The 144179-nt window shown below is 41.9% G+C and overlaps 2 protein-coding genes across 7 annotated transcripts; one reads left to right on the top strand and one right to left on the bottom strand.

Annotated features, from left to right (window-relative positions):
- Positions 1 to 268: 268 nt before the first annotated feature.
- Hddc2 (HD domain containing 2) lies at positions 269 to 22927 on the top strand. Its single transcript, XM_075946447.1, has 6 exons — positions 269 to 401; positions 1621 to 1742; positions 3294 to 3396; positions 8015 to 8083; positions 17855 to 17993; positions 22582 to 22927. The coding sequence occupies exons 1-6, from the start codon at positions 333 to 335 to the stop codon at positions 22677 to 22679; spliced, it is 600 nt and encodes a 199-aa protein (XP_075802562.1). The 5' UTR covers positions 269 to 332; the 3' UTR covers positions 22680 to 22927.
- A 2512-nt stretch (positions 22928 to 25439) lies between these two features.
- Positions 25440 to 129245, bottom strand: Tpd52l1 (TPD52 like 1). 6 transcript variants are annotated; one of them, XM_075946396.1, is made up of 8 exons: positions 128987 to 129245; positions 60818 to 60933; positions 54121 to 54269; positions 39930 to 40031; positions 36267 to 36281; positions 34246 to 34284; positions 31423 to 31483; positions 25440 to 26078 (listed from the first exon to the last, which is right to left on the bottom strand). In XM_075946396.1, exons 1-8 carry the CDS (start codon positions 129003 to 129005, stop codon positions 25950 to 25952), a joined length of 630 nt encoding a protein of 209 aa, XP_075802511.1. In that variant the 5' UTR covers positions 129006 to 129245; the 3' UTR covers positions 25440 to 25949. The 6 variants fall into 6 exon arrangements, with proteins under 6 accessions (XP_075802511.1, XP_075802532.1, XP_075802518.1 ...); XM_075946417.1 differs by lacking the exon at positions 31423 to 31483; XM_075946403.1 differs by lacking the exon at positions 36267 to 36281.
- Positions 129246 to 144179: the final 14934 nt, after the last annotated feature.

Genomic DNA, 144179 nt, shown 5'->3' with positions numbered 1-144179 from the left:
TGTAAGTGGAGCTCCTTAGAGCTAGCACTTCAGGCCAATCAGACACTGAACTTCTAAGTTCGAGGTTTGCAGGCAATATCCAGCCTCTTTCTCCTGAGGCTCTTCTCCTCTTAGCATCAAACTACCATCCAGGTGAAAGTGGACAACGGTTACTTTATCACAGACCATGCAAAGTCCAAGCCCTAGCTGTCGAAAGAAATAAGATGGTCCACCCAGGGAGGAGGTAAGGAGGGTGGGGAGGAGCCGGAGGGGGGCGGGGAGGAGCCGAAGGGGACAGGGAGGAGCCGAGGGGACAAGATCGGCTGCGGGCCTCCGTTCAGGTGCTTTCCAGCATGGCTTCGGCCTCCTCTGGACACGGAGCCAGTTTGTTGCGTTTTCTGCGGCTGGTGGGGCAGCTCAAGGTGAGCGAGCGGGCGCGGCCTGGCCGGGATGCGGCGATTCGGGCTCAGGCTCCGTCCCCACGCAGCCTCCCCTCTCTCAGCCCCGCGGTGCGCGGCCTGGGTGTTCTGGGTAGGAGCTGGCGGGGACCAAGCTGAAGGCCGAGGCGGGACCCGAAACCTGTGCAAGCTCCGGGCCCCGCGCCGCCCGTTCTGGGCCCGGCGCCCATGACCCGTTCAGCCGAGCCCTGCACGTGAGCAGTGGAGACCTTCCCCTGTCGCAATGACTTCCGGAAGCGACCGTTTCTGTAACACAGTTTCAGCGTGTATCAGCCCTAGCCTGTCAGAGCTCGGGCAGAGTCCCCTATGTTCCCAGATCACCGGTTCCCTGAAACTGTGACAATTATCGTGAATTTTTTTAGAAGCATGGAACTCCCCGGGAAAGTGCAGACTCTCATGATCACATCGTGTTCCAAATAAAAGTCTTGACCGTGGCAGGAATTCCTATATTCCTTCTGTGTCACATCTGGGCGGTCTGTCACGTGTTTAGGTACAAAACATGCTACTGTTTTCTTCTCTGAAATGGGTTTTTGGATAGCAAAAATCTACTATTCGTGTAGTTTGGAAAAATAACAAAGCAAAGCCCCGTGTTTTTCATAATTAAGAAGTACTTGTTTAGAGAAGAGGTTGATAGTACAGCTGGCTGCCTGGAACTCGGGTCTCCACCTATTGAGTGCTGGGATCCCAGGTATGCAGCACCAGGCTTACCACCAGTTTTGCCTTTCTTTCTAAAACCTTTGTATTGTCCCGTCGTTACACTTCAGTAGTGCAGTGATGACTATTGAACTTTAGTATAGTGTGAATTGCATTTTGCTCACTCACCAGTTTGATTGATTTCAGATGTATGGATCACTATGGTTAGTTTAAATAAAGCATTTTTTTTTTGTTTTGTTTTTGTTTTTCTAGACAGGGTTTCTCTGTGTAGCTTTGAAGCCTGTCCTGGCACTTGCTCAGTAGACCAGACTGGCCTCGAACGCATAGAGAACCGCCTGCCTCTGCCTCCCAAGTATTGGAATTAAAGGTGTTCGCCACCACCATTGGTCTTATATAAATAAAAATAGGTTTGAAACCATGACTTGGTTGACTCTGTGGTCATCCCCTGACATTTTCTTGAAGAGCATCTATTGGTCGTGTGGTCGTTTCTAGTAGTGGTATTTGTTTAATTCTTTATCTTCTTTATTAGAGAGTCCCGCGGACGGGCTGGGTATACAGGAATGTGGAAAAGCCAGAGAGTGTGTCAGATCACATGTACCGGATGGCGGTTATGGCTATGGTGACCAGAGATGACCACCTTAACAAGGATCGGTAAGTTATTTGAAGGTCTCTAGACTCTGTGTGAGGATTGCTTCAGTTACAAACTACAGTAGGTTTTCTGTTGATAGAGCATGCGCATTGGTGTCAGTGGAAATAAATAAGAAATTAGGGCCTTGAAGGTGAGTATGTGTAAAATTGTGTCTTTGCATTCATATTTATTTTGCTTTTGGACTAGCTGCTTTTATGAATAATGGTAGCCATTTGTGAGGTCATGCTATTGAGGCTGTATGGCAACGAGTACATAGATGCTCTAAGGAGGCACCCCTTTAGTTACTCAGCAACCCTTTAAAATGCTTAGGGACCGCAGGGCAAGAGTTTACATAGAAGACAGCAAATGAATTGCTGTGGCTTCAGTGAAAATCACAGAGTAAGGTAAAGGAGGGAATTAGCCGGTTATTCTAACAGTGGGGAGCTCTCCTGCTGTTGCTTGATCTCCATGGATGGGATGGCCACAGAGCTGCATTCTTTCTAAAGAGTTGGCACAAGTCTCGAAGTTATAGAGGGCTACACACAGAGGAGCCACAATCAAAGTCCTGGTGGGGAGAAAACAAAGTACTTTGGAAACACAGAACACAGTCAAGCTGACTACAGCAAAGTGATCCTGGGGACCCTGGGGAGTCCTGTTGCTCTGCAGATGGTGTTTCCGGAATGTAGAGGAGTTTTGGCATTTAAAAAAAAAAAGCCCCAAACAAAATGAAGTCAGTTTGAGATGAACGCAGTCTGACATTTGAACTGGACTAGAAAGAAACTGGAGGCTTCAAGGTCTTTGTTGATCAGCAGGACTGAAAAACACTGTGCCCTTCCCCTCCTGAGGTACCTACTTCATTGCTTGCCTCTGGTCATTCTGATGGTTATTGTCATAGACTAATAAGGGTAGCCATGTGTTAAATGACTAGTATGGAGCAAGAACATGGTTTATGAGATATGATTTTTGTATCTCCTCTATGAAGTATTCTTTCATACCCTTTCTCTGATGCTAGGCATCCAACTCAGGGCCTGATGATTGGTAGACCAGTATTCTACAAGCTGTATCTCCCTGTTATCCATTTTATATGATAAAATGAAGGACAGCAAAAGGGAGCGTTTAAGTTAATACATAATCGGGTAAACTTCCTGTAGCTAGTAAGGTTGGTAGCCACATTTAAAGCCCTATCTGTTCGATTTTACCCATCACCCTATATATAGATCCTTTTGGCATTAGGACATTGGAGGAAATACTCAATTCTAAATTTTTGTAAAATGTCTCCTGGCTTTGTGGTTTGAAATTAGGAACTTCTTAAAGTGAGAATTATGAAATCAACCATTAAAAAAATTCAGTCTGCTCTATACTCTCAAGTGTTGTGTTAAATATTCAAAAGTAATTTAATTCAGAACTAATGCAGGCTGGTAGAATATAATTACTTTAGAAAATATTGTATTAAATTAGTCTATATGAGTGGGGAAGAAAGAAAAAACACATTATTAAGTTTAAAAATAGTATAGGAAAGAAACTTGTAGTGGATGTAATTTTGTGTAATTATTCAACGTTTCTCACCTGATCAGATGTATACGCCTAGCCCTGGTTCACGATATGGCAGAATGCATCGTTGGGGACATAACACCAGCAGATAACATCCCCAAAGAAGAAAAGCATAGGCGAGAAGAGGTTGGTGCTGATCTGCAAAAAGCCATGAGGAAAACCCTTCGCTGAAGTGAAGAGAATTCACTAGCCCTGTTGGAAAACAGGGAAGGTCGGAGAAGATGTTCTTAGAGTTTGAGGGTCAAGGTGTTGCCATGGAACTCATCCTATGATAGACAACTAGCTGAGTCTGTATAGACTATGGTACTTAACAGCTTAGGTTTGGTGGCTATAGTGAGGGGAGGTCTTCAAGAGAGCCTTGAAGTGTTACCTGTACCGTCTGTTTTCAGACTTCTCTAAGCAAGGACTTCTTGGCCAGCAAATTGATTTTAGCTGATTCTCAGCATTGTTTTCTATAAGAACATGGCAACATCCCTGCTCTCGCCTGGTTTGACACAGGAACCAATAGTCGTGATGGCTTCAATTCTTGCTGGCGTGGCTTTCGTTAGGGTCGTACCAGCAGCTGGGGGTTAAGTCTGTTTGCGGAAATTATTCCCCCCCCCACACACACACTTAAACTATTCGAAGAGAGATTCTCACAAATATATTTAGTATTATAATTACTATTTAGTACATTTTAAGTTAGTCCTTTAGAGGCTAGAAATTTAAAAAGTAAAAGAAAGCATTGGCATTCATAGAAATAAATGGCATTGATGAGATATTAAATGAAGGTTAGTGGTGAGCGTGGGGCTAAAAAGAAACTTTGTTGACGCAGAGACAAAAAATTCCATGAAGAAGTCTCCCCTTTATCTCTTCCTCCTTCCTCCCCATCCCTCACTCTTTCGTCCTTTAGAGCTGAAGGAATGGATTTCAGCACCACCATTACTGCAAATGACTTCTTGGAGGCCTTTGAGATTGGTTCTAAGTTATTTAGTGAGGACGCCTTTACTGACGTGGTTTAATAGAGAAGGTAGGGTTAAGTAACTGTTCCCGAGCTGATGGAGAGTAGAGCTAAGTAGCCAATAGGGTATTTGCTCATCTAGAAGCAGGAAGAGTCCATAAAGAAGTGGGGCTAATTTAGGTTCCAACCCACCCTAAAATATGGGCACCTTGGTGGTCTCATAAGGCCCATCCCTCTTCTTCTGTCAAAGGAGCTGTGGGCCGCTTCCCGCCACCCAGCTTCCTGGCTAGTTTTCACCTGAAATAATTACATGGAAACTGTATTCATTTAAACACTGCCTGGCCCATTATTTCTAGCCTCATATTGGCTAATTCTTACATTTTAATTAACCCATTTCTAATAATCTGTATGTCACTAAGAGGTTGTGGCTTACCGGGAAGATTCTAACCTATGTGCATCTCGGGCTGGAGCTTCATGGCGTCTGCCACACTGCCTTCTACCCAGCATTCTGTTTGTCTACTCCACCTACCTAATTTTCTGTCCTATCAAAAGGCCAAGGCAGTTTCCTTATTTAACCAATGAAATCAACAAAAAACAGAAGACCCACAGGTCCAAAATACAGCCTGTTTATCATGATGGAAGGAAATATTTCTCCATGTAGGTCTAGACTGTTGTGAAAAAGAATTATTAAGTTGCTTGACAGAATGCACACAGAACCAAAGCAAGCTGCTGAATTCTCAGCTGTTGAGGAATTGGTACTTTAGCCAGAGGATAACGGGTAATGAAGTGTCACCTGAGTGAAAAGAATGACAAAAAAAAAAAAATCTCATTCCTGAAGTGGCTGGAGGATGTTGGTTCTATTTCCACACGAGTATGGATGTAGAGTGAAAACCGTGGCCTTAGACCCAGGAGCAGGCACGGGAAATGACAGAGAAGAGATACACTGTCCCTCTGACAGTGCACGAGGATTTTCTCCACAGAAGACCCTGCCAGAAACTTCTGGAAAAGAACCACAGACACTGTCAAGGAACTGCAACCACAGAGGGAGAATCCTGCAACTCTGCAGACCGGCTGGGTCCTGATTCCTGTCACCCCGAGGCGGGATCGCAAGGTGCTGCTGACTCCTTTCCTGCCACATTCTGGTTAGGAAAAAAAGCGTTTCTGGCCCCAGCCGTCCTTGCTGCTGCCCACTCCTGCTGATTCAGAGGAATAAATGTCAGAGGCAGAAGGACCAGAGAAACGTCTTTAGGAACGTCAAGTTCTTGGCCGAGAAACCCGGGGCCTGAAAAGAGCTGGTGCGCCCTTACATCTTCCTGTTGTCAATCTGGGTTTGGGCATGGGAAGATTGGGATTCCTTATACAGATGGTGTTTATGAACAAAACTCAGTTCTCTGAGTCATGCATTAAGATAATTAAATGAAGGCTTCTTGGCCTCAGGAGAAATATACATAATGCGAACCAGAGGCATCATTTGCCCAGAAATTTCTTGAGTGGCTGGCCACGATATAAGTTGAGGAGGGAGAGAGGAAGGACGACTACTTGGTGTACTGAAGAATGACTGTTATAGAAGATATTTTATATTAAGATGAAAGGCAGAATGAGGGCAGAGAAGACAGAACTCGGAAAGGGGGCCAAAAGCAACGCTTGTGTCTAACCCTTTCCTCCACCGTGATAACATGAACCTTTTATTATAACCCAAACTTGCCAGTGTTGCCTTAACAGGCATCATGAGGATTACGGGGCTGGACTTAGATGCTGATATAGCAGTGGCCAGCTATATGCTCTTTTGCAGAGAGAGAAGCTTGTTCAAATAGATTGCGGAGTCATTCTTCTCCCGTATCTGTGAGGGACAAAGTGGCTAACGAACTGGGTGAAAGGAGAATAGGCCTTCCTTCATTACGGGAGTCTTTGGAAGGTTGAGAAAGTGAAAACTCAAAGTGAATATGTATTGAGGACTCATATGCTGACTTATAAGGACTGTGTGTGCCCACGTTCAGACCATGCAACCCTCTTAGGAAGGTGCCACCTTGCAAATGAGGAAACTGCAAGACAAAAGGGCTAAATGGCCGAGTCTAGGGTCTTCAGCTAGTGAATGCCAAGCCAAGGTTTAAGACCAGTCTGGATCTAGAATCTGAGTGAGCCACCACACCACTCAGCCGTGTCAGGGTTGGGAGGACAAGCTTTGCAGGTGATTGCCGGGAAACAGATAAGAGAGACTTGTGGATTTGGTGAGAGCTGCTCCCACTTCAGTGGGAACAAATTCTTGGCATGGTTTGCTAGCAAAGGAAGAAGCTAAGGGCATTGTCACCCAGTATGTACGGCTGAATGACACCGTGAAAGCACAGAAGTGAGGTCTTGGCCCTTGACGAGGATCTTCAGTGAGGTTGATAGCATTTTTGAAGGTGGGCATGATTCTGTGATATAAGCCATCAAACAAGGAATATTAACTGAGAGCTCTCAAAAATGTAATTCTCGGCTAGTGTTACTGTGGGGTCTTGTTTAGTCAGCCAAATCTCACAAGCCCTCACCTCTACCGGAAGAGCTATAGGCAATTAATAGCTGCTGGGCCAGAATCGGTCTTCTCCAAAGACAAGAAGACTGGACTTCCATATACAAGCTGCATACAAATGTTTGTGGAGGGAAAACCAAGCAAGAAATAATGTATTTCTGGAATAGTATAGTCAAAAGTAATCTGTGTATGGAGACAATTTACAAAAATGTGTGTTTTCAAGTATATTGCTGAGATTTACAATAAGGGAACAAGAAGTGCAAGTGTAAAATCCATTTTATGCTTCTCCATGGTGTGACATTCCAGCTGTATGACTGAGCGGCCTCCCTGGATGGTCATGCCACTTGTAAGAGCTTATTACTAGTACTGGCATATACTGCTTGCTCTAGACACGGATGTATGCTGTAAGACGTTTTTCCTTCCAATACCATATAAATATCCACACAAATATTCATTTTCTTTTCATCGCTTTTCTCCAACTCATTTTATTTTATATAAGACATTGCTATTAATGAAGTTGATGCTTATAGCTTATTCTTTTCAAAGGGTTTGACCTCTGGTTAACACTGGAGTAGAGCAGAGTCAGGGCTATACAGGATGAGATAGTGAAGGTGTAGAAGGCCATTGGGAAGTTAATTGACCTTAAAAATGTGCTATTTGGAAAAATACTAGGATGATTGAAGCCAAGGGAGAAACTGAGGACACCACGGGAGATTTAGAAGTATTTACAAAGGACGCCTCTTATTTTTTCATTCTCCTTTTCCTGAATTTTGGATATCTCTCAGGCTTCTTGTGATAACAAAGGCGTCTTTAGACTGCTGGATACATCGTGGAAAGGTTCAGCATGGCCAGGCATGAATTGCAGGGACATCCCCTCAAACGGTTGCTGAGGACACAGTCACTCTGACCGCACTGGTCATTGTCCTGTTGTGGACACTATGTGGACAATCAGAGGACAGGACAGTGCTTTCAGCTGGGCAGCCTCTTGAGGTTATAGGGAGGTCTGTGTTCAGCAGTGCATTCTGGGAATCTGCGTACCTCAAAAACTGGGACTTCTGTTATGTCAGTGACAATGACTGACTTTTTATACCATGCTTTTAACTTTTTGCAATAATGAAAATAACAAAAAATGAATATAGTACTTTAAAAAACTGGAACCTGTAAAGGCCTGCTTATTCTACTGGGGTTATTTTGAGGAATCTGAGTCCCTTGTTTGGCTTTTGTAGGCTAGTTGTAGGCTAGATACTGACTTCGATGAAGGCGAATGTAATGGAATTAATGGCTTCCTATTTCAGGAGGCTATGAAGCAGATCACCCAGCTGCTGCCAGAGGACCTCAGGAAGGAGCTCTATGAACTCTGGGAAGTGAGTATACATACTAGACTGGTTTTTTTTTAACTGTTACTAAATTTATATGGCTTACCCGTGCTTTCGTTGGAAAGGTTATACTAACGGTCTCTATACTGTAGTTTTGTCCCTCAGCTGCTACAAAAATCTCTCTGTGCTGACAGAAACTTTTCATTGTCTTTGTTCCTACTCTTCTTACCACTGCAGCACCTGCTCACAGTGGGTATTGTATTTCCCACTTCTTTGTTCACAGCCATGTACCCACACCTAATTCTTGTCTGTGTTCGCAATCATGTTCACGTCATGGTGCATGTGTGTATGTGTGAGTGGGGAGGCCAGAGGTCAACCTCAGCCGTCATTCCTTAGGTGTCCTCCACCTTGTTCTTGGGACAGGGTCTCCAATGGCCTCTGAACCCCAGGGATTCACATGACCCCCACCACATCTACCCTGGGGTTACAAGTGTGTGCTGCCTGGCTAGCTTTTTCACGTGGTCCTGGAGTTGAATTTAGGTCCTCTTGCCTGCAAGGAAAACTGACTAAGCCATCTACCCAGGCCCCATTTCTGATTCTTTTTTTTTTTTTTTTTTAGTTTTTCGAGACAGGGTTTCTCTGTGGCTTTGGAGCCTGTCCTGGAACTAGCTCTGTAGACCAGGCTGGTCTCGAACTCACAGAGATCCGCCTGCCTCTGCCTCCCGAGTGCTGGGATTAAAGGCGTGCACCACCACCGCCCGGCCCGTTTCTGATTCTTAAAACGTGAATGACACTCTTAAAACAAGGCAAATGACATCTGAGGGATGACAGCTGAAGTCGTCCTCTGGATCCATGGCTTTGGGAGAGTTCAGAACTGAGATTTAATCGCATCGTACCGAGTTGTAGATCTGAGACCTTGAATACTGTTCTTTTACTGAGTGAGTCTGTTGTCCATCCCTAAAAGAACAAAGTGAAGCCGGGTGGTGGCGGCGATGCCTTTGATCCCAGCACTTGGGAGACAGTCTACAAAGCAAGTTCCAGTACTGCCAGAGCTGGTATACAGAGAAACCCTTTCTTGGGGTGGGAAAAAAGAACAGAGTGAAATCAAGGTGAAAGGCGTAGGCTGGGCTCACCCAAGGGTGTACAAGGCTGAAAAGAAAGGGCAGGGAGGATGAAAAAGCAGGACTAAATGTTTTCTGTCATTCTTTCTGTTTTCTACTGGTTCCTCTGTCCAAAGCACATCTCCTTGATGGAGCCCCTCAGCCTGCCCTCTTTCCTGCTCTTGGATAGCCCTTTCTTCATCCTTCCCAATACCCTCTGTCAATTCTCCCATTCCGGCAATCCCCCTCATTCCCATCCAGTCCCTCTCTGACACCTCTGCCTCTGAATCTCATTCCCTTATCCAAGCTCCTACCCTTCTCTGCCTTTCCTGAAGATACCTTCCCACTCCCTCTTATGCTGAATCAGATTGTCACTTGGGAGGAAAATGGGACGTGTCTAGAACTGGACCCTGAATTTTCCCTAGACACCCCATGATCTGCAGCATCAGAGTTGGTAGTGCCCTGTCCTTGCAGTGGTTTGACTCAAATATGGGGCGAAGTCAGTCTTTCTAGGCAGTGGGGTGTAACACAGGGACCAGAGCCTCGAGCCTGAACACCCACAGGTAAGCTACTTCATTCTAGTTAGTCTGTCTTGCTTCTAGGAAACGAGAGTCCTACAGGTCCACCTGATCATCCATAACTAAGAAGCTCAACACGCTTAGAAAACTAGGTTTTAAAATCCTTAGTCTGATCTCAGTCTATATATAAGCAGAATTGAACCTCAACTACCATGGGCTTTTTGAGTCGTCATTCATCCCTTACCGTGTGAAAGTTAATGGCGTTTGCGGATAAATAGGTTTGATTTCTGAGTGCCGCCTTAGGCTCCTTGCTAGAGGCCATCTATGGTATGCACTCCATGTATTAGTGTTCTAAAATAAGGAATTGCTGGAGTCTGCTGAGACACTGTGGACCTTTAGTAATTACCTCGGGTGAGGAGAATTCAGTCGGGGCTGGTGTGCATGGAGTTTAGCTGGAGCTGCTGCAGAAGCTGTCTGTCACAATATGCCAGGGTTCTTTGGGGAACGTCTCAGCATATATTCCGTGTAGCATTAGAAGCATCCTCCATTAGGTCAGGTAACAGAGTAAGGCTGCGCATCATCCATGCAGAGAAAAAGAAGAGGCATGAGTTTGTGAAGTGAATTCCATTATCTCTTAAGGACAAAACACTCCCAGAATTTGGGAAACTTCATAAGAATCTGCCCGCCTTTACCTGTTTTTGTTCTAAACACAGTGGCAGCATCTATAGAATTATTTTCTTAGTCACCAGCAACGGACTGAAAATTTTACTGCAAATTCTACAGGTTTAAAATCATATCTTCCAAGTCAAGTATTGCAGTTACTTAGAATTTTTGACTTGAAAAGATATAAAACACTTGATAACTCCCAAATAGGTAATGGTTTTTCCATCTCATACATGTCATTGGCTGACTGGATGAGCTTATCAAAGAATACTGGTGTCCTTGGCATTCCCTGCTCGTTCCGGTTCCCACCCACCAGCTGCGTGGTTACATCCCTATTTGTATCTGTGTCCCAGCTTCCTGGATTGGGCCTACATTACAACTCAGTCACTTCTTCAGAGACCCTGTTTCTATATAAGTCACAGTCATAGGTCACATTTAAGGTCCCGGGCAGACAGGGATTTTTCAGCACAATAGGAGACATAGTAACTGATGCCTAGGCAATGATAGTTTATGGATTCTGGTATCCTACTACTTATCCACAAACGTGTTCTTTTAGTTATTACCTATATGACTTAGAGCAATTTAATTTCTCCATGCCCGCATTTCTTCATCTGTGATATGGCAGTCTATAGACATGGGGATTAAAGTAATTAGTGTAAAATGTTTAGAACATTGTGCGTTCTCGCCCCTGTCTCTAATCCATACACCCTATCTTGTCTGCCTTCAGTCCTGATGTTGGTTTAGGAAATTGGTACCTAGAACAGAGCTTAGGGCAATACTAGCTGCAGAAAGAATACCAGGAGGCTGATGCTGACGCGTGGTCACCACAGCTGTTCAGCATTATAAACACCTGCCAGTCCAGAGGTTTAAGGGGTTAAACGTTCAGGATTGTAATCTGTCTTCCACCATAAAGGTGAAATGATGTTTCCGTAAACCAGGAGGAAGTGTGTCCATTTTGCTCGTGTCTGAAAGCACCACAGGCAGCTGTGATTGTGGTTGTGCTGGGTTGTGAGAACATCACAGCGGACTGTCTCCCTGCCACCTGCACTGCATTTTAGAGAATGACCTAGGATCCCCAAAGCACACGTGGGTCCAGCGTGCCAGACAAAATGCCTAACCAAGTGCCCATCCGGGCATTCTCTTCTGCCTGAAATTTTCTCCCAGTACTGTCGGGTGTCAGTCAGTTGGAAACGCAGTTGGGTTAACATGTTCCCTTTTTCCAAATGTCTTCTCATCTGTCCTCTGAGTAGAGTAGAGCAATGCCAGGCTCCCGGGACTCAAGAGCAAAAGCCACCAGGAGGTCAGAGAAAGGATGAGATGGAAGGCAGACTCACAGATAGATCCTCCCTCGGAGCCAGCATTCCCGACTTTCCTCCCTTTCTCCTCTGCTTTCAGGACCTAGGGCTGCCTTCTAGTTCTGCTGCTTAGGAAACCCTAGCCTGAGTCACTGGGTGATTTGCCCTTTCCAGTCCACCTGCAGGTGGCAGAGTGCTGTGTGGGATCCCCTCCCACCTTAGTGCCACATTCCTGAAGAGGCTCAGGCACCTCCCTCTCTGTCTCGGGGTGTCCATTGCTCCCTTCAACCACCTGCCTTGCTACCTCTCTCTCCATTTTATAGCAGATTGTCTCTTCGGTTCTTGTTTGTTTTTAATTAGAGAAGCAGAGACTGCATAGATGTGGACTTTCTTAGCTCTGTATGAGTTTGCAGGTCTATGTCTGTAACGTTTTTTTGAAGCAGGTCTCCCCGCTTGCCACATTTTTCTACTTCCCTTCATAACTAAGCAGGTAAAGATTTGCCCATACTCCCCAACTCTGTTCTTTGAAGTTCGCTGCAGTATGACTGACTGCTAGCGCCACCTGTCACTGCTTTTGCTGAAATTCCTTGCAGCTTCTGTGTGGCTTACATCCCTCAGGTCTCTGGTATATTTTTTCCTGCTTGTCTTCCATTTATATATGTGTGTGTGTGTGTGTGTGTGTGTGTGTGTGTGTGTGTGTGTGATATAGAGGTGTGTGTATACCTGTCAGTGCATCTGCAGAGACCACAGGAGGATGCCATGTGTCCTGCTTTATTGCGTTCCACCTTATTTCCTTGAGATAGGGTCTCCCCTTGACCTGGAGCTACACTGGCAGCCAGTAGGCCCCAGACTTCCTTCTGTCTCCACCCTGAGCCAGCACTCAGGGTGATACATTCAGCTGCAGATCTTCAGGGGTTCAAGTTCACATCCTCCTATGGGAGCAGCGAACACTCTTATCCCCGAACTATCTCCTAGCCTCTCAGTCCCCTGCCCGCTGTAATAACCACCACCCTCATTTTCATAGAAATTGTTTGGATGCCCTCTTCATCTTAGCATTCATCCTTGGATGTTGTGCTTCAATCTTGTGTATATTTTTTAAACTTAATTTGTCCTTCAGATCTCTTTGAATCTAAAGTATCTCCTTTCATTTATTTCTTTGTATTTCAAATTATCTGTTGAAAATTCTTATCTACTGAATCCAAAAAAAGTTGCATACTCTTTGCTGAGGTCTTCTATTATTTGATACAGGTTAGCAACTAATTAAACTTAAGCTGGATCCTTTTGACAACATGGTAGGCGGGTGTTGTGCCCATTCAAGACGTACATGAACTCATATGAGGAGAACTCTGAGTACCTGAGAGAAAACACTAAGAAAATTAAGACAAGAGTCATGTGGCTTCAGTTTCTTCAAAGCACAGAATTGGTCTTGGAATGTGTTTTCTGCCCCTCTCGGGTGTAGTGGAAGGAGAGAGTCTACTTCAAATCATTCATTACTGCTAGTTATTGCTATTTGTTTTTAGGCCTCTGTGGGAAAACATGGTTTGCCACGTGTGACCTGTCCTTGTGATTGTACACTCTACTCAGGTGACTCTTTTCAACCCTCAGAGTACAAATTGTCCGAGACTAAAGTTGGCTATTACATGAGACTTTAGTCCGCCTCATTTCTCCCAGATCCTTCCTCTTCTAGAGCAGAGGCAGTGTGTAATAACTGCTTTTTCTTTATGCTTGTATCCTCTCAACCTTGGAGGTTGCAGGAAGGTAGTATTCTAATGGTTTTCATTTTGCAGCTTGTATAGTTTTGTGTTTGACTCATTGACTCTTTGCTTGCAGTTCTTAGAGGAAAGGTGAGAAAATATGATTGAATGTGATGACTTCCTTGGCAGCAGAAATGGCCTTACATCTGCCTCACGTCAGCACGTGCCACCCAGACCGCTGACTTCTAGTATTTGTCAACTCCTGAGCAGTTTGCTTTTTTGAGTCTTGTCTGTTGTTAATTCTGTGGAAGGGCTGCTAGAGCAATGTTCTCTAACTTCTTATATTTTACTCAGCTTCTCTGTACTTTTATTTTGTAATCCATAAAATTCAGTTTCTCTGGATATAAAGTCCCGAGGTTACATTTTCTATTCCTGAATATATTTGAGTATATTTCTCTCATTTTCTTCTGACTTAAAGCATTGCTGTCAACATCTAATCATCATTTTTTTTGGTTCTGTGACAGATTCTATTTTTATATAGGAGTCCAAAGAATTTCTCTTCTGTCTGGTAATTTTTATTAGAATGTATCTTTTTATTGGTTATCCTGAGCTAATTTCCTTAGGTATTTAGCCTGTGCTTTCAGCATACTTTAGGGGGAAAAAGTAATTGCAGAGAAGTTTTATTGATGTCTAGTTTTTCTTTCTTTTTCTTTTCTACTACTTCTTTTCTTTCTTTTTCTTTTTCTTTTTGGCCAACTGCCAATCTTCATCAAGATCTCGGAAACCCTTTGTACCTTAGTTTCTAAACTCCATTTTTGTCTTTAGTTCTCTTCAGCACACTTATCATGCTCAGTTGCTCTTAGATCACATCATTTAGATTTCTTTCTAAAATAACCTTTATCTCTAATGTTTTTCGAGGTTGTTCTTTAATGTCACCGTGTGTGTGTGTGTGTGTGTGTGTGTGTGTGTGTTAGTTCTTTTGAGGTAGTTTGTGGTCGGTTTGATCTGGTTTGAAATCTGAGAATGTCTCTCTGATATGAATGTGGGGTGTGTGACTTTACTTCCCGTTCTACCATCTAAGTTCATGTGACATCTGATCACTGTGCTTTTCTGTTGCTCATTTTAGTTTGAAATCCTATTTCCTGAACTCTTGGAAGGACATGCAGTTCAGACCTGCCTCCCCAGTGCAAATGTTGTTGGTGGTGGTTGGTTGTGCATGTTTTTATATAATGTGGGGGAAATATGGAGGTTTGCTTTTAGAGACTTCCCAACTATGTTTCCCTTTTCTATTTTTTTTTAAGATCTTTTCTTTTTCTTCATCTTGATAACCTCTACCATACTCAGTTTGATTCTCTTGCTGTCATGGCTCCCTGTCCTGGTAGGATGACCCAAAGGTCAGGCAGGGGTGACTGTCCTTGTGTAGCTCCTCGTGCTCATCTCCTGCTAGGGTGCACAGGATCTGGCTTTCCCAGTGTCTGTCTGCAAGCTTAAGAACTCTCGCTGCCTATTTTGAGCCCCTCTTGTATTGCAGTGCTGTCTTCAGACAGATGCTGGTCTTAAGCATGGCTCGTGGATGCAGGTGGGCTATCTCACTTGCATATAGATTTGTTGTATTTACTTCACTTCATCATTAGCATTTCTCAAATCCTCCCATATTTTTCTAGCCATGCTGCCGTGATTATCTTACTTTTGCTGATGCTACAAAGTCTTGGACTCTGATTCCCCGGGTTCTAACTGAACTGCTGTCCATACTACAAGTTAAAGTGATCTTGCTGGGCATCAAATCTGAGTATGCTTCTTCCTGTTGGACCTCGCCTTGATGCCCGTGATGCACAGTAGCCGAGATTCCATACAGGAAGCCCAGGCCCCAGAGGCACAGACCCTCACTTCCATCTGTAGCCTTTTCTCTTTCCTCTTCTGTCCTGTGACTCTCAGGCTGATGTGAGAAACCACTCTTGTGGTTCCTTAAATGTCAGAAGACTTCTCACCCCTAGAGCTCGGTCTACAGTGCTCTTTGCTAAACTCTGACCTTAAAAAATATATTAAACTTATTTATTATCCATGTACATGTGTGCACACGCATGCATGACACAGCATGTATGTGAAGGTCAGAGGACAACTTATGGTTGTTGGTTTATTCTTTCCACCGTTTGTGTTCCAGTGATCAAATTCAGGTCGTCAGGCTTGGTGGCAGCACCTTTACCTTCTGACTGCTGAGGCATCCCCCGGACCCATGCCTTTTTACTGAAAGATAAAATTAGAGAATGCCTTTACAATGAATTATTTAGGGGGAAAATCCAACAGATTGCATGTTGTTTAAAATATTCTGTAAATTTGTTAGAATTCTCTATGCAATCAGTTGTGTTAGTTTGCTTTCTATTTTTTCTTAAATACCAACGAGTAAAACCAACTTGGTGGAGACAGGGTTTACTTGGCTTACCTGGTCTCGTAATAGTTCATCACTGGGGAAGTCAGGATAATAACTGAAGCGCGAGCAGAGGCGTCAACCACAGAGGAGCGCTGCCCACAGGCTTGCTTGGTCTGCTTTCTCACGCAACCCGAAGCCATCTGCCCAGGGGCGGCACCACCCTCAGTGGGACCGCACCCTCTCAATCATTAATAAAGAAAATGCCCCACAGACCACGCCCCTGGGCCATTCTGATAGAGTCACTTCAGTCTGGAGTCCCTCATCCCAGGGGGCCTGGTTTTGTATCAAGCTGACAAGAACTATCCAGCACAACAAGGCACCTTATTTCTTAACACTCTGAAAGGTTTTTTTTTTCCTCACTTTGAGCAGAAAAGAAGTTTTACGTTGATTTGCTTAGAGTATTCAGTTTCCTTTGACTAAACTGTGAACTTGAATTTATTTAATAGAACGATATAGCTATGAATGTGAATGAACACTTAAATTAAATGTAATTTTTTAAAAGTATCTTTGAGATAAAGCAAAATATATTGGGCTTCATGTTTAAATGATTCCACTTTGTAAAATTCAGCTCTTGCCAAATTCAGATGGCTGCTTTTATAAGGAAAGGGCTTTGAACACAACCTAAGAAACCTCAGTGATTTATACCATGTGTCAGTGCCGAGAAAGCATGACAGGCTTGTTATCTGAACACATCTGGGTGGGGTTACAAATGAGGATTCTTCGGGAAACTGGTTGGGAATACTTTGGTCTTAATAGAAGAACGATTCTGTGCAGCCTTAATTGGAACTTGTGGCAGGTGGAATGTTCTGCTTGGAGAAGAAAGCCCTCTGGAATTCCCTGTGTGACTTAGGAGTGGGGGGACAGGGCAAAGAGAAAAGGTGAACATGCTCCCCCCCTCCCACCACATTCACCATATCCTGCCACCGACACACATAAAATTCATAGATTCTAATGTCCCCAGTAGTTATAACCCGGGGGACTTAACTGCTCTAGGTGGATCACAAGCCCAGAGATTTCCAGGTAAACTTGTAATGAAAAGTAATTAGCAAAGGTAGTAATTAGCTTAGAGGAAGAAGCAGTCTGAGTGAAATGAGGAGAGCATGCAAACTTTGAGAAGTGTAAAATGAAAAAAAAATCTTGAAGTTAACTAGATTTCTTCTACTCAACTGAAGTAGACCAAAGGGTCTGATCTTAGAGCTGGGGAGATAAGGGAGTTTGTAACATGCTTGTTTTACAGGCTTGAGGACTTGAGTCTGATCCCCAGAGCATGTGTTAGAGAAAAGGGAGGAATGAAGGAAGGAAGGGAGGGAGGGAGGGAGGGAGGGAGGGAGGGAGGGAGGGAGGGAGGGAGGGAAAGACAGAGGGGATAGATGGTGGGTGGCAGGGGAGTAGAGGACAGGCAGGCAGGCAGACTGAAAGCAAGTATAGAGAAATTATACATGCAGTCAGTCCCAAGTCCAGGGAGGCAGAGACAAGCAGACCTCCAGGGCTCACTGGCCTTCTAGCCTACACAGCAAACCACAGGCTGATAAGAGATCCTGTCTCTTTCAAACAAGATAGACATCCTTACAAACATGTTCATTTGCACACACGTGGACACACATGCACATACATTTTTTTCAAAAAGGACATTGATCTTCCTGGACAGTGGTGGTGCACACCTTTAATCCCAGCACTTGGGAGGCAGAGGCAGGTGGATCACAGTGAGTTCAAGACCAGCCTGGTCCACAAAGCAAGTTCCAGGACAGTTAGGACTTTTATACAGAGAAACCCTGTCTCAAAAAACCAAAAAATAAAAAAAAGGAAAGAAAAGAAAAGAATGTTGGTCTTGGAAACCAAAACAGTAAGAGAAGAATTTGCAAGTGTTGAAGATGTGTTCATCTGAGAGGCTTCCAGAGCATTGGGTGGCATCTGTGGACTGTTATCTTGCATGATATCCTAGTGCTAAACTGTGCCCTGAAGTCAAGAGTCTCTAATTATCAGTACACATTGGAAAAATGATTTGGTACTGAACACTCATTCCCTAAGCTGTGACTCTGACTCCAGGTACCCAAATAGGAAATTCCCTAGACTCCCTAGTGAGGCAGTCTAATCATGTCCTTTCTATATCCCTTTCTTTAGGAATATGAGACCCAGTCTAGTGCAGAGGCCAGATTCGTGAAGCAGCTGGACCAGTGTGAAATGATCCTTCAGGCATCAGAATATGAAGACATGGAGAATAAACCTGGGAGGCTTCAAGACTTCTATGATTCCACAGCAGGTATCATGCTCATAAACTCATAAACGTTGTTGGTTTAGTTGGGCTCAATGTTAGTGTGGGGACTGATGGTCCATAAGTTGCAAACCCCTTGTTGGTTCCCTCTTCTGACCTTTCAAGAAGAACATCTGAAAAGAAAATGTTGAGATGCCAGTGGCACTCAAGGACATCACCACTTTGACATCTGAGCAACATATTCACATTCTGCTTCTGCCAACTGCCAGCTGGTGATCTCTTGCTATCTCAGAGCCTGTGCCTTGTCTGATAAATAGGAACCAAAACTCCTTTCTTAAGTCCAGAATTGCTTTTCAGAGGGAGATAATGCATGGGAAATGGCTCTAATATGGTAGTGCTTTAGAATTGTGAGCTTTGAGATAGAAATAGTGAGTGACTTAAAATAAGTCTTACATGTAGACAGAAGTTTCTATCCCACCCAGTCCCACAATCAAATAAACAAACAGAGGCTTATATTAATTATAAACTGTTTGGCCTATTGCTCAGGCTTATTACTAACTACCTCTTACAACTAGCCCATGTTTCTTATCTATGTTCAGCCACATGGCTGGGTACCTTTTCTTACTACGGCATTATCATTTTGCTTCCTTTTGATTCCTCTGCTTCTGACTGACAACTGCATCTCTGCCTTTCCTCTTCTTAGAATTCTCTTAGTCTGGTTGCCCCACCTATACTTCCTGCCTGACTGCTGGCCAATCAGTGTTTTATTAAACCAATACGAGTGACAAATCTTTACAGTATACAAGAGCATTATCCCATAGCATTTCCCCTTTTTTCTTTTGTCAACAAGAACCCTGAATCTAATCAGCTTTAATTTTTTTTTCCTGACCATTATCCATAACAACTTGTAATCAACACTCAAAACAAAGACAAACATCCATAATCCATTTTTTGGGAATGTGGACATAGTTTTCTAGGCTACTTCCTGCTGATTGGGGTTGATGATAATCTTATGGGGACCCAAAGAAAATGTAGGATTATGGTCAAGTTCTTACTGGAGTATTCTGTTAGCCTGGATTACCTTGGCCAGCAGTCTTGAGGCTGTTCTGGATGTAGACATAGAGGAAACTGCAATATAAGTGCTCTGAAATGTTGGATCATTTGTGCCACCCGTTCCCATCAGAGATTCTTCAGGGGGTCTTCCTTGATCAAACCTTATTTTTCTTAATCTAGAATGAATTCACAGCCTCTCATTTCCTGCAGAAACAAAAGCAAAATCTCTTCTTCAAAGTAACGTATCTTTTGACTTAAATTTTGAAGTCAAGGCATTTTCAAAATATATAGGTTGGATTAATTCAGCAGCATTTATAATCAAATATCTTTTAGCAGCTGTTGCTTCTTCCTCGGCAGTCGAACAATTCAAAGACAGCAGAGTAACATACACTTCCACATTATCTTACCAGGTGGATGTCACCATCAGTATAGTACCTCATAGCACAGCCGTAGACTCATGAGACATGGGTTTGGGTCTTGCTTATGCCACATATAACCATGTAAATCTAATAAATCACTAAGGCTCTTAAGTCTTGTTTTCTCTTCTTTGTAATGGAGATACTTAAGCCTGGTGTTGTGCATGCTTGTAATCCTAGCACCCAGGAGGTAGCTGCAGAAGGGTCGAGTTTGCGGCTAGGCTCAGCTAAATAGTAAGACTCTTGTTTTCAAAAATAAGAGCCAGGGATAGAGTTCAGTAGTGGAGTACTTGCCTGGCGTGTGTGAGGCTCCAGATCCCACCATCTAATATAGAATGGTGACATTAGCAGCACCTGCATGATAGATAGGATTGTGTGAGGATGCTGGAGGAAATCCTGGGACCTGATTAGAAAGCCACCTGCACTGTCGGCTGCCTTAATTATCATTTTAAAAGCAAGCAGCCACACCCACTGTTGGAGATAGATGTTCTATGGCTTCTTCAAATATAATTCCCTGTCCATTTCCTGGGAGCCCTGGTGGATCAGTCAGTCCAGTCTCTATTTTCCCTGAGAAGGCTACAAGGACTGGCCTTTCTCTGACCTGCCACGACCCTTGTGTGGCCTCACCAAACTCATGAAAGTCCTGGCTCACAGACTAATCTCCAAAATACTATTTTCATGTGGATGAAGCTGATTCAAGTTCTGAGCACAGCGCCTTAATCCACTTGGCCACTCTGACCGCAAGTTTCTTTTTCTCTTCTTCCAGCCCCATTCCCTCTGCTCTAGACAGGGAAGTCAGTTCACACTGGACTGTCACTGTGACCTTCCCTGTACATATGGGCATCAGCTCATCTTTGGAGGGTGGGGCAGAGAGGGGTGGAGTGGGGATCAAACTTGGGGCCTTGTGCATGCCAGGTGAGTGCTTCAGAGCTATGCCCTAGGCTGATATCTTTATTTTAAAAACACCTGGCTTTCCTCTTTCTAAAACATAACTCCCGACACTTTTGGCTGACCGAGAAAGTCTGAGGACCTGCTGCTACCCGTGTTTCTGGCGTTCTTTCCTAATCCGCTCTCTGAGACTTCATTGTTCCCTTTTTGCTCAGTCTGCACTTGGTCTCAGTGTGCTACAACCTTGTGGTCTCCCTCTGGCTCTATCCTTTGGTTAGCTTCAGTTACTGCAACACAACATCTCAGATGACCAACTTCCAATGAGGAAGGTTTCTTTTGGCTCAGAGTTTTAGAAGTCTTAGTGTGTGATTGCTTGGCCCCATGGCTTCGGATGGTGGCGCATCATGGCTGGGTCTAGTTGTAGCACAGCTGTTTGCCTTCTCCTTCAAGGACACGAACTTGTAACTCTACCTGCTGGAGGCGTTCCCCCTTGTGTATGTGTTGTCTGAGTTTGTTTTAATAATACGATAGCAGTAGGATCAAGTGGGATCAGGTGGTTATAACAGAAGCCACGGAGCCGGGAATGGTTCCCATCTGGCATTTGACTTCCATGGCTTGCTGGCCCATGTTATTCGTGACAATTGGGTTCCGAGGAGCACAGTTCACAGTAATTTAACACACAGGCCATGTTTGCGCCGTCTTTGCGCTTTACGATTAGTTGTCTTCATTTGTTATAGACACAGAGGAAAAACAGAGAGTGAAATACAAGTAGAATTTTAAAAAATCAAACTATGTGAGTGGAGTTGTCTGGCTTGAAGCGTGTCTTTTGCTGAGAAAGAAGCTTAATCCCTGAGAGACGGTGGCTTGTCAACAGCCAGCTGAAGGAGAGCCTCCTGTTTTCAGGGTAGCACACTGCTTCCATTAAAGAGTTAATAAATCAATCTAATGCAGCCGATTGGAGAAATGACTTCTCAGTGTCCCAGCGACATATGTGTAAGGAAAGGACTCATTCCTAAGCACATATGTGTAAGAGCAAAGATGAAGACAGCTAGCAAGTCAGGTTCATGGGAAGGGTTAGAGGAAGGGAAGGGCAAAGGATATAATTATATTTTCATTTTAGAAATTTAAAAATCATTAATTAACAAAGAAAAGGTTTCATCAAAGGAGTATGAGGAAACATGTAAACTGCATCTATTACAACTGAAATTGCTTATTACATTTATTTACTTGATAGTAGATGGGGCACATCATAGCTCACGTGTGGAAGTTAAAGACAACTATCAGGAGTTGGTCCTCTCCTACCCATGGGCTCCGAAGTTCATCTCAGGTTTACAGACTTGGCAGCAAGTTCCTTGATCTGCTGAGTCATCACGCCAGCCCTATTACAGCAGTTTTGAAGGGGACCTCAGGCTCTAGTTTGGGGTTTTTCTCTGATTCACACCATAGCTCTGCCCTTGCTTTCTGAACCCTATTGCTTTGGGGAGCAGCAGAGTCTGTGTCGGGCTGGGTGACAAATGAAAGGTGGGAGGTGAAACTGGAGAAATGGCTTTGGGGCCAAGGCTCTGAGGGCCTCATGGGTCAGTGTAGTCAGGGCTTGTTAGCTGGCCACCTATACTAGGTATCTGTAATGGTTTATACTAGATGAGGATGGGTCGCTGTCCAGAACCGAAGCCTGGGGAGGACTGAGGAATAGGGACAATGACAGACATCAGCTACTTGAGATCTTAACCAAAAAGAGCTTATATTCTTTGTACCATGGTCTTCCTGTGGGCCATTTTCTTCTCTATTCTGTTTTGTTTTGAGACGCTTTCTCTGTATAATCCTGCCTTTCCTGGAACTCTGCTATAGATCATGCTGGCCTCAAACTCAGAAATCCTCTACCACCTGAGTGCTGGGATTGAAGGCAGGCACCAGCACCACCCAGCCAGCCATTTTCTATGTGGGAACTGTATCCCCTTAATTCACTGCAGTTTTGGAAGAGATGGCTCTGCCGTCTGGGCTCTCACTCCCAACCTTCCCCTATAGTCCCTGGGAGAGACACTCAGGGACTGCCTGGTGCTGTTTCCTCTACATCTTGAGAGACTAAATGATGATTCTTTGCCTGATTCTCATCCTTGCACTCTGGCTAAAGTGGTTTCCTTTTCCTGTTCCTGGGACCCAGAATCTCCTGCTTTGAGATATGGCCAAGTTCACAGAAGAGAATCCCTGATAGCCATGGGGTCAAACTAAAGAAATGTGTGTCTTCTCTTGTTAATATAGAAATGTCTCCCCTTCCCCAGGAAAATTCAGTCACCCTGAGATAGTCCAGCTTGTTTCTGAACTGGAGGCAGAGAGAAATGTCAACATAGCCTCGGCCTCTGTGGAGCCGGGCTCCTGAGTGCACCTCACGGCTCTGCTGCCCTACTTTCTTCTTTGCTTCATGGGAACATGTTTTTCTACTGTGGCTCTGAAGATTTCCCAAGATGAGAATCTATCTTCTGTTGTCTGGACTTGAGCAACAAGTATGATATAACCCCGGTCCTAAAAGAAGCCACTGAACTGGAACTGGTCAGGAAGATGCCATGGGCTAAGGCTCGAGAGGAGAATGCTTGTTTTGTGAATTAAATAAATATTAAACACTCCAGACTTTGGCTTCAGTTTTGAATGTTTTCAACTATCTTCTTTAGGCTTGGTTATTAGCTTATATTATTGAAGAGCAGATTCATTGGAAGATAGAACATTTTTAAATATTTATTTATTCATTCATTCATTTGGTTTTTCAAGACAGGGTTTCTCTGTGTAACAGCCCTAGCTGTCCTAAAACTCACTCTGTAGACCAGGCTGGCCTCAAACTCACAGAGATCCTCCTGTCTCTGCTTCCTGAGTACTGGGATTAAAGGCCTGTGCTACCACTGCCCAGCTATTATTATTATAACTATTATAGTGACTTTTCAGAACAGCTTCTTCTTCTTGGGGTGCAGTTACTACTGTGTACGGTAGTCCTGTGCCCTCACTCAGGTGAGATGCTCTTGAGGCCAGTGTCTGTTGCTGTTTGAGAGGTGGTTTCATTCTGGCTAGACTCTTCTCCTCCCCAAGTACTAGCATGTGGCACCATGCCCATCTTGAGCCAGATGTTTAATTTTACTGTGCGGTGCTTCAGGCCCCTGACTGTACATTTTCAAGTCTGCTCACAGTATGTCCTCCTTCCCAGTGCATCATCATCTGAGGATGTATTTTAGGGCATACCATTTCCAATGCCAGCCAGGTGGTGGTGGCGCACGCCCTTAATCCCAGCACTTGGAAGGCAGAGGCAGGTGGATCTCTGTGAGTTCGAGGTCAGCCTGGTCTACAAGAGCTACTTCCAGGGTAGCTAAGACTGTTATACAGAGAAACCTTGCCAAAAAAAACAAAAAACAAAAACACTGTACTATTTCCAGTGCCATGTGTCCTCCCCTTTCCTTATTTTTATGATTTAATTTCTTGGTTATAATAACAATTATGAATGAGTGTTGCCGGGGTCATTGCATTAAAAGTAGGTATCTGCCACCTTCATCTCTCTTTATTTCTCTGTGGTGGAATAATAATCCCTTTCACATGGCTTTAGTTGTGTACTCTGTCGAAAAGTGTGGAAAGATGATCATCCATTGCAAACCGACCTGGTAATTCAGCATGAGCAGTGAGCCTTCTAATGGAAATGTCATCTTCCTATGGAAGGAGGCCTTTGAGGCTGGTGTGGAACATTCCAAGTAGCGTTTCTCTGGAAACTCTGCAGTATCCATGGATAGGTTGTCTGCAGGAAGCAAGATACATGATCTCTGCAAAAGCAACCCATTTGTATAATATCGATTGAGTTGAAAGGTAAAAAAATGTGAAAATGTGATTTTTTTTAAGGTCTTATTATTAAGAAAAAAGCCTACCTATTAGTATTGTGGGGCCTTTTCTGTTGGTTTGGAAATTTTCACAAAATAACTCAAAACACAGTTCAAGAATATGTGAGCAGAGCCTTTTCCAAGAAAGGCTTTTCTGGGCTTAGATTTTCTGTGCTGTTCCCACTGCAGATTCTCATGAAGCCAGGGCAATCTGGAGGCTGTGGAAGCCTCTGTTGGCTCAGGCCTTACTCTGTTTACATCATCATTACCTCAGTTTATCATTTTCCTGCAAAGGGGCAGTTCACAATGAGACCTTACCTCAACTTCATTTCGGAAAAAAAGAAAATAATGGACTGTGACTAAAATCTTAATAAAAACCACACTGGAGCTCAGTAAGGAAAGATAACTCTTGAATCCATCAGCAATGTCTACCAATATTGGAACATTTTTGCTTTTCCTTGGAGGATTCTTGCTGCCTGCCCCGACTGGTCTTCTACCAAGTCCTACAATTATGATTCAGAGTAAATAATTATTCTTGGGTTGAATTCAAGAAAAAAATAATTTTGGTCACTGTTTTCCCTGTGCTTTGCATTTCTCCCGCTGTGACATTATTCTCTGTGCCCTTGTGTTTGGAAAATGTCAGTTTGTCTCACAGCCTGTGCTCTGGGTGAGTGACTGCTCCTGTGGATTATGGGAGATGACCTTGGACTCAGGATTTTCATGTATGTAGTCTTAGAGTTTCAATGTGGGGAGCAGTGATCTTGAAGGGAGACTTGCTGGTGGTGGTGGGTATGAAGAGTGAGTCCAGGTTCAAGGCTAGGAACCTGGGTCGGATACAGTATGAGTGTCCAGGTTCAAATCACAGTGAATTGTTTTAGTTAATAGATCTATTTGGTTTATTATACAAATGTGCCATAGATTATATCCCTGCTCCCAAACAGCCAACAGGTTTCCGTTGTGAAGAAAAAAAGTTTACAATGTTAAAGGAAAAGGTGGTTCCGGTGATCTGGGTGCCTTTTAATCCAGGTGAACAGCATGTAAATTGAAAATTTGTTTTAACCTACCTTCCCCTAGGGTTCTCTTCTCAGATATTCTTACCTGAGTAGCGATTTCCTAGGTGGATTGGAGGGAATTTGAGAGTCAGCATTCTTAGATGGCAATTGTTCTTATGACTTCTGTCTATCCCATTCCTCAGGGTAAAAGTGGATATAAAAATTCCCTTACGGAAGCATTGCTACCAACTTTAAGTCATCAGTAGCACTGACAAAATAAAATAATCAAAGATCCAGTCATCATTAAAGTGGATTATTTTAATGACTTAAATAAATGTACATAGTTGATGTAGGTGAGAGAGATCATAAGCAGCTTGGTGACGTTTGTAGTGGCTTGGCTTACTGCGGGAGACAGTCTCAAAGAGTGCCACCTCTTGATCTGCAGACTGATGGCACACAACTCAGTCCTCAAAGACATGCACATTGTTATGGAGACCAAGCAAAAACCAAAGCTAAGAATCGTAGCTGCATGTTTGGGAAATACACATTGAGTTCCACAGACAAGGATTATGACTAATTATGAACCTACTCCAGTTGGCCATTTTAAATGACGACACTGTGAATACTGTGGTGTGATGGTCAAGTGGTCCATCATCAACACAAATGCCAATGGAAATCACTTTATTAAACTTTTGGGAGAGGCCGTTTAAATAACAATATCAAAACTTGGTTTCCCAGTGGGATTTTGGTCTTCGAATCAGAAGATGAGCAAGCAGATCTGCCGCCTGCAGCCCAGGCTGGCTGGACCTAGCACTGGAGCTCCTCATCCGGGGTCTGCCGCGAGCCTCCTGAAGCATTCTGGGAACTGGCGTGTGCTGTGGAGTTCAGGACCTCCTCGAAACTGCCTCCACTGTGGTTTGTCCCGCCTACTTTCGTCTGAAATGGGCAGGTAGATTAAAATCCAGTTAGTTTTTCATTGTCATTTTTATATCCTTTTTTTTTTCTTAGAATGCCAAAGTTTAATTGCTTTTCAGTTCAGAGATAACTATTTTTCCTCAAAGGCACTTGAAGCAAGAGAAGTTTCCTTTACAGTCCAGAATGTCATTCAGTTCTAGGATGGGATTCCAACTTGAATTTCATCTACATGTAAAATTCTAATCCCAGCAGGAATATACTGAGATCTATAGATGCGCATCATCTGTCTCTGTTCATCTAGAGAATTGATTGAATCAAATTGAAAATGGATCTTCGATTAATTCTTTCAGTTTTAACAAATGTATAAATATCCTTGTATGATGTATACTTGGGTTTTCTATTTGTGACATAACAATTTGAGACATAACTAGTGGACAGTCCTAATTATTGAAAAGGTCTCTCTTTTTGTGCATGTGGTTGTGGACACATGTTTGTATGCAGGTGTGCATGTACATATGTGTGTATGTATGTAGAGGCCACTGGGTAACCTCAGGAACCCCCCACCTTTTCTTTAGACAGCTTGGCCTGGAACTATCCAAGTAGGCCAGGCTGGCTGCCTAGCAAGCCCCAGGGATTCCCCCCATCGCCACCTTCCCAGAGTTAGGAGTGTAAGTGTGTATCACTACTCCTGAATTTTCAACAGGGGTTTTTGAAGTTGAACTTTGGTCATAACACCTGCAGGACAAGAAGCACTTACCTCTCCAGACTACCCCTGCCCCCACCATTGTGGGGTTTGGGTTCTTGTTTTGTTTTATCCTAAGCACTAGGGATTTCATACCTTTCTAGGCTAATTCCTGAGAATATTTATGATGAGTCTCTTTGGTGTCCTTGTTTACTGACTCACTAGAAACAAAGAGGTCAGCCTACATTTTAAATATGTCCTTAAGTACTTTGAGTGATGAGTCATTAACAGCTCTTCAGATCAGTGTTTTATATTCCAAAATATTTACCCTGAACACTCACTGTGGGCTTTCCTTAACCACCCACAATATGTAAAAGCACCAGGGAAAAGGGGAGTAGAGAATAGAATATGTTGTTGCTATTGCTGGACTAATGTCTGTACCCACTGTCACCAAAGTAATGTAGACATGCACACTGGGACAGTGTCCATGCTGCTTGGCCCACCCTTTAAACCCTAACTGGATAGGGCTAGAGAGATGGCTTAGTGGTTAGGAGCACTGTTGCTCTTGCAAAGGAGCCAACTTTGAATCCCAGCACCTATATGACAGCTTGCAACCGTCACACTTCAGTTCCGAGGGATCTGAAGCCCTCTTCTGACCAACATGAGCACCAGGCATACGTGTAGTACACAGAAATACACATATGTAAAACACACAGATAAAAGAAAATAAATCTAAAAGGAAATTTATAAGAAATGTAGCCAGGATTTAAAAGCTGTTAATTCCTTAATAGCTCCATAATTCAACTATCATAAAAAATTCTTTTGCATTTTAAATTCAGTTATTAAATTGACCTTTCTACGTTGTTTATACAAGAAATTAAATTATTTATTTCTACATTGCTTAGGCCAGGAATTTATTTGATTGTTTGTTTGTTTGTTTTCCCCCAGAGTCTTCCTATGTATCCCAGACTAGCCTATAAAACTACATATATAGGCCAAGCTGACCTCGAACTCCTAATTCCTGCTGCCTTAGCTGGTATTGCAGGCGTGTGCTACCATGCCTAACCAGGAGAACAATTGCTGCGAAAGGCCAAAGAGTAAATATTTCATCCTTCAAAACCATATCATCTGTGGCACTGACACTTAATGAGCTATGGCGGAAAGCAGCCACAAATAGTGCTGCCCAGGCAAACGGGTGTGGGATGAATAGTTACACACAGGAATCTGAATCTCAGGCAACTGACGTTGCATACATCACAAAATAATATTTTGATATTTTCAAGCAAGTAAACATGCACAACCATTTTTAGCTTACATTTAATGCAAAAATAGGTGACCAGCTGCCTCAGGGGCCTTACTTTACGGACCTCTTCACAAACTGTCAAGCCCCAAACCTGTGTGTGATCTTAACACTGGGAATGGAAGGAAGCTGAGTAGACAGCGATGCTCTCAGCTGTGTGATTTCCACTGTGCCGTTTCTTTCCTCCGAGAAACACGCAGGATTGATTCAGCGTAGTCTAATGTGTGAAGAGTTTCAGTTCCTTTGGGATTTTAAAAATTCAAATTCTCATGGGGTGAGACTAAAGCACATACCTCCAGTCCCAGCAGAAGGAAGTGGCTCTCTGAGTTAGAGGCCAGGCTGGTCCATATAGTGAGTCCAGGACAGCCAGGGCCACCTAGTAAGACCCTCTCTTGAAAAACAAAAGCCTAAACAAACAAAAGCCATTCTAGCTCTCTCCGGCTTCTGTCTAATGACAGAACTCACACAGCATTATCAGGTGAGCTCTAGTTACCGCTGTTTCCTCTTGGACTTTTCCTGCTGTAGTTTCCTGTTTTCTCAAATCAAAACAGTAAGATAAAGAAGGGCTTTGTAGGAAAGGAAGAGGGATGTGGAGATTTCCTAACCCTGCGTGTTTAGTGTCTGGCCACGGCACACAATATTTTTACACCTAGGAATTTATCACTTTGTCCCTAGAATGAGAATCATTCTTTACAGACAATTCCATTTGAACTGCACAGCCGCACTCCTAATCTCTCCGGATGATTGTCTAGGAGAACACAAAGCATGAAAAAGCAACACACAATCAGCATGTCAGGTTCTGAAGGTGGATTCAGACTGTGCTGTAGTCATTAGAGAGTAGGTGCACTAAACTGCAGTCTGTATGATATGGAGAAGGGTGAGCGGCAGGACACTGGCATTTATGATGAATCGGAACAAGGCTAAATACACAAGATGTGCTTTTGGTAGGTGCCAGCTGTGCGTCTGTCTGTTTTGGATGGAATATCAAGGATGCTGGTTAGCTGTGCAGGAAACATGAGACGAGGTATCCTCCAGTAATATATCGCCAGCATGTTGGCAGGACTAAATTCTATCTGATCATGATGAACTGGAAAGTCTTCCCTGGACTGTCACACTGTTCACTGAGCTGGATATAAGAGGAGGAAAACTGGCTTGGACAGTGCCCTGTGGTGTGTGTCAGATTGCTTGAGGGCATGGCATCACTTCACACAACATTTTTTTTCATAGACCATAAACGTGATCCTGCGTCCCTGTTAGGGGCTTAAAATCCAACCCAAAAGTAGAGCTTGTGCCTGGAAATGAAACATGAAGATAGCCATTCTTCCTTACTGAGCTAGTCCCTTGAGAGAAAACAGCCTCAAGGCCCATAAGTGGAGAAACTTAGGAGATTTAGAACCCATAAGCAAACTGCAGAAAGTAAGCTATAGAAAGGAGACTTTGGTAATCTATTATTTGGTCTGTGCAGCAAGGAGTAAAGAAGAAGTTTCGGTTGATGAAGTGGGAGGCTTCATGCAACATTTGATGATGAGCTGCTCTCCATTGCCTGGATGGGCAAAGTGAACTGGACCCGGACTGGGAGATAGCAGGGATGTGGGATGTGAGTTGTTACAGCAATGCCTGGAATCTGATGGGCTGTGCAGTCATGAGCCTGTCTAAAGGAGATTAGCTGCATGCCCTCTCCTCCCTGAGGAGAAAACAGTCTGAGGCTGCGACTGTGACATTACTTACATGGGAACCATGAGCTTACCCATTTTCTAAAAGCAAATGAAAATAGGTCGTTCTTTATTCGTCTTTGGCTTCTGCATAGCTCCTTCTTCTAAAGGAACCTAAAAAAGTACAACTTCTCCTACATCAGAACTCCTCCAACAAGAAACAGAACCTATAGTCGTGAGCTGATGTAAGGTTGAAATCCAAGTGTTGAGAAATTGACTTGGGATTTTTGAGCCCTTTATTTTGATACAAGATGTTCTAGCGACAGATATGGGCACAATATAGTATGTTACTATACAGGACAATTTAATGACTCTTACTAATCCTTAAACACACTCACATACACACACACAGAGAGAGAAAGAGAGGGAGGGAGGGAGGGAAGGGGGAGTAGGAGGGAGGGGAGGGGAGGGGAGGGGAGGGGAGGGAAGGGAAGGGAAGGGAAGGGAAGGGAAGGGAAGGGAAGGGAAGGGAAGGGAAGGGAAGAGAAGAGAAGAGAAGAGAAGAGAAGAGAAGAGAAGAGAAGAGAAGAGAAGAGAAGAGAAGAGAAGAGAAGAGAAGAGAAGATTAGAGAAAAGTTGGCAAGGAGTAAGAAGTCCATAGAGACATAGTAAACACTGAATGATGATTTCATTCTGGAGCCTTCAAAACCTGATCACAGGCCTTGAAAGTAACCTTGTGAAAGACCCTGCTTTAGGGAGAGATCCTTCAGGTCCAAACCATAGAAAGCACCAGGGGCCTGTTTCAGGCTAACTTACACTGTGGCAGATACTACCATGGAGTACGTGTGAGACTGAGGTCTGGAGGCAGCTGCATTATTACCATTTCCATCTATAGATCTTAGTAATAGTAAATATAGGAATAGGCTGCATACATGATAGTAATTATACCAAGAGATAAGGACATTATTATTTATGTGGCATCTTCCAAAAATAATTGATTTTCAATGAATTTTCCTATTTTACTTGTATGTCTTTAAAACCCAGACTAGTTCTGATTTTGACATTTTTCTCCCTCTCTGTAGACTAATATCTGTAGTTAGACAATTAATGAAACTTTAACACCTACCATGGAATGGGTATCATTTTAGTAATTTCCCAGGGATCAAATGCATTACTAGAAAACAACGCATTCTGTAACATTGTTTAATTTTCCCAAGGTGATGGCCATACTGGGTTGTGTCAGGGTATAAACTTAGTGAATAAGTCTGGGAGGCTGAAAGTAGTAGATAGCATCATGACACATGGCAAGCAATTTGATTTTGCTAATTAATGTTCAAACCAGAAGATCTGTGAGCTATTATAGAAACTTCATTCAATTTCTATCCATAATCCTCTTACATACAATCCTTTTGCAATCCATAATCCTTCTACAATCCTCTTTTGGGGAGGAGGCTGTTATGAAATTAAGAGATGAATGGAAAGTCAATTCACTTTCATGAACAACTTATACCTGTGTGGTTTATAATTAAGGCTAAGGGTGCAGAAATACTCTTCAGTGCTGATTCTATCCATAGGTTTCTATAGGAGGAAAGGCCTGTCTTCATGCATGGCTACCTTCTTAGCCTGGTAGAATGATGACAGCCCTACCTTGCCTTCGGCACTAATGATGGTTAATGACTAAGCTGTCCTCATGAAATGGACCCACTCACACACAATTCACTTCATCTGTACCTTGAGGCTTGTGACAGTTGTCTCAACCCTCTCCTCAAATGATTTGAAAGTAGGAGAATTCCTAAAATAAAAAAAGAGAGGTCAGCTCCAAAGACCTTGTGTCTTAGCAACCATGTTGTTCGGTTTTCAGTTCTTGTTTGCAAATTAGCACTTCTGCACCAGTGCTGGCTGGCAGCTTGCCACTGATACCAACTCTGTTTTAAAACACGTTTTATTTCTGCTCAGGTAGGTCCAGACACAGAGACACAGAATATGTCTAAGGAAAATGGTCAGCACATCCTCCATTACTCGTTTTCACTGAGTTGATGGACTGATGGGTAATTTAACATTTAGTTCATTGTTTTCTATCACAACAGCTTCCTTCCTCAGTTTCTCTGTTTGTTTGTAGCTCCTCAGTTTCTCTATTTGTTTGTAGTGGAAGATCCATTTAAAGGTCACGCATGAGTATTCCTATTTGGAAATTTAAGGTTATGTATTTTAGCACATTGGAGACAAAACAGACAAGAAATAGCTGAAGGAGAAAAAATAATTCCTGATTTTTATCTTTCTGTGCCTTAAAAAAATAATGACGTTGACAAGTTCCGGAAAGTGGTAATTCTGGAAGTTGATGTTCTCATTATTTTACACAGGCTGCCCCCATTGGCTTCTTAATGTTTCTTTGTTAGCTATATGTGTTAGTTTTCCACCTTCTTAGGAGGTGGAGCCTTCTTACCTCATTGATGCTTTATTAATGACTCAAGCATTGTATTGTATTATCTGTCTACCAACCTTTAAGTCATTTGGTGCTTTCTTTGTTGGATTTGACCACAATTGATATTACTGCATTACAAATGATATGAATAAATTGAATTAAAGAAATAGAAGCTAAACTGAAAGATGTATCTTAAATCTGGCATGTCACATTTCAGCAACAATTGCCATTGTTTTCAAGTCAAATATTTCAATTAAGTTTTACCATAGTTGATAAACTACTTATTCTTCTTGAGTACAGAGGACAATAAAATAAGAGGAATGGCCTTCATCAGGGAGTGTGGCTATAAAATGTGGGTTTGGTTGTATGGTGCGGGATGGCCATGGCTCTAGGCAACTAATTTGTAAAATGTATTCTCCAGGTCTTTGCCTTTGTTGAGTATTGTTCCTGAGACTCTGACAGTCCCTGTGGCTAGAACTGTACTCTATTCACACTGCAGGGCACAGCTTTAGCCTTGCATGTGAACCAACCATTAGTCAAGTCCCTATGAGTAAGCCTTCGTAATACCTCTGTGTCTGGGTGAAATTACATTTGTATGACTCAAAATTATACAACGTGGCACTTCATTTTCTCTTCAGGCTTTATTTGGCTGAGCCTGCCCACATGAAATCCATCAGTTATGTTGACATACAATGGGTAGTCAGGTAAGATGGATGGTTTGTGGATATATGTTAGATTGACAAGCTTAATTTCCTTTCAAAGTTCACTACAGGAAGTTGATGAGATTGTCTTTAACCTATAGACCACAAAATGGATTTCTGGTTCACAGACTGAAATTTTGCTCATTTTTTCCAAGTCTTCTTTGGACACCCAGATTTAAACTTGGTCAGTCAAAGTGCTAAAAGTCTTGGGTTGCACTACTCAGTCTGGGTTTCTTATGAGGGTTGGTAACAATTCCTCTGAAGATGAACAAAGCAATCTTATGTCTACCAAATACAGAAAACCAAACGTGCTTAAATTTCCCAACCAACTAATTGAGCAAATATCCCCAGTGTAGAAGAGACTTCATCAGACAGAAAATAATAAACATACCTCTAATTAAATTATACTAGGATGCATGCTGGAGAGCAGGGAGAACTGTTTAATCAAATTTAATCTCATCATGTACAACTATAAACTTTTGGTACTGCAAATGACCCTAGGAGGAATTTGGTTCCAGTAATCTCATACTATTTAAAGTAACTGAGTTCTCTCTGCAATTACTCTAAATCATAATGTATACCAGGAAGCAGAAGAGAGCCATAGCTCTGACTGAAGTGTGGGACGGTTCCAGAGGTTCTATTTGCTCCTTTTCCCACACTAACAGCAGCCCAGGCTGCTGGAGCATCCCCAGGAGCACCATGGGAAGAGCAGCAAATCTGCTTCCAGCCTGTTATTTTCAACACCGTGCAACTAATATCAACAAAATGGCTGTGGCTGTAACATTGACCTTTGGCAGAACTGTGCTACAAGCAGCCTGCCTCTTCTCACTTCCATTACAAACATCCATACCTCCAGGGATTTTTTTTTTAATCATACTGTATCAGTAAGTCATGAAACCTTGAACATGGATGTTTTTGTCACCAGGAATCCATCCAGGATTGTAGTGGTCTGTCTTTGTTAAACTTTCAACAGAAAACTCATCTCAATATCTTAATGATATCTTCTCTCTTTTTTTCTCCCATTCTCTTTTTTCCCCTCCTAGGTCTGCATTTAATTATGCAAAGGTGTTTAGAATGTTCCAGGTCTTATGTTAGTGCTTCAAATACATTGCTTCACTTTGGCCTTATAGACCCATGCAAGGCAGCTCTTAGTTCTTTATAAAATGTAGCAAAGAAATGGAGATTGCGATAGGTGAAGTTCTTATCTCTGATCTCAGGAAGGGATTTAAGGTCTTGTGTCTGTCAAAAACTCAAGCCCACAGCAAGAGGCCACCTTCCCTCCTGAAGACAGTCAGAAAGAAAGCGTGAAGTATAGTATGACTTCAGCTAAATCTTTTCTTATAAAGTGATACGGGGAAGGAACTCATGCAAAATAAGAAATGCTTTCCATACAGTCTACATTAATAGGACGTGAATATTGGTACACATTACCTCATGGCAGGCATACTTATGGAATGGCGAATGGAGTACCTTCAGGACAAAGCACATTAAAGGGAGGGGGGAAAAGAAGATAGCACAGTTTAAGTTTGTGGGAAAACTCTGACTTGACAGTTCTAAAACAGCAATTTCAAATATCTGATGTACCCTGCCCACCCAACCAAGATGGCATTTGGTTTCTTTGGACATAAGCAACCACAATCAGCTTCCAAGAGCTTACGGAGGAATATGTGAGCCATGTTGAAGGCCCCTGCTCTTCTCAGGGGCCTTGCAAAAAATCTAGAAGGTGTGGTATCCCCGAGCCCATCCCTGGTCTCCACTTCCTTCTCATACAGGGGGAGAGTGAGAGCTGTACCCAGGAAGGAGGCCAGGCAGGCAGATGCTAATGTCCCATTGTATAGATACTGGCCAGATGAATGCAGATGGTTAAGAAAAGGCACCCTAGGAAGCACAGGCTAGGCTTACACTGTTCATCCACATACACCAGCTGGAAGAAGAGAGTTCTACATCCATTCTGGACTGTCAGGAACAACTGGCACAAATACAAACATGCCTGAGAATTTTAGGAGATTGATCCTCTTAATCCTAGAGCAGATAACTCACCATTCCCCCCTCACTGCCTGGTATTGTCTATTGAGTTTTGTCCAGAACTGGAGTGAGGCAGGTGGGAGGAAGCAAGCTGGGCTCCATTGTCCTGTATTAGGGCTTGCTCTTCTGACACATTTTATCATAGACCCTGAGTCACCGGCTACCTAGAAGAGTGTTTCACAACCTGTGAGTCGTGACCCCTACAGTTGAAGCAACCCTTTCACAGGGGTCACCTAAGCCCATTGGAAAATACAGATACTTACATTATGATTCATAACAGTAGCAAAATTACAGTTATGAAGCAGCAATGAAGATAATTTTATGGTGGGGGTTCACCATAAACTGTATTTAAAGGGTCATGAGGAAGATCTGGAAGCTTACAGGTTTTTAATCAAATCTGTCACACATTCCAGAAACTATCAACTAAAGCCATCAGGAAGGGCAACCTCTTACTGAAATATCAGAAAGGCAAAGTCATTCAGGCAGTAGTTGTAGCCTCCCAGAGACTATATATAGAAGTCGCATTTAAAACATCACTACAGGAAATCTAGTATTGCCAATCTGTTCATCTCATTAAGTACAATCTGAGGGGGCTGGAGAGGTGGCTCAGAGGTTAAGAGTACTGACTATTCTTCCAGAGGTCCTGAGTTCAATTCCCAGCAACCACATGGTGGCTCACAACCATCTGTAATGAGATCTGGTACCCTCTACTGGCCTATAAGATATATGTAGGCAGAATACTATATACATAATAAATAAATCTTTAAAAAAAATCAACTCCAGGCTACAGTTGGCATATACCTTTAAAAAAATACAATCTGAGGCAGGAGTGGATTAAGTTCATATTAAGATTCCAGAAAAAACAAAAAGGCTTAAGGTGAACTCCTCAGAGGAAGTCACTAACTTCTTAACGTAAGTATTTTCCAGTAGTTTTCTCCCTGCAACTTCAAAATATGGGAATTGAAGTCAAAGAAATTCAGAGAAAAGTGATAAAAGAGAATCGGTTCTCTGTTTCAAGTTCTGCAAGTTTTCTTTAACAAGCAAAAATTAAAATCAAACTAAAAACAAAACAAAAGTCCTATCAATTTCCACTTTTTTTTTTAACCTCTTCAAATTCTAAGAGCCCTGTAAGTGTTGGAAGAAATTTTCCTGACAGAAGAGATTTAGTTCTAGGAGACTGTTTAGCAAATCAAACTGGTGGGAAAGATTCATGAGTGAGATGAATGTGTGGTTAAATGAACTCCAATGGATTAGTTCGCTGTGCAACTGGCATCTTCCTTGTTCTGCGCATGCTCCAGAAAATGGTCTTGTTTTTCTGGTTGTGATACAGTATGAAGGGAGATGAGAGACATGGGTAGAAGGGAAGAGCATGCAAAAGGCAGCTGCAGACCTCACACAGCCTCACAGACTCAACATCATGTGCTTACCCAATAGAGTGAGACCTGAAGCCCGGCAGCATGGGAGAGAAGATCAGGGTTGAGTTAGCACAGAATGCACAGACATGACCCTTTTGGGACTTTTGTGCCTTTGCAAGAAACATCTAAGTAACTCAAGAGAAAGGTCTAGGTAACTTCATTCGCTGTTTTTTAGAGTACACAGTCTGCCTTCACTGTGAAAGCTGAGGGGGAAAGTGTTCCAGGACCCCCATGGATATGGAAATCCCAGGATGCTTAAGTCCTTGCATAGAATGCCTTGTTGTTTGCATATAGCTTCTAGCCTCACTACTTGGATACCTAACACAGGGTGAAAATCATATGTCATTTGTTATGCCTTGTTACTTAGAGAATCTTAGCACAAAAATCTGCTCCTGTTCAATAAAGATGAATTAAAAAAAATATTTTCAACCCGTGGACTTAGGAGCATAAACAATGGCTGATAGTACCGATTTCTAAATGTGCCTTAAAGATTTTTGTCTGCCACTCTAAAAAATGTTTGCATCTAGTTGTGTTTCCCACAGCGATATATTGATGGCAAGCCTCCATTATATGCTTCCTCCAAACATTTTGGTCCCCAGTGAATCACCGTCTGAGCAAATTCACCGGGAAATTCTGAGAGGATGCCAATATGTTATTATAAAATCCATCACAACAGGTTAGACTTCCTCAGAGTTCACTCCATGGGTGTGACTTTAGCACACAGGTGAGGCAAGCGCTACTAACGCTATTGGCAGATGGAGTCAAAGACTGAACATGGTTATAGATTTGGTCCTGGAACACACAGAAGAATTTTATAGTATAGTGAATAGTATAGGACAATAGCACACTTTAAAGCAAAGGAAAGTTTAAGGTAAAATAACCTGTGCTAAAATTTTAACATTTCCTGTTAACATTTTATAAATTGACACATCGGTTTGAACATAATGTAAAAAGAAAATTTTATCATTCAAGTGTATTAACCTGGTGGAAGTTTAAAATAACATATACTTAATACTCATTTTAGTAAAATTTTTTTTAAAAAAGCCTTTGCAATGCTTGATTAAAAAAACTAGAAATACATCTCTGTCTTTTTCCAACTTAATAAAAATGTTCAGAATTGAATTTGAATCTCTAGAAATGTGTACTTCATTTTCCAGAATTTTTATCCACCGTTTGTCTGAAGCAATGAGGCTCAAATCGCAGATCTCATGAATGCTACGCGGTTGCTTTACTACTCACATAAATCTAGCATAGCGACATCAGTCCCTTCACAATGAAAACTACGACTCGTTCTGTGAAGTTATAATCAGTGAACAGCCTGGAATTCCTGGAAAGTGAGTTATGCACTGCACTAAAACAAAGCACTTTAAAACAAGAGTAACGGTCATTGACAGGAAGGTATCACACCACAATTTGGACAGAAGTACACCAACACACTACCTATACACTATAGCCTTTGTTCCTCACTAGAGAAACACAAGAAGCCTTTTATAAGACCCAATGGGTCCCCATCACAGATGCATGCTGCTTTCCTTCAGGTAAGGACCACCTTGAGTTGGCCACATAATAAAGGGTAAACATAGCACATCCATAGCTCTATAACACTCCAATGGCATTGCTACTTGGTTTTCCCTTGCTTCTTCTGTGGTTGGATGGAACCCAGGAGCCCCTGAGTTACGGCCTTGTTGCCATTTTCCTCTCATCTACAAGGTAAAGACCATCCAGGTAAGGGTGAGATCGCTTTCATCCTGACACAATCACTTTCCCAGATTCTGAGCACACTCTTGAAGAGGTTCAATCAAGGAAAACACACTTGTTTTTAGCTTCAGAGATGTTTATATAGACTCATAAAGATGGAGGAAAGATATTTGGCAGTACTGTACAAGGTCAAATGTTCAAGAGAAAGTTGTCAACTGCCTATGTAGAGGATAAACTTTATAAACATGTCAAAATATATTTTCTTATATATAATGGGCAGAAGGGCCTTTCTTGTGTAAGGGATTATTTGTTCAGATAAATGGTTCGATGCTACTGACATGACTGTGAACCTTACCTATAATAAGATAGCAGTAACTAATAATACAAAATCACACGCTGTCTCTGAAGGCTTTCAGTGTCCTTTGATAATGTGGTACTAATAAAGAAGAGGATAAAGCAATACAGAGCATTCATGTGCATATCAAATTAATTCTATACACACGAATGCCTAGTAAAAATGGTTCATGAATACGAGGAATAATCCAACAACCTTTGATGTAAGAAACTAAATAGAAAGATATGAATATTTACAACTAGGTATCAAAGCCTTGGAGAAATAAGTTTCAGAAATCTATGACATAAATGTCCACGTAGTTTTTGAAAAGGATAAACTTAAAACTTGCCAACTTAAAAAAAAATATCTTGGGGCTGGAGAGACGGCTCAGTGGTTAAGAGCACTGGTTCCTCTCCCAGAGGTCCTGAGTTCAATTCCCAGCAACCAAGTAGTGGCTCACAAGCATCTGTAATGAGATCTGGCACCCTCCTCTGGCGTGTGAACATACATGGAGGCAGAATGTTGTATACGTAATAAATAAATAAATAAATCTTTAAAAAGTTACCTTGGTTTCTATGAGAAAAATAAAATCAATTTCTAAAGAAAAATCTCCTAAACCACATCAACCAAATTCAAAATAAATTGACAGGGATTTAAACAATACAAATATGACAGCAATAACTGTGGGGGAAAAAAATCCCATACAGCACCATTTTCCCTGTTTCTGCATGAACGATGTTAGGTTTAATTCAAAGTCTATCTCCATGTTGTCCCTAGTCTCTGCAAACTACTGACAACCATAATGTTGGAGGTACTTAAAAGTTTTACTGCTGCTGTATACGGTACGATAATTCAGTTATTGAAAATGAAGATATATAAATTGTTAATATATGTCAATATACTGGTAAGGTAAACAAAGAAAACTACCAGAAATGTAAGTCAAATAGTATCATTTTAAAATATAAAATATACCAGATGGTTGGATACAAAAATGTAACCTAGAATAATTTATCAGAGCAGATTCCACTGAATATTTTCCAATATCATTTAAATTAAGATATGTGATACTTAATATTCATTGTCAACTGGTTAGATTTATTATCACTATGGAAACATGTCTCTGCATGTGTCTGTAATGTTGTTTCCAGATGGGCTTATCTGAGGAGGGAAAACTCACTAGCCCGTGGGTTGGGGTCCAGACCTAAAAGGAGAGGGCCAGCATTCTCCTCTCTCCTTCCTGACTAGGGGTACAAGGTGACCAGTTGCCTCAAACACCTGTTGCCATGACTTCCTGGACAGAATGGGTTATGCCCTCAAATTATGGAACAAAATGAATCTTTCCTGAAGTTGCTTTTGTCAGAGCAAAGAGACAAGCTAGCTAATAAAACCAGTTGGATTCTTTGTATCCTGGACTATTCTGAAACCCCTCCTCATTCCTTCTAACTTCTGCTTTTATGGGTAGAAAGGGTAAGGCTGAAGCCAGGCTTCTAATCCGACCTTCTGACAGAAAATATCACAATATCCAACATAAAAATTTATTTCTGTCACCAGTCAATGTCACTTTTACCCATTAAAGAAAGAAAGAACACCCTACCAATCCACAATGCTCTTGTTGTTGTTTTGTTTTAAATACCCTGACTTACCTCATATCTCCAAACTTCTTGCTGATGGCGGTTCCCACATTACTGAAGGCTGCTGTGGCCTTCTGCCCTGCATGGCTCAAGGTCTCATGTGTTTTCTTGTACCTAGAAATAGAAGAAATCCATAGGATGCATCAGAACACAATCCACGAATGGAGTCATTGTAGGAAAATTCTGAGTGCCTGTGAGAGAACTCCAAGAAAACAAGACAAGAGTCATGTGACCTCAGTTTCTTTAAAACACAGAATTGTTCTTGGAATGTGTTTTTGTGTTCTTCCCAGGTGTGGTGGAGAGGAATGAATTTACTTCAGCTGGTGCTAGTCGTGTGTCTCTATGGGAAACATGTTTTGGCCCTGTGTGACTTATCCTTGTGATTGGCACCCACTCCTGTGATCCATCTTAGCCCTCTGAGTATAAACTGTCTGATGCTCTGAATAAAGTTAGCTGTTGCATAGGGCTTTAGTTTGCCTTATTTTCAGACCTGGCTCCCCCAGGTTCATACTGCCCACTAAAGGGTAGGCGGGGAGTGACGAAGCAGAATAGAAAGAAAAGGAGAATCCAGGGGATGTGAGATGTGAAAGGAGCCCCTCATTCTGGAGTCTGGCTGAGGTTTCCTGCCAGCCGGGAGACAAAAGCTCTATCACCATCAACAGAATTGGTTGTGAAGGTTGCTACATTGAGACAAAGGGCCTTTTAGATACTGACATTTCAAACATCAATGTTAAAATAGCAACAAACCATACTTCAGACCTTTGGGTTTAACTTTCCTTCTTTCATAACTGCAAATTTATAAATTTCAAAAATATTTCACACACACAAAAAAATCCATTAACTTGGAGTTTGTTTATGTCTCAGAAGAACAGACAGTATGTGGTAAGCCCTGGCTGGTGACCAGTCAGTCACACAGCAAAGGGAAGGGAGGAGGTGGATAAAAGGACCCACTAGAATTTTTTTTCCACAGAGGTCTGAAAACAGCATATCCAAATTATAATTGCACTTTGTACATTTTACATGTGACTTTATGTTTTAATTATGGAATATTCTGACCACATGGAACAACAGAGTGCCAAGTGGTTTATACATGATCTAAGATATTAAAATACAACTTGCTTCTAATAGTAAGGCAGTTACCATAGCACAAAATGTAAAAGATTAGGATAAAAATCGCAATCATTATCACAAAGTTCTAGAGCTCTCTGATCACCTAAGGACAAACACTGAGAGTCTCCAGAAAGAAACAGTACTCAACAGAATCCAAAAGCAGTATACTGAATGCTAAATTAACTGGGCTCAATAGCATTTAAAAAAGCAAAGAGTTGGGGCTGTAGAAATGTCCAGGGGGTAGTAAGAGTATATACTGCTCTCGCAGCGGACCTACACCAGGCTACTCACAACCACCTAGGACTCCAGTTCTATTCATATATGCACACTCATGTGTATGTGCGTGCACACACACAGGCACACAAATCAAAAATAAAGAAAATTATGAAAATAAAGGTGTTTACAAATAAATGAAGAAAAATTTAGAATTCCTTCCCAGTTACATTCTAGGTTGCTGATAGAGTTTTCACAAAGTAGTAATGGAGTCATGAAAGAAGATCTATAAGAAGTACATTCAAAAGCAGAATGGGGCACTGTGAAGGTCTGGAAAACATTGCACCATATGCACATAAAACATGTTCATGCACTATGGCTTAGGATTCAGAGCTAGCTTTATTCTAGAACTCTCCCTACTAATACCGATAACACAATTATGAATAAACAAACAAACAACAACAACAACTAAATAAATAAATAAAACAGTCAAGAAACAGTTTTCCTCTGCAAAATTTTTCCTGCATAGTGGCAAGGAAAGGGAACCATCCATTGGATGGGAAACTACTACCACCTTTGACCTTTTCTTTTTTCCTCCATATCCAATCCATCAAGACACCCACCTGATTTGCTTCAGTTTTCCCACTTAGAACCAGAGCCTGCCAGTTCTGCCTCCATGGTCTCTGCAGCTCTCTACTTCCCCTGGCCTTGTCCCTCACCTGAGCTGTTGTAACGACTACCTAACTTATCTTCCTAATTCTGTCTTTCTCTCCCGACAGTGTCTTTTCAACATAACAGCCAAAAGAAACATTCTGCACACACCCTTCACCAAGTCCATAATATGCACTGACCTTCCATGGCAGCTTTACATAACCCGGCCTCTGGCCCACACCTCCTCCCTTTGCTTCAGCCACTCAGGATGCCTCCCTCACTGCTTCCAGAAGATGCCAGACCCCATCTTAACCTGGGGGATTCTGTTCCAGTTGCTCAGCTTTGTGACGCCATCACATTTGAAAAGAAAGGGGTGAGGTTAATGTCAATGTCCTACTTTGAAGGGTTAAAAAGCCTGCTCGATGAGGAAGACTAGAAACCACCTTTCTCCATCCAATAGGGCCAGCCGGAGCTTCCTGGATCCTTGGCCATGTGAGTGTCAGCATCAAAGAGGTCACAGCAAGGGAGGAAAAGGCAGTCCTAAAGTCTGAGAGTTGACTACCTGGCAGCCACCCAGCACTGACTCAAGGGACCTGAAAGACACTACAAAGGAAAAGGGAAGGGAATGGGGCAACAACTGTGATCTTCACAGGAGGCTGAGTTGGGCTACTAGAAAATTCCTTCTGATGTCAGTCTGGCACCGCTTTGGCAGCGTCTTGCAATTAGCCTGCATATTTACTCCTATTGTAAGCTGGCCTATGTAGTTTAACAGTATGTGTTTGAGAAGGCTTTGAATTTTGAGATAAGACATCTTTGGAACATATGTGTGACATTCTGAACTGGATGACTCAATTTAAACCTACCCAGAAATAAGGTCACATTGTAAGCACTCAGTGTTACATTGTGTTAAAGGCAGCTCCCATCCCCAAAATATGAGGTAGGTACACACAGAGATCTGTTGATATTTGTGTTAGTGACACTTATATATCAACAATGAAGGATGCATCTCTATTTCCAGTTTCAAATTCATTGTCACAATGCAGCCTGATGCATGGCTCAATGCACTATTTAGGATGCCAGAACTCCTTATTTCTGAGGAATAATTCATAAATCTATTTTGTTTTGTTTTGCTTTTTATTTGTTTTTTGTTTCTCGTGTGTATGTGTGAAGCAGAGAGTTGAATCTGGGGCTTTGAGCCTTTAATGTTAAATCTGAAGGCCATTAGAAACAAGTCCTTTAGATGACGCATGGTGAATGGAGCCATGGGAAGGTGCTGTGGCTCCACGGTGACAGAGCTGGTGCATCCCCTCCCCCCATAATGTCTGTCTCCTTGGAGGTGACACTGAGGTGGCTGGGTCAGTTTTTTACAGCTCCAGTTTCATGTAGACAAATAATAACACCGTTGCGTAAGGATTTTAAGATGTGTGGGAGACCCTGTCCCAAAGATGAACAAGGCCTGGGGGATCCCAACTAAGATTGTCCTCTGGCCTCCATAAATATGTACACATGTGCAAAACCAACCATACATACACACGCACACACACACACACACACACAATTCTAAGGGGTGTGTGACACAATTCTAGGTGTGTGTGTGTGTGTGTGTGTGTTTCATTTTCCACCTCTTCATTACACATGCTGTTTAAGAACAGTTGGTAGTCATTTTGCATGGTGCTTAGAATCAATAAGCAAGAAAGATCTCAGGGGGTAGGCAGTGAGAGGGAGTTCTATGTGGGAAGTGATTACCAACACCATAGCAACCAAGGGCCTATGAGAAGTAGGTCATTGAACTCAGAATACTTAGAGCCAAGGAGCACCACTTACAGCACTGCCTACATGAAGGTACTTCAGAGGTTGTATATTGTCCATACCCTGTCATTATAGCTGGAGTCCTGGTTGAACTTGGTCTTAAACTGAGGGAGCAATCTACTCCCACCTAGGTGCTAGGGACCCAAGCCCTGGAAATGGCACTTCTGTCAGGCCACTGGTACTCTTGACTCCCAAACTGTGTTCACATTTTTACTCTTTTTAAAATTAAAATCTAATTTCATGTATTATTATTATTATTATGGTTTTGTTTTGTTTGTTTTTCACGATAGGGCTTCTCTGTAGCTTTGGAGCCTGTCCTGGAACTCGCTTCATAGACCAGGCTGGCCTCCAACTCACAGAGATCTGTCTTTTTCTGCCTCCCGAACACTGGGATTAGAGGGTGCGCCACCACTGCCCGGCTCATGTATTTTATCTGTGTATAGTGTGCTGTGCTTGCATGCGTGTGTATGAGTGAGTGTGTGTGCACTTATGTGCCACAGTATGCATGTGGAGGTCAGACATCTACTCTCAGAAACTGTTCTCTCCCGATACCTTGTTGAGACACGGTCTCTCTTACTGACCCTGTAGTTATGTGTCCTGCAAGCCAGCTAGCCCAGAAGATTCCAGGAGATTTTCCTGTCTCTGCCTCCCATATGTCTGCAGGAGTCCATATCTCTGTAGGAGTACTACAATTACAGATGTGAGCCGCCATTTTGGCCTTTTTGTGGGTTCCAGGTATCAAATACAGGTCATTAGGGTTCAGTTAACAGGAAAATAGTCTTTGCTTATTGCCAGTTGAGCTTGGTTGAAATGTTAAGCACTTAAGAGCCGGGTGAGCTGTTTGGCCAGTACGTAAAGTATCGTCTGTAGATCTCTTTGGGGGTTTTCCTCTCCAAACCAAATAAAAAGGATTCTATTGACTTTTTCCATGAATGCCCTTGGTAATTCACATACAACACAGGATTTACAATTTTAATAGGCAGGGCTAATATTAAAAAAGACAGAACAGTGCATGGTTTGGACTTAAGCATTTTCTACATATAACCAGAATCAACTGTTTTTAGAAGCTATTTCACAGCATGAATGCATGTCCCCCAGGAAGAGAGTCAAACGAGTGCACCCTTAACAACTGCATTTCAACATCTCATCAAGGAATGCACACAAAACCATTCAGGATCATTTTCTTCCAAAGGCATCCAAAGTCATATGTCATTAAAATATAAGTCTACCATTTCTGCCTGGAGAAATGAATCCACTTCCTGGTTTGGGTAATACAATAGAATCCAGAAGGTAAAGAGAACTAGCTGCATGAGAGATCGTGTGTGCACAACTTTTAATATTAGGTCTTCAATTGTCACTGATGCTTTGAATGCAGCAGAGCTACAAACCATTCCTCACAAAGAGAGGTAATTATCATTCGGATCATGGTGACCTGAAATCGAGCCCATCAGCAAAGGGCAAATAAGTCACAAATTGAACCTCACTATTCAAGCACTGTGAAGTCTCTGAAATGTGGCAAGTTAGGCTGTGCTCTTCTTTATGTACAGCTTAGGCACTGAGCTTTTCAAAAAAAGATGGAGGAGTTTCCACTCCTTTTAAAAAACTCCCACCCTTTGTGGACCTACCATTTGGTCTGTGGCACAATGCACAGAGGTCTATTAGTGGGAGCGTTTCATGGGTTCACAAAGCAGAACCCTGTTAATATATAAACAAACCCACTGGCTCTAAGGCACCCATCTGCACCCTACCTCCTTGAAACCACCCTACTGCACCCTGCCTTCTTGAGACCTAAAAGAAAACAAAAGAAGTCCCAGTGTGAAAAAAAAATGGCCAAAAACAAGAGCAACAAACCCCCACCCCCATACACACAGGTGACCCCTTGTCCTGGGTCTGTATTGCTCAACTATTTCTGTAAAGGAGACAATTGCAGTTCATTTTGTAATTATTCTTGTTCATTGGGTCCTATGGCAGTTTGAATCTTATTGCTGAAGAAACTATGCCAAGATCTTTCATTAGCATACCATAGATTTTCTTTTCATTATAAATCAAACTAAATAGGCCATGATTACCTAATCACTATGCAAAGTATCGCCTCTGGGAATCACACACATTTTCTGAAAGCTGAAATTCTTTTCAGTGCTTTGAAGTCTGATTCTTCCCAGCTAACTTGCCACAGCTAATCAGTCTCTCATGTTCAGATTTTTTATCCGATAAGATATAGAATGTGTGTTAGAATGGGAGTCATGCACACTAATACAGTGGGCTTTAATTAATTTAGGGGGAAATAGTTGCCAACACTCTTTCCAACATATGATTAATAAGCCCCCTCCTCCACTTTCCCTCAGCAGCCAAGCAAACAGGGTTAGGGAAAGACTTGCTCCTGAAATTATACAGTTGATAATCTTATCTCTCCTCACTCCTAAGGGATTGGCTCTTCTCTACTAAAGGAAGTTCAACTCCACTCCTAAAAATTAGTAAGAACACAGTCATTGGACGTATTAATCTCCAAGTCCAATCCTACAGCTTTCGATGATATCCATGGACAAATGACTTACACACACACACACACACACACACACACACACACCTGTGCCTTGAACTGTTCTCAGATTGTCCTCTCAGTCTGACATTTCTTTCTGGAGTAGTTCAGACATGATCAAAACAGGCCATTGAGTGCCAGCTCCACCTCTGTGTCTCAGTCCTCCTGATGACAGCAGAGAGTCCCTGCAAGCCAGTAAAGCACCTGGCACTGAAAGACCCCTACTTAGCAGCATTAAGTTAGCAGCAGCAATAACGCTATTTTACAAGGTTTGAATTTTTGAGCAATATAGCTGAAAGCTAGGACAGGGGAGTTCAATTTAGAGATAAGGGCGTTGGTCAACTTAGGGGCAGGGGCGCTGAGCTAGACAAGATATCTATGGTCAACCATCTGGACTGCCAGCAGGGAACTTAGGGTTCAGAAGAAGAGTTGTACCCTAGATAGGCCAAGTCAGCATGCATATCTGATTTCTTGGAAACCACAGAACTGTACTCAGTTTGAACTCGAGCCTTATTTGAATTGCCCAATCAAAACCCTGTAACTATGCGTCTCACTTCTGTACCCACGCTTCTGCTTCCCTACCCTATAAAAAATCCACTGCCCCAACCTGAAGGCGCGCTAGTCCTCCGAGTGACTAAGACGCCCCAGGTACCTGTGTATCTGAAATAAACCTCTTGCTGTTTGCATCCGCACGAGTGCTTCGCTGTTCCTTGGGAAGGGTCTCCCCAGACTGAAAGGCAGCCCACTTTGGGGGTCTTTCAGCACCATACAAGATATACACCACTAAATCACTGTTGCCTATCACGTTGGTACTGATGCAGTCTCATTCCCTGTGTACACAGAATCCAGGCTGTCTTAACTGCAGCCCATGAAGTCACAGCCATGCCCTACTGACATTGAAGTATGGACTGAATGGACGCTGTGCTGTTCAAGCATTCGCGTGAGTCACACCCCATCACTTTGCTTCCCTCATCAGCTATCTCCAAATGACTGGGATGTCTTGGTCAGACTGACCTCCAGATCCTCCCCCTGCTCTCCATGACTCTTGCTTACAATAGTCCCATGAATGATTTTCCAATTCCCACCCATACCCCTGCATAATCTATTATATAATCGATTGGAAATGATTCATAAATGTGCATCAGCCCAGGCTATTTCCTGCTTCAAACTTTCCAGTAGCACTAAAGCCCTTGGCATTGAGTTCTCACTTGCCCTAAGAGGCCTTAGAGGCTGTGTTGTCCACACAGCACACTGCAGACAGCCTAGACTTTCTTGAGAGACGACTGTCAAGTTGGAAGTGTAGGCCCCAGCCCCTTGCATCTATCCCAGCCCCCAGGCCTGGTCTGCACTCCAAATTCCAGCAGGCCAGGTCCTTACCCCTCCCTGGGGATGGGGTCAGGACCACTCCCCAGGGTATTTAAGTGATCTCCCAAAAGAGGAACATGTGGTCTTCTTTTCTTCTTCGGGGTGGGGGGTCGCAGTTCCGTGGCTTCCCCGTTTCCCATTCGGGGCCACCCGAGAGTGCAGACCTCCTGTTAAACCTGGATATTTCTTAATTTGGCTTGTTTTGATTTGGCTTGATTGGAAAATTTGCATCAGCAGGGAGCTCATGTTAGGAAATATTTCTAACAACGACTTTTGGTTCCCCAAAGCTTCAAAGGAAGTTCATGCCTCAGAGTCTTGGCATCCACTTTTTCTCAGCTTGAAAGCTCTTCTTTAGATCATTTAGCCTTGGATCTTTCCAGTCTGTCAGGTATCTGTTAGAATCAGGCTTTAGAACAAGATTGTCCTGCCTGGGACACCATACCAGCAGCCTCAGCCCTCTCTTCCAAGTCTCTAACTGGCAGATCACCTTCTACTGTTATCCTCACAGCATTTCCTGGTCGGCCCTTCCTGAAAGTTCCTCACAGGTTGTTTCTGGCAGTTCCTCACCAGTTGATTTCATTATTTGTTTCTTCCTTGTTCCCTTTCCACACTGACAGAAAGGTAGGCACATACAAATCACAATCCCAGAGAACCAAGACAACAATGAGGACCCTAAGAGAGACATACATGGATCTAATCTACGTGGGAAGAAGAAAAAGACAAGATCTTCTGAGTAAATTTGGAGCATGGGGACCATGGGAGAGGGCTGAAGGGGAAGGGAAAGGCAGGGAGGTGAGCAGAGAAAAATGTAGAGCTTAATAAAATCAATTTTTAAAAATGGTAGAAAAGAAAAAAAAGAATATGAGACTCTGAGAAACTTAAACCAATAAATGCAAATTTTAATTTCAAAAAAAGTTTGATAGAAATATTCCTCTCTGAACCAGAGTTATGCTTAAGTGGCAAACATATGTAGATGCCATGAAGTTTCTTCAAGGTGTCCATGGAGTATATGAAGCAGCTAGTGTTGATATGAGGTCCATTTGTCTGGCTGTTTGGTGGACAGTTCTTCACTCAAAGAGGCCATGACACCAGCTAAGGTCTAATAGCTGTCAATTTGAGGACAAATGCTCCTCCCCAGTACCCTAACTTTGTAAAGGAAACTAACATGAAAGGAGTGCTTGCAATGATGAAGACTTATATTAACATCAAAAAAAGAAAGAAAGAAAGAAAGAAAGAAAGAAAGAAAGAAAGAAAGAAAGAAAGAAAAGAAAGGTAGGCACTTGCCAATCCTATTATCCTGAGGTTTAGAGTAGCCTGGAGGTAGTAAGTACCTAACTGTAGACATTCATTAACACTTGGATAAACAACTGGGTAGGACCCTTTAACAGCTTTCTGATCCCTGAAGAAGAAAGATAACTTTCTGCCTCTCCTCCCAAACTAAAAACACTAACTGGATGGGCTTCTTAGGAGTAGAGCCTTTTCTCCTGTGGTGCCATCACTGGCTGTCACCCTCAAGAGGCACCACCTGTCTCTCTCTTGGACTGATTACATTCTGAGGACTCCTGGGAAACCTGCTCTACCCAAGCCCTGGAGTGGCCACATCTCCACACAAAGCTCCTATCCTGTTTCACACTCCCACAGTGCCCTGTATTTATCATCCTGAACAAACCAAACAAAACTCTTATCTTTCTAATTCTATAACCCCAGGGACTAAATCTGTGCAGTTCATCCAAGAAGTTTTCCACCCAGTAGACTGCTTGGCTACACCAATTTGCTTTTCAGACACGAAAACACAGAGAGTACCCATTCTTAGCATAAATAGCCTGAAGACTTCCTGGAACCTGCCTGCTGCGAGTCCACATTCCAGGATGCACGTGCCTCTCTCCTCTTCCTGCCCCCATCCCAGCTTGGCACACTGGACACACCCTGCACAACTATTCCTTCCTCTCCTTCCTCCCCACCTTCAGCCACTAAACTACTGTGCTCACATTTGGTTATCTAACTCCTGAAGTGATTAGGGAGGTCAGATGAGGCAATTCTTCTTATTCCTATACCCCAGGGCAAAGTTTAGATTAGTATGACTCGAAAGCCAGAGACCTAAATTCAGTACAGAGGGAACTAGATGGTGTTCAGCCACACACTGTCAGAAAAATTCATTGGTATTTGTCATTAAAGGGCAAAGACATAAACCTAGACCATTGATAGATAAACATATTTAATCTAGTGCCTTATGCCCCACCGTCCTTTCCTGGAGGTTGTTCCTATGGTGGTGTTGCAGTACTATTTTAAGTTGATGCACACAGGTATGTGATTTATAACCTTTTCACAGCTATCATTCTCAGAGGAGGGAAGGTTGGCTAGCAAGCCCCTGGAGAAAAACTTCAAAGACCCCGGAATCCATGCTCTCATTCTCTAGGATGCCTCCTAGCTAGATGAAGCTTTGGACATGTGCACATCGCAACTGGGAAGACACATGGACCACACCGCAGGTGAAAAGAAACAACTGTTCACATTGGAAACAAAGGCAGCTACTCTGGGGAGCTTCAGGCTCCTTTCAGATCCAGCTCCTCATACAAAGGACATCTTCCAGAGCACCGAAAGTTCTTAGACATCAGTGCTTAAGAACTAGCAGGTGAAATTAGCATCTCACAAAAATGGAAATAATTGCTGCCAATCATTGGTGGTACTTTTTACTACCAGGTACTAAGCTCAGGGGCAGAGAACTGCAAAGAGCAAAACTGATTTCCACATAGGTACTAGACGAACATGGAGACAGTATTTTCACACGCTAATGAATGAAGCAGAAAAGAAATACATAACTCAATGTCAAAAGAATTCTTAAAGACTGACCTTGGGACTAAAGGCTTGGGATAGGAAGCCCTTCTGATTTCCCATCAGCCACTAGTACTCCACACACAAAAAGAAGAAAAAAATCTTATATGGAAAACCTTTTCCATATAAAAGCAGCTAACAAGGAAAATGTTTAAATCATCAAAAAGAGCCATATATGGGTCTAATTTCAACATGTGAAATTTTATTTGTGTTTTTAAATTTCAAGTACTTTATAATAAAGTCTTAACAAAAATATTTTTTTAAAAAAGAGTCATAGCTAAACATCTCACGTATGTTAAAAAAGAATCCAATATGTTCACCTGTACAAAATAAGAACATTGCAAGCCAAACAACTTGTCGGTCCAAGTCCAACTTTAACTATTCTACAAGAGAAACATAAGGTATATTTCCAAAGAGACGAGGCCAGAGCTTTCATTTTAGTTAGTTTCCCACAATATGTACAAGAATTGTGAATGAATTTTTAGATTAATTGAAAATAGAAGACAGGTGGGCAGTGGTGGTGCATGCCTTTAATCACAGTACTCAGGAAGCAGAGGCAGAAGGATCTCTGTAAGTTCGAGGCCAGCCTGGTCTACAAGAGTTAGTTCTAGGATAGGCTCCAAAGCTACAGAGAAACCCAGTCTCAAAAAATCAGGGAAAAAAATGAAAATATACAGCAAGCGTCTCATATTCTGAAAAAAAAAACCCTGTTCATTTCCAGTTTCTGAGGAAAGATGACGAGAGGCTGAGGAGATGGCTCAGCTGAGGAAGCACCTGCTGCAGATGCATGAGGACTTGGGTTTGTATCCCTAAGAACCTAGCAAAAAAATGAGCACTACAGCATGTGCCTGTAATCCCACTGCTGGAGAGATCCCGAGAGTTCACTGACAATAGGAACTGATAAGCTCCAAGTACAGTAAAATGTTTTTGACCTTGGCTCAATAGATAATATGGAAGGTGATCCAGCATCTGCAGAACCTTTTTGGCTTATAGCTGCAAGGCTTGACACAGACCTCACAAGGCAGATCACACGAGGGGCTAGAATTCTCCCTCGACAAGCAGGGTCTGTGCCTATGTGAGTGTACCATGATGCTCAGACATTCATTCAAGTCTCTCAGTTTGAAAAGACCGACCAAGGAGAACTAACACAAAGCCATGGGGAAACTCAATACGCAGTGTTAAACAGTGAAAAACTTTCCTTCGTTGAGTGTTCAGAACATGGTTACCCTCAACAAGGGTGAAGTGAGGGTGTCGGTGTCTGGCTCCATATCAAAGTTCAACTCTCTCTATTAATATTTCCTTCATTTCCGTCATCTCTCTTACAACAGTCCTGATTCTGGGACTCTAAAACAATTCATTGTGCCACCTTTCAAATTTTGGAAAAACAGCGCCAGCAAGTGTCATCAGGAGACAAGTTTGTAGACTCTGTGCTGTCCCCTAAGGACTTATGAGCAGTTTTAGGCATGTGCTCTAGCGCTTTACCCCATGCCCAGCTGTTTGTCATCACTTTTGTGTCTGGCTCTGATGAACGACACTTATCTTGAACAGAACAGAAAACTGGCAATGATGAACTAACTCTGTCAGAGGCCTACACATCCCTTGTTCCAGGAAACAGCTAACTTCAAAACACAGTCCTGCCCTGATGCCAGCCAAAGATGCCTGAAGGCCAGGAATCTTTCTTTACATGGGCTATCTAACGCTGGTCAGATGTGAGAGTTGCCAGAGGGACGAGCAGACAACTCTAACTTTACTACTGTCTCATCCCAATGCCAAGTCTCCTGGCCTTTCCATCCCATGATAACTGATAGTCACCAAGGTAACAGGATCAGAAAGAGACACAACAAGAGTGAAAAGAAGAAGCACTCAACTTTCCGGGAAGCCTCTGCCCATTCCCGGGAGACATGAGATAGAGGTACCAACTCATTCCAGTCAGAATGGCTAGCTTCAATAAATAAATCTGACAGAAAATGTTAAAAAAGATGTGGAGAGATAGGAATCTAATACACTCTTGGTGGGGTACAAAGTAATGTAGGCATTGTGGAAATCAGTTTTGAGATTTCCCAAATATTAAAAATAGAACTATCATATGACCCAATTATTTAATTCCTGGGACTATCCCGAGAATCCTACAACCCATCACAGAGATATGTGCAATCCCATGTTTATCACTGCTTCTTTTCCTATAGCAAAGAGTTGTAACTCAACAGATAAATGGATAATGAAAATCCACTATGTATTTCATGTATATATGCATACACACATATGCATGAATATATGCATATATACAAGTATGCATATACTTTATTAAGAGCGGCAGGGCTGCGTCCCCAGCACCCGGCCTCTCGCATGGCTAGCTTACCCGAAATAATTACACGGAAACTGTATTCTTTTAAACACCGCTTGGCCCATTATATCTAGCCTTTTCTCGGCTAACTCTCGCACCTGGACTAGCCCATTTCTTATAATCTGTGTAGCCCACGAGCTGTCTTGAGTGGGAGAATCATGGTGACTCTCTGACTCAGCTTCTTTCTCCCAGCATTCTGTTCTGTTTACTCCTCCCACCTATGTTTTAACCTATGAGGGCCAAGCAGTTTCTTTATTGCTTAACCAATGAAATCAACAGATTGATATATGACACTCCCACATCACTTTACATGTATGTGCCTATAATATAGTATATAGAGAGTCTATTTTCACAGATAGACAAATAGATTTAGATTAGATATAAATATAGTGGAATACTATTTAGCTCAAATGTAAATATAATCACACAATTTGCAGGAAAATGGATGGATTTAGAATATATAATATTAAGTGAGGTCACATAATCTCTGAAATAAATATTCATATTCTCCCTCATATGCACAATCTATGCTAAGCCAAATGTATGTGGGGGCATATCATGTAGAAATGAAACAAGAAAGGCTAATGTTAGGGCATAAGAAAGGATGGGATGTGGGTAACGGACACGAGTTGAAAGAGAATGTAAAGCCACTTGTTTTTCTAGTTCACACTCTGTCGTGGAATTTTTGGTTTTCGTGGTGGATAGATGTATAAAAATATATTTGGTAGTGAAAGTATAAATCCATTGTACATAGCTGCTTCTATAAATGACTATTCTAACTGCACAGAAGTACACTGAGGTACATAGACTTTGGGTCTGGTTCACTTTGGAGTGGTTTTCCTCTGCAAAATTCTTACAACAAAGTTGATAAATGAAACAAAGATCAGTCTAAACGGAATTAGAGTTTGGTTGTTTGACGTTTGGTGTCTCATAGGCTGGCACCTAACTTAGTACGTAACTGAGGATGACCTTGAATTTCTGATCCTCCTACCTCCACCTCCTTAGTGCAAGAAGGGAAAGAAAGCCCATCACACCTTCATGCCATGTTAACGCATGAACCCAGGATTTTCTGTATCTAGGCAAGCACTCTACCAGCTACATCCTTTGGTCCAGGAATTAAGAGCCTTCATCCACACAAGTTTATCGCAGGAAGGTCTTTGATAGTTTGCTCTTCGTGCAATATACTTACTACCGCTCGTATTTCTTTCCTTTGCTCCTAAAGAAAATACTTTCCTTACACTTACAAGCCCCAAACAACCTGGTAGGGAGACCCAGAGGAAAGCTGGAAGAGCCGCGAGACCGCAGACTCCCTAACTTCCGGAAGCTCTGCCCATACTCACGCAGTTGTGGTCTGCATGTCATGCCAGCTTCGGCTGAAGTTCTGCTTTAGCTCGTTCATCAGGTTCATGCCAAGTTTCTGTTTGATCTCAACCAGATGTCTTTCTTTTGCTGACAAAACTTGTCGCAAAGTTGTGATTTCGTCTTCTAGCTACAGGTAAGAGAAAGAAAAATGACAGGGTGAAACATCAGAGTGAGTGAAAGATGTATTTCCAAAAGACTGGGATGCTTCCGTGCAGTCCTGTTAGGGGCCTCACGCGGCCAAGGCCAAAGCTTAACTATGCAATGAGACTTCAGGTGTCTGCCAATTTCCTCAGCATTCTGAGTGTTTCAAATAGGGAACTTGGTCTCATTTACATCCAAAGCATCGCTTTATTTCTGACCACAACTTGTGGATAATCCTGCCACGCATCTTGCAAACGCCTTCCTTGGATCACCAAGGAAGCTGCTGGAAGAACAGTGGCTTTTGAAACAGAGTCTATTCTGTGGCAAAAGGATGACTTTTTCCCAGTGCCCAAACAGTAGGGATCGCGCTTGGACTTTTCATCTTCTGTTTTGACCCTGGTGAGGACTGAACCCGCGGCCTCACATGCATGATACACAAGTACTCTGAACTGCTCCCCAGATGGGAAGCCTCACAACACAGATAACCACTTCAGGAACAAAGACACAGAGAAGAAGCATTTTACATAGCACACTATGAAAGAACAAAATCTTGGAGAGATTTTAGCAACAGGAAAATGTCCCTATAGTTTAATGGCATACATTTCTTTATGTTCATGGAATGTTTTTATATGTACTTGGAAATATTTCCAGAAGAGAGACCGAATCACACGTTCCATACATATTTATAATCAGTAGAAGTGTGTCTTTTTCTTGATGACCAGGTCTTCCGTGTACATGGCTAGGCTGACAGTTGAAAGAGAAGGCCACTCCGACTACCTGAGGTGCACATGTTAGTCTCCCGCTACATGAGAACACAGTGTTATTTTAAAACCACAGTTTCTCTGTTCGTTATTACCCTGTCATATTCCACTTTTTTATTTTTGTCAAAGTGTCTTCCTGTATTTCGTCTCCTGCCTAATATGGATATCTCTTGTTCCTTTTCCACAGACAATGCTTGGGTATCGCATCTTCCTCTCCTCTTCGATAGCTAGAGCCCTCCTGCTTCTTTCGCTTTGAGTGACTGAAATTACTGGGAGTCTGGTTCTTTCTTGGAGTGGGATGGATATGTAGGATGTTTCTATTGTGTGAAAAAAAAACCCTGGGAAAACTTTTCACTTGCAGAAGTAACTGACTACTGTAGGGCTGGAGAAAGGGCTCACAGATCTTGATAGTTCGGCCTCATGCACATGGAGTTTTGTAGACACATCAAGTCCAAAGTGAGATAAAGAGCAGGTATATCACATTGACAGAAGCATTTAGACTACCTTTTAACTCAGCATATTTTTTTTTCTTCATTAGAGATAGATATTTGGTTTTTTTTTATTTACTTTTAAATATTTATTCCTTTGAGACAGGGTCTCACTATATAATGCTGGCTGGCCTAGAATACACTATTTGGGGTTATTTGATATTTCTTGACTCCCTAGACAATCCCCATGTGAGAAATATTTATGACCAAGGTTAGATACTTTAATTGATTATTTACATATGATTAGCAAGAAAACAAGTGCTAGCGAAGATGTGAAGGAATGGAGCCTTTATGTATTGCTTCATTAAAAAAAGGTTATTTCAGCACTGTAGAACACTGTCTGGTTTCTCAAAGCTAAATGCCAAACTACAATTTGGTCTAGTAGTATCATTTTGACATATATACCCCAAGAAATTTAGAATACATGTGTTAACAGTAACACAGTTATAACCAAGAGGGAAAACAGCCCACATGTCCCTCAAAGGTTGAACACAGCAAAACTGTGTTTATACATAAAGTAAGATATGGTGCATTCGTACCAAAAAAATGAACTCTTAACACATGCTACTGTGTGGATGAACCTTGAACCTTGAGCATGTTTCTGCATGGGTAAACCTTGAAAATATTAGGCTTAAGATAAAGAAACCAGACACCAAGAGCTCACATAGCATGTGAGTCCACATATATAGCATGTGAGTCCACACACATGAACTACCCAGAATAGGCAAAGTCACAGAGAGAGAGGACAGCATGGTAGTTGTCAGGAACTAGCTGAAGGGTAAGGTATGAGAACGGCTTGATGTATATGGTTTCCTTTCAGAAGGGGTGACAAACATTTGTGTTTTAGAGACTCAAGTAATGACTATAGAATGTTGCATGTTTGTTGACCGTGTTAAATAAACTTATCTACATAAAAATACAAAAAAAAGCAAATTAACTAAGCTGGATTTGCTACAAAAAATTAACTTTAATACACAATTTATGTTGTAAGATTGGAAATTTAATTTCCTGTTTGAGTTGCTACATTGTAAGAAATTTATAACACACAGTCAGAAGAAATGTTTTGATAATCTGTTCATTGTCGGTAAGTCATTTTGCACACGGCCTCAACACCAGCCTCTTTTGGCTGAGATCCCTGGAGAACTAAGATTAAAATGCTCCTACAGGAGTTGGGAGAGAAAGGCCCAGGGTCAAGTCAGCCTTTTCCAATCTTCATTGCCTGAAGGCAGTGTGTGTTCTTGGACCTCGCACCCAGTGAGGAAGAAATCAAAAGAGAGGAAAAAGTTTCAAAATAGGTTCTGCCTTCTGATGATGCCGGCTGGGATTTTAATCACCTATTTTTTGTTAGTTTGAGTCATCTTATCTAGGAACATTGGCGGTACCAAATTGTTATATAATCACACATTGATAGCACTGGTGCCAATACTTCCATCTTTCCAAAGCCAGGCACGTTACAGAACACGGCACATTAAATGCAGCTCAGAGGAAACAAAAGGTAAAGACAACAAGCATTATTGAGTGAGTGTATCTGAAAAGAGCGATCATTAGATATTTAAAGACCTTAAGCAGCTGGTGATGAGATAGAACATATACCAGAAATGAACCAGTACTTTGTAATATAGTGATAAGATCCATAGAATCACACACTCCACTTTGGGCATTAGCAATAGAGATTTTTGATTAAGCTGCAAAATAACTCTAGCTAGTGATAAGTAGTCATTGGACACCTATGCACACACCACTGCACCAGATAGGGTCTGTAGGAAGTTGAGGCCTACCAGGTCAAAAGGAGCAAACCTGGAGTCTGCCTGGTTCTGTCAGAGGTCCTGATAATGCCTAGCCAATGAGGGACAACCCTGCGAACAGTCAACGGATCAGAACACCTGGGTGCTGGCAGGGTTTATAAGTTTCTCCCCATTGTAAAATAAAAGAATCTTCTGTTTGCCTTCTACCTGACTCCCAGTGTCTGAGACATTGACACTGTGCCTTCTCACCCCCTCCCCCGAGGAAGACGCTAGGGCCCAGCAACAAGGGGTAATACTGGTTTCGTGTCCAAGGAATTTTAAGAATACAAGCATAACATAATAAAAGAAACTACAGTTCAAGTTGTGTACAAAACATGTTGGCTGTGTGGATCTACAAACTTAGAAGACGGTCTGAGGACAGCCTCATCGGGGCAGTAACTAAAAGTATAGGTGAAGGAGGCTGAGAGACGGCCATAGGAAGCTATTAGGGAACTATGAAGAGGTGTGAACTGGAGTCTGTGTACTGGCAGACCCAAGACTGCTTTGAACAAACAGAGATAAGCTGTCTTTATCCATAGAGGTCTCGCTCTGCGATAGGATTGCACTTCACCCGATAAAAGAGATATCTCCAAAAGACTGGTCTCTGAGGAATCTTTACCTTGATTTATGAATGAAGAGGGCATGCACATACCATGAGGCACATGGGGAAGTCACAGAACAACCTGCGGGACTTGATCTCTCCTACCCCTACATGAATGTCAGAGCTCACACTCAAGCCATCGGGCTTGGCCACAAGCACCTTTAACTGCTGACCCATCTGCTGGCCTCGGAGGAGTCTTCATACCCCATGCCTAAGAAACCCAACAAGACCTTCCAAATGCAGAGAGGATCTGCTTTTGACCTAGGAGATCATCTGTGGAGAGTTGAGACAGGGGCTGAGCTTTTCTGTTGAGAAGACTGAGAGTCGTCTCTATGTTCTTATGGTAACTGGATCCTCGCAGTGCCAATAAAACCTGAATGTATCTGGTGTGCAAAGGCCCTGCTCTGCTGCCTGTGCATAGGCAGGACATTCTGTGCAAGAGAGAAAGGGTAGGGAAGCTGACTTAGGAAAAGAGCAAGGCCAAGGTGGGGGTAGCAAGAGAGAAGAAATGGGCGAGGGAAATTTGCAAGGATACATGTGCCTGTCTTTTCACTGTCTGGGGGACAGGCCCAAAACAAGTGTCTCTGGAAGTCATGATGCTAACTTTAACCCTCGTTGACTCTTTATCTCTGAAGCTCCCAGAAATAAAACAGATAGCATTAAAGGCCAGTGCACCATGAAGGATGGAATCATGAATCCCCGTAACCTAAACACAATCATAAAGCATTTCGTATCAGGATCATAATTCTGACCTCAAGAGTATCAGAAATGAAACTTGCTGGAAGCATGATGCTGTGACCAAGAAGACAGGGAAGTCTGAGAATGCTGCTAAGCACTTGCTCTCAGGAAGCATCCATCTCAAACCAACACTTCCTTTTTCCTTGATAATAAGAACAATATACACCAACAAGAGCACACTGAATTGTGTGACGTGTGTACACACCCATCCTAGAACACAGATAAACCAAGACATTTTATAGGAGTCATTCTGCTACAGAAGTCTTCTTGAGCTGACACTGGGGCTCTTGTAGTGAAGGATTTAAGGTCTAACTTTACGTCAACTAGCCTGCAACAGTTTACACAACATAATTTTTAGACGCTACAGTTGACATAAACAGGTCATAGAACAGAATTTTGAGTCATGAGACCATGTGAAGTTAGCCTATTACCCATTAAGGTGACCTTTGTTCTGCACTCTGGCATGCATGACCATTCAGTGGCCACACAGAAGTCCAGGTAAAAAGCCAGAATATTCTGTTAGAGGCAGTGCACTTGCTGAAATACATTCCAGTCATGTTGGAGGACCAAGTTGGTCTGTTATTTTAAAATGGGACTAATTTAAGGGCAGGCACACAAAAACAATGTCACACAATGTTGTCTACATATAGACTACACAATGACACCTGTATTTGATACAAAACAAAACATAGAAACAGAGTAAAATAGTGTTTGCTGAAGGTTGGGGAGGGAAAGAAGGAAATGAGGAGAAAATGGTCAAAGGATACACAATTATTTTAGATAAGACTAAGTTCTGAGGTTCTACCACCATTCAGTAGGGTAATAATATTGGTTATGCATTTCAAAATAACTAGGAAACTGAATGGTCTCGGCATAAAGAAAAACTAAATGTGTTAGGCACCAGATACACGCTGCATCTTTATTTGGCTGCCACACGCTATCCACACATACGAATATATCACACTGTATCCCATAGATACATCTTACTGTTATGTGTGGATAAAAATAAAATGAAAACTTATAACGGAGTGTATTAATAAACATTAGTGGAACCCAACTCAGAAGGCAGGCAGAAGAACTGTTAGTTCCAGGTCAGCCTGGGTTACCTAGCAAGATTCATCCTCAACAAAACACAATTAAAATAATAAAATTACAGAATAAAACTTAAAGAATGTATTACAATTCATTAAGACCTTACATTGATAACAGTGAGCTAGTATAGTGTAGCAGCTGTGCCGGACCCAAGGCTGTGTCCTGAGCCAGTGGAGAGGTGACAAACAGAAAGAAGGGAAAGCCACACTTTCGTGAGGAATGAGCTCATGCCACCCTGTGAATTGGGTGCCGAAGGGATGATCGCGTCTACCTCTCCTCTTCTCCTGCTTCACTCTGCTCTAGGAGCCCACCTCCAGCCCTCTCCAAGAAACAGACATCTCTCACTGTGAGTCAACGGGTGAGAGGGTCCCACCTACCAAACGCGGGGCACAGACCTATGCTTAGGATGAGACTGGCATTTCCCTCTCCTCTAGGACAGCAGGTACAAATGCTCCAATTAAGTTCTAATTAATTGTAGCTTACCTCTCCACCCGCAAAGTCTCATTGTTCTTCAAAAGAGTCAAGTCAGCTGATTTCATGATTGACATTTTCATTAAAGTAATAAAAATGTTGAAGAATTGCTTTTTAAAAAGAGATTGTGGCCATGCTGTGGTTTCTTTATTGTTTTTTCTGTGTCTGAGTCAAGATTCTGTATATGTAGTCCAAACAAGCCTGGAACTCACTCCACATCCCAGGCCAATCTCCACTCTTCATCTTCCTGCCTCAGCCTCCTGAAGGCAAGGATAACAAGTATGCATGGCCACACCTGGTCTGTCCCAAAGCTTTAAACACATTCCATTTGATTCCTTAAGTACTTAACATTTGCACAACATCTCTACACTAAAGAAAACAAGAAGCACATACTTAACACAACTTGTTATTGTAGATTGCACAGCACCGCCCTCCACTTTACCACTGCAGACACAACCAGCATTACAAAAACCCCTTGAAAAAAATGAATCATCCTGCGATGTGTTCATTTATGACACTTTATTACATGACAGACAACATAATTGCAACATGGGACCTGTACTGAGCAAAAGACAGAAATAGAAGATTGCTGAACATACCTGAACTAATTCTGCCTTTAACTCTTCCTTCTCCTCCTCAGAGAGCATGCTAGAGAAGTCAGCACTGGCTATTGCATCCTCATCTCTTCCTTGCAGTGGTTCCGTCTCCAGCAAGCCTTCAGGCAGAAGTGACAAAACATAAAGTGATGATCATACATTTAGCCATCTTCCCCTTCTGTAACCTGGAGAACTCTGAATACCGACTTAACCTCACACTAAAAGCCAACAAAAACTCATCCAAAGAAAAACAAGAGCAAAGTCTTTATGCTAAATGTGTGAACGTCAAGAGAGCAAATATTGAGAAGTTTAAAACCAAAGAAACAATCAAAGAACCTGAGTGCAAGGGAAAAGCCAGAATGTAAACAAGGAGCTGGAGATATAGTCGGTGGCATGTACTACCTTTACAGATGACCCGAGTTCAATTCCCATGTCAGGAAAGTCACAACCTCCTGTAACTCCAGCTCCAGGGGATCCCACATCTCTGGATAGAAGGTACCTGCACTCACATATACACATACCTCCACAACACATACATATAATTCTGAAAATAAAAGACATCTTTTAAAAAATATAAACAGCCTGGCGGTGGTGGTGCACGCCTTTAATCCCAGCACTCAGGAGGCAGAGGCAGGCAGATCTCTGGGAGTTTGAGGCAAGCCTGGTCTACAAAAGCTAGTTCCGGGACAGGCACCAAAGCTACAGAGAAACCCTGTCTCGAAAAACAAACAAAAAAATATATAAACAAAGCAAGCTGTCACCCAATTTACTTGGGTCATACAGGTTCACTTTTAACTGCTGCAAGGGTTCAGGGAGCAGAAAAAGAAGTTCACCCAGGGAAAGAAAGACAGAGTGAGACTTCAGATAAGCCTTCCTTCCCTGCAGGCCTGGCTTTGAAGCTTATAGCTGAGCAACAGATGGAGAGAGAGAGAGAGGGAGGGAGGGAGGGAGGGAGGGAGGGAGGGAGGGAGGGAGGGAGGGAGGGAGGGAGGGGACTCTTTCCCTACCTCAGGAACTCATTACCCTATAGTGGACTAAATATAAGCCTACTGCTTAGATGCACTTTGCCTGCAAACATTCAGAGCCCAGAAAACTATTTTCTATTTTTGATATGGTAACATTCAGAGGCTGGAACAACCACACATAGAGGAAACACAGAAACAAATGGTTCCCCAAAGAGGAAAAGGTGGGAAGTACTTGGGGTTTTGATGCTATCCTGTACCACAGACTAAAGCCATGCTAACTCAACTTGTAACTAAAGATGCCCTATTAGTTAAGATAGACAATCCCTAGGCATGCCCTGGGCCATCTGGCTACCCAGCTCATTGATCTGTGTTGCCTGGGGAACCCAGAGCATATCCACAAACATGTTCAAAAAATTATTTATGACATGGTACATGGCAGAGCTGTTATTTACACATCTGTAGTAAAAGGGCTTTTAAACATTATTCATGTAGAAATAATAATGTATACATTTATACTTGTCTCACAAGACAAAACTGAAAGTTCTAGAAGATGATAAGTTTATATCTATCAACATCTATCAACCTTTGGGAGGGAAGCAATTTCTCCAACAAAAAAACAGAGTAAAACATGTAAGAAAGATTAAGAACGTCTCTTAAACACTACCAGAGACAAAAAGACATCAGAACATATTGCTACATAAAAGATTAAGAAAATATCAGTTCCTAGAATATGTAGAATTTCTATAAATCAATTTTTAAAAAAATGGGACTCAGCAATCTTTATTTTCCTTCTTGTCCGCTTTTTTAAATTCTCCATTCTCATCCTCAGCCCTGTAGAAAACCCCTTACAGGGGCCTGTCCTCACTCAGTCAAAGAAAATGTTAAAGCTAAAAAATAAGCCAGGCAGAAAATATTCAGGAAATCTGGAACACTGTGAAAAAACCAAGTCTATGAATAATAGGAATAGAGGAGGAGAAGAAACCCAGCTAAAAGGCACAGAACATATTTTCAACAAAATCAGAGAAGAAAATTTTCCTAACTTTAGGAAAGAGGTGTCTGTCAAGGTACAAAAATCATACATTAGAAGACCAAATAGACTATACCATAAAAGAAATTCCCTATGATACATAATAATCAACACACCGATGTACAGAACAAAAAAAGAATATTAAAAGCTGCAAGGGAAAAGACCAAATAGCATATAAATGAAAACTTATGATAATAACACTAGATTTCTCAATGGAGACTCTAAAAGCCAGAAAGACATGGACACATGTGATTCAGAGAACACAGATATCAGCCCAGACAACTGTACCTAGTAAAACTTTCAAATATAATAGATGGAGAAAACAAGACATTCCACAATTAAACCAAATTTAAGCAGTATGTATCCAACCAACTCTACAGAAAGCTATAGAAAGAAAACTTCTATCTGAAAAGGTTAACCACACCCAAGAAAACACAGAAATAAATGATCCCAAGAGCAGCAAATCCAAAGAGGAGGAAAAACTGACATCATAACAACAAAAAACAGGAATAAAAAAAAAAAACATGGTAACTGATAGTTCTCAAGATTAATGGTCTCAATTCCCCATTAGAAAGAAACGGACTAACAGATTGGATGTAAAAACAGGATCCATTCTTTTGCTGCATCCAAGAAACATACTATAATGCCAGAGATAGACATAACCTTAGGGTAAAGGGTTAAAAGACCTACAGGTCAAGGAAGAAATTAAGAGCATTAGAACATTTTATGGATATATGCCCAAGGAACTACCACACTGATTTCCATGCTGGTTGTAAAAATGTGCCATCTTAAGACTTTAAAAATATATATCAAAGAAAATATCAGACAATGGAAAGATCTTGACCATGGACTATTCTCATGGATCAGTAGAATTAACACAGTGAAAATAGCCATCTTATCAAAAGCAATCTACAGATTCAATGCAAGCCCCATCCAAATTATAACACAATTCTTTACAGAAATTGAAAAGAAAATTTTCATCTTCATGTCACACACACACACACCACCACCACCACCACCAACAACAACAACAACAAAATCCCCCCCCAGACCCAGGATAGCTAACAAAAATCATCATAATAATAAAGAACTGATGGAAGTATCACCATCCCTAATCTCAAACTGTACTTCAGAGATGTAGTATGGGCATAAAAACGAACACATTGATCAGTAGAATAGAATTGAAGACCTAGCTATAAGTCCACACTCCTGTGGACACCTCATTTTCAATAAGGAAGTCAGAAAGAGACACTAGAAAAAAGACAGCAGCATCTTCAACAAATGGTGCTGGGCAAACTGGATGGCTGCATCTAGAAAAACGAAAATAGATCCATATCTTTCACCCTGTACAAAACTCAACTCCAAATGGATCAAAACTTCAACATAAGGCCAGATACACTGAATGTGACAGAAGAGAAAGTAGGGACCAGCCTTGAACTCATTGGCACAGGAAAACACTTTCTGAACAGAACACCATCAGCACAGGCAGTAAGATCAACAATTAATGAGTGGAACCTCATAAAACGGAAAAGCTTCTCTATGACAAAGGATACCATTATTTATAGAAAGCAGCAGGCTAAAGTACGGGAAAAGACATTTACCAACTATACATCTGACAGAGGGCTAAAATATATATAAAGAACTAAAACAATTAAAAAAAACAAGAAAACTGGACATCAAGAAAGCAAATAACCCAATCAAAGCATGGGTACAGATCTTAACAGAGAGTCCTCAGAAGATGAAACACTAATGTCTGGGAAATACTTAACCAAATGTTCAACATCCTTTGAGATTTTATCTTACACCAGTCACAGTGGCCAAGATCAATAAAACAAACAACAGCACAACAGCTCATGCTAGAGAAGATGGGATGTGACTACATCCATTTCTGGTGGCACTACAATGTTGAAATAAATAAAAAAACAGCCATACATATTCTATGTATGTAGTAACATAAATAGAATTGTTTAATAAAAGAACAAATAATAAGTCTGAGTCGGAGAGTGGAACTGGAGTACTCTGTTGATCACGTGAGATCTTTGGAATCCAAGGAGACTGTAAAGTACCAGTCAAATGGCCGTATGCCTACATTTGCAAGATCAAAAACCGGTCTGAAACATTACATTTAAGTCATTTATAAATGGATCCAGATCTAGATGAAAAGTTACTGTGCTGGTCCCACATTCCCAAGTTCAAGGTCCAACTAAGGTTAGTCTAGCTACAAAGCGTATGTCCTTGTCTGCATTTTACGTTTCTCTATTAAAGACCTGGCTTAATTGACAAACACAGAGATTTATGTGTACAATGACAGCACCCTTGTGACCTCACATTTCTCGGTCCTCTGACACTAGGGATTAGTGTCTACTGTGTAAACCTTAGGAGATCTATTTGCAGCACACCAGTGCTTCCCTGTTCCTGTTGAAATAGGAACCATCAATGTGTTGGCAGCTATAAATTAAGAGATGGGCTCTAGGTTAAATAATACCTTTAGCACTGTGAGGAAATCACCTATTGGCATCTGCATATTCTCAGGGCATTTTCTCAGTCTGGGGATTTGGCAACGACTTGTGGCCTTTGTTGAAGCTCTACAGACAGCTATACACCAAAATGATCATTAAACTATGTTTTTGGATCAATCATACATTGTTAGCAAAGACTAGGGAGTTGCAGATTTCCTTGAAATATAAACTAATCTTGTACTATAGCAAGGAACTAAAGAGGTCCAGTTCTGTAGCCAAGAAAAGGAGGCAAGGTGTATTCTTTCAGAAAGAGCACAAAATTATCCCAAGATTTAATAAAAGAAGGAATGCAATAAATCAGCTTAAATGAAAACTTACCATGACTTGAATAATAGATTTAAGACTGTAATATTTATTACCTAACTATGTTTTCTTCATAATGTGAGGTAAAAATAAATTCCAAATATCCGCTTATTATCAAAGGGATAAAATATTGAGCTAATCTCATTACCGTGGGATTTATAGTTATCTTCAAATGCACAAAATCCTTAATACAAGGTGATGTGTAGAAATTAAAGACATAAAATATGCTTATTTATTAGTACCATACACTCTGCATGCTCACTTAGCTTATCCCTCAGACTGAAGTATTATTTTTCGTGGACTCCATCATTCAACTGCTTTTGTTTCATCTGTGAGTAGCCCTTATCTAATCTGTTACTGTATTGTGTTTCCTGTTGCCCTGGCATCCTGGCAAAGACTTTAAATGCCAGGAGTGGTACAATGGATGCCTTACATCCTCACATCCTGAATTCAACACTTGAAACCTGCTGCAGAACTTGCCAGGAGATTCTAAAACTGGTTTTTCTGAAGCTGAAGCCCACTCGCTCTGGCCTTTGAGACGGGTCAGAGTGGTGCAGGCAGGGAGGCAGGGTCATATGGGGAATTTCCACACACATGTAAGTATTCAGAAAAGATAAATCAGAACTTGATCTTCCAAAACCTTCAATAATATCTCGTCTTTCCCACATACAATACAGTATACACACTCTCCCTTCACGCCCACACATCAGAGCACCTCTTAATTGGCAGTGTCTTAATTGACAGCATTAAAATCTTTCTTAGTGTATATAAACTGATAGTCATCTTAACATCTTTGACATTTTAGGTCTTAAAATCATACAGCAATAAAGGGTACTCTTTGTGGGGGGATTTTTTCCAGGACTCCATGACATACCAAAGATCTCAGATGACAAAGTATTTTATATAAAATGACTTAGTGTTTGCATATAACCAAGGCATTTCCTCCTGAAACTCAAATAATCTCTAAATAACTTACAAAACACAATGTAAACATTATATATAAGGTTTTTTACTGCATTATTTAGGGAATAATAGAGGGGATGGTTTTTACATATATGCTCAGCATAATTTAAAAAGTTTTAATTACAGTTTGTGTTATTTACTTTTCTTTTGCTGTGATGAAACGCCGTGACCAAGGTGACATACAGAAGGCATCATTTAGGCCTCTGCTTCTAGAGAGGTAAGAGTCTGTCACACAATGACAAGCAAGCACAGGGAGGGGACACCTGCTGAGAGCTCACATTTTAACTTTGAACCCAAGCATGAAATAGAGCAAACTAGAAATGGTACGAATCTTTAGAATCTGAAAGCCAGCCTCCACCGACACAATTTCTCCAACCAAACCACAATTCCCAAGCCAAACAGTGCCGTCAGCATGGGAACCAAGTGTTCAAATCCATGAGCCTCCAGGGTACATTCTCATTTAAACCAAACATAGCTGTTGAATCTGTAAGAAACCGCAAATATAGAGAACAAACTATCTAAATCCACACCCGTGTTACTAAAAATGAAAGCATATTGTTTTATAACTTGATCTTTTTTTCCATACAACTTTCTCCTCTCGTTCTTAATCATCTCTTTAAAACCTGATCATATCAAAGGACTTAATTGGTTCTGCAATGTATTTAAAATTGATCTTTCCCAATCTAGTCATGTAGTTCATGACAACACATTTGTCTGTTATAGTTTTTTTTTTTTTTTTGGTATCTCTTTCTTTGGACCTCTAATGACTCACGGATGAGAACTGGCTCAGTTCTGCAGATTTCATCATAATATCTTAATTTATGGCTTATTAAGTGACTATAAGGAAAGAGGCTGTCTCCAGGGAACAGACCACTGCAGAGCAATTCCTTTCAACTTTGTACTGTGCTGTCTTAAACCTGTCTTTAAATCTAGAACATAGGAAAAACAATGTTATTCATAATAATAGTTTATAAGGGATTAGAGTCTTGCCAAATGCCCAGTGCCTGGCATATGATAATCAGTAAATACATTAGTTCCACTTTCATTATAATAAAGCAGTATTATTTTTGATTGGAATCATTATAAATTTCCATGATATGAGAATAAAATAGAGTTATTACTTTGACCCCAAGTTACTGAAAAAAATTATCTATGGAGATAAGTTGCTAACATATAAATCCCTAAGGAAAACTACTACATGTCAGATTTAATGAATGAATTCACTAAATGAATGCCCTAAACCAGTGGTTCGCAACCTTCTTAATGCTATGGCCCTCCAATACAGTTCTTTCTGTTGTGGTGATCCCAACCATAAAATCAATTTCATTGCTTCTTTGAGACTACAATTTTGCTACTCTTATGAACCATAACACAAATTATCTGTGTTCTCCGATGGCATTGTGGGTCTCGACACAGTTGAGAGCTACTGCCCCAAACCATCAGACTGTGTGCTCCATCTTCTGATCCTTAGAAGGGTACCTCTCATTCATTTGTCACTATCCCTCCTGGCCATTGCTTAAAGGTCTAGAAAGGACACTGAAGTAGCCTGTGCGATCCACACTTGGGGTGTTGAACTAAGGTGGAAGAGCCAGGTAAACATGGTTGACTCTGGTACCCGCACCATGGTAGAATGCATGTGGAAATCTCCCGCAGAGCTGCCCTGCATCCTGCCCTTTGAACAAACTTTAGGGAGAACTACAGACTTTTCCTCTAATTGGACGCACTTACTCTTCCTTGCTGGGAGGGCTGATTGTCTGACTTCTGAACGTCTGAGTGTTTTCTTTATCCTTAAAATAAAATTTATAATTTTCATTTGAATTCATCTAAATGTCTTTTTTTGAAAGGCAATGTCAGGTTAAACAGAGACATGACACCACAGAATCCAGGTAAAAGATGACAATCTTGAGTTCTTTTCCGTATTTAGCTCTACAATATCAATGCCTAGCCATGACCTTAAATGAAATGAACTAAACAGGGGATAAATTATTGGTTACTTTCCACAAACCCTGAGAAGTCATTTAGTCATTTTCACAGATGTTAAAGTCTTGTCTGGTATAAAAGGCCTACTAGACTAAACTATCTGAGACCAACAACAGGGGGCACTTTCCTTCCTTCCACTGTGAGTCCATCCCCCTCCACTTTGCCTTTGGTCATCAGCTAGACAAGCACTCCCTAGGGAAGCAGTATTTCCAGGCATTTCAGTTTTCAAAAATGGATGAGACTACAGTTACCCGCCATTGGTCTGTGGTCTCCACATGAATTCTGAAGGGAGATCTTACCATCAAGGACTAGGATTTCAATAGCCTATCTGGAAACATCTTACCCATGCATGGTAGAAACCCCAGTGTTGTGGTTAAAAATGGAGAATGGGCCCCATAAGCTCATATGTTTGAATTCCCTGTCCACCGTTGGAACTGTTTCAAAGGATTCGAAGGTATGGCTTAATTGGAGGAGATAAATTACTGAGTTGGGCTTTGAGGGTTCAAAAGCCCACATCATTCCTAGCCTGTCTCTCTGTCTCTGTTTGTCTCTGCCTATCTCTTTCTGTCTCTCTGCCTCCAATTTGTGAATAAGATGTCAGCTCTAAGCTACTGCTGAAGCACCTTGACTGCCTGTCGCCATGCTTTCTGCCATGATGGTTATGGACTCACTCTCCTCAACCAGACACAAGCTCCCAGCTAAGTGTTTCCTTTTGTAAGTTCTCTGGGCTGTGATGTCTCTCCACTGCAGCAGAAAAGTAACTAAGATTCTCAGGTGCCCCAACTAAGCCAGAAGAGCTGCAAATCCTTTTGCGACCATTCCAAATGCCTTGAAAGAGCAAGCAGGAATCTTTAGGAGGTGGAAGCTACAGGACAAGTTTTTTGGGAGTTTCCTGAGGAGTCTGGATTTGATAAAGTTGGTACAGACCACACAAATGGGGACTTGTCCTGAGGAATTGTGCCCCCCTTTCCTTGCTATGAAACACAGTATGTGGACATTCTCTACACCATAGTTGAGACCTTGGCTTATTGCTCCTAGACATTTACAGTGGGGGCCTTTTCCTTTTTTCCATTTTTTTTAAAACTTTATTTTTGGGGATTGTATGTCAGGGATTGTCATTTACATTTGATATGTAATGACACTGTTTACAGTTAAAGATCATTGTCTTCATATATTGCACAGTTGTTTATTCTTTTAGTCTTCAAGTTAGATAGGTATTGAAAATTATATGTTTGTCATATTTATTTTTAGGTTAATCAGGTCTTTTAGATACATAGAGATTATATTTAGTATAGATGGTATAATCTTAAGCCTCTTCGAAGAACTGTAGAAAATGGCCTTTAATCTAACCTAAAATTCTATGCCAACGAGACACAATTACTCCTGGCAATGCCACTCTACTCCCGAGAGAACGTTGAGCACCAAAGACACTCCACTGGGAGCTTGTCTTCTTGGCAGAACTGGCCTTTGGGTTAAGAAAAGCCCATACCTCAACTTCTGAAAAAGATACAGAATATCCCTAAGTGGATGAAACAAGATTGTCTTATCCTGCCAAGACAGGATAGGATAGTTCTAAGAACGTTTCTTGTCTTTAATAATGGTATGTCATTTATGTTAGGCCTTAGCCAAAGTTGGTTGACTCAACCTTACAAACGGGACTTTGGGTGATTGCCCAGGTAGTCAGTTGTCTCTGTCAATTGTTGCACATTTTGGATATCTCTCATTTGTTAAGTAATATTTATTCCCTTCTCAGATCTTTGACGGAGTTGAAGATTATATAATTATAGTTACTCTCTACATTTAGACTCCTTGAGATAGAATGTCTAGCAAACTTTTGTTCTCAATATTGTTTGTTATATTTATTATTTGTTATAGTTGTATTTGGTTTAGTTCTCTTATTTAAACAAAAGGGGGAGATGTAGGGTTAAGCCCAGCCTTAGGGGGCGTGTCCACCTTGGGCGAATGTTTACCTATAAATCTGCCGGGCATGCATGCAGCCGCCCCTTCTGCTTCCTGTTCTCCGCAGGAACCATGGTACTGTAAGTCTAATTTCCCCATTAAAGCTGTGTATATATTTTACAATCTGTTTGCATTCATTTACGCCGTTACAGTCCTGCATAGAATACTGATACACAGCAGAACCCCAATGATGGAAACAAATTAATCTCTCAATGGAGAAGAAACCACAGCGGGTCTTTCCAGGATTGTTGCAAAACAACTCTTATTTAAATTGAAGAAAAAAAGAAAGAAAGAAAGAAAGAAAGAAAGAAAGAAAGAAAGAAAGAAAGAAGGGAGGGAAGGAGGGAGGGAGGGAGGAAATTAAATCCAGAAGAGAACCTACTCCATGAAATCTTGCTATCAGAAATCTATTTGGACAATGAAATGCTAATTTGATAAGGAAAAAACACAGAATGATCTCACAGATAGGTGACTGCAATATCCTTGAGAAAAGATCATATGAGAAAGTTCAGTTAGAACTCTAGGAAGAAAGAATTTAAATTTTACTCAGAAGGTAATAAGAGCAGAGTTTTCTATTAAGTCTCCAGAAGAGCACAGCACTTCTGATCAACACCATGAATCAACAGGGAAATGCGAATTCAAACCACAGTGAGCTGCTTCAATGTGTCTGATGTAGTTTCTAATCTGGAACCTAGGCCTCATGGAAATTGGATGGGGAGAGTTCAGCTGGGCTGGTAAGTGGGGCAAAGCTAGAGGGATGGTTTGCATATATTGGAAGCACAATGGAAACAAGGTGTGTTTGCCTTCATGAAGACAACAAGGATAAAGAGGACTCCCTACCCCACCTACTCTATTGTACCTATCATGTGTCAAGCACTGGCTTTACATTAGCATATGTAAATGTCTTTTATCTATTATGTGGCGTGTGTATCATTGGGGGCCACTTGCCAACACAGACCAAGTCAGAACCAAGGGCTCAATTTGAGTCATCTTACCAAAAGTGGCAACTGATAGTTATGTGGTCAAGTTGATGCCAGGAATCATTCAAGACTAAACCTGAAGCCCAGGATCTAAAACAAATTGGGTGTATTTTTCTGACAAACTAACTAGCTAGATACAGGTAATGAATGGTTCTATCAGCCCAAGATGTGTATAGGAAGTGACTAAATAAAGCTCTTCTGGCAATGTCATCAGCCTGGGCCTCCTCATCACACAGCGCCTGTACGTGTATCAGCCCCTCATCCTGTGTCTCTTTGATTTCATGTCCGGTCTCATTCTCCAGGACATAAACACCTAAAGAGTAAAATCATGCGTCCTACCCAAGCTCCAGAGCATATTAACTTAGCATGGTTATCTGTCCTAGAGGAACAGTTGAGGAGTCGACCATAGCTACCAGCGGCAGCTTTATCCACAGATGGCAAAGTCTCTGAATCCAACAACCCCAAATCCACTCCTGGATGTCACATTAAGATGTACAAGGGAGAGGACGGGTGACTATAGAATTTTAAGAGATCACAAAGGTGAACTTCCTCTCCCATTAACCCCTTCTGGGAGCTTCTGAACCCTCTTATTAGGATAGTTTCTGTCACCCTACTTACGATGCTAGGTGATGGTAGGTCTCCTCTCTTCCCCATGTCCCCTTTCTTCTCTAATAGAAGAATAGATGTCCTATTGAACTACACAAAGGACTCTATCAGGCTGCTCTTTGTTGCTCTCCAATGATAACTCATTGACTTTGAGAAAAGATAGTGATGGACCCCAGACCATAGATTGCAAGAAAACATCACAATTTAGGTTCTTAAGCATCAGGGGTGTTCTTTCTCGGAACCACGCCCAATTATATATGTTTCAAAACTTAGGTGAAAATTTTTCCTGACTGAAACCACAACAAAAAGAGCATAAGTTGACTGGGGGAACCGTTAGAATCGGCTCAATTGCTTTCAAGAAGACAAGCAAAAAAACAATTTTGTTTTTAACCATATGGTAGGTACCAAGTATGCTCATAGCTTCTCTTATCCTCCCCAGAAACACACTAGGCAGGTGGCAGAATGACTGACCAAAGTTCTGAGGTTTTACCAAGCCTGCAAGTTATCAAGCTGCCCTGCGACAATTTCAAGGTTGCTGGCAGAAGATCCGGAACTCCCGAGTTTGTGACTCATGTCTGAATGAGAATCGTGAACATCACATTCAGGTAGGGTTCCTTTGCCACCAAGCCCTCTAGGGGCGACATCAGAAGGACACTGTGCACACAGCGGGGTTGAGCTAATTTGAAGAACCCTGAGCTCAGGGAATGTGAATATTTAGTAGGCACTAAGCGAAGCCGCCCGCTCTTTGCTCTGGAGGAAAGCATGGCCTCTATTATGCAGGGTGGAAAGTGGGCTTGACTTCTGCTTGAAGACTCTCTCTCTCTCTCTCTCTTTCTCTCTCTCTCTCTCTCTCTCTCTCTCTCTCTCTCTCTCTCTCTCTCTCTCCCTCCCTCCCTGACTGTTTTCATATTTGAAAAGGCATACCTGGAAAAACAAATGAACAAGCAACAACAACAAAAATATCTCTGCTTGTGTAACTAGAAGAAATGCAAGAGATCTTTGGAGAATCCTCTTTGAAAAATTGTATTTTCTCATTTTCTCAATGAAGAAACATCAGTTGGAGAAAATTTGCTGGTTTTCCCAAGTTCATGAAAAGTGAACTTGGATTTTGAATGAAAAGCTGTGAGGAAAAGAGCTCATGGCATTTTTACCTGACCACACCGTCTCATGTGGAAACTAGACAGGAATAAAGCATTTCCCTATCCTATCCAAACTCCCCCCTCTCTGCCCCAGGGATTAGCCTTTACAGAATCTCAAATGCTAGAGCTAATCCCTTCCCCCCACTCCCCTCCCCCTCTCCCCTTCCCCCCTCTCCCCTTCCCCCCCTCTTGATAATGAAGAGCAGTCCAGATTCCCTGCCCTGTGGGAAGTCCAAGGTCCTCCCACTTCTATCCAGGTCCAGGAAGGTGAGCATCCAAACAGGCTAGGCTCCCACAAAGCCAGTTCATGTTTTAGGATCGAAACCTAGTGCCATTGTCCCTGGCTTCTCATCAGCCTTTATTTTCCACCACGTTCAGAAAGTCCGGTTTCATCCCATGCTTATTCAGTCCCAGTCCCGCTGGCCTTGGTGAGCTCCCTTCTCACCACATGCTCAACTCAAGTAGGAGCCAAATTTCATCTCCCTGATTTCATTCTTTCCCCACGACTCAATCTATACAACACTCAAGTAAATATTTTGAGCTGTTGCTATCATGTGAAAATTCAGTTCAGGAAACAGCCCATGGATGACTTCCACAGTGTCCAGTCTAAATGTGAACATTAGACATACGGCCAACTGTGAGAGATATTCACTGCTGCCCGCCTAGGATTTCCCACCCATGCTCCATCCCAGCCAGGCTGTCTGTCAAGCACAATGATCGTCAGTAGTGTTTTACCCTTTCCTAAATGTTGCCTGCCACCCTGTCAGTTTTGAAAGCCCTTTTCCACTTCCTCCATAGTTTCTTTTCCAAGAAGTCTACAAGCTGTCAGTAACACTCAAAAAAATAACATGTTAAGTGCCTTAATTTGACTTGAAATATTGACTCATTTCCTTTTCTAAACATTTATGTATACACTATTAATTACATACATATATAATATAAAGTACATTACAAATTATACCAAAGCACACAATAATAAATATTACTATAATTATAAATGAACAAATTTAAAAGCCAATATTTCAGGTATTGTCTAATATTTACTGTCCTTCTTAAAATATGAAAGATTCATGAGTCACCACTATTAATAATATTACTTTCCAAGCTTTGGTTCCATTTAATAATGTGACAAAATTCAGAAAGTATATGTATAATGATCAGCCTGCAATTATATAAATTATATGAACAAAGATTTTTGGATTTTTACCAATAATTTTATCTCAAGATAATTCTTAGATTGCAGTGATTAAATTAAAATTTTAGACTGTGCTGTCCTCGCTTTTATATATCCTGTGTAGGTGAAAATACAAATAGGTGATTATTGTGACAGATTAAAACCCAGCTGTGGCTGCAGAGAGAAGTAATGAACTATTATGGAGTGAAATCAGCAAATATATGGAGCTATTTCAGCCAACTTCTCATTATCCCAAACAGACAAGGACGCTCTTTTGACTGCCAGAGGAAACATATCACTGATGCAAAATTCTCCAGCTAACTGTGTACTAACCCTTAACTGTTAGAAAGTCCAAATCAAAAAATTCACAGGAATACCAAAGATAGAAGAAAGTATATGATTCCAAATAGTCAGTCAAGTGCCACTTGTAGCTAAAAAGTAGTCAATATACAAAGGACTTTTAAATCATTAAAAATTCCCAGGATGCCCGTTCCCTAAACTATCATTTCCATGTTCAAAACGTGACCAGGAATAAGAACCTGGCTTTATTTACATTACACCTGGTCCCCATGCCCAAATTGTGCCTATAGGGTGGTCAGGAAAGTATTGAAACTGCTGAGAATTTGGAGCAGTAGCTAGGACCTGGGGGTATGAAAATACTTTCCAGGCCCAGGAGAGTGGCTTGCCTCAGCCTATCATCTCACTGGGTTAAGGACAGAACATGTCACTGTATTAAGATACAATGTTCATTATTCTGTAAGAGCATCTGGCCCACCAGGTCAGAACCCAGGCTAATTGCATAGTAGAGAGCCCCTATTCTTTTTCAAGCTGGCATCTTGCTTGTCTAGGCTCAGAAATTTTAGTTCACAAGTTGAATATATATCTTATTCTCTCTCTCTCTTTCTCCCTCCCTCCCTCCCTCCTTCCCTCCCTCCCTCTCTCACTTCCCCCCCAAATAACTCTTCCTTCCTTCCCTCCTCCCCACCCTCCCTCCCTCTCTTTTGAAGATGCTAGGAATTACACCTCATGTACACAATTACTCTACCAAATGATCATGGACCCTACTTCATATTCTCAGATAAAACAAATCATAAATACCCACTTCCTTGTAAAAGTCATACAATTAAGATAAATGAACCTGGAAGTTAGTTCTAACTGGTAACAGAAGACATATACAAAAATGAAGATCAACTTGTGGGTGACAATTTCTGCTAGCAAATCTCCTTGGAGACGGATCTGTCTAGCTGAGCAATTATTGCATGACAAGTTCTGCATGTGTTGCTTGCAACAAAACATACATCGATATGAAGAGCCAAATGGAGAGCCAAAGTTATCTAACAAGGTTGGTGGACAGTAAAGAAAATTGGATGACTTCACAGTATTCCGACACGTAATATTTGTATTTCAATTGCATGATTCACTGAAATTTTTTCTCTCTTTAGACTATGAAGTGCCTTATTCTTTGTAGTTGCCTATATTCTCCATAGTAGGTATTTAACAAATATTTATAGCTTAATTAGCCATCTTAAATTTGCATATGTACTTTCAGATGCATATAATACTCAGGAGGGCTGTTGATGTCTTGCTTCTGTAATTCTGATGATGAAATGACCAAGGCTGAGATCCAACACAAGGGCCATTGGACAGGATGACAGATAATAAGTGATAAAGGAAGTGCCAGGCAGTGCACCTCAGACCATCAGTTCTGTGGCCATCATCACTCTTTCTCTTTGAGCATCTTGCCCATCTAGGTTACAAGACGCCTGTTTTCATTCTAGCAATATTCTGCTCAAGTTTGAGTCTTCATTTTCCTATATAAAACAAACTCCCGACGCCCTCACCCTTGGGAAAGCTCTAGGTGAGTAAGATGAGAAACATTAAACAAGGTTGCACACAGCAGGATGGATGGCCCTGGAATCGTAGTCTCATTAAGTGACAGATGACAGTCACAACAAGGTCATACCCAATAGCCAGACAAGGTGAATCCTGGTATTTATCTGGGATCATTTGTATTAGAATCGTTGCAAATCTCAGAACAGAGGTGTGTTAGTTTTTCAACCCTCATTATTGATGTCAATGACAATCCATCAGTTTCTTTTAAAAAGCTTTACTTGACTATGAATACTGCTGACATTCACAAAACAAACTAAACTGTTTTACAATGAGGTCAAAGGAGCAAGTATAGAGGAATCAAGTTTTCTTTAAAAAAAAAAAAAAAGACCAGAGGGTCTTCAGTTCTTACAGTGAGTGTGCAGGTGTGTTCTTCCAGGAACTGCCTCTGAACTTCACTCTGGTGAGGCCGACTTGACTCAACCAGTGTGAGCTCTTGAACCCTAGCTTTTATTCCCAACATGAGGTCACATGACCATGTCTGGTGATGTTAGTCTTTCAACAACCACACTCAGAACCAGGAAGATACAGAGAGTCAGTTTTCATTGAAAGGGTTATAAAATATTTATCAAAAAAAAACCCAGCTTCTCTAATCTTCCCACATTTCAAAAATCAAGATTAAGGCATTTCAGATATTTTTGTTTTATTTTGTTCTAAAAGATTATTTGGTCTTGAAAGACATCATTTGACACATGTCAAAACAGAAGGGTGCTGGATAAAACTACAAGACAAAAACAACCCCAAAATAAAGTCATAAAAACACCACAGCCACACGCTGATGACTAAAAATGTAAATACATAACTATAGAAAAAACAAAAAAAAATATTTAATGTTTCTGACGAATAGACTCCAGGAACTTCCTTCTGAAGGAAGCCTCCCATTGCCTGGGGAAATGTATAAACAGCTACAGGAACCACCCAAGAGAGGAACCAGGGAAGGCTTTACATCATCTTTCTCCTCTCTCCAGGTCACCCTCCTTCCACAACACAACACAGTCCCCCAGTCATAATCACCTCGTGGGACTGGAGAAGTGGCTGTGCCACTAAGAGGGCTTGCTCGGCAAGCATGAGATCCTAAGCTCAAATCTCTAGCACCCAGGGGAAAATTTGAGGTTGGCTGCATCAGTGCCTGTGAGCCCACCCCTGTGGGGAGTGGATCCAGTAGGCTCATTCAGAATCACTGGCTGCAAGCCTAGCTCTAGGTTCAACAGGAGACCTTGTCTCAAGGGAATAAGGCCTGGAGTCAGGGAGCTGACTGCTATCCTCCTCATTTGGCCTCTGCATCCACACATTTGAGCATGCATACATGCGCAAATACCATGCACACACACACACACACACACACAGGTGCACACACACACACACACACAGACATACACACACACCTACCTCTCCCGACACACACCTCTTTCTCTTTAAACAGCAAATTATCCCTCATCAAACTTGGAAAGGGAAGTCAAGCCTAAAGAAAGATAATTGTCTAAATTCAGCAACCAGCTCGCAATTTTACCACAAGCAAAGATCTGATTTATATTCCCAAAATCTCCAGAGTAATAAATTCTTTGGAACTCAAACTCACTAAAAATAATTAGTACCTATTTTGTTTTTGTTTTGTTTTTCTTTTTTAAAAAATCCTTTCTTGTCTTTCCACCTTCTTCCTTTTTAAACCACCAAAAGTAGACTTCAGAGTTGGTCCTCCTAGTCACATACTTGGTGATGTGAACTTTCCTGAGATACCCAGCCTATAGCCATGGGTTCTGAGCAGCTTTTTACAGCCTACAACCCCTCAGGGAATGAGGCAGGGACAAGCCAAAGCACGGTCAGCATTCCGGACAGGCCACATTCCATCCTAGGTCATCCCTTGAATGTTCACTCAGCTTTTTAATTGAGGGGTCACCCTAGTTCAGGCAAACAATAGCATCCTTCCCTTGGCTATGGAAGACATCACGTGAAAACCTGAGGCAGGGCAAAAATGCAAGTCTCTCCCAAGATCTGATGAAAGAAAGGAGCAGGTAGTAAGAAAAGCTGCTCAGATGGGCCAGGGCTTTGTAAAACTCTCTGGTTCTTAAGCAACGGCAAAGGTAGAGAAGGAAAGCGCATAGCAAATCTGTCTACAGCAATGCTCAGAGCCCTGAAGCTCTGACTTGGTCAGAGTATAAAAAGCCATCTAGCTTTAAGCAAATCAGTTCTGCACATTCACCTTTCTCTCAACGGCCTGATGATGGTTACTGAGCATGTCTAAGTAAAAGCCCCTTTACTCCTGAAATCTGCGCAGGAAACACATGTGAAGGGACATGGGGATACACGCTTCTGAATGGTGGAATGTTTTGCAAGAGCAAATTGTGCAAGAATTAGAAAATTTTAAGGCAAGCCTTAGAAATGAAAATTCAATGGACAAAAAGTACAAAAAGACACCCAACCTCAGTGGAAGTCAGTGCCAAAAGCTATGCAAATCTCCATCCAAGCCATTACCAAACTTCAAATACACATTGTATGGAAAAGCTTGGGAAGCATTGGGACATCTGTACATCATTGACTTCTACGCTGTCATAGGCTTGGGGAGCCTTCGACCTGCCATTCCTGCTTTGAAAGTGAATCTATGAGAAAGAAGGGATAGACATAAAGAGACATTTCTAAAATATTAAAGTATTGATGGTAATAGTGAGGGCTACAAAAATTAATCCAAGTATAATACAGCTGTACTGTGTATTTTTTTTCAGTCATTACTTCAAAATAACGTATTGGCCATGAGGGGTTTCCACAGTGTATGACTTACTGAATACAAGAGGGGACTCAATGAGCTGTGTTTGCATATGACCCATCTCAGGAAGGAATGCCATACCTTTGATGTGTAGACATGACTCTCCATAACTGCCGATCTGCATGGCAAGTTGAGGAAGGTTAGAAAAGATGCACAGTAAGGACTAAATCTTTGCAACAGTGAAAGGTGACATAGGAAGGAAGAAGAAAACTATCATTGTATGAGCGCATTACCTGACTGGCTGCCAACAGGTGCACAATTATTAACTTTTATTTGTATTTTAAATGAACACTTTAACCTAAATGAATAAATAAGAAAGGTTATAAGGTGACAGTTTCAGAGCTAGATATGAGATACTGTCGTCAATTACAATGAAAGATAGTGCTTAAATTCTGGGAGTTTAATTTTTTTAAGTATCCAAAACAGTGAAACATGAGTTTGGCCTCATGATTGTTACAGAGAGGGAGTCTTTCTGAACTGGGAGCTCAAAATTATCCTCATACTACTGTAGCCAACACAGCATCCCCATTCTTCTCAACTAGGGACATATGATTGTACCTTTTCAGTGGCATCAAAGAGCATGTGAGCATACAACAGCCTAGATGTGATATTATTATAGTCAGTAATATTACCTGGAGGTATGATAAACATGTGGAATATGTTAATCATTCAAAATATGATATATACAGGATAATAAATCCTTTTATCATAAAATAACATCCCATTCCAGAAAAACAACAAATGATAACACAAAGCTCAAAACACCATGTGTATTTAAAATGTAATAGTTAAGTCAAATATTACATATATATCTTCTACATAGAAAAAGACTATAAGAAGAAAATTCACAATAAATATTGCTGGAAAGTGAAACTCTGAGTGAGTTGTTTCACTACTTCTGACTACTTTCTTATATTTTTCAGATTGTCTGAATAACTATGTATTAAAAAAAAACCAGATCTTTCTGGAATTGGCACCTTGGGCTCTCAGTCCTACTCTCTCGCCTAGTAACCATCTGGTCTGTAAAAGCCCAGTAGGACTCCTATAGCATCTCACTGAGAGTAAATGAAAACAGACTTCCCAGCAGCACTGAGTCAGGGGTCAGGAGTGGCTCTGCCCTGGTCCCTGCAGCCATTCTCCATCAGGAGCTCCCTACCTGACAAACAACTTCATCATTCAGGCACCTTCTGCTCCCATGCAGCAGTTCATCCCTTTCCTGTGATGAGTGTGTGTGTGTCTGTGTGTGTGTGTATGTCTGTGTGTCTGTGTGTGTGTGTGTGTGTGTGGTGTGTGTGTATGTGTATGTGATATATATGTGTGCATGTGCATGTGTGCGTGGTGTGTGCGCATGTGCGTGTATGTATGTATGTGTGTGGTATGTGTGTATGTATGTGTGTGGTGTGTGTGTATGTATGTATGTGTGTGGTGTGTGTGTATGTATGTATGTGTGTGGTGTGTATGGTGTGTGTGCATATGTATGTGTGCGTAGTGTGTGCGCGTGTATGTATGTATGTGGTGTGTGTGTGGTGTGCATGTGGTGTGTGTATGTGTGTGTGTGGTATGTGTGTGCATGTGTGTATGGTGTGTGTATGTATGTGTGTGAATTTCTCTTTGCCTGTAAAGCTCAACTAAATGGTTTCTAGACTGTGACTTCTCAGAATTAAGAAATGTTTCTTCCCATACGCCCTACCATTTAGTCCACTCCAGCACTTATCCCATGATTAGTGGTTATCAGGAATTTCCCAGAGACTCTGCCAGAGCAGAGGCATAGCCTGAATCGTCTCCCAAGGCTGGAACATACCTGAGTCATTAAAGAGTATTTGAGACCTGAAAACATATACATACAAGTAAGCTTGTACAGCATGAACAGTCTGTATTTGTGCATTTAGGAATATGGATATGTATATATACATACACACATATGTATATGTATATATATATATATGTAAAAACAATTAAAGAAAAAAGATGCCACAGTTTTGAAAGAGAAAAGTGGGATGAATAGGAGGGGTTTGCGGAAAGAAAGAGAAGGGGGGATGATCTAATTATATTATAATCTCAAAAGTATTTAGTGAATAGTCATTGTATAGCTGAATAAAATAGAGGGCAATATTTAATCCTGTGAAATTATGTATATTTACTGTAGTGTCCATCTCCAAATCATTAAATAAAGAGAAAAATAAAAAAAGGTGAAGTTCCTCGTGAATGGGAGCATCCTAAAAGCCTAAGCAAGAGGCATTTCATGATTCAACATCAGAACCCAAAGTCACTTTCCCCCATGGTGTGTCAATCAAAGTTGGCCATGGTTTTAAAGGGTGGTTGGGATGCCATTGGAACTCTTCCTTGTCTCATCTGGCCCAGGCTCCTGAACACAAAGTCTTCACTCCTGGTGGAAATAAATGACTATCAAGGAACATTTAAAAACTAGGGCATGTTGAATTATTGAGAAGCAGTGTCTGTCATTTGTCTCTAGTTTCTGAAAATACTCTCTGCAATGCAAATGGATTTTTTTTTCAAAAAAAAAAAACACATCACTGAATCTGTTGTTAATGCGACTGTAATCAATCTCCAATGAAGTACCCCCACCCCTAGGACAGGGTTTCTCTCTGTAACAGTTCTAGCTGTCCTAGAACTTACTCTGTAGACCAGGCTGGCCTCAGACTCACAGAGATCTGCCTGCCTCTGCCTCCCAAGTGCTGGGGTTAAAGGTGTGTGCCACCACTGGCCGACTAATTACCACTTTTGGGCATAACTACACCTCAATGTTCATAGCAGCATTATTTGTAATAGCCAGAACCTGGAAACCACCTAGATGCCCCTCAACCAAAGAATGGATATTTTTCAATGTATTCTTAACTGACTGAATCCTGAAGTGCTTTTAAAAGAAAGAAGCTCAAACACTCTTCAGGACTGCGAGGGGTGCACCCACACACTGAGACAATGGGGATGTTCTATCGGGAACTCATCAAGGCCAGCTGGCCTGGGTCTGAAAAAGCATGGGATAAACCCGGACTAGCTGAACATAGCAGACAATGAGGACTACTGAGAACTCAAGAACAATCGCAGTGGGTTTTTGATCCTACTGCACGTACTGGCTTTGGGGGAGCCAAAGCAGTTTGGATGCTCACCTTACTAGACCTGGATAGAGGTGGGCGGTCCTTGGGCTTCCCACAGGTCAGGGAACCCTGATTGCTCTTCGAGCAGATGAGGGAGGGGGACTTGATTGGGGGAGGAGGAGGGAAATGGGAGGCAGTGGCGGGGAGGAGGCAGAAATCCTTAATAAATAAATAAATTTAAAAAAATTTAAAGAAAAGAAAGAAGCTCAAACTCTCTTCAGAATTTACTCATGGCATTTATGATGGGCAAAATGTACTGAATAAAAGCAGGGCTTTATGTTCAGTGCTAAGAACACACACGGTCTCCTACAAAGGCACTGCCTCAGCAGAGGAGGGGTCTAGGAACCGCTAAATGTGCCAACAATCACAGGTCCTCCCCTGGATCCTGGGACCTCGCTTGAGCAGTGAGGTAGCAATCCACCAGGAGACTCCATCCAAGGGAATGGAAGGCGGTGGAAAGTCTGAAAGAGACCCCACAGAGCCAAAGGCACTTTATAGCCTTTTGAGTCCCCTTTTATTTATTTGTGACTCTTACTAATTTTGTTCTTTTACAATTTCTCACATGTATAGTGCATTCTTATCACTGTCATTCAATCCCCCATCTCACCCCCTCAGTCCTATAAACTTTTTGTCTTTTTATATGTGACTTGAACTGAACCAGGGCCATGTGTGTGACCATGGGTTTGGAGCCATCTTTTGAACTCTGCTAGTTCATCATCAGTTTCTTACCTATCTGTCTCTCAGAATCCATCAGTAGACAGTTGCGGTGGGACAATGGTCTATACCCTGCTCTTGTATTTTTAAATAAATGCTGATTGGCCAGTTGCCAGGCAGGAAGTATAGGCAGGGTGACCAGGCAGGAAGTAGAGGTGGGGCAAGGAGAACAGGAGAATCCTGGGAACAGGAAAGAGTCAGTCTGCAGTCATCACTCAGACACAGAGGAAGCCAGACACAAAGCAAGCAAGATATGACTGCCTTGCCAAAAAAGGTACCAAGCCATATGATTAACATGGACAAGAATTATGGGATAATACAAGTTATAAGAGTTAATAAGAAGCCTGAGCAAATAGGCCAATCAATTTATAATTAATATAGACCTCTGTGTGTTTATTTGGAGCCAAACGGATGAGGGACTGGTGGGACAGAAAAACATCAGTCAGCAGACAGTAGTTCAGCAGGAAGGGGTGGGGCCCTGGGAATTCCTCCCCCTCCATAACTGGCTATTGATGGGCAGACAGCAACTGTGTGACTGCACCGGCTGTGCCAAACCCAAAAGACAGCACTTCATGGCTCTTCTCCCATCTTTGGGTGCTAGCATTCCTTCTGCTCCTTCCTCTACTATGATTCCTGAACCTTAGAGGAGGTAGCATGAATGGCTTGTCTGGAGCTGAGCGCTCAATCATTACTTATTCTTAGCCCCCTCTGTGGCCACACATTCACATTAAGTAACTTTATTCCCACCATTTCGCATGTAAGTGCTCAGTTCTGGCATGTCTTATTTGTACATTTCAGGCATTCTAAACATAGTATTTTTAATGACATTTTATTTTGCTTGAAGTGAGTCTTTCTGAACATAGGATTTGATGTGTGACCCTATTTTTTGGTCTTATCTGTCACAAAAAATGTAATGATTTCATAGATCATATCAAGCCAATATTTTCAGGCTATGCTATGGGTAAAAAGTAAAATAAACATAACCTGCCTTTGACCCTTTAGTTTATATTTAATTATCTAGTTGAGTAGTTAGAATTCTTGTCTAAATTTAAATTGAACAAACAAACAATGTTACTGTAAAATCTTAGCTCTTGGGAGGCTAAGGCATAGGATCAAAAGTTCAAGACAAGAGCGTGAAAAATAATTTAAAAAACATTTTTCCTTGGGTATCAAAGAAATATTCTTTTTTTTTTTTTTTTGCTTTTCAAGACGGGGATCTCTGTGTAACTGAAACTTGCTCTGTAGACCAGGCTAACCACAAACTCACAGAAAGCCACCTGCCTCTGCCTCCTGAGTGTTGGGATTAAAGGTATTACCACCACCACCCAGCCTGAGACATCTGTATTTCTAGGATAAAATTTTGCTCTGCTCAGCTTCTAGGTTCTCAGAATGTGTGTAGATTCCATTATGGCCCCTTTGCCTCTTTCAGAGCCAGCAGAGATCCATGTTGCAAGTATGAGACACGTTCTAATTCCCGAGGGACAGTAGCTAAGTTCACACCCCTTTCATCTAGAACTACCCAGCCTGTGCCTTGCAGCCTCAGCATCATTGATGGTTTCATGGTGAATTCTTGCTGTGGAGGCTAAAGTGTGCACTCACTGTAAGATGTTCAGCAGCGTGACTAGGCTCCGTCAACCCCATGTCAGAGGAGTAATGGAGATGACTGGAGAGAGAGGAGAGAGGGCTCAGTGGGTAAGAACCTACTGTGTAATCACAAAACCCTGGGTTTGTATCTTCAGCACACACGTAAAACGTCAGAGGTAGTGACGTCCCTGTAATTTCAGCAAGTGTGGACAGGAGATCTCTATGGCTCACTGGCTAACCAATCTAGCTGATTGGCAAGCTCCAAGTTCAATGAGAAACTTCTATCTTATCTGAGAAAATAAAGAAGGCAATACAGGAAGACATGATGCCAACCTTTGACCTCTACACGGATGGCAAACACACCCATGCATGCACGTGTGCAAACATGCTTATCACACACAGAAAGACAGAGGCAGAGAAACAGAAAGAGAGATTTCCCAATGTCCTTTGTAGTGCAGAGCTGAGAATCACCAGGAAAAAGAAAGCTCTGTTCAGGGCAGAGGCAGGTTTGCCAAAGAGAGCTGTTGCTTGTTTCCAGTGTCAGGCATTGTGCCAAGAAGGTTTTATTTCATATGGGTAATTATCACTACTCTCAATTTGTACATAAATGAACTGATGTTCACACAGAGAAAATGGCAAACCCAAGTTCTGCTTTTTCTACAGGCAGGTGACCTGGCCTCCCCTTACGCTGTGAATCCAGTTTGAGTGTGTTCAGGGAGGACAGGGGTCGTCATTGTACCCACTGTATAGAGTGGAAATGAAGGAAGAGGACTTTTCGATTGTTCTCTCTCCAGTAAGGAGCTGAAAACCACGCGTCACTAAAGTCATAGGTGAAGACAGTAGGCCCAGAGGATTCAAATGACCTGAAAGTGCTGAAACACCTCTAAGGACATTCCCAAAGCACTGTGAATGCCCTGAAAACCGACGAAAGTCCTCTGTCTCCAAAAATAGACAAGCCAGAGGCTCATTCTCTCTGAGAGCAAAGCAGAAGTCAATGTCACATGCAGTTTGGGTAGAAAGCTTTGGTCTTGTTGGTTTTGGCAGGAAGATCAGCATGCAATCCCACTTTCTATGAGAGCTTTGATTATGTTAACCTTTCAAAGATCTTGGCCTCAGGAGTCAAGGGCTCACTTAGAGGCTCCAGAGCTAATCCGGTCTGTGGCTTGCCCAGGGCATGTGATCTGAAACCGTGGCAAATGTCCAGGCCTGCCCAAGTACACTGCATCCTGAATCCAGTTAGCCATGTCATGTGGTACAACTTGTACCTCGCTCCTCTCTTAGGTTTCTCTCTCTCTTTCTCTCTCTCTCTCTCTCTCTCTCTCTCTCTCTCTCTCTCTCTCTCTCTCTTCTCTCTCTCGATCCAAAGCTCTATTATTTTAGTTAGTGGACACTCACACACCACTTGAGTGTCTCAAAACTGAAGGGGCAAAGATTGGGTGGACTTGGTGTCCCCTTTGACTCCAATAAGCATTTTCTCAGTCATCCATCCTCTCCTTAGCTCTTGCCAGCAGCTATATCTGAACTTTCGGCACTGACATGTACCAGGAAGAAACTAGACAAGTGCTTACTATCCTTTTGGGGAATCACTTTGCTGAGAGTCACTCTTGCCAAGGGGTTCTTGTTTATAAAACGTGAGCTAACCTTACGAAAGATTAAACTATATGCTATTTTATAATTATTGACCATAACCTCCTATTATATTCTATCTTATAGAGAAAATTGAATTCCACTTTTAAAAACTCCTTTTACTTATTGTGCCTCTTACAAGTCCTGCACATGTACTTTGTAAGAATCTTTGCTTTCAGATGTGGCAGGCAAGAAGAAAGGGGTGTCTCTTTGCTTGGAAGCAAAGATTTTTCTAAAATTCTTTCTGGTAGAAGAAGGAGACAGCAATAAAAACTAGCTGCAGAGGACAAAGGGGGGGAGAAAGAGGAAAGAAAGTGACATTTCTTACACTTTGGGGTCTGAGGACTAGCTTCAATCCCACCCTATGTTCAGTTGGGTAGCATGGAAGATGTGGGGTCTTAGGAGAATGGACACACCTGGATGAAATGATTTAACCCAGAAGGCCCTAGTTCTAGGATGGAGGAAGACCTTCATCCAGAGAAGGGCTGAGCCTACAGACTCCAAGGAAGGCTTACTTAAAGGAAGAGGTCCCAGTTCTTTTCTTATCAAGAAATGAGGAAGGTTCCATACAACTTCGGCAAGCATGGGTATGAAGCTGTCTTAGGAAACAAACTATACTTTCAACATAGCTCTTTGTGGCACAGAAAAGATTGAGGACATCTTTTTCTGCTGCCAATGAGAGACGGCTCGTTCATGTGAAGCTCAGGCCTGGTCAGAGATTTCTGCAGGGTGTTTCTTTTCTTTTGGCTGTCTCTTCCTGCTCATCATGCTAGGACATGGCTGAGGGATAGGGATGTGAAGGCTGTACCCGACACTGATTGGCTACGTGGTTCTGAGCAAATGGTCCTTATGGACTCTCACCTCTGTGCTTTATGTGTCAAATCAGGCTGACACTGTGTTGGAGCTCTAAGTCTGCTTCGATGCCATGGTGATGAGGGAAACGCAGAGCCTAAGAATAGGCTGCTGTCAGCTACAGAGGTGCAGGGAAAAGGGACGTTCTCTTTCCGGGCAAACTTGTTGTATTTTACTGGAATCTGATAAATACTGAAGTGTATATTATGGGCAAAACAAAAAAAATATTTCAAGTTGTTAAATATCAGGTACTTTTAAAAAGTCAGCAACCAAAATAATTCCTTGACATTTTTATACATGTACACAATTGTATTTCGCTCATATTCACCCCATATCATTATGCTTCGTCTCCTATCCCACTGCCCCCTTACTTTCCCCTAAGGTCCTCTTCCTGCTTCTATGCAAACAAACATATTTACATATATGTTCCAAACATGAGAACATGCAATATTTGTCTTTCCTTTTCCCTTCCTCATATCCTCTTTCTTCCTTCATCCCTTCCTTAAGACCTCTTCCTCCTCCCTAACTTCCCTTTTTGCATCTATTTTCATACCCCATCTGTGTACTCAATCTGAATTCTGTACATGAGAGTAAAAATATTTAGCTTTCTGAGTCTGACTTATTTGCATAGTATGATGATTCCCCACCTCCATCCACTTTCCAGCAAATATCGTGTACTTTATGCAAGCCAAGAGAAAACACAACTCAATAACCGTTCATCATGCTGTGTATTCCTTAGAAGTAATTAAGCTATGGTTGGGATGGGGAGAAGTCTCCATGGTTAAATGGTTTGCTGTACCACCATCAGTCCCTTGGTTTGGATCCCAGGGACTTGCTTGTCAGGCAGTCTAACCAAAATAATGAGCTCCAGGTTTAGTGAGAGAATCTGCCCAAAAGAAAGGGTGGAGCACTACAGAGAAAGACACACAGCCTGGATCTCTGGGGTCCATATTTACATGCACAAGTACAGGCAACCCTCCTGAACTATACAGGTATACACATATAAAACACACACACAAAGACACACACACACACATGAAAGCAGAATAGGTAATTAGCCATCTTACAGGGAGAAATAAGTCCAGTTAGTAATTGTTTGCAACATTTGGGGGTTTGTAATTTTCCAAATAGAAAAATAATTACATTATCCCCTTCCTCTCCTTCTTCCAACCCCTTCTACATCCCCTCTCATATCATGGTCTCTTTTTTAAAAAATTGTTATTCACATATACATACATACATACACACACAGATGCAACCTGCTGAATCCATTCAGTGTTGTTGATATGTATATAATTTCAGGAATGAAAGTTTGGTATTGGATAACTAATTAAGGAGGCTCATCCCAGGGAAGACTAATTCTCGCCCCCCCCCAGACAGTGGTTAAATGCCTGTAGCTCTTCATCTAAGCATAGAGCCCCATGATAGTTTGAATGAGAATGCTCCACCACAGACTCACTCATATATTTGAATACATGGCTCCAGTTGATGGAACTGCTTGGGAAGGAAGAGGAGGTGTAGCCTTCTTGGAGGTGTGTCACTGGGGGCTGGTGTTGAGGTTTCAAAAGATTCTCAGTGTAATTCCAGTTATCTCTTTCTGCCTTGTGGTTGTGCATCTAGATGTGAGCTCTCAGCTGTTTCTTTGCTCCTCCGTCACAACCTCTAACCCTTTGAAACCATAAGCCAATGAAATGCTTTCTTTATAAGCTGCCTTGGTTACAGCATTTTATTACAACAATAGAAAAGCAGCCTAAGACAGGTCTCGTGAGACTCCCTCTTCTACATTAGCATGTCTTTTGGTGCTCTCATTATTCAGACAGCCACTAAAGCTTTTTCTTTTTTTCTGAGTAAAATTCAAGTAATCCTGTACTTTAATGAAGCAGTAAATAAAACTTTGGAACTACCCTAAATGTTCCTGGGGCCATTGCAAGTTCATGTTTGATTTTGTTTTCTCTCTTCAATGGTCACAAGGACTAAGAATATGAGACAGAAACATAACATACAGAGTCTTAAAAACAACCTCGCTTTATAGGCTGCAGAAAGCTTATTTTCTCCTGGTCATGACTCTTTGATGATTCATCCATCTGAAGCCAATTTTAAGGGCATCGTTCCAGGCCTACTGAATTGGAACCTTTGGGGTGAATCTGCAGGATACATGTGTTTTTAATCTCTGCAGGTGGCATTGATGGACAGCTAATGTTCAAGGCCAGAGATTTTTATATCGAAAGATATTATGCAAGAGGCACATCTGTGGGCTCAGCATTACTTTAGGTCTTAGAGACACAATCGTTATTTGAACAGGCTGGACCCAAGTTCTCTGAAGCTACCAAGTTGTGAAAAGCAGAGACCTCAATTTTCGTAGCTGCCACAGTGTTCCCAGGACACCGGGGCAGGGTGACAGCAGAGAAATTGCCCCAGTGTGAGACCAGAAATAGCTTGGGAAATCCCGAGAAGCTCCTTGTGAGTCAGTTGCTCTGCCCTTGTGAAATTCCAATGAAAAACAGCTTCCCAGGGAGAGGTCCCAGCCAGCTCAATCGTCCTGTTTCATATGTGGAGGCCTGCTTATTTTTGTCCTTGTTGATTGAGGTAGAATCCCCCCTCCTCATGTTATTCAGAACTCTTAGGTCTAAGTGTATCTCTGGCCTCAGCTCCCTGGATAGCTGAGACTACATTTTTACTCACATGCCCAGCTGTCTTCGAAGTTTTAAAAGGGCCCTCTACTCTTACATGAAATACTGAAGAAAATGCTGAGAATGTAGCATTCACTCCTGACCTTTCGCTACCGTCAGTTGTCATTACAAACTGGCCATAAAGTTGAAACCTCCAAGGGAAAAAAGGATGTCACACATGATATTCATCTTATAACAAAGTATAAAACCGAGTCCATAAATTGTCTCAGTCTCTTTTTGTTTTCCAGTGGCTCCTGGCTGTTCCTTCTCCCTAATATTTAAAAGAGTCTTGTCATGAATTCTCTGTTTGCATTATGATATCTAAGAGTACCAACCTATAAACTGCACTGCCCGTGTTCTCAGGAAAAACGAGACCCTGTCAGCTCTGTGAAAGCCTGAGTAAAGCCTCCAACAGCACCGATTCCTCAGTTCCCTCAGAAAGGCATTAACAGCTGCACAATGAGAAGCTGTTGCATCAAGAATACATGCAGTTTACGTTCTTCCAACACTCATGCTGGACTCAGAAGACAGGGCCATTTATGCTAGATGCATACTTTCACGTATGTATCTTAATAACTATGTATATCTCACTGCTAAATGTGTTTTACTTATGTTTTCCATATATGTGAAAATGAACATATGAGCACAAATATATGAAAATTTAGTATATATAAATAAGTATATATACTATTATACATTTACCATATAGTGTATATAGTATATATATCACATGCACTATACATAGTATGCATAGTATATATATATATTATAGTGTATACACACACACACACACTCAAAAAAAAAAACCCTGGGGACCAAGGCTTCAGACACATGCACCTATGAAAGATGTTTTACATCAAAACTGTAATGTGTGTGAAGAGAGAGCCATCCCTATCCTACCCAGCCTGGGAACCAGGAGGGAAAGAAGAGGACATAAGCAGGCTTACTTGTATTCTTACTGCAGCCAGGCCTTAGCTGCAGCCCCATCCTCCAGACTGAGAATCACAGTGCAACTCAGTGAGGGCTCTAAAGTTGGGAGTCCCAAACTAGCTCTGGAGTTGGGTGAGCCAGAACCTAGCTCTGAGGTCGGGTGAGCCGGAAACTAGCTCTGGGGTCTAATCTAATTAGAATCACTAAGGAGTTGAAGGAAATTATGACTGAAAAACCTGGCACAGCTGCCAGAAACTAGCTCTGGAGTTGGGAGTCCAACCTAGCTCTGGGGTCGGGTGAGCCGGAACCTAGCTCTGGGGTCGGGTGAGCAGGAACCTAGCTCTGGGGTCGGGTGAGCCGGAACCTAGCTCTGGGGTCGGGTGAGCAGGAACCTAGCTCTGGGGTCGGGTGAGCCGGAACCTAGCTCTGGGGTCGGGTGAGCCGGAACCTAGCTCTGGGGTCGGGTGAGCAGGAACCTAGCTCTGGCAAGGCAGCTATTTGCAGAAAGACCCTTGTATCTCCCTTGGCTTTTCAGAATTTTCACTTTCCTCATCTGCAAAATGCAAGAACTGATAGCAACTATTTCAAATAGTTCTTTTAAGGATTAAATGACATTCAGTTATATAAACTATTGGGCACAGTGTCTACCACATAAAAATAATGAATAAATGTTGGCTATTGAGGGGGCCAGCCATGATAAGCTAAGTATGGACAGGTCACCCCAAAAAAGTTCTTTATTTCCAACCATTATCATTTGCCAGAGTAAAACTCGGTCCTCGATAAATTTAATAAGAGGCCTGAGTCTCAGTAGTTTACCCTGAGGCAATACCTGGTTGCAGGAGGAACCACAAGCTAAGATTACCGGACCACCACACAAGAACAGACCATTCAAAGGAAATGCCTAACATTCCAACCGCTGTAGATAGGATCACCTGCCAGCGCACATTCACCAGGACACTCCTAGACAAATGTCAGCCAATCAGGGGTCCTGAACCTCAGAAACCTCTCACCCCCATCTTTGTTACTATAAAAAACCCAATCCTAGTTGAGCTCAGGGGCTCTCCAGTTATTCCAGTATGTTGGACATGTGGAGAGACGGAGTTTGCAAACTTGATTAAAATAAAGGCTCTTTGTTTTTACATACGGGACTCGGTCTCCTTGTTGGCTTTTGCAGGGACTCGCAGATTTGGGCATAACACTATGATTATTATGACCAACCAGCCAAGCAGAACTGAACTGCCCAGCCAACACTCTTATAATTAAATATTTGCTACAGACAACAGGGAACTCAGATGAGACACACCTATATTACACAGTCAGCTCTTACCAGTATACATCATGAAGATCTGGCTTTATTTAAAAAATTTGTTAAGGGGGTGGGATATACATGAGCATATGAAGCAAGCTAGGCCTGCCATCGAAGTCACCGAATAAAAGAATTGGTTGGTGTTTGGAACCCATGGCAAGTGTTCTTTTCTTTCTGGGTCCTGGGAGCTCAGAGAAGTGGGCTCAGCCCTAGCTGGAAAGCTAACAAAACAAAACACGGTACACATCCTTCCGAAACAGTGATGGGCTTCTGATAAAGGTGCTACTGATGTCCAAACCAACAGACAAGAATTCTTTCTTCCCCAGGAGGTGAAGCACTCTCTGGCAACAGCAAGCCCCTGGTGGCCAGATGATGATGGCACAGAGAGAAATCTGAAGGAATCACATTATAGGTGCGGCAGATGCTTCCCCAGCAAACACGTCATGCTGAAACAAGGAAAAGTGAAATTTCTTCTGTTCCAAAATTCCGATTGCTACAGATTAGCCCCAGAGAAATTCCTGCTGCTCAGGCCACCGAAGTTCTGAAACCCCTCTGTACTAACGGTGGGTGACAAGGTGACAGGGCAGCAGACAGTCAAAGTCCTCGAGTTAAACAGCCAGTGCCCAGAGTGCTGGACAGGGTCACCAGGAAGACAGAAATTTCCACTTGGAGTCAAGGCCAACCCTAGACACGTCCACTCTTGTGCTGCAATGAAGGCCCTGGGGACAATGAAGAAGGCACGGGGTGTGTAGCAGAACCAGAAAAGCACACGCCACTAGGCAGCTATGCCAGGTTTCTCTTTAGTGATTCTAATCAGATTCTACCCTCAGAACACCCAGCCCTTACGCCATTATACCATGTGGGTGCTAGTTATTTGGTTTGTTTTTTTAATGAATTTATCTTGTCGATAAAAATTAGCCAATCATGACAAAATATGTTGGCATCTCATGAACATGAAAAAAGAGAAGGGACTGTTTTAAAGGTGCCTGAGACTTGTGAGCTTGTGTCCACAATCATTCATGTATTTCTTTTCTGGGAAACTTTTTTGTTCTGCCTCTCCCCAGCTGACAGGGAAGAAAGGAAGTTTACAGTGAATGAATGTCTGCGTCTTGATTCCATCGTGACAAGCACTTTCAAGAGCGACCAGCGAACTCTGATGCATCACAAACCACATTTTTGAATACATAGGATCCTCCTCATTACTCTTTCTGTCAGAACATATACTGAACCCCAGTTTAAGCAGAGCACCTCTTTGGTGTTTCCTTTACAATTAAAAAAAAGGGACACCATCTGTATTTCAAATATGACCAGGAAAAGAACTCTGGGCTCCTCTGCACTGAGAACAGAAAGGCTAACCCATCTTCATGAAATCTATCAAACACCCAGGCCATAGGTGAGAAGAAAACAGCAGAGGAAGTTTGTTCTATAAGTCCAGGCGGTCGGGAATATGATCCAGAAGGTTACTGAGACCCCAAGCATGCAACTGAACAAAATGATAATGGTAAAAGGAAAAAAAAGTCCATCATCAACAAACAAAATCCAAGGGCAGCAAAGAATAACTTAGTTTAAGGAAAAAACATTTAATTTGAATTTAAAATCATGGGTAGCAAATCACTGAACCCGGTGAAAAGAGTAAAGGGAACAGGAACACATAACTTCACGTTGTTTCCTTGTTCTAATATAAGGAAAAGACAGACCGGAGAAATGGACACCTCCAGCCATGCTGATGCAAGACTGATGTTTGGTGTCATGTCTTTCCTACCTACCAGTCTCTTGGTGGTGACTCCCACATGCTGCATTAATTCAGTACAGTTTGTAAACAGAAAAATGAAAATGAAATTTATGCCCGGTGATGCTAAAGCATGCATGAGCAGCCTCTATGACTTCTCCATATTGGGTTTCATGGTCTAAGTTGATAAAGACAACTGACCAGGTCTCTTCCTTTTTTAAAAAACAGAATAACCCATAGAATCAACTAAGCAAATGAACTACAGAAACTGAAAAATAACAATAGCTCCCTTCACTCTGGGTGGCTGGTAACAAGTTTAACAAGTTGAATATATTATATTTGGACAGTCCTACAAACCAAACCAACCAAAGGAAAAGCATATCGATTCCTGCCATTCACAAAGACTCGGCTGGCAGAAACAGTTAGAATTAGGAGCAGTGCAGTCCACAGAGGGTAGCTACTTCTCATCTGGTACTCTAAGTGACACTGTGACCAACCATTCAGTCACATATAGAATGGCAAGTGACTCAGGTGCAGAATGCTTTCTCTATTCTAAGGCTGGTAGAGAATTCTGGAAAGGGACCAGAAGTGGGAGGGTCGGCATTAGGACTAACACCTGACTTCCTAGCACATTGCTGTGCCCTTTGTTCTGTGTGTTTCTGTCTCTGCAGGATATTGTTGCTATGCTTCAACTTTTTTGCCTTCTCGGAGGGGTGCACTGGAAATAGCTTTTTAAAAAACTGCTTACTTCAAACACTCATGCAGTGAGGAAATAAAATCAAGTTTCCCTGTATCAGATTTGGAAGAACCTCAGAGTGGAAAGGAAATAACAATGAGGTTGCCGAGAGGAAGCTTGTGGAAAAGTACTAAGCAGAAAGAAGCTCTAGCTGCACTCACCGTGTGATGCGCTAACGCTGGAAAATGCCCATGAAATCAAAGGCACTGATGTCAATCAGCAGGAAAAATTGCTAGATTAAAAACTACAATTCAACGCAGTTCATAACAGCCTTTAATTCCAAGAGAATATTTACAGATGTTTCTTAAATTAGACACACTATAAAACGTAGCATGGAAGAGTCCACTTTCCCATCAGACTGTTTGAAAGTCTTTGTCCACTCAAATGTGAAACTTATCATTTTCCTTTGAGGTCCAGGAGTGAATCGGGCTTTCAAACCCTTCCACTTTAAAGTCCTGAACATCAAGAAATGCACAAATCTTGTATTTCGGACAGAGGGGACAACTGGCTTCTAGTGTCCCCCAAAGAATTATGCTAGAACTTTGCCCAAGTAGGGGAGTCATTCAAATAATGTGTGCAACTGGCATTCAGTTCAGAACAGCAGGTTTTCTTTGGCAGCCTCGAGCATGTTGTTTGATAGACTGATGGGGAAAGGAGACACAAGCACATTCCAGGCAGAGGAGAAAGCAACTGAGATGCCTTCTATTTATACCAAGATGAGCAGCCTCCTCATGGCGGTCCCAACGAGTAAACAAAAGTCGGTACCACAGACAATGACCACACAAAAAGTTATTCATTTGCCTCTAATCCAAGCTAATTTTCTAAATGTATTGCAGTCTCCACTATGGTAGAGACTTAAAACTATGTCAAATCTGCAATCAGAAGGTCCTACATACATCTGGCCTTGTTGGTTCATACTAATAAAAACAAAACATGCCTGGACCTAGTTTGACTCCAGGGAGGAACTGTCAGTCTAGTCAAGTAGAAATCTTTCAGCCCGGGGATGTCGGACATGCAGTTCTGATGGGATTGTGTCTACAGTGTTTTGTTTTATTTGTTTGTTTCTCTAAGCTTCAGGCCATTACCGCAGTTAGAGTGGGTTATGGAGTTAACTCAATGGACTGACCAGAATGATTATTAATAAGATTCAGTGGAATAAGAGCATAGATGTGTTAAAGGGCGAACCAGGAAAGGCTAGCAGTGTTTCAGGAGGTTCTGATTTGCTTCAGTATAGTTTCTATGTATAAACACACATATACATAACTACTAATACAAAACAATGCGATCTTTATTGTTCCAAAAATTGTAAAAGGAATCCCATTGTTTCATGCAGTGTGAACACTTCTACTCGCTATCAATATGTCCTTTTTAACAAGGTAGGTGTACGAAGGTGAAGGAAGCCACTTTGGTCCCTATCAGCAAACAGCTGTGGGAGGAAGGATCACCACTCTGCAAAAGACAGATCCGCTAAGGATGAAAATACGCCTCTCCATTTGGATACCAAGTGGGTGATGTGGGCCTCTCACTCAGCAAGAGAAACCTTGAAACGACCCATTTGAGTCACATTTCTTCAGATATGGCAGCTTGCTCGTAACCTACCAAACTGTGAAGGCGATGACTGAATGCACAGTATACTATGGTAACTATGGAAAGCTCTTCTTCGATGGGTGGTCATGTGACCATGTATCATCTCAATGGAAAGGTTCAAATCAAGATCTGCATTAATTCAAGATTAGTGATCCACCTGATACTTCTTCCAACCCCTCAGCAAAAGCCCATTGTTCTTCAGTGCCAACAAGAAGGCTTTGCTTAATTTCTCATGTTCCAGAGGGAAATTTAAATGCATTAGCATGTCCCTGAGGAGGTATTAAAAATGTACCTGCCAATTTCTGGATTTAAATAAAACACAGGATTTTATTAATAAGCAGCATGTCAATGTGTGTATGCACACACACATAACGTTTGTGAATACATAGCCATGCATATATGAACACATGCATAGATACATACTTATATGTACAGTATATAATTATATTCAAAGACAGATTTTTGCAACCATTTGTCAAAATTGCCACGTTTCTCTATACCCTCTCCATCTTGCTGCTCTTAACAACTCACACCGAGCACATATGCCAAAGAGGAAAACTGTCTCTTTTGAATGACTGCTGGCTACTCCATGGTAAACAAATACCATATGTATTCAAACACTGGCATTTAAATAGATTTTTTTAAACTGGCTTCTTTCCCCTCACCACACCCCCCAGGGGGCGGAATGAGGTGCTCACTAGAATCAGTGCTCAGTAAATAATCTCTGTGTCTGTTATCTTTCGTTATATAAGGTAGACTCAGTTCTGGGAAGTTCCAAGAGCAGAATTTAAATTTTAACAGATGCTGACCAACTATCCCTTTCAAAGACCAAAATAATTCACACTCCTCCATCCGCCTGTGAAAGCAATCGCTCTCTATTTTTGTCAGCATTTACATGGCTATCACGTTTTTCTCTTTAATGTCGGCACTGCTTTATATGAAATTGATTTTATAATGCATATAGTAGATGTCAAACTGTATTTTTGTTGTTGTTGTTGCCTCCTCTCCCCTTTTAAATACAAAATTTTACTATTTAGCCTGGAATAGCTTTGAATTCTTGAACTCCTGGCTCTTCTTTGTGAGCCTTGGGATGTTGAACATGTACCACCTTGCCAAACTTCAAACTGATTTCTTAAGTTAGTTACCACTAACCTAGACTTTCCCCACTAACTCTCCGCTATATTGCATACATTCAGTTCCAAGAAATTCAAACCATTCTGGAAGAGAAGAGTGAGCTGAGTGGAAGCAGACCCAGAGTGTGTGTAAGACAACTTCCCTCTTCTCTGGCCTACAGATGTGCTGACTCAGAGCTGGAATTCCTGCCTTGACTTTCCCTCAATGACGAGCTGTAACCTGGAACTAGAAGCCAAATAAAACCCTGTTTCTCCTCAGTTGCGTTCTCTCAGGATATTTACCACAGCCTCAGGTATGAAGCTAGAACAGAGCCACAATTTATGTTTCTCAGCTAGTCTATGAACATTTAATACAACTCCAAAACACTTTTGTTGGGGCTTCAAGAGGGACTTCATTAAATTTAATTATTAATTAGTCCAGTGGAGTTTAAAATCATCCTTGGGTTGTCTGGGTTGTTTATATTTTTTTATACTTACTCTAGCTCATGGGCTGGCCATCTAATGTCTGTTATCAAATCCTGTCCATTGTCTGGTTTTATTTTTGACATGCTGGGGATTGAACCCAGGGCCTTGTGTCTATTAGGCAATCACAGTAGTACTGCACAATGTACCTCTCATGACTGTATGTATGTATGTGTGTGTTGATGATGATGATGTGCATATGTATGTGACTGAGTGTAGAGACCAGTGGCTAACATGCAGGGGTCCTTCTAATTGCTGAGTGTTAATGTGTGATGTCCTTCCCGTTTTTCTCTTGTTGACTCTTTCACTGACCTTGGGGCTTGCCAACTAGACTAGCCTTGCTAACCAACTTGCCTTGGGAATTCCCTATTTCTACCCCCAGGGTGCTGGGATTACAGGCAGTCGCCATTCCTGCCTGGCTTTGATATGGATTCAAGAGACCTAAACTCTAGCACCCACATTTTCCAAGCAAACGCTTTCCTACAAAGTCGCCTCTGTACCCTCACCCCTGCACAATCTACAAAAATTATTTTGTGTGTACGAGTGCATGTGTACATGTGTGTATTGGGGTGTACTCATTTGTGCATTCACATGTGAAGGCCAGCAGTCAATGTCAGGTGTCTCTAATACTTCCCACTTCACTTTTTGAGACACTGCCTTTCACTGTCCCGGAACTTGCCAACTAGGCTAGGGTGCCTGGCTTACTAGCCCCAGGGATCGCCCTGTATCTACCTTGCCAGTGCTGGGATCTCGGGTGTCAAGAAGCCCAGCCTCTTTATCCATGTGCTCTGGAGAGCAAACTCACATCCTCATATCACAAACAATTTTACACACCACGCTATCTCTTTCACCCTTCTCTAGCTTGGGTTTTGCTACTTTATGGTCACGCTGCGCCTCAGGTTCTTGTGTGTTTGCTTGATTGATGAGTACTGTGAGAAAGCCCACTCTACTGTGGGTCATGACACCCTTTAGCAGGTGGTCCTGAGTTGTATAAGAAAGCAGGTTGAACAAGCCATGGGGAGCAAGCCTATAAGGAGACTTCACTTATGGTCCCTGCTCTAACCTGCTTGCAGGTTCCAACTTGTGTTCCTGACTTCCCTTCATGGTGGAGTACAAACTGAATGCTTACACTCTTGTTCCCCAAGGTGTCTTTGGTTATGGTGTTCATCACAGCAACAGAAACCAAGCTATGATATAAATGATTTAAAAATCTCATAAAATCAAAATGCCAAATACGAGCACTAAAGTGAAATCTTACGTTTGCTGTCACATATAAAAAAATTCTAAGTATTGCACATACATCACCGCCAATCTGCTTCCCTGTTAGCACCTGCAGGACTTCAGTTGGGATTTCTTCTCTGGACATGTCTGTCCGGACAGCCAAGCCTTGACCTTCACAGAGACCAACAGTGGCTTCATTTCTATGACTTCATTTCCATCCATTATGTGCCATCTAAAGGGACTTGGTGGAAGCTGGCCACCACTGCAGCCAGGCCCAGTGATGTTGGCACCAATGCTCTCTGGCTGGGTTCCCAGTGTCTTGATCTCAGCATCAGGATGTTAAAAGACAGCAGTGTGTGACCTGTCATTTTCCTAGTACCAACATGAAGACACAGCATAGTTCTGGAGCCAGCGGCAGGAGTCACAACTCAGAAACCAGGCAGATCCTGCAGGCAATGTCTTGCTGGCCCTAGCAGCTTCTTAGTACCCATGGCAGCAGCCACATGGGGTCCCAGTCCTGGGGATAGCACTGAGAACTGGTTATGAAAACTTAGTCTAAATCTGCCATTACTTTAGTGCCATGATCAGTAAGGCTCAGTTACAGATTCCTGCCTGTTTCAAACAGCTGGGTGGATTACAATCCTAGCAGTGGGACTGAGTGATGAATGCTTCCTTTTTCTCCTCGGAAATTCTAAGGCAATGGTTCTCAACCTTCCTAACGCTGTGACCCTTTAATGCAACTCCTCATGTTGTGGTGAACCTCAATCATACAACTATTTCATTGCTACCTCATAACTGAATTTTGCTACTGTTATGAATTCTAATGTAAATATCTGATATAAAGGATATCTGATATGTGACCCCCAAAGGGGGTTGTGACCCACAGGCTGGGAACCCTTGCTCAAAGGTTTTATCAAGACAGTATCTTAGCACTTTGATTTGTAGACTCCGTTTCCTTTCTTCTCTATCAAGAGTCATTACTTAGCTTTATATTATATATTCTCTATCACTATCAGTATCCATTTATATTTAATCAACATTTCAAAGTCAACCAAGTTGCTAGGAATTGAGTTTTGCAAGGGGAGGAAAGTGATCCCTATTTTATTGTTCTGTATTTGTTACCTTACAGACTTTTGTAAATATTATAATCTCACACAATCCAGGGATGCATTGGTCATTGTTTCTATTTAAAGTACTTCTCCAAAGGTCTTTCCACAAGTCGGAGTAACAGCAAGCGCACACACTGCTGTTCTCTTCCGGGTTCTTCAGCAGCCTCACTTTGATAGAGGAAGGTCATGGCTAATAAAGGAACTGCCTTGGCCCATTTTGTTGGTTAGGACATAGGTAGGTGGAGTAAACAGAACAGAATGCTGGGAGGAAGAGGAAGTGAGCTCAGACTCCACAGCTCTCCTCTCCGGAGCAGACGCCTCAGAGAGAGACACCATGCCTCAGTCCCAGGCAGACACACGCGATGAAACAAGCCGCCAGGTTAGACATGCTGAATCTTTCCCGGTAAGACCGGTGCTCACAGATTATTAGAGATGGGTTGATCGGGATGTGAGAATTAGCCTGTAAGGGCTAGAGCTAAAGGGCCAAGCAGTGTTTAAATGAATACAGTTTGTGTGTTGTTATTTTGGGCATAAGCTAGCCAGGCAGCTGGGATGTTGGGGACGCAGCCCCGCCGCCCTTATTACTATATCGCTTCATTCCTCTGTTTCTTTCAAATATTTATATTCTACCATTTCCCACCACAAACTCACCTCTGGACTCACCTTGTCAAGGTTTCTTCTGCATATTCCTGTCTCTAGCTGGCCACCCTGGGATTCCTGGGGCACTGCAGTGCACGTTTTGTATGCCCCTGCCCCCAGTTGGCTGCCCCAGAATTTTCTGGATGCTGCAGCTTATTTTCTAGCTGTGAAACATTACTTCCAAGGTACTCTTTTTGTTCTGACTTTGTTTTATTTATATTTATTTTCTGAGAATGACTTGCATTGGAAAATCTCCAGATAAGGGGACTTTGTCCTTTTGTCTTTCCTAAGTTTCCAATACTGCCACCACTGGTATAAACTATTTAAGAGGAGCATCCAGGCACCCCAGCTATTCTTAATCTCTGTCACATAAACACTTACAGAATCATGTGCTATAGAAACATACACAGTAACTATTGAGTGCTTGTCACACATGTAACTCACATACTACAGGCCTCTGCTTACTCATCTGCGAAATGGAACTGCCATCACTACCACTTAGCAGAGTCTTGGAGGTTAAATAGAGTCCTGGATAGCAATACTTATATAGCTCTTGTCCAAGACCACAGAGACAGAAGCATGATGACCTATGAGACCCAGTCCTGAGCTCTTAGCATCCTAACTCCTTATGATTTCCTCAGCCAGGTTAACATGTCTGACATTGTATCTACTCCAGAAGCAAAGGCTACTTTAAGAATGTACCCAGGGCCTGGAATATCATCTCATATCCAGATGGCAGGTCTCCTCCCTTTCTACCTTTAACCAACTCTTGCAGCCACCCACTCAACACCCCTCTGCTACTATTAGAGGGGGACTTGCTCATCTTCACCTCACTCTCCCCTAAAAATGCAACACCCACATGTGGCTCACGACTTCAGCTCACGACTCTGGAAAAAGGCAACTTGTCCTTATGCATCATGAAAAGTGACAGTGAGAACATTTGCAAGCTTTCCTAAGGCCTCTCAGTGCTTTTTTTTTCTCTTTTTTTTTATTGAGAAAAAGAAAAAAAAAAAAAAACAAGTTTCCGCCTCCTCCCAGCCTCCCATTTCCCTCCCCCTCCCCCCACCCTTCTCCCCCTCCTCCCACCCTTCTCCCCCTCCTCCCACCCTTCTCCCCCTCCCCCCACTCCACCCCCTCCCTTTCCAGTCCAAAGAGCAGTCAGGGTTCCCTGCCCTGTGGTAAGTCCTAGGTCCTCCCCCCTCCGTCCATATCTAGGAAGGTGAACATCCAAACTGGCTAGGCTCCCACAAAGCCAGCACATTAAGTAGGATCAAAACCCCGTGCCAGGGCTGGAGAGATGGCTCAGTGGTTTAGAGCAACGTCTGCTCTTCCAGAGGTCCTGAGTTCAATTCCCAGCAACCACATGGTGGCTCACAACCATCTGTAATGATATCTGGCGCCCTCCTCTGGTGTGTAGGAATACATGGAGATAGAATGTTGTATACATAATAAATAAATAAATCTTAAAAAAAAATGTTAAAAAAAAAAACCGTGCCATTGTCCTTGGCTTCTCCTCAGCCCTCATTGTTCGCCATGTTCAGAGAGTCTGGTTTTATCCCATGCTTTTTCAGTCACAGTCCAGCTGGCCTTGGTGAGCTCCCAATAGATCAGCTCCACTGTCTCAGTGGGTGGGTGTACCCCTCGCAGTCCCGACTTCTTTGCTCATCTTCTCCCTCCTTCTGCTCCTCATTGGGACCTTGGGAGCTCAGTCCAGTGCTCCAGTGTGGGTCTCTGTCTCTATCTCCATCCATCACCAGATGAAGGTTCTTCTTACTTAGCTTCTTTAGGATCACCAATTGTAGACTCCGTGACCCTTATTTATGGCTAGAAACCACCTCTCAGTGCTTTTGATCTCAGCACACAGCCCGCAAGAACATACAGATACAATCTGAATGGGCTTGCACGATGCCCGGAGAAGTAAAATACATTACAGACCTTAGCTCAATAAAGTCTCCTGGCAAACATTGTGTCTGTCTCCCAACCCTTCTCAAACTCTTGGTTAATATGTGTAACTGGCTTCCAGAAAGTAAAGCTAAACAGAAGTTCATTATTACCTCCCTAAAACCAGGGGTCTTAGAGGCACTCCTGCCATTAAAAACTGACCCAGGCGTCAGTAGAATACCTAGTGGGTAAAGGCACTTCTGAGCAAACCCGAAAACCAAAGTTTGATTCTTGGAACCCATGTAAAGATGAGAAGAGAGAATTAACTTAATGAAATGTGTCCTCTGATTTCTACACGTAAGTCCTGGCATCATTCGTGTGCAATACATACATACTACATACACAATGACATCATTAGTACATACACAGCATGCACATGCACACATACTACAAATTACATGCACAATAAATAATAATAATAATAATAATAATAAATAAAATCTTTTACAAATTGGCCTCAAGGAATAATTTAGTCAGGAGACTCCTGGGGAAAGTGTATACACATCAACTTTTCCCAATCATGAACAGCTGTCTAGAGCCAGCCTAAGGTCCCAAATACTCCTCAGTCACTGGAGTTGATGCAACACACAACACTGCTCTCCAAACTGTACTTAAAAAACCCTGGCCTTTGACAACCAGAGTTTCCAAACATCAAGAACTCACATAAGGCCCAGGTCAACTGGTACAGCCCCGATATCCGAAGTCAACTGTGTTGACACATTTAGTATCCCTGCCCGTTCACTGGTGCATCCCCAGAATCTAGGCAGTGCCTAGAACACTGAAGGTGCTCACCAAATGCTTGAATGAAAATATTATCAAATAGTAACATATGCTACTTTTAACACCTCAGTTCTTTATCTGTTCATAAGTCAATATTGAAATCCCAGGATGTTGATGAAGTCTTGTTGGTTTCCTCTGTCTCTGTTTCCTCTGGGAAAGTAATGAACACCAGCTGGCTTCCTTCTTGATATGATAGCCAAGTTCTACAAATACTTCAGCTCTTCATTGTATGTGTGTGCACGTGCATGTGGACACATGTTCATGTATGTGTGTAAATGTATATAAGTGAATGTATATACACATATGTGAAGGCCAGAGGACAAGGTTAGGTATCTTTCTAAATTGATCCCCATCTAATTTTTTTTTTATTTTTCGAGACTGGGTTTCTCCGTAGCTTTTGGTTCCTGTCCTGGATCTAGCTCTTGTAGACCAGGCTGACCTCGAACTCACAGAGATCCGCCTGTCTCTGCCTCCCAAGTGCTGGGATTAAAGGTGTGCGCCACTACCGCCCGGCCCCATCTTATTTTTTGAAAGAAAGTCTTCCACCCAACATGGAGCTCACAACTAGATAGCTAGATTGGCTAGTCCACAAGCTCAAGGGATTCCCCCTCTGCCTCTCAGCTCTACCTGGTGGTCCTCAGCATTCCTTAGGAGGGGTTAAAGATGAACATCATTGTGTCTTGCTTTTTATGTGGTGCTGGATATAGATCCAAAATCAGGGCCTCAATCTTGTGTGCAAGAACTTTACTCATTAAGGCATGACTCCAGCCCTCTTTTCTGTATTCTAGCCAAAATATTTCTTGGTCTTTTTAGTACATTATTTATCTTCCTTGGTTACTCCTAAATCCTCTAGAAGAGGTGTTTTATAATCTGACCTTCGTCTTCCACAATTTTGGTCTTGGAGTACTGCTCTGTGCTAACAGTTTGAGTCATATATTATCAGATATATTTAGTAGTTGAAGATCAATTACCACAGTGTATATATAACTTAATTAGTACCATATAGTAATTACTGATGTTGTTGTCCTGAGAGTCTTAGTCTTTCTAGATCTTAAAGAGGAGAATGCACAAATCGACTGGAACCTTATTTCTGAGACGGCCTTAACCTACCATTTTCTCTCTCCAGGTTCTTGTCTTCTAATCTGCAGAAGAGCAATACCAGCCTCCTTCACAGCACAGAAAGGACCGTGAATACAACTAGATATGTTGAAATGTTGTCGGCAGTTATAAGGGGAGGTTACAGTGAGCGTGTCACAGGTTGCTGCTCTGTGGGCTTCAGGCAGGAAGCCGTATGCTTCTGTTCCTTCCTTAGAAAAGAACTCAGAGTGAATAAATAGGACACATTCTTGGTACCTGAATGCATCATTAGAAGACCCAAGAAACAAGTGTTTTACACAGATATTAAGCAGTCCCATTCACGGTTACTACTGGAAGCTGAATGCTCAGAGAGGAGTAATTGACACTCGAGATCTCTGATCAAGAAACAGCTGCTTAGCCATGCATGTCACCCTCATGTACAAGAAACACACCCAGTTAGAAAATTCTTATGTATTAGGAATTTTGAGAAATTCAAAATCAAAGTAAAATTCTGCACAATTGAAATAATTTATAGCGATCTTTGCAGGATGTAGGAATAAATTAATGTTTATCTGGTAATTTTTTTTTAAAAAAATGACGAAAACTGAAAAATTGGGTTCTCATAGGCTAGAGTTAGGAAAGATGGCTGCAGGAGCCAGAGTTACAGGTTACAAGGGAGCAGAAAGCTTAGTATGGGGGCGGGAGGTGGGAGAATGTCATCCCAGTGAAAGCAGGCACACACCAAGACAGGTGGAAAGTGGCTTTCCTCCTGGAATTATTTCTCACGGTTTACCCAGTTTTTCTGCTAGACCTTGTTTCTCTACACAATGGTCTTCTGACGTCTTAAATAATGCAAACAATGCCATGGCAAAGACTTTGTAAAAGTAGGAGCTGACTTCTCAGTGTTTCTATCCTTAAAGAAAAAGATGTGTGTGTGTGTGAGAGAGAGAGCACTTATGCACGCATATGTGTGTGCATGTGGGCATGTGTGTGTGCGTGCACATGCATGCAGGTGCCTGCAGAGGCCAGAAGAGGGCATCAGATCCCCTGGAAATGAAGCCCTCAGTGTGGGGTGCTGGGTCAGCTCATGTCCCACTTAGACTCCCACCATCCCTTCCAGCCCAGCATTTCCATTTTCACAGGGGTTTGTTTGTGGTTACAGAAGACAAGGGGAACAAATAGGAAGGCGAAGCTAAGTTCAGTGGAGAGAAAGTAAAGGAATGAAAAGTTCCTTCTGCTGTAATTAAAGCTATTCTATGCACGAAGAACATATGTTGTAGACACATGCCTGCTACGACAAAACCATCAGCACTGTAGAAAAAAAGAAAAACAAAAACAGCTCATATAAACCAAAACTTAAATAGAATGGGATAGAAACTGCCTACTTGAGAAATACATGGGGGGGGAGGTATTGCTTCTGTTTTATGTAGGGTTTTTGTTGTTGTTGTTCTTTTTTATTTGGTTTGGTTTGATTTTGAGACACTATTACTCTATAGTCCATGATGCCCTGGAACTCATAGCGAGCCTCTTGCCTCAGTCTTCTGACTGCTGAAATTGTAAGCATGAGCCACCACAGCACACTTTAAATATTTTTTTTTAAAAAATAAGCATTCACCTTCCCTATGAATAATAAGGACAATCATAACTCCATGCAGACAGTGTTTCTTAGTTAATGCCATGCTTTGGTGCACAGTGCTTATAATTATGTCTCATGTATGAGAATATCCGTTCTCTGAGTTGCTGCCTCCAACCAGAAGGCAGAGTGGGACCTACGGCTTTGAGCCATCCTGTGTAAACAGCATGTATGAGGGTGTTCTTATATAAGCCATTGTGTTACATGTGACGCAATAATAAGTGAGGAACAAAACAGAGTTAAGGCACAACGTTTGCCTTCTTGAAGTCCTCTTTGGGAACTAAATTTGATTGGATAATGACTGGGAAAGTTGTCTTCCAATTATAGAAAAAAAAAACAAGATCGGGTAACTCGAATTCAGTCATGTTTAAGCACTAGTAAAAACCAAAATCCATCCAAGTGACATGAATGTGGTAGGCTTATCTTTGGAAGTCATGGAGTTGGGGAACGTGATGGTTAGCTATGTCTCTGGGGAGTTATTTTAAATACCTTAACTGATAAGGGAATACCAAGTCCACAGTGGGTAGCATTATTTCTTACCCCGGGGGTCTTGAACTGTACCAGTGGGGAAATGGAGCAAGGAAGCAATCAGGCGAGGAAGCATGAATGCATTCATCTATGCTCTTGACTACGGATGTGATGTGTTTTAGTTCCTGCTGTCTTTATTTCCCTGCTCAGAGAGACTTTAACCTGAAATTATTAAGTAAAGTGGACCTTTTCTGCTTAAGTGGGGCAGAAATAAAACTATGACAGGGACGACAGAACAAGTTATTTTTTGTTATTATTATTACTGATGTTTTTGTTTGTTCTCCTTTAGCCCAGGCTGACCTCACTATGTAGCTAAGCATGACCTTGAAATTCTGATCTTCCCTTTGGTACTGCCCAACTGCTGGGATTACAAGTGGACACCACTACACCTGGCTCAAGGGACAGAGCAATTGTAAGGTCAGCCAAGGTCATGGAAAGTATTCAGCTATTGCTGTGTGTCAAAGCTTTGGTCTTGTATAACTTTAGAAAAAATGAGCTCTCTAAGAAATGACTTGGATCAGCAGGATAAGAACTCTGTGCAGGATACCAATCACAAAGAGGTAGAACAGTCTCTGCCCACACTGAGATCTCCTGACACTTCACAACTCCTCTTCATCAATTTATTTTTCTTTGAATTTACCAAAATATGTCATAAGAATGTTCAATTATGCCATTTATTATATACCTCATTCCTACAATATCTGGCTTCATAAGAAAAGTTCCTTTTTTGGCTAGTATTCTTGCTGTTTTCCTAAAAGACTGCCTGACACATGGAGAGTTTAGGTAAGTACAGAGTGAAGAGTGAGCTGAAGAAATCAAACCCCAAAATCTAGTGGTTTTACTAGGAAGACTCCTGAATATTTGGAACGTACATTGTATGTGGGAGAATTTGGTCTCTTGAGAGACTACCAGACTTATAATTGCAATCTTAAATGTTTAACTAGTTAAGCAATTTAAACTCGTGATTTTTAAATGGAAGTTTTACTAAATTTGTAAGGAATATCGAGTCATTAAAAAGAATGTTAGACTCACTTTGCTTAAAAGCTTAATTTTTAGATTTCTAAGATTTAAGTACTTGGAAATGCTAATTATTTAGAAAGTGGGTACTGGCATATAAAGTAGGGTATTATAGTAACCAAATTTGTATGTCACTTGATATATTATTTGGCTATCATATTACACAAAGTTGCTTTGAAAACAGTGGCTTCAATAAGTATACAAGAATTAAATTACTAATCATGTAATTGTTGCTTTTACAAACAGAAAAAGATTAAGCAACACTTAAAAATATAAATTCTCCTAATCTGAAGCTGTAATAAAGTGCTGATATTTACATTAAAAAATAACCTTCTGGTTTTTTATTTGTTTTTGTTTGGTACTACACAAGGTCACGGGATGCCTCATACAGAGACCATACCACAGGGATGGGGATCAGAAAAACAGGGGTTTTCTTCTGCTGCTACTGCCATGCATTAGTTGGGTCAATCACTTCATCTCCTAAGACTATGTTTTCCCCACAAGATCGAGAGGCTGTGCGAGACTACTTCTCAAGTTTCTTCTAACTCTAAACCATGATTCTGCTGGAGGGCACAACGCAGACCCCAAAAGCAGTGGGCACTCAGAAAACAGAGATTACTTTCCATGCCAAAGTCAGGAGTGTACTGGCAGCAGAAGGGTGGAATCTGAGAAACACACATGAGGACGAACAGTATTCCAGGTAGATAAAACCACATGAGTCAACTCTTTAGCTTGACAAAGCAAAAATGGCCTGGGAAACAGGAATCGGAATATACCCAAGGTGAAGTAACTATGCCATGTGCTCACATGTGGGCTTCAATGTACTGACAAACAGCTCTGAAAACTCAAAGAAGCGAGGTATCAGCAACCCATGCTGTATCTGCTAGCTTTCAAGGGACAGCACAGTCATTATCATCATAAAACAATGCCAGCATCCACACAGGACAGAAGCAAATCATTGCTTAACAGGATGGCTATATCTATTTGAGTTAGCATTTGAGTATGCAAAAGGATATGGCTTAAATTACAGTCTTTTTTGGAGTTTATTGAAACATGCACTTTCACCACGGTGTTAGAATAAGCTAATGATAAGTCAAGCATTCGTTTTAACAGAATCCATTCTGAGTTCTGTGAAACTAGGGGAAAGAATACCCACATATTAAGATAATTCTATGGCTGATTTCCTCTGCTAAAATTCCCAGCGAAATTAAAAATTTCCTCCCCTGGAAGGCTACTGAAATTCAGAGATGAATGGATTCATACTCGTCAATGTCTTAAACTGTAACAGGCCATCAGAGAGGCTGTTGGGAGGCGACATATTTGGATAAGGAATAATCACACTGTGAGTTCACTAACCTCTGGCGGTACACAGACTATGATTACATCTTCCGATAAATCTTTAAATGCTAGATAAACAAATGGGCCACATGAGCAACACAAAGAAGAGAATGTCACTAAAATGTCACTAAGCAATTGTAGCTTTTATTTCTGTCCATTAGACTGTTTGTCTAACTGGCAACAGGTATTGCCAATCTCCTAAAAAAGAGCTGCCAGGCAAGTCACCTGCCGTGGTCAGCGGTGGCATCTCCTTTCCTGCCACGTTGTAACCTCTGCCCCAGAACAAGCAGGAAAGCACGTCACCCAAACCACGGATCCTTTGCACATCTCATACTGGCGGCCCTCTCACCTCCAAGGGTTTCCTCAACGCTTGTTTAATGGAGATTGGAGAAATAGCTTTTTGTTAGTAAAATGTACATTAGCACATTAGTGGTTTCTTTTGAGTTCTTAAACCTCTAAGCCCATAACTGCTCAAGTGAGCATCAGAATTTACTAACCTATCATGAAGGGAAGAGGGAGTTGGTCCAGAGAGTTTCCTGAAGACCAGTACAACATCTCTTGTCGCAAGTTTCTCTTTTCGGTCTTGAAGCAGCTTGTCCTTTTCCTTATATTTCTTTTTCTCACACAAAGGCAGTTTTGTGTGTGTGTGCATTTTCTCTCCCTGGGATTGCAGGTCTGTACCACTAGAAACCTCCTGAAAATTCTTTTTTCTGTGCCGTTTAAATTTTCATCACAATATCTATCTATCTATCTATCTATCTATCTATCTATCTATCTATCTATCTATCTATCTATTGAGTGTGTGTGTGTGTGTGTGTGTGTGTGTGTGTGCGCGCGCGCACGCGCACGGCTGTGGAGGCCCGAGGACAACTTTCAGGAATTTGTTTTCTCTTTCTACAATTTGATTTGCAGATATCAAATATGGATTACCAGGCTTGGCAGCAAATACCTTTACCCACTGTGCCATATTAACAGCCCTTAAAATTCTCAGTATTTTTGTAGCATTTTAATAACATTTATTATCTTTAATTTTAGCAGCTCTTATTTCAAAAGTTAAAAAAAATCTTTAAACAATTAATTTCTCACAAAAGTTGAAAGATTATTATCCTGTTCCTATCTGCAAAGATTATCTGTGATTATGTTCTTTAAATCCCTTTCATTCACTTACTATTCCATTCTTTTATTTTTTAGAAATATTTGAGAAATATCTTCCACAAACCAATCATTGTTCTAGCTAAATTCAGGAAGTGACAAGAAAGGAAAACTGCCTAATTACCTATTCTTTGTGTGTGTGTGTGTGTGTGTGTGTGTGTGTTTTGTTTGTTTTTCTATTTTTCAAGACAGGGTTTCTCTGTGTAGCTTTGGTGCCTGTCCTGGAACTAGCTCTTATAGACCAGTCTGGCCTCAAACTCACAGAGATCCACCTGCCTCTGCCTCCCGAGTTCTGGGATTGAAGGTGTGTGCCACCACTGCCTGGTCTAATTACCTATCCTTATTGAGTCTATTTTCTATATGAGAGGAAAAGCAAACACATAATTATGTGTAATATAAAATACTATCAACTGATGAAAAAGCCAGCGTAAAGACTTTATAATGTATATGCATACCAGATGTACTACATAAACATATATGTGTGTGTGTGTGTGTGTGTGTATTTGTGTGTGTGTGTGTGCTAACACGAATATTAAAAGGTTTTTGTTACCATAATTAAATTTAAAGTATCTGAAAAAGCCAGAGCTGGGATCCCAATTTGTCATTAGATGTTCTGAGAACACTGAGGTCTCAGCATGCTGCTTAGCAACAGATACCAGGATGCTTGGTGTCCTGCCATCCAGAGCGGGCACCTTCCTCCACTGGCAGCATATTGATTTGGTGAGCCTGTGTTATTATCGTCAGACCTGAGTCAGACTAGAAGGAAATAAGAACTGCAGAGTGAAGAGATGAGTATCGGGCTGTTCCCCGTCTGCTTTATTAAATTGTTATGAGATAAGCAATATAATGTGAGTAAAACATCCAACCTGCCCATTCTTCCACCAAATTTATCTAGATGATGATTATTATATTGCAAGCCCATTGTCTAGCTTTAGCTATAATCTTAGAAAATAAAAGATCCAAAGTAGCAACCAAGTTAAAAAAAATATGTACTTGCAGGAAATTTTAACGGACTTGGTAAAATTTATGCTTCAGTAATGAAATTTTACATATGGGCCAGATGTCCAAATGCCATTACCCTTCGTATTTATTTCCACCTTCAACCTACTCATCTTCACTTAGACCCAGGAACTTATTTTTAATGTTGGGGTAGGTAGTGTATAAAAATACAAAGGATTTTTCTGATACAAGAATATTTTAAAAATAGAAGCGTAATAGCTAAATTCTACAACAAAAATGGAGGTGGTGAGGTTTAAAGACACCAAGGAAGGGCTTTGGTTCATTCACAGTGGCCTAACACCTACTTCAGAATCCAGCACAGAAGCTGCCCAATAAACACTGGATGGAGAAATTAATAAAGAAATAATCTTCCTTTTTTATTGCCAAGACAGTGTCCAGCCACTGTCACAAGTATTTCCCATGGGTCATCGCACTCCATCCTCACCGAACCTCCCAGGAAGCCACCATTTTCACCATTTTGTAGAAGAGCAAACTGAGACATGGTATGTTAAAACATACCAAAGAAATGACTGAATTGGAGGAAACATTCAGACCTGTGACAACACCTACGCTCTTCACCTTGAGGTGACAGTCCCTTTAAATGACAGAACCTTTATTTTGCTCTCTTCTGTTTCTGCCTTCTGGACTCCCTCACGTGACCTGTGAGGCAGGAAGGATGCTGATGCGGTCATCTTTTAAATGAGAAGTAACAGCACTTAACAACAAAATTTTGCAGATTACATTAGTTAGGGGAAATATCTAATGTGCTTGAAATTTTTCCACATAGGAAATAGGAGCAAAAAACCCTCGGACACAAATGTATGTGCACATACATCTAAAAAAGCAACTTTTTGTGTTGAAGGAATTTAAACAGACCTCTTGATGATGGGCTAGGTAGGACCTTGAAGGGCATCCCACCCTAACAGGTTACAGGTATGTGATAGGTAAGCAGACAAAGAGGTGCAGTGCCTGCAACAGAGGCCCAACACCTGGCTCCCAGCCCTTCCTCCCTGATATCCTGCTGCCTCTCAAAAGATTATAATTACATCATTATATAAATGATGCAGGACTGCCGGGTGGTGGTGGCACACATCTTTAATCCCAGCGCCCGGGAGGCAGAGGCAGGCGGATCTCTGTGAGTTCGAGACCAGCCTGGTCTACAAGAACTAGTTCCAGGACAGGCTTGATAGCTATAGAGAAACCTTCTCTCAAAAAAAAACAAAATAAATAAATTAATGATGCAGAACAATAAGAAACAACTACTCAGAGGAAAACAGGCTGGTGTTCAGGGGGATAATAAGGGCTTTTGTAACCCAGTCCTTTTGGACCATACGTCTAATTTAAAGGCAAAGTTGGCACAGATTGGTGCTGGGTAGTGGGATTCCTGGCCATGGAAACAGTACAACACCAAGTTAAATATGACAAGATAAGCAGGATTTATTTGTTGGGACTTTAGGCTGAGACACTACCTTGAACAGAAAGGGCTCAGTAGTGATGGAGTCAGGACTTAGACTGTCGCTCATTAGACAGAGTAAAAGGTCACATGTTATCGATTTTTCTGGGGTGGGAATCAGTCTGTCCCCTGGCCTGTTATCAACCACATAAAGATTTTTAACATCCACAAAGGTGCTTTTCTCCTTGGCTAACAGGAAGATGACTTGACCCAGAAACTGCTGGTTCCCTTATGGTTTGCACAAATGTCTTGGGTTCATTGTTAGGTTTGTGTATAGATAAAGTTACAGATGTATAAGTTGTCAAGAAAGTACAATGGTTGTGTAGGAGAAACAGATACTAGCTCCAACTAGTAATGAGTTAACCTGAATTAAAGACTTGAATACAACATTTACAAATGACTAGCAGCCTGCATGAAAAGCTAAGTAGAAATTTGAGCTAAGGGTTAAAACAGAGGCAAGGATGGAGTCAATATGCAGACAGAAATGACAAGCTTTTTGGTTACCCCTTAGGTACTATACACTCCAATGAATAATCAATGTATTTAGCAAAAGTCACGGTAGCTTTTACCCTAACCCTTGGTTCAGGTGTGTGATCTACGGTAAAACTAGCAAAGACGAATAGTGTATGCTTCAGCTGCGGGACCTACAAAATTAACGATTTTGAAGTTAACTAAAGCAAGTAAAGCAAGAAGACATTGGATTCTGGCAGGCTGCTTTTGTAATTGTGGAGACTTTTATTTTATTTATGCTTGTTAGGTGTTTTTTTAGGACTGGAGGGAAGAAAGGAGGGAAAGAAAGGAGGCAGGAAGGGAGGGAGGGAGGGAAATACTGGCAGAGAAAGACAGACAAAGACAGAGGGAATAATTAGGAAGGGCTATAATTCTGCTCTGGAAGGTTATCTCATATCTGAGCTGATTCTGGGGCCTTCCAAGGGCATTTTATGTATGAGGATTTTTCCTTGGTAAGAATTCCCCCTTATCTTTATCACTTGGAACCATCTTGAATGTATATCACTGGTTTTAGCTTGGCTTAATCGTAAGAGGTCTGTTACCATGAACTGCTAATGTTGGCCCTGAAGCCTAATCTGCTGTTCCAAAACAAAGCTCTTGAAGCAGTACATAGGCATGGGCAGTGGAATGATACAGTAGGCTCTTAACAGGCAACAGGTTAAGGGCCAGGAGCTTATTTACTTCTCTCCTCTTGGCAGTGGTCCCGACCATTCTACAGATGACCAGGACAGTCCTGTCTTTAAAAGAAGAGAAGAAGGAAAACTGAGTACAGATTAACAGAGAAACTGGACACTGTCTTCCTCTTGGAGTCTCTCTGAAAGTCACACTTACAGAGACACACAGGGAAGCCAAACTGCCATGCACCATGGAGAAACTGACCCAGAGAGATGAACTGTTGAATGCAACAAGCCTTTTAGCAGACGAGCCCTGGCCTCACAAGAACAGAAACTGCGAGTCATTTTTTTTTAATGAGAAGAGGTCAGAGGATGCGATCCAATTGTACCATTTCCTTCACTACTTTGTTTAAATTATTTCCTGCACATTTATTTTTGGCGTTCATGCACTTAGTGAATAGTGAGCAAAGATAGTGGTAAAAGCTTCTTGATTTTAGTGGAGCTTTTACTAGGAAACAGCAGACTTTCAAATGAAAATCATGGCCCCGTTTCTTCTACAAATACTGCCTGAATCCCTGTGAGATGGCTGACCTGTGTTCCCTGAGCAGGAAGTTGGACAGTAGCTACCAAACTAAACTATCTTGGTCGTGCAGAACTTACCTGTGGGGGGGTGTGAGAAGAAAAAAACTGAACAGAATAAATTTAAACTATAGAGCACATTCAATGGAAGGCAACTACAAAGAGTGGAGGAGGGAAATATTAAGTGTGTGCACAGAAAACATGTACCAGAACACAACTGTCAATCACACTTGCAGAACCCAAGGCTGGCTTCCAAGGGAAATTCACAGCCTGTCCTTTCTCTGCATGGACTTCTGTACAACAATTACTGATTGCTGCTTCTGCTTACAGCAACACATACTCATTTTCATCAGTTCCTGTAGGTCAGAAAACTTCTGTACAACAATTACTGATTGCTGCTTCTGCTTATAGCAACACATACTCATTTTCATCAGTTCCTGTAGGTCAGAAATTGGGGTACAACTTAACTAGGTTCTCTGTTCAGAGTCTCACAAGGCAACAACTAAGTGCTAGAGGATGCATGATTACCTAGCAGCTCAACGGGAGGGGGAAATCTATCCAAAGTTTATACAGGCAGTTTGCAGATTTTTTTCCCTGAACTAAAGGGCCGAGGTGTTTGCTTTCTCGGTTAAATCCTAGAAAAGCTGTCAGTTTCTACAAGCTACCCCATAGTTCCTTGGCAGGTGAATCTCTACAGATAACTGCTTGCTTATCTGTGAAACTGAAAGGGTAGCCGCATCTCAGCATGCCTGTCACGTTTGTATTGGTGATTGGAGGGAAGCCATAGCCTTGCCTTTGCTCTGCAGGATGGATGGGATGTGTGGGAAAGGCCACTAGCACTCAGCGAGAATTTCTGTCTGCTAGAAGCACTGGCTGGAGCGCTAGCCACGTGCAATGTGGACTAGTCCCAGACTGTTCAATTTGCATCAGTGGCCCAGACCCAGAGTTTCTGACTTCATTGGCCTAAGGTAGGGCCATCAAGTTTGCATTTCTAACAAGTTTCCTGGTGAAGTCCATGATACTGATAAACACGTTGAGAACCAGTTCCTAAATTGCGCATTCAATCTACTCCTAGCACCCCCAAATCAGCCAGCTCTTCATTTCCTCTCGATCCTATGAACGGGCCCTTCAGCAGCAAGCTCTGCCTATAGGAAGCTCAGGTAAACATGACAACACAGCAGAGCTGTTTAAGCGGGAAACTCTTGGGGACTCAGGGCATGACCTAGAAAAGAGAACAAAGGCTCAAGGTCAACAGAAGAAATTCTCACCTTAAATAAAGGCTTGCGCAGAAGTAGATTGTTGGAAAATATTAGTTAAAGGTGTGTGATATTTGTTTACACTGTGGAATGTTTGTTTAATGATGCAAAGATGTATTGCATTCATTTATGTTGCATTTGTTTCACTCTATGATGCTGTGTTACTTTTCCTATTTAAGCCACCTAACTGGTCCAATAAAGAGCTGAACAGCCAATAGCGAGGCAGGAGAAAGGAGAGGCGGGGCTGGCAGGCAGAGAGACTAAATAGGAGGAGAAACTTGGGAAGAAAAGATCAAGAAACCAGAAAAAGAGGAGAGGAAGACTCCAGAGGCCAGCCACTGAGTTACACAGCCAGTCACAGAGTAAGAAGTAAAGAAAGGGATACAGAAATAGAGAAAGGTAAAATCCCAGAGGTAAAAGATATACAGGATATCTTAAGTTAAGAAAAGTTGGCAAGAAACAAGCCAAGCTAAGGCCGGGCATTCCTAAGAAAGAATAAGACTCCTTGTGATTTATTTGGGAGCTGTGAAGTAGGCCCCCAAAGAGTTAAAAGAGTTAAAACAACAATGACAAAACATACACACAACTACAGCAGGTGAATGTGGAGATAGCAAAGAAGATTCAAGACTAGAGTCAGAAATTCTGAAAGACCAGATCTTATCCTAATTCAGGTTGAAAAATGAGCAGTCTAGCTTCACGGAGGCTGACAAAGGCAACACAGCATCTGGGCTGAGTGCAGGGAAAGACAGCTTCCTACACCCAGTAATAGCAGTCGTCAGAATAGCATCGCTGTACCAGTTCCCTGGCCCTGATGCCAAAGGCTGATGTAATCAACTGAAGAAGGCCAGGTCTGTCTGTTTCTTCAGTGGTGCGTGTTGCAGAAGGGCAACACCAAAGCAGGAGGCCTTGATTTATAGAGGAGCTACAAATATGTTCCACGCCTGCCAATAGCAAGTAACCCTGCCCTTGAAGAATGTGCCTTCTGTCACCCAGAGCTGCACACCATGGGGCAACCTTGGAAACCTGTCAAAAAAAAAAGCCATAAATGCTCAGAAGATGAGCTGTGCACAAGCTTGAGATACCAATGGAGAACTGCCTCCCAGTAACATGGCCCCAGCTACCAGGTCTGTGGAGCAGGCTGAGAGTAGTATTTGGAGAAGGATCCAAGAAGGGGAGAAAACCATCAAGAAGGATATCTGAGGAAGAGTGCTGGGAGGGAAGAACTTGAAAGATTCAGGAGGGGAAGCAGAGGGATCAAAGAATAAAAGCGTCAATCCGATGGCTTCTGCTGAAACTTCAAGACCAAAGAGAAGCAGAGAAAAAGCAGAGAGATCAAGAGCTAAGAAGTCCTGAAAGGACAGGAGAGAGATATACTGGTCTGACCCTGAGAGGCCAAGAACTAAGGAATCCTAGGAGGACAGGAGAGAGATATATTGGTCTGGCTCAGAGAGACCAAGAGCTAAGGTGTCCTGGAAGGACAGGAGAGAGATATACTGGCCTGGCCCAGTGAGACCAAGAGCTAAGGAGTCCCGGGAGGACAGGAGAGAGATATACTGGTCTGGCCCAGTGAGACCAAGAGCTAAGGAGTCCCGGGAGGACAGGAGAGAGATATACTGGTCTAGCCCAGAGCAGGGGAACGGGGAGAGCTGTTCAAGTCTAAGTAGACTTTGAAAACAGCATTGCACACTAGAAATCTACATGTCGCATCTCATTGAATATGCAGACACAGCAAGATGACATTTGAAATAGAGGGGCAAGGTCCTGGATGGAAAAGTAAGATCTCAAGTGCTTAAGATGTAGACTGAGTCCAAAACCATATTTAAGAGATGGCCAAGGGAATGAGTGTAGGCATAAAGAGAACACAAACCAAAGCCTGAGCCTGAGTCCTAGGGTATGCTAAAGAAGAGGTCTGTGGAGGAGGGAGGAGAGGTGAGAGGGGGGAGGAGGGAGGAGAGGAAAGTCTAAGACACTGAAAATCAAAGGAGTGAAGTAATAATAGTCAACTATAACTTGGCTGAGATGTCACAAGTGAATTGATTGGGTGTTGAGAGAGAGAGACAGACAGAGAGAGAAAATAGAGGAGAGAAAGGAACGGAGTCCTAATTCTTTTTTTAAATCAAATAAAAACCAAATTTATAACTTACAAGAAGCATTATGGAATGCTTAATTTCCTTAACCTTGTGAGCCAGACAAGAAAAATAGACAAATTCTGAGACCTGAGCTAAAACAGAGCTCTATAAAAGTGGACCACGATCTGAGAAGATAAGGGCTGTCTGGTCCTGGGCTTCAGAGGTTCATCTGAGGGAAGAGGGCAATACACCTCTATGCTAGTCCAGAGTCAACAGAACAGAGGCACTGAGTTCCAAGTCTACCTGAGGTAGGACATCTATGATACAGTTATTTATTTTCATGTTACCAATTCCTTCATTGCTGCAATCAAGTAGATTTAATGGTGAGTACATAAAACATGGGATTAAGCCACATATGAATGGGTTTTACTGTTTCTCCTATTAGAAAAGGTCATCAAAATCTCTATTTATTTACATCTAAAATCTATTTACATCTAACTGTGAGATTTTGGACAGCAAGATATAATATGAAAGTCTTTGAGAAAATTAATATTTTTCCCAGATATATTGAGGAAGGAAGTCAACAACTTTATTAACAAGTGAATTCAAAACACCATTACTCTAATTCCCCTCAACCCTTGACTCTCTTCCAGTTGTTTGAAACAAGCTGTACAGTAACACGCATATCTTAGAACCTCCTGGACTCCTTCAGCAGTTAAACAGAAATAACACAGGACAAGAACTAAATTTTCCTCCAAGCCTGCCCTGTGAAGTAAGGGAAATTATCTTCCCTTGATGTCATTATGCAGAAATGAATCTACTTTGGAAGCTGAAATGTTGAGAAATATACACAGTGCTTCCTTTCTCTCTCGTTCATCATTCCTGCTCTCAGTTCATTCATGTGTAGAGGAGACACTAATGGAAAAAACACAGATACCCAACATTCAGACTCTAAGAGAGATATCTGCAGAAGTCTCTCTCACTCTCCTGATCCCAAGTTTTCGTTTTCTTTCAAGTGAATCAATTCCACATTCAAGATCGATCTGACAAAATGCTCTTGCTAAGAGCCGACAAAAGACATTTCTAACTGGAAGAAGAAAATCCCATTTTTCAGTTCTTCCAGGAGTTGAAGAGGAACCCACATTTTAAATCAATGTCAAATAAAAGGCAATTTTCTCTACAATATAAATAACCACGGAAACTTTGGAAATAAGGTCTAACAGACTCACACGTTTTCAGTATGGTGTGCTTTCTGATTACAGTAAAGTACCCATTTTGTCCTTTGCAAAAAGAAGGAATTTGTTGATGACTAAGGGTATTGTGGATTTGTGGGTTTATTCTGGGGACTTCACATCTTATATATCAAAGCACAACATTTATACACAAAACACACTGACGGAAACTCTTTAAAATGTATCATTAGTTAAGGACAGAAAGCTTCCTTTAGCCTAACTTTTATTCGAATACATCAAAACCTTCTGCTGCCTTCCCCAGTATATTAATAATAATTCTTAATTGAATGCCTGTATTTTAAGTAAATTATATATTACTTTTGTAGACATTTGATGGGATGCAGCATGACTTGTTTGAAAATTTACATTTTACAATCATCTTTCATGTGTTCTTAATTGCATCATAACTCAATAAGCTTAACAAGTGGCATCCAAGAATCATTAGAAAAATTCTAAAGCAGCAGTAATGGCGACCACCTGCATACATTGAGAGCCAGCCAAGTGACTGAAGCAGACACCTCTTTCTTCACTTGTCGCTTCAGACCAGTGGTTCTCAATCTTTCTAACGCTGTGACCCTTTAATACAGTTCCTTATGTTGTGGTGACCCACAACCATAAAATTATTTTCATTTCTACTTCATAACAGTCAATTTGTTGCTGTTATGAATCATAATATAAATATCTGGTATGCAAGTCGATGTTAGGCGACCCCTATAAAAGGGTCATTCAATCCTTGAAGGGTGAAGACCCACAGGTTGAGAACCACTGTTTTTACCATGATCACAAACATTGCTGAAGTGGTAAATCACTTTTTTCTTTTTTTTCCCCCACAGTTTCATTATGTACTCTCTTAAAGTGGATATTTTGCTAATATGCATTGGAGATAATTAAATGAATGAAACATTTTTTTCATCTAAACTGTTATATATTATAATATTCACAGAGCAAAACAAAATCTTGAAGGGAGATATGTTTTACAATTTGTCCTTTTTAGTTAGTGTCTGAAGAATACAGATTCCATTTGCCAGAAATAACACAAAGATCCTATAACTTTCAGTTTCTTATAAAAGTACTGAGAGTGGGGATGTGGGGATGGCTCAATAGGTAAAGTACCTGCTATTCAAGTATAGTGACCCGGATTTAGGTCCCGAGCATCCAGGTGAAATGTTACCAGTAACCCCAGGGGCAGGGGTTTAGTGAACAGCCAATCTAGCCTAAATGGTGAGCACCAGATTAGAGAGCGTTTGGCTTTGAAAACACAGTGGAGAGGGATAGGGAAAGATTTCTGAGCCACACACACACACAAATATCCATTCTCTCTCTCTCTCTCTCTCTCTCTCTCTCTCTCTCTCTCTCTCTCTCTCTCTCTCACACACACACACACACACACACACACACACACACACACACAGAAGCATAAAATCCACAAACACCATTATTAATAGATATGGGCAAACAAGTGGAATATTTAATCTACTTAAACTGACTATTCCTAGAGCCAGTGATAAAATTCTGTACTATTTCTGTGAAGCACATGTTGGATGATCTATCAGAATTCTTCCTTCTGTGAACAAACCCAGCTAACTGGTCCTAACCACAATCAGAACATAATAATATACACATTGTAGTCAGTCCAGCTCCTCCTAAGCACATAAGCCCAGCCCCAACCTGGGAAGAAAATTCTCAAAGGTCTCAGAGATCCCAAATCACCTTCAGATTCTGTGACCTAGACCCCACCCAAGTACAGAATGAATTCGTGCAGCTAACTTCTGCCCTTCAAAAGCTGCTCTGAGTACACAGGATATAAAGTGAGTTCATTGTTTGCAATTTGGTGCATTGATTGCCATGCATGCCAACTTGAGGGGTGATAGAGAAAGCAAGTAAAACCTCAGGTATGCAGTCAAATATTTTGAGAATTTTATATATGATTGCTGTATTTAAATTATTTCCATCCCTCCCTCTTCCATGTCTTTCCTCACACCCTCTCAAATTTTTGAGCTTCTCCTCTTCAATTATTATTATTCAATTATACATCGATGTATATATTCTACTGAGTCCATTTGTGTTGCTTATATGTGTTTAGGGCTAGCCACACAGGTTGGATACCTTACTTAAAAGCTCATCTCTAGAGAAAACCTGTTCTCACTTTCTCAGGAGCCATTGATTTCCTATAGCTCTTCACCTAGGGGGAGGACCCTGTGAAATTTCCCCGTTCACATTGGCATACTGAGGTGAGAAAAGTTAAGTAATCATCCTGTAATTCTTCATCCTTGCCTGGACAACAAAAACAGTATTACTTTTCTTATAAGTCTGATGTGGTTTTCAGTGTGCACAATCTTGAATTGGGCATAACAAGTCAAAGAATTGTTACCATTTTCAGTGTGAATTAGTTCTAATTAGCTTTCTAAAAGTCCTGCTAGGGTGGAAATAAGCCATATTTCAGCTCTCTGAAGTATTACTCATGGTGATAAATTTTCGACTCTGCTAACCTCTCATTGCTACACCGTTTGGGGTGCAGTTGAGTCCTCACTGAGAGACAGTGCAGTACCCCGGGGGAAGTACATATTCCTAATTCAGCAGAACTGGAATTGAAGTTTGTCTTTCTCACTTCAGTTTTCCTCTCTGAAAAGGACCTATAAGTATAGACACCTACCTTATGGTGCTCCTACACACATTTCAACAAAGCAATGCAGGTGCGGGTCTTGTCATGGCCAGAGAGAGGCAACCACAAACATTCTCGAAGAGCTTACCATGCACAGGGCACCATTTCAAGTACTTTGACTAAATTAACTCACTGACATTTCATTATGACCCTAGAACATTAGAGCTATTAACTCCCATTCACATGATGAAGAAGTCGAGGCCCAGGGAAACCAGCACCTAACCAGAATCAGTTGAATTTTAAGGTAAGGATTACAAAGTTAAAATTGACACAGGTTTCCTTGATTCTAGGACCTTAACTATAGATGTCCCAATGTCTACTGGAACCAAGTGCTTATAAAATATGTGCTATTGTTATAACAATCAATACATATTTGCTGAAATATTTATTTGACTAAATCAATATTTTCTGAAGTGTTTATTAGTTGTCATATACTGTTAAGTAGGAAGTCTGCCAAAATAGATAATCTGCTTCTAAGTTTTTTGAAGAAAGTTTACAGAACCTGCCTATTCAGAATATTAAGAAACCTAAGTATATATATGTATATATATATATGTATATATATATAAACCTAAGTATATATATATATATGTTAGGGAGAGCAATTCAATATGGGCTCCCACTGGCTACAACATCTATATTATTATCTTCTGATTTGAGATCTGTTTGAATTGCAGCAAGAATTTATAATACAACCATATATATATATAGATAGATATATAGATACATAGATACACACCCCCCCACACACACACATATGAGATAGCTTAGCAGGTGAAGGTCCTTGCCACCAAGCCTGATGTACTGGCTAGCTTTTCGTGTCAACTTGACACAAGCTAGAGTTATCAGAGACAGGAGCCTCAGTTGAGGTTGAGGAAATGCCTCGATGAGATCCATATGTAAGACATTTACTCATTTAGTGATCAATGGGGGAGGGCGGAGGGCCCAGCCCATTGATGGTAGTGCCATCCCTGGGCTGCTAGTCCTGGTTTCTATAAGAAGGTGGGTTGAGCAAGCCATAGGAATCAAGTCAGTAAGTAGTACCTCTCCATGGCCTTTGTATGAGCTCCTGCCTCTGAAATCCATCCCTGTTTGAGTTCCTGTCCAGACTTCCTTCAGTGATGAAAAAGACTACTGAAGTGTGAACCAAATAAACCCTTTCCTCCCCAACTTTGCTTTTGGGTCATGGTGTTTCATCAAAGCAACAGAAATCCTAATTAAGACACTTGATGAATTGAATTTAATCCCCAGAATACACACAGCAGGAGGACCAGTTCCCTCAGATTGTCTCCTGACCTCCACAGGAGTACTGTGGCATATGTGCAACCCCCCCACTAGAAAAACAAATAGATACATGCATTAATTCTTATAAAAATTTTAGCGGTTAAATTTCAGTGTTCTAAACTTATGATTATATTGACTGAAATGAAACAAAAATTTTGAATAAAATGTAAATTTTCTCTTAATGTAATTTAATCATATAGAAATCTGCTGCTATTTGCCATGAAAATAATACTTGTTACTTTGTAACAAAATGACTTACCCATAACAAAATGACTTAACTTTGTTTACTAATCAAGTCCTCCCTCATTCTTGTGGGGGCACTAGCTAGGTGGCTAGTCTTTAAAAAAAGGTGATTGCCACCAAGTCTGATGACTTGAGTTCAATCCCTGGGAACCCCATGGTGGAAGGAGAGAACCAACTCAAAAATTGACATCTGAACACCCCATGTATGTATGGCACATATGTTCACACACACATAAAATAAATAAATGTTATAAAAGAAGATTTCCCTTTCCATGGAGTAAAAACTACACAATTGAGTACATCTCACAGGTTACCATTTCTGGCCTCATTTTCTGTTCATACCTTTATATCCTGTCATTCATTTCTAATTTATATTGACTTGTATTTTATTGTATATCCACATAAACTGTGTAGTAATGTCTTTTCTAGAACAAGAGTCGAGCAAAGTGTAATATAAGTCAACATGACACTGTCATGTTAATAGGATTTGCAAACAGGTGGAATAATCCAGTGTTTCCTAACTTCGAGTCATTTATGGGCTTTTAGGAATTAACCCAAGTTAAATGTCTGATTAGAAAAAGGAGTTATTGCAATAGGCTCCCAGGTCCTAAACTCTGGAACCTTCAAATATTAATTCATATGAAAAAGTTATCGTTTTAGATGTGGTTAACTTGAGGCTCTTGAATTGTGCAATTTAGATGGATTTAGCCAGGTGAGCCCTTAACCCAACCACACAATTTTGTCAGAGGCAGGCAGAGACTCCCCATAGTCAGAAGCAGAGATGCAATAAAACATTAAGGTACAGTTGAAAGGGATCAGTAACTTCGGTTTTAAATGGCTACCACATGTTTCAGGAGCATACTATAATCCTATCCAAATTCCATTACTCCTGGGGTTTCTCAGTTTAACTACGGGGCTACGCCCCAATACAGACATCATAAATTGAAAATGCTATATGATGAGAAGAATTTGAAGCCATTTCAACTAATAAACGTCATAGCTCAGTAAAAATTACTCCTTGCAGAGTGCCAGCTGTTTCCCTTGTCAAGTGGTTGACTAGAAATTATATATATAGCTGTCTAGTTATCAGAATATTGTGGGACAGTTAACATTCTCTGCTGTCACAAAGTACTTTGAGGAAGCAATTTGTGGCTTGAAAAAAAATTATTTAGGATCATGGATTCAGGAACTTTCATCCATGGTCAGTTTGCTCTATTGCTATTGGCCCATGATGGGGCAGAATGTTGGGGCAGTTAAAACACAGGTGAACACAGCAGCTTGCCTCTCACTACAAGCAGGAAGCAGAGCAGGGTTCCAGTCACTGGAAGAGTCTCAGGGCTGTGGATGTACACAGCAGGTGACAACTAGTGTTCTGATGTTGACCCACCAGAGGAATGGTTCTCAGATGGAGGAGAATCCTGTCCAGGTAGGGCCTATGGGAGCACCAACTCTGGAAACTGTTGCTCACATCCATAATTTCACACTTGTTAAAGTAGTTTTGGTGTCTCCCCAATATCTGCATTGTAGGGTGTAATTTCATATGATATGTATGTGTAGTCTCATGATTGCATCTCATTTGTATGGGCACATTTATCTATGGATAGTCAGGAAGATGACTTCTCATTGATCTGAATAATTTTGCTGTACAGAAAATATTCTATGACATGCTTCATAACTAGATCTATTGTCCCACAAAAACTGTAAGACACTTAAAAGCCCATTTTGTTCCTTTTACACAGACTAACACAATTGCTCAGTTTTACTTCAGAGCTAGTTCAAACTAGACTGAATGTTTCTGTAAATGGATCATAAGTTAAAAACGTTACACATGTGCACAAGATCAGAGTTGCAGATGTCTAGTCCAGGTTACTAACACAAAGCAACCTAAAAAAAATCAGACTAATTCTTCAGTTGCCAAGTCTGGCTGATAAGACCAGACTCTCTGTACAAATCTCTCTGTAGCTTGTCTCACCCGGGCACTGTGCAACCAGCCTCTGGTCAGTCTTACACCTCGAATCTTGAAGCCTCGTGTTGCCATGGTAAATGGCTCAGCTCATGATTTACCCAAGGAATGTGCTGTGACCAATGAGATGTAATTCTTGTAACTTTTTTCTTATTGCCTAAGCTTCCTTAAAAAAAAATGCATTTAAGCCAGGTGAACAAAGAAGCAAGCAAGAATTGGAACAGTGAATTAAAACAATGGAGACCTAGAAGCTGTGGAGGCGGAACAAGAGCTACAGAATGATAAAGAACGTGACCCTCAGATTGTGTATGTGAGTCTTTACCCTCAGATAGAAGATAAACTCAGTTTAACTTCGTTGAGGACTTCTTCCTCGAACCTGAGAGGTGGCCTTGAAGAGTTAGACTTTCAGGCTACCATTACTAAGGGACCCACTTCCTTATCTGGGTCCCACCTCCCACTAACTCCCAGTCCTGCCATCAAATTACGAACCCATCAACTGATTAACACACTGATTAAGCTACAGTCTTCAAGATCGAACCACCTCTCGATGACTGCATACACCACAGAGAAATCAAGCCTTCAACATACAAGACTGGAGGGAGACAGTCCATACTAAACCCATAATAAATTCTGTACTCAATCAGGCTGAGATCAAAATTCAGACTTTGATACAGTACTGAACGCCATGGGACCATGCTGTGTCAGAGACTGTATAGCAACTCTGTGAAGGTGAACTTCTCCAGGGCCAGTGAAAAGCAGCAAACAGGGCTGTGCTCTTGAGGGTTTCCCACTGCCCTCTGCCCACCAGCCCCTTCTCAGAAAGTTGCCCACTCATGATCCCTCTGCTCCCCACCTACCATCTCCTCAGTGTGCCTTCTTGTTTTGCAGGAAGCAATTTGCTCTTTCACAAAGCCAATGACCATGTTTGGAGAATTTCGCTCCAAAGGAGACTTTCAAAGACCTGCTTATGCATTTCTGAGCTGCATGGACCACACAGATCTATAGCACTGTGTGCAGCAAAGGGCTCTAGTCACTGGATGCAGTCTGATCTCATGCACATTTGCTTTCCTTTAGATTTAGAAAGAGAAAGGGGGAAGAAAGATAAATCCTCTCCAGTCCAGAAAATTCTAAAATAAACCACGGGTAGAAGCCTGCACCTTGGAAACCACAGGTCTATTTTAGAATCAAAGAGCAAACACCCATTGAGTGTTCAATTTAGTTCTGTTCAGCCAGGAGGGCAGAGAGGAGAGGGTCATGGGGCAGCTAAAGTTAAGACTTGGGTTCTACCTTTTCTTTAGAAGTCCAGGGTCTGACTGGAATGGGCACTCAAAACACCAACTTCACTGCTCCTTGCCTGTTTATCCATAAACAAGGAATCTAGCTTCTGTCCCATCTCCTCTGCAAAATGGGAACAACAAATGTACCTACCTCCTCAGGTACATTTGTTGTACACAGTGTGAGTCAATGTGTATAAAGCATGAGGACTAGAGACAGAGACAAAAGAAACATAGTCAAATAGTTTGACTATTGACCGCCAGACCTAAAGCCCATGCTTTCATTGTACTACACCGTCCACTTTCCCATGATTAGAATGTGGTGATTTTACATTTTGGTTTGTGAGGCAAGCGCCAGATGAATAACTATCTTACTCTCTACTGTAAGTTCCATGGGGTAGGACTCAATCCTGGCTCTGTTCTTCCCGATACTGTATTTGGAAGAAGAAAGCATTGGAATGATTGCTCATAGATAAAGCAAGCTAGTAACATTGGTAGTTCTTGGTCTACAGTTTCAGATGTCTTCAGAATTTGGGACGGTGCATTTTAATTAACATAATTCTTTCCCTACCTTATTGAATAATAGAATCGCTTAGATAGCTTTCAAGCACACTCATGCCTAGGCCCCAGGGATTCCAAAATGACTGATATGGGATCTTGAATGTAATCAAGTACAGATAAATAATACTTGATAAAACTACCTGAACATATATGGGCCTTTTTGCCATTGTAATTAATATATAGGTTAACTATATATATATATATATATAAGTTAATTATATATATAATAGTTATTTTCATGACGTTTGGTTGGATCAGTTTTATAAATGATCTGGAGACAAATGAAAGTATATAGGAGATGTATAAGAGTTCTTATGCAGACATACAACAGATTTGAACCTCCTCGTGTTTTGATGTGTTTTTAAGCATGTGTGTGTGTGTATGTGTGTGCGCGCGCAAGTGTGTGCATGCATGCCTGCATGTATGTGTGTGTTCGCACAGAGACCAGAAGAGGGCATCTGATTCCCCTGGAGCTGGAGTTACAAGGAGTTGTTAGCCCCTCATGTATATGTAGATGGAGGACCAAATAAGTTTGGTCCTAAGCATCCTCTGAAGGAGCAGTACAGGTTTTAACCACTGAGTCATCTCTCTGACGGTGATTGTGGGGTCTTTAGAAGGGTCCTGGAGCCAATTTTCCACAAATACATAGAGATGAATGCATCCTAATCTGAAAGTCAGGTTGGAAAGCTCCGGGATTGTCCGTGTCTGCTTCAGCTCAGACACAAAGACATCCACTGGGACACCTGCTTTTTAATTTGACCTTCATCCAAGACTCTCCACTTGCCAGCAGTCAGGAGGAAGCTTCTCTAAGGCCCATCTGCAAGCTTTTGTTACATGCAAGTTTCCTCAAAGAACTCTGTTGTCGGTTTACTCTCAACACCAGATCATCTTCAGTATCTGGGCAGCTTCGCATCCTCCACAGACCCCTGCCACTCTGTCTCACAACTGAGCACGTGGCCTGCCTCAAGAAAGAACCTTTTTAGTCTAGCACTGGTTTGGCAGACTCCCTCTTAATCCTTTCTGATGCTTCCAGAGTAATTCTGCATCCACTGACCTCGCATTCCCCACTGACTGCACATGCGCACTTGTTCATGCTCTGGAGGGTTTAGCCCAAACTTTCCCATTACAAGACTCTTACAGGTGACCTTACAGTTTCCTTCCAGGGTCCTGGATAGGCTTCCTTAAATAATTAAACAATTCCTTCCATCTTTAGTTGCGCTCTCCTTTCCTATTAAGATAATAGCGGGGCGGGGTACTGGAAGCTGCAGCTTCCTGGCAGAACCTTGGCTGATGGAACCAAGGAGGAGTATGGTTCGTGCTGTTCCTACAACGGTCCTGGCAGCGACCGGGTCAATGACTCCAGACCTAGCCCTGCCAAATGGCGTTTTCCCCTAGAACCCAAGTGTATGAGACACCACCCTACTTTTTTCTTCTTCTAGGATTTGATGTATTTAAAAGGCACCACAGAATTCCTTAGTGTTAAGAACGGTGGTCCTGATGGTGTAAACGCAAGCCATTACTTCAGAGCGTTGCTTCCAAAGTGTACCCCTGGGTACACTCTTCCTCACTTCCCACTTGCCCACTTTTGATCCTTTACTCATACTCTTGAAGGACATCGGAGCACAGACAGAGAGCGCGGAGGGGGGCGGACAGCCCTTAATTAAGACTGGAGCCCACTGCGGCTAACAGGTAGAGATCTATCCCTGATGGGGGGGGGGGGGTTGGACCTGGACGTGGTTATCAATCTGGAGGTGGGGGTGGGGCGGGAGGGGTTGTAAAGCTCTCTTGCCTTTGAAGGCCAATTTTCCTGCCTCAGCCCTCGCATAGTAGGGACACAGAGCCACCACCTTACCGCTCGTCCAGGTCACACATATCTTGCGCCTCCCTCCCCCCGCCATCCCCCGCCCCGCTCGCACTTGTGAACAGAAGGACACGAGCCCACGGCGAGAGTCCCGAGGATCCCGCTCCCCGGGGAAGACCAGCGCAACGGTCCCGAGCCGGCACAACAGGTCCTTTGGGCACCCTCTACGGAAAGGAAGTGGGGGCGACTGACTGTGGGAAGGAAAGGGGTAGTGCAGACAGGGACACAATCCCTGCAGGAGGGCTACTCCGTTTCCGGGTCCCTGACCTCTTCCCTGGTCCCCAACCCCACAGCAAATACCGAATTCGGCTAGGGATGCAAGCGTCATCCCGAAGGCGCGCGTAGGCACGGAGTTCCGTACACATAGGATGTCCCCATAGGACCAGGAGTAAAGTTAGCTAGTGCAGGCAAAGCGTCTCTCTGTGCAGCTCAGGACCAGACCTCGGGGCGACGTGGCGACCACCCACCTTGTGCCTGCGCCTCCATGGTGGCCGACGTGGAGCTGTGAGCCGCGGGGGACACGCGGACGTCTCCTAGAGCAGATGGCAGCGGTGCCGGAGCTCGGAAGACAGCTAGCCCTGCCGCCGCTCTTGGGCCCTCTCCAGGCGCGCGTGTCGGGAGCTCTGCGTGGAGGGGGTGGGGGACTGCGGGCAGCCACCACTGGCCGCTGCTGGATACCTCCGCCCCTTCCAGTCCACCTGGTCCACAGAGCGCTGCCAAGAACGACAGGTCGGGCGCCACCTGCCGGCCGCTTTGCTCACAAAGAGGGAGGCTTCCCCCCCCACCTCCACAAATGCCCTGACTTGGCCCAGAGCAGGCAATACAGGAGACAAATGCTATGGCCAGAGGAAGGTAAGGAGTGTAGGGGTACCATTGACCCTGGTGGAGAAAGTAGTGTTAGGTTGCTGGGAGCCCTAGTACCATATTTTTGTCAACTGACCATTACATAACTTTTTTTTTATATGCCTATTTAAAGAAACCTTGATGTTACTGTTTCATTTAACATTGAGCACACGCCACTATACCTCGGACCTAAAGGCAGTTTATTAAGGTTATGTAATATGTAGACTTCTGCTGTAAAGTTCAGCACACGCTATTGCACTTAAGGACACCCGACAACATGCTAGTGCTGGGCATGGATCCAGCCTCACGCAAAAGTAAGAAAGAAAAGCAACCACATGAGAGCCGATATCATAATGTTGAGCAGTCTTATCTGGCTTCCTGATACGGGGGACGACAATACTCTGAGACTTTTGTGTATGACTCCAAATGACAAAGGAAGTGCCAGGGTAGCCGGGCGGTGGTAGTTCACTTCTTTAATTCCAGTACTCAGGAGGCAGAGACAGGCGGATCTCTGTGAGTTTGAGGCCAGCCTGGTTTTCGGAGGGAGTTCCAGGACAACAGGCACCCAAGCTACAGAGAAACCCTGTCTCGGGGGGAAAAAAAAAAGCTGGGATAATGGAGTTCGGTGTTATAAGCAAATCTGAGTGAGAAGGAATGTAGAAGCACAAACCTAAAACACACTGACAGGACATATTCCTTGGTATCCAGAAGCTTATATGTTGTGCTGCTGTGTTGGTGAGGAAGTCCTTTTCAGAGAAGACTAAAACTTCAGTCCTGTTCTGGGTCTTGTCTGAGAGCCTGATTGGAAAGCCAACAGAGAGTATGGCTTATAGCTCCCACCTCCCCTCCATCAGCCGACCTTCCAGGAATCCTTCCCTTTCCTCAGCATCTAACAAACATCTGTGAAACACAATCTAGCATTTTCTTAGATGTGGTCTTGAATGGTTGGCACTTTGGTATGAGAGTGTTATTCTCTTTCTTTAATAAATTGATGAGGAAATCTGGCGAGATTGAAGGTGATTATTTTATTATATCTCCCATGAATCCTGTCAAAGGGCCTCACGCAGATTTACAGTTTAGGGCAGACAGGGAATAAGCAATCAGTAAGACATATTTTATCCATACCCAAGTTATTCTCAAAATTCCAGGCTAATAAATATAAATGAAAACATGTACTTTTCCTTGGGGGGAAAAGTATACTGAGGGGAGCAGAGAAAAATGTACAGCTCAGTAAAATCAATTTTAAAAAAAGAAAAAAAATGTCAAAAAAGGAAAAGAAACAGGAGAACATCTTAGTGTGTGAAAAGGGTGCTTCTGTACACTAAGCTAGTGTCCAAAACATAAGATTGTGTCTACAATCCTTGCTGTTTACTATGAATACAAAATTTGAGTAAAATTTAAAAAAAGCATACCAATGGCATCTTTGCTTGTAAAAAAAAACATATCAGTGTTTGTTTTGTTTTGTTTTGTTTTGTTTTCTAAGTTTTGTGTTGAAGATCTCAGAGGTATGTAATCATTTTATTGGCATTTATCCTAAGGACTGTTAGTAAGAATGACCAGGCAGATATAGAGTGGCAACTGGGTGGCTAAATCATTTGTTATTCAGTTGTCCTGGTCTTCTTAATCCTAGAAATTAAACATCAGGTTATATATAGTTGATTCCCAGCTGTTAAAGTGAGCTAAAAGTAGTTCCTGACTTTTTTGCTTAAGTCATCTCCCATCATCTGAACTCTGAATCATTCTGACTGCTAAAACCTTGAGCTATGGCCCCTTTTAACATTTTGTTCTTTTTTTTTAATGATCATAAGACTTGGCATTTGTTCTTTGTGCCAGGAATTTGGCCAGATTCCAAGGCAACAAATGAAGGATCCGATTCTCCCCATCCCTTTCAAAGGGTTCGGGATCTATTGAGAAGGAAGGATAAACTGATTCTTTGACCTCAGCTGGGTCTTGAAGTATGACATTATCCAAGTAAGTTGTGTTACCCTTGTATTTGTGTCTTTTATTGTCACTGTGAACAGACACCAGACAAGAAGCGACTTAATGGAAAAGAACTCCATTTTGTCGCAAGGTGTGAGGGGACACATTCCACAAAGGCAGAGACAGGGTGTGTGTATATGGCTGTACCAGAAGGGTGAGGCTGTTTGCTTACATATTAGCATACCGGATGCAGGGGGTGGGGGACAGGGAGGAGAGCGAGGGCCAATCTATCATATGTGGCTTGGCTTTAGCCCACAAGGCTTGCCTTCCTCACTCCCTTCCTCCAGTCTAAGGTCGTCTCCTCAAAGATTCCACAGTTTACAAATCAGTACTACCAGCTGGAGACGAAGGGTTCAAAGGCTTGAACTTCTGGAAATGAGTTTATATTCGAACCACAACACCACCAAGCTGTGGCTTAGCTGAGAGAAGACACTTAAGAGGCTGACAGTTCAAAACCTACCCTCTCCTTTCCACGTTTCTTTCTCTCTGTGTTTGTTTACCTGAGGGGCAGCATTTTAATTTAAACTGGAGAATCACTACCTTTCATCTTTGCTGTGGACGATATCTAACAGTCCTTCTCAATCTTGGGAGACCATCAACATTACCTAGAGAGCTTTTCAACTATAAATTAAATTATATGACTTGGAGATCCTCGGCCTCTTGAAAGCTGAAGCAAGCAGTCACCTCATCCTTCATGTTCCTCATCGTTTTACACATGGTGCACAACACTCAGGTGTGAGTCTGAGTCAGTGAATTCTGGATCACTCTGAGAGGGTCATTCTGAAGAGGCAATGAGGAAGCGGATGGCATCAGTGTCCAAAGGGAAGGTGAACTGGCCTGAAGCAGCTCTAGGCCACTCATGGCGTGCAGTGCTGAAAGCATGCATGGGATGTGGGTGGGGATGAGAAGGGAGGTGAAAGATTGGAAAGGGCAGGCAAAAATACAGTGGCTCTGACCCATTCGCCTAACTAATAAATAGATAGAGAGCCAGAGCTCTGGGGTGACATTAGAGTCCCACTCTGAAAATGGCCATCTGTGCAGCCTCTGTAAGTTTCTCAGCCTGTCTGTGCCTGGCTTTCTGCATTCTGTGGTATCCGTTGATGTGTTTGTTTTCATCCCGATGTCACTCACGCTTCTGAAACACTGATTCCCAGCATCCTGAGGGGACCGAATGAGGGGATTTGCATCATTTCTGTGCCTGGGTTCACATTCCAGTGAATCGAATTTAATTACAGTTGGGAAGCTCCCTAGGTAATATCGATGGTCTCCCAAGATGGAGAACGACGGTTAGATATTGTCCACAGCAAAGATGAGAGATGCTGATTCTCCAGGTTAAATTAAACGCTGTCCCTCAGGTAAATAGACATAAAGAGAAAGAAGTGTGAACAGAAAAAGCGAAGATATTTGCCCCTAAATGTGGAGGAACTGGAGAGGGCAGAGAAACTGGAGGAGACAGAGGTGAATAAAGGAAATCCAGATGTGAGTCAATCTGTGTCTCACTCATCCGTCTTTCCTCAGCCTGTGCCAGAGAAGGCGGGGCCCTGACTGCTCTTTTTGACCCTTCACTCCTGCTTTTAGCAACTCTGTGATGGACAGGGCGCTTTTTATAAGTCTCCGCCCTTTCAAGGATGTGCTCCCTGAGCTCCATGTGGGCTGTGAAGTTAGAGGGAGAGAGAACCAGTGGGCAACCAATGACACCCTGAGGGAAAGGAAAAGTATGGGCTCAGGACTCCCAAGTCTCGCAGACTGACAGAGGGAGGAAAAAGAGACAAAGACAGGAGTAGAGGACAAGGAAGAAGGGAATGGGAACAAGGGAGGGAGGGAAGGGTATTTGCCCCTGAGGAACAAAGGACTGGAGAGATGGGAGACAGACATGGCAATAGATAAACTGCAGTTTAAAAAGGTAAAAGGGGGAACCCCATGTTAGGATGAGGTATTTAATTTTAATGAGCATGTTAATTAGGTAAGGCAAAGGGGGCTTTTGATTGCTGGGCTGCAATAACCTTGGTAGTAAGCCTCAGGAGAAGGAAGTGGCCAAATAAGGGAATAGACCTGGGTGGTTAGCTTAATGATTTTTTTAGCAAGGCAGAAGGAACGGGAGAGAGGAGAAGGGCCTGCCAGTGTCATGCCCACCATGCATAAGCTGGCCAGTTTCTTCATGAGGGGCCTGGTGAAAGAACATTTGTGGAGCCACAGAATTCCTCACTGAGCTAAGACAGGCTACATAAAGGGGAAGGAAACTGGTATCTGGCTTGAGCCTTTGCCTCCCAAAGACTCCCTGACCTCACATGCAGGTGCATCTAGGTAGGGCAAAAGGAACAGAAGAGAGGTCACATGGGCTCCTGAAGAGGGCCTTCATTGCTTTTCCTATCTCTGCAAATCTTCAGTTCTGGAAAGGACAGAGAGTGGAAGTCCACCAGCCACACAGTTGTCTGTAAAGGCCAGGGGTGATGTGTGGGCTTCAGGCTCACCAGGACAACCAAAATAGGGAAACAAGAGGTGAGTAAATACCAGATGAGAAGGACAAAGGCTGTTAGCTTAGGACTTAGTATCTAAGGGAGTTGCTTGTGAGTAAACAGGCTCTCAGCATCATCAAGCTAAATTATGGTTTCACTTGGGGTTTTCCCTTCCCTACAATGCCCACTCTGCTCATAAGGCAAAGAGGAACTGTTATTACCTCAAAGGGAGTAGGGCAATGGGACCTAAAAATCAAAACCAGAGAGAGGGGGAGAGACAGAGAAAGAGAGAGAGAGGGAAAGAGAGAGAGAGAGAGAGAGAGAGAGAGAGAGAGAGAGAGAGAGAGAGAGAGAGAATGTTCTGAGAGAAACTAGAGAGATTTACTTTGCAATAAAGTTTCCTAAATCATTTAAATGGTATTCCAATGTAACTGCTGGCTGCATTTTAATTCCCCGAGTAATCACACAAAACTTATATTAATTACAAACTGTTCGGCCCATTAACTCAGACTTATTACTAACTAGCTTTTATAACTTAAATTAACCCATTTTTACTAATCTGTGTATCACCATGTAGCTGTAGCCTACCTACTCGTAATATTCTGGCATCTTTCTTCTTTGGTGGCTACCTGGCATCACCCTGATCCTGCCTTCTTTCTCTTCATAGCTCTTTGCATTTCCTGCCTAGCTGTATTCTATCCTGCCATAGGCCAAAGCAGCATATTTATTAACCAGTAGTAATAAAACATATTCTCAGCATACAAAGGGGCATCCCCCATCATTCCAACAGAAAACTAATGGGTCCAAACTACAAAGATAGGTGACTCTGGCACCTGCCTGAAAGACAGACACTATTAAGCAATTGAGGGAATGATTGTCACACACACAGAAAAATCATTTCATGTCTATTCATCAGTAAATTGTGACTCATCATTAGACTGAGTACATTATCTAAAATGCTTCTCCCAGCACCTAGCTAGTGAGCCAATCTTGTTTTCTCTAAGTTCCACCAGTATTTCTGGACATATTCATTAATCTACAAATTATACATAGATGTCCAGACAATTTAGAGGATAAAGTACTTCCTTTCTCATTAAAGAGAGACTGTTTAATTGTATACCTCTAAGCCCATCCCCTAATAGTCACTTTCAAATTGCACTCTCTAAAGTGCATTGGCTTTACAAAGTTTTAATGTGGTGTTTTGAGCCCTTGGTGCTGTTTACATTTCCTGAATAATTCTTTGTTATATTGTGGGATGTTTAGGGACATCATGGACATCTGCCCAATAGCTGCTATAACACTTTGACAATCAATCAAAAGTTTCTGCACACATTGTCACAGTATCCTCACAGGCAAAGTGTCTTCCAGGCTAGGGCTGCACCTTTGTTTCTGTCTTGAAGATTGAATCATTATGGGCAGAAATGATTTCCGTGTGCTGAAGGGATACCTGCAAAACACAGTGTCCTGCTTGCCTGGTATGGGGTTTGGGGCTGGGGTCAGGGATGTGGGGGCAGGGTTGCCTTCTTTCTCACAAAAAGCTCTTGGAATTCTCCTGTCTCCTGTGCCACCTACTTCTGATGCAGATGCTTTGACAAGAAGGCATGAGGGAAGCTTTTCCTCTTTATTTTTTTAAGATTTATTTATTATTTTAATTGTATGTATGTGTGAACATGTGTACATCTGATTGCAGATGTTCTAGGCCAGAGGCACCAGATATCCCGAGCTGGTGTTATAGACTGTTGTGAGCAGTTGGACATGGGTGCTGGGAAATGACCTCACGTACTCTTTTGGGGAAAGCAGTGCATACCTTTAAACATGAAGCCATTTCTCCAATACTTCACCTCTTTCTTAAACAGAAAGAGAAGGAAGAACGGCTGGTGTGGTTATTGCTTTGGACCTCTGCATGAGGAAAGTACTGGAAATTCTTCCGGCTGTTTTGTTTTCTTTTTCATCTCACAGAGGTAAGTCAGATCTGCCCACAAAGAGGCACACTCAATGCTAAAGTGGTTAGTCTCTTCATCCAATGATTTTCTTGAGAGATAAGCAACCAAGAAGATTGGAAGGTTGATGCTTATTTGGGCCTTTGGCTAGGAATTTTGACCCGTCAAAGACAGAATTCCCATATGTGCTCCGGGTGCATGCATTTTTGTTTATTTTTAAAATATACCTTCTGGGGCTGGAGAGATGGCTCAGAGGTTAAGAGTTCCAGAGGCCATGAGTTCAATTCCCAGTAACCACATGGTGGCTCACAACCATCTGTAATGAGATCTGGTGGAGATGTACATACAGGAGGTACAATATAGACATAATAAATAAATAAATTTAAAAAACTCAGGCTTTCTTTGAGATACACACACACACACACACACACACACATTTTCTGCTTAGTTTTTGTTACTTTAAAAAAATGTTCAAATATTTAAGCAGCACCTAGGATAAAAAGACGCTGGACCTGGTGGTTCAGGTCTGTGATCTCCACTACTTGGGAGGCTGGGGCCAAAAGAGGACAAGTTGAGGATCTGCCTGAGCTAGAGAATGATTTGAGGCCAGCCCGAGAAACTTATCAAGAGTCTGTCTCAATATTAAAATAACTGTCCTAAAGGGGCAGAAGACATATATCTTTGTGTGCCTAGCATGTATGAGTCTTGAGGAAAACAAGAAGGAAGAGGAGAAAAAGGGGGAAGAGGAGGAAGAGGAGGGAGAAGAGGAGGAATAGAAACTAGGGAATGAGGAGGAGGAGAGCTAGAGGAAGAGGAGGAGGAGGAAATTTGATGCAACCAAGGTTAGTAGGTACACAATATAGCAGAGGTGGTGGGAATAAGGACCACCAAAGGGGAGACACATAAAGACAGAATAAAAGATAAAGGTGTCTACCATGATTTGTTTATTTCTACTTCTTAAAAATCCAGCACGCCACTGGTGGACTTCTTGATGCAGCTGGAGTATTACACCCCCATGATCCCAGATGCAGTGACTGGTTATTACCTGAACCGTGCTGGCTTTGAAGCTTAAGACCCACACATAATCCAGCTCATCTCACTAGCTGCCCAGAAATTCATCTCAGATATTGCTAATGATGCCCTACAGCACTGCAAAATGAAGGGCACAGCCTCTGGCAGCTCCCGGAGCAAGAGCAAGGATCGCAAGTACACCCTAACCGTGGAGGACTTGACCCCTGCCCTCAGTGAATATGGCATCAATGTGAAGAAGCCGCACTACTTCACCTGAGCCACCTAACCCAGATGTATTTGTCTTTTCCTCTGTCCCCACAACAGCCTGTTTTCATAATAAACTTTATTGTGACAGGCAAAAAAAAATTGTTTATTTATTCAAAGGTATAGGTAGAGTTTTTTTTCTGGGGACTGCCAGCTCACAAATAACCACACAGAGGTTTATTATTAATTAGGAAAGCTTGTCCTTAGCTTAGGCTTGTCCCACTAGATCTTATAACTTGTATTACTCATTTATTTTAACTTAAGTTCTGTTGTGTGGCTTGGTTATCTCTGATCTGTACCATATGTCCAACTTCCTTGGAATCCCACTGGCATCTCTAATGTGCCTAGGTTCATCTCCTGCTGTCTCTTTCTCTGCCCGGAAGTACTGCCTATACCTCCTGCATAGCTATTGGCTGTTCGGCTTTACATTATGCCAATCACAGCAATACATTCTCACATAGTGTACAAATATCCCATAACACAAAGGTCTTATTTGTTTCAGCTTCAGGGTGGCTCTTTGCTGAATGGAACACTATCTCTGTAAGGGTTTCTCTTGTTCTTTGTTGATTGGAGGACAGTTGCCTTAAGGGCTTCCCTTGCACAGTTGAACCTCTAGACAGGTGGATGCTACTGTACCATTCATTATTTTATTTTATTTTATGTTCATTAGTGTGAAGGTGTCAGATTCCTTGGAATTGGAGTTAGTTACAGACAATTTCAAGCTGCCATGTGGGTGCTGTGAATTGAATCCTGAGTCCTAGCCCCATTATTGTAACATTCTAAGAAGACTAACAGAAAAGACAGCTGTTGTCAGGTTCTTTTTCAAACATCAATGTACAGTTCTGGAGTCATAATTGACCCTAAAAAAGCAAAGAAAGGTTAAGTAGAACATCACAGAAATTATTAATAAAATCCTTAAGGAGTATTAAAACAACGAGGGTGCTCATTTATTTTGGTGAGTAGAAACTTGGGCTGATGTGGGATTCCCCACTGTATGCTATGAGTATATAATAAATTATGTTTTATTTTAATTGGTTATTAAAGAATCTGTTTTGGCCAATGACTTAGTAAAGTCAGGTAGGAAATCCAAACAGAGATATAAAGAAAAAGCAAGCAGAGTTGGGGAGACACCATATAGCAGCTGTAGGAGACAAACGCCAGAACCTTGCTCAGTAAGCCATAGCCTAATGATGATACACAGATTAATAAAAATGGATTAACTCAAGATGTGAGAGCTAGCTAGGAATACGCTAGAGTCATTAGCCAAACAGTGTTGTAATTAATATAGTTTCTGTGTTATTATTCGGGTCTGGGAGGCCAGGAAAGGAACGAGCAGTCTCCATCTACACTTGGGCACTATCTCAGAGACAGCCTACTCATTCTGTTTTCCATGGTGACAAGACCGATCGCAAATGACAGTGAAAAGTGGCTAGAAATTGTTTAGTCAATACAAGAGCAATTTTCTCATTTGGACATGTAACTTTCTGAAAGAGTCTAAACTGGGTCTTAAATAAGCACACCAGAAGAAATAAACTAATCACATGAACTGTGCCAAAGGTCATAAGAACAGGGGCTTGGAAGCTCCTACACCAGCTTGCACCAAAATTAAGGGGGTGGCTTGGTGTGCAGGGTTTGCCTTAGTTAGAGACCAGCCAGAAAACCAGCTCTGCTGGAGGACTGACCATGTGAGTAATAGGAGCTTTCGGTTTCACAAACTGAAAACGACTGAAATACTTAAAGTTGCAATTTGAAATTCTGTGGATTTCCTTGTATTGTAGCACACTGTAGATGAGGAAGAAACCATAATTAATAAGGACTTAAAAAAAATCATGTGGAATTAAAAATTCCTATAAGCACCATGATCTTTGATTTTCCTGCTAACCTGTTTATTGGCTTTTCGGATAAAGCAGGTAGAGCAAATGCGTGTGCAGACTCGTGCAGAAAACATCTTCATGTGTTCTCCCTTGGGGGCCACTCTTCCTGGGTGGAGAGTACTCCTCCTGGATAATGGGTGAAAGAGAGGGCTCCATTCTCCAGGGAGTGTTCCTACAATGAATCAATAAGCCAATCACCTAGAAAAGCTGGTAAATCAAAAACATTAATGATGGAGGAGGGTCATCTGTCTATGTGTTACTTTCATTGGTTAATAAAGAAACTGCCATGGCCCTTTGATAGGACAGAAAATTAGGTAAGCGGAGTAAACAGTACAGAATGCTGGGAAGAAGGGAAGTGAGGCAATCGCCATGTCTCTCCTCTCTGAGACAGACGCCATGGAGCCAGCCGCCAGGTCAGACTTGCTGAATCTTTCCTGGTAAACCTCCACTTTGTGGTGCTACACACCTTATTAGAAATGGGATAATCAAGATGTGAGAATTAGCCAATAAGAGGCTGGAACTAATGGGCCAGGCAGTGTTTAAATGAATACAGTTTGTGTGTTATTTCCAGGGCTAAACTATCCAGGAGGGAGCCGGGCAGGATGAAAAGCAGGCCAGCTCACCTCTTCACTACACATTAACAACAACAACAAAAACAAAAGAAACTTTTAAAAAGAGTATTCATAGGGAAAAAAATTATGACAACCTATTAGTGCAAATAGAAATGTCCTAAATGAAGTGAAAGCAAAGCAAACTCAGTTGTGTATCGTATGTGTGCATGTGCATTTATTAGTCAAGACTTTAAATAAGAATACATAGAAGATTAAGAAACCATCTAGTTGGGGCTCAGTACTTACTGCTCTTCCAGAGGACCCAGGTTCAATTCCCAGCATGCACATGTCAGCTAATAACTGCCTATAACTCCAGTTTCAAGGGGATTGTACACCGTTACACAGACATACATGCACACAATACATAAATACACATAAAATAAAAGTTATACAAAAAGAGAAACCATCTAATGAAAACAGCGGAGCACTATAGGACTATCACACTGGCTCATGAATGCTGATGGTCACATTTTCAAAGAAGACAGCAAAGGTTGTTACTCAGGCAGAAGGACATTGAATTTGGTGAAAAGTCAGAAGTGTAGAGTGGTGAAAGTATTAAAAATGGCAGGTGAGAGAAGAAAATAAGAAAAGCAGTTGTTGGCTGTATCGGTAATGAAAAGGCATGGTGTGTTGGAGTTTAATGTATGCGCAGAATCAAGCTACACAGCATAACTGTGCAACCCAGAAGCGAAAATATTCCAAAGGTCTTCTTGCATTGTGTGGAGAGAGGGTATGGTGTTTGGATGAAAATGGGTGCATAGGCTTTTGTGTTTGAATGGTTCTTAGTTGGTAAGCAATTTGAGAAGAATTAGGAGGTGTGGGATTGTTGGAGGAGGTGTGTCACTGGGAGTCAGATTTGAGAATTCAAAATCCCTCACCAGGCCCAGTTTCTCTCTCTCTCTCTCTCCCTCTCTCTCTCTCTCTCTCTCTCTCTCTCTCTCTCTCTCTCTCTCTCTATCTCTCTCTCTCTCTTTCTCAGTCTCTCTCTGTCACTCTCTGTGTCTTGTCTCTCTCTCCATCTCTCTCTCTTCTCTCCTCTCTCTCTGTCTCTATCCCTCTCTCTCTCTTCTCTCTCTCCTTTCTCTCTCTCTCCTCTCTCTCCTTTCTCTCTCTCCCTCTCTTCTCTCTCTTCTCTCCTCTCTCTCTGTCTCTTCCTTTTATCTCTCTTCTCTCTCTCTCCTTTCTCTCTCTCTCCTTTCTCTCTCTCCCTCTCTCTTCTCTCTTCTCTCTCTGTCTCTTCCCTCTCTCTCTCTTCTCTCTTCTCTCTCTCCTTTCTCTCTCTCCCTCTCTCTTCTCTCCTCTCTCTCTGTCTCTTCCCTCTCTCTCTTCTCTCTCTCTCCTTTCTCTCTCTCTCTCTTCTCTCTCTTTCTCTCTCTCTCTGTCTCTCTGTCTCTCCTCTCTCTGTCTTTCTCCCTCTCTCTGTCTCTCTCTCTCTGTGACTGTTGCCTGTGGATAAGATGCAAGGCTCTCAGCCACTGCTTCTTTCTGACATGATAATGGACTAACCCTTCTGAAACTGTAAACAAGCCCCAAATTAAACATTTCCTTCTATAAGAGTTGTCTTGGTCATGGTGTCTCTTCATAGCAACAGACTGGCAACTAAGACAGAGACATCACCATTTGATAACAGAATTTTCTAAGTCAATGAATATGTTAGTCATGGAAACATCAAACCATGCACACATTGCTCAACAGGAATGAGAATGAAAATGAGATGGCGAATCATAAACTGCCTGTGACCCAATGAAAAGTGCTCAGATTCACAGGAAACCCAAGAACTCTGAAATCATATCTCAGCAAGATATTATTCCATATTCACGAATCTGACGAGCCTGGAACAGCCAGACAGCAATGCCCACTTGAGGAAGAACAGGGACTTCTTCACTCATGGCTGAGATGAATTTGCACAGCAGCACTAAGGACAACTGAGCAGTATAATTCAATGTTGGGGAAGAATTGAAGCATCAATCCATCAAGCTCAGGCCTGGGTCTCCACGTCAGAGTGGGAAGAGCCCTTTCTTAATCCTGTGCACAAGGATGCATGCACTGACTATAATAACCAAGGTTTAGACACATGTAAATGTTCGTCAACATGAACTGGCACTACACTTTGATGTGAACTATTACCAGCATCAGAAATAACTAGTTCCAACTATCCGAGAAAATCCCACAGTGATTGAAGAGCAAAACCTTTCAAAGGTTGGCTATACTTCCTGTCTATAAAGTCTGAAACTATACGAAACAATATTAGCTTCAGGGGTAGCACTGAACACAGTGTAATGAGAGATTGAAAACCTGTTTAAAGCGCTGGGAGATTTCTTGAGTGGCAGTCATTTTGCTTTGTAACCCAACTGCCCCAAGTGGGTACTTTGTAGGTAATATTATTGCAATACTCAAAGGTTGGACTTGTCTAGAAAGGTGTGGATATAAATATAAATGATATTCCAGAGTGAGGGCCAGACATCTCAGGATAATGTGAAGGAAGGAAAGGGCTGGGACTGAACAGAGACACATTGGGTTGTCATCATTTCTGTAGAATTATTGGTAAAAATGTAATATTTCAATAGAACAGTGTGGGGGAGAGATGGTGAGAATTCCTTCACTGGGAAGACATGAATAATGCCAACAGCCTTCTAAGGTCCCAGAGACAAACAAAGTAGGATTCTATCAAATTCACTCTGGGTAGCTAAAGAGTTAATTGTGCTTACTTAGATGAGCACGGGTGAAGGGCTACTTTTAGGAGTGTGGAGGATCCCAACAGACTGGCTTTAGAAAGGTCTTTACCTGGTGTGGATGATGGCTCGTCAAGGCTGCATAGATGTATCTCTCACCCTATATAGTCTGCACCTCCTGAGACACTGAGGCCATGAGAAGTTAGGGCAGAATTATGTTCAAATAGCTAGGATGACCCTCTCCAGATCTACCTTCTACAAGGGATAGGATACCACCAGTTTACAGGCCTGATCCTTCAGGACTATTGTAGCAAGGAGCGGGGCCCCTTGTTTGTCCCAGGCACCCAGCTAGATTAACCCCCAAAATAATCACAAAGAAATTGTATTAGTTAATGTACACATTTTCTTTTAAAGCAATAATACTAATTCAAAAAAGCAGCAATTTTGGACAGTTTTAAAGTAATAACCACCTATATGTATACATACAGACATACATGTGCATATATACGTACATATATGCACAGATGTTCCTTAGATACTGGTTATTAATGTTTCTGCTTTAGCAGAGGAAAAGTCTGAGTCTTAGATTATTTAACTGGTTAGTAACAGCTAGAATATGAAAACCAATTAAGTTTCTCTGCCTCTGCTCACATCCAACTTGCCAAATTGCTTCAGAGTTCTAATTTTCTTTAATTCTGGAACAGTTAAAAACTAGTGCCAGAGTTCGCCCTGTAACACATTAGCAATCATCAGTGAAGATAAAAATTAGCCAGAGCTAATGAATTAAATTGGCTTGAATTTTGTATGACATTGATGGAATAACTTATAAAAGAACGCAGCATGCTGCCCTCCTCCTGAGTATGCCGTTTACACCCACGCTAGGTTGCTTCTTGTCTGCACATCTCTTCTATTTATTAATCCATCTATTTTCCCGCTGGAGTTGAAAAGAAAAGCTGTTCTGTTCATGTACTGGGTCAACAGTTTAAAGCAGTCACTAAAGAACGAAGGAGATTAACACAATCTTACGAACCGCGGGAGCTCTCAGGCAGTGTGACAGTCTATCCAGCCCAGCATGGGAAATTCAGAATTACCCCGCAACTGTCTGCCACAGGAGTAGAGAAGCTCCTCTGAAAGATGAATGCAATCAATCTGAAAGCAAACGGGATCCAGTAGGCTGCCTGCAAAATTGAGTATCCTGCAGGGAAACCAAACAAAACAGAAAAAATCTTCACTTTTTACTCCTCTTACATAGTCAGAGATTGACTTTCTATTTTATTACGCTTTATTTCACCTCCCTGGATTTCCAACCTACTTATCCCAAAACATCACACACATACACACACACCACCACCACCACCACCACCACCACCACCACCACCACACCACACCAAATCATGAACACATCTTGGACTTTTGTGGGGAGTTTGTTAAAATGTGATAGGGCAAAGAATGACTTCCCATTAGGGATGCCTGCAGTCCCCTGCTGTCCTAAGTTCTGCCTCAAGTACTCCAAGCAAGTACGGCCTCAAATCCAGCCAGGCACGCACAAGGTGAGCCATTTGTAGCAGTTCCTTGGTGAGGCAAGCGTTTCTGTCATTTGCCATCGTCATATGTTTAATATCTATTGAGAAAACACTAGTACCTTTGCCCATCAGTCCATTAAAGCATCTTTTCATAATTCCTGCGAAACAATCTTAAAACACTTGCTTTTCCCTGTGAAGCTTTCCTTGACTTTCGTATCATTGGCTCTACCAATATGAAACTATGTTTGCTAAGGTGTTACAGGAAGTATGACTCAGATTAATACTTAAGTTGGGATTTTTTTCCTATGTTAATTACTAGGCTTTTATTTTAGTGTATATTGATTCTATGCTCATTTTTCATGATAGAAAGTTTACTTTAAAAAGAAATAAATTTCAATAGAAATATTGAAAAGTTCACAGCTCATCTGGACATGGCAGAACAGTATGTGATAAATATTTAGCTTTAGGAAGTTTGAATCTAAGCTT

Source organism: Microtus pennsylvanicus, chromosome 1, assembly GCF_037038515.1.
Source record: "Microtus pennsylvanicus isolate mMicPen1 chromosome 1, mMicPen1.hap1, whole genome shotgun sequence".
Classification (NCBI taxonomy): Eukaryota; Metazoa; Chordata; class Mammalia; order Rodentia; family Cricetidae; genus Microtus; species Microtus pennsylvanicus.
This window is presented reverse-complemented; position numbering and strand designations above follow the sequence as displayed.

Coding starts and splice junctions, on each gene's coding strand:
- Hddc2 (XM_075946447.1), top strand. CDS start 333: ATGGCTTCGGCCTCCTCTGGACACGGAGCCAGTTTGTTGCGTTTTCTG. Junction 402..1,620: donor GGCTGGTGGGGCAGCTCAAG/GTGAGCGAGCGG, acceptor CTTCTTTATTAG/AGAGTCCCGCGGACGGGCTG. Junction 1,743..3,293: donor GACCACCTTAACAAGGATCG/GTAAGTTATTTG, acceptor TCACCTGATCAG/ATGTATACGCCTAGCCCTGG.
- Tpd52l1 (XM_075946396.1), bottom strand. Junction 54,270..60,817: donor TAAAGGCAGAATTAGTTCAG/GTATGTTCAGCA, acceptor TCTTACCTGTAG/CTAGAAGACGAAATCACAAC. Junction 40,032..54,120: donor GACATGCAGACCACAACTGC/GTGAGTATGGGC, acceptor TTCTATTTCTAG/GTACAAGAAAACACATGAGA.